This window comes from Caretta caretta, chromosome 1 (assembly GCF_965140235.1).
Source record: "Caretta caretta isolate rCarCar2 chromosome 1, rCarCar1.hap1, whole genome shotgun sequence".
NCBI classification, from domain to species: Eukaryota; Metazoa; Chordata; order Testudines; family Cheloniidae; genus Caretta; species Caretta caretta.
Window position 1 is genome coordinate 288,718,677 of NC_134206.1, and position 107,788 is coordinate 288,826,464.

The 107,788-nt window shown below is 43.5% G+C and overlaps 1 protein-coding gene and 1 long non-coding RNA gene across 3 annotated transcripts; one reads left to right on the top strand and one right to left on the bottom strand.

Annotated features, from left to right (window-relative positions):
• Positions 1-5,214: 5,214 nt before the first annotated feature.
• LOC142070600 (uncharacterized) lies at positions 5,215-21,810 on the bottom strand. The gene is made up of 3 exons (XR_012666471.1): positions 21,748-21,810; positions 12,488-12,942; positions 5,215-8,482 (listed from the first exon to the last, which is right to left on the bottom strand). It is a non-coding gene; the product is annotated as an uncharacterized LOC142070600 (long non-coding RNA).
• Positions 21,811-21,915: 105 nt separating this feature from the next.
• CPM (carboxypeptidase M) lies at positions 21,916-92,600 on the top strand. Of its 2 annotated transcripts, XM_048835855.2 has the most exons (9): positions 21,916-22,055; positions 22,263-22,422; positions 62,882-62,979; positions 75,210-75,382; positions 77,657-77,841; positions 78,103-78,273; positions 81,392-81,544; positions 89,018-89,166; positions 92,164-92,600. In XM_048835855.2, exons 1-9 carry the CDS (start codon positions 22,050-22,052, stop codon positions 92,413-92,415), a joined length of 1,347 nt encoding a protein of 448 aa, XP_048691812.1. In that variant the 5' UTR covers positions 21,916-22,049; the 3' UTR covers positions 92,416-92,600. The 2 variants fall into 2 exon arrangements, with proteins under 2 accessions (XP_048691812.1, XP_074980468.1); XM_075124367.1 differs by lacking the exon at positions 89,018-89,166 and having other exon boundaries at positions 92,164-92,342.
• The last annotated feature ends 15,188 nt before the right edge of the window (positions 92,601-107,788 follow it).

Consider the following 107,788-nt stretch of genomic DNA (forward strand, 5'->3'; position numbering starts at 1 on the left):
CCCTGGAAGCAGCCAGCAGCAGGTCTGGCTCCTAGGTGGAGGCGCACAAATGGCTCTGCATGGCTCTTGCCCGCAGGCACCCCCCCCAACTCCCATTGGCCGGTTCCTTAGCAATGGGAGTGCAGAGCCGGTGCTCGGGGTGGGAGTAGCGTGTGGAGCCCCGTGGCCCCCCCACCTAGGAGCCAGATCTGCTGCTGGCCGCTTCCGGGGCACAACACGGTGTCAGAACAGGTAAGGACTAGCCTGCCTTAGCTGGGCAGCAATGCTGACAAGATTTTTAATGGACTGGTCGGCGGTTCTGACCAGAGCCGCCACGACCCTGTGCCTTACATTCCGTGACCCAGTACTGGGTCATGACCTGCAGTGTGGAAACCACTGCTCTAAACTGTGCCAGTTGGTAAAGGATCTTGGGGCCATCCACTAGCTGGGGATTACTAGAGAATAACAGTGATCTGACCACATCCCCTTCTGCCCCGGCATGTTCCCTGTGCTGGGATGTGGGGAGACAGTGTCATAAAAGTCAGCTATACTGATCCTACACCAGTTGAGAACTCCCTCATGCCAGGGAAATCTCAGCTGGTGAATTATGGCTAGTTGCAGGCATCCTTATGCTCCCTGAATGCATCCGCGAATCTAGCCTGTTATCCCTTCTTTTATTCTTTTATGCTGCTTTATGAACACTTGGCCATACCAAGAAAACAGCTCTCGCTATGTCATTATTATTCTTAGATCCCAAGGCTACAAGAGACCATTAGGATCATCTAGTCTGACCTCCTGTATAACACCTGTCATAGAACTTCCCAGAGTATTATTTACCAGTCCCCCTATTAATGTGTCAGCTGCAAACTGTACCAGTGATGATTTTATGTTTTCTTCTAGGTCATTAATAAAAATGCTAAATAGCACAGGGCCAAGAACCAATCCCTGCGGGACGCAACTGGAAACAGACCCACTCAATGACGATTGCCCATTCACAATTACATTTTGAGACCTATCAGTTAGCCAGTTTTTAATTCATTTAATATGTGCCATGCTAATTTTATATTGTTCTAGTTCTTTAACTGAGATGTCATGTGGTACCAAGTCAAACACGTTACAGAAGTCTATTGTGTCAACACTATTACCAAACTTTTAATCTCACCAAAAAAAAAAAAAAGATATTAAGCTAGTTTGACAGGATCTATTGTCCATAAACCAATGTTGATTTGCATTAATTATATTACCCTTCTTTAATACTTTATTAATCAAGTCCTGTATCAGCCGCTCCATTATTGCCCAGAATTGATGTCAGGCTGACAGGGTTATAGTTACCTGGGTTATCCTGTTTACCCTTTCTAAAAAATGTCACTACATTAGCTTTCTTCCAGTCTTCTGAGACTACTTAAGTGATTCAAGACTTATTGAAAAATCAATATTAATGGTCCTGTGAGCTCCTCGGCCAGCTCTTTTAAAACTCTTGGCTGAAAGTTATCTGAACCTGCAGGTTTTAAAAGGTCTCATTTTAATAGCTTCTGCTTAACATCCTCCAGAGATATGAGTGGAATGGAAAGAGTGTTATCACCATTTGATTTGACTGTATCATCTGTTTTTTCCCAAGTACAGAACAGAAATTTATATTGAACAGTTCTGCCTTTTCTGCATCATTACTGATAACTCTGCCATTTCCATCTAATAATTGACCAATACCATTGTCAGCATTCTTTTTGTTCCTAATCTATTTTTAAAAATTCTTCTTTTTGTCCTTAACTCTGCTGGCCATAGATTCCTCCTTGTTTCCCTTTGATTCACTTATAAATTTTCTATAGTTCATAACTTCTAATTTCTTTCCCTTTCTTCCATTTGTTTATGCACACACATTATATATATTTAATTTTTATAGCTGCCTTCACTTCCCTCTAAACCAGGTCAGTTTTTTAACCAGCATGGCCTTCTTCTTCAGTTGGTTATGACTTCATCTGTGTTAACTCTGCATTGATCAACACCCAGGTCTGAGCACCTGGGTTAGCCCAGCCCCGTGTGAGCAGACAGACCACAAAGCCACACTAGAGTTACTATGTCCTCACTGGTGCTGTACGTACTCACATACATCACTAGGACTTCTAGGGGCATATCCCATGATACTTTGTGCTGCAGTAAGCTGAGCTTCTAAAATTCTTTCGCGGTGGATTGTTGGTGAACTTGTCAGTTCTTCTGGGCATCCAGGGGGAACTGTGGGAAGGCACTGGAGGACTATCAGCACTTGAGTGATTAAGCCTATGTCCTCACTGCAAAATGGCAGGTTACTTCCTTGAGTGAAAGCCTCACTCAAGTTGTAGCCTACCGCCCCAGACAAGCCAATTAGCCTGGGGTTGAAAACACCACTAAGCTCAGATGAGAGGAATTTATGCACTTACAAGAAAGGAGCTGGGGCAATGCCCGAATCAGAGCCTAAGTTAATTTGCAGTGAAGATATACCCACAGACATACAATACTTTGAAAGAGCTATAAATTTCGGAAAGTTGTGTCACAACTCTTCATCACACCAAAACTCCAATTGTAAGTCTTTGATGTTACATGCAGATGCACAGAAATCGGAAGTTGCAGCTTGTGAGCATACAGCTTTATTTCCAATTGTAATAGCATCAATGACATGAATCCATTTGAAAGTTTTAGTGCTAAAGGTGGTACAAAGACATCCTTCAAAAATTGGACCCCAGCTTCTTCTCCCCCAGCCTGTCCCTGCACTGCTGTAGCACTTCAGTCTAGACACTCACTACAGTGACGAGAGGGGTTCTCCCATGGCTGTAGTTAATCCACCTCCCTGAAAGGTAGAAAGGTTGACGGAAAAATGCTTCCATTGACTTAGCACTGTCAACACTGGTCAACTTAACTACCTGTTCAGCTGTTTTTCAAACCCCTGAACAATGTAGCTGGTCCATTCTAATTTTTTACTGTAGACTTGGCCTCATGTGCAGGGACCTATCTTTTCTATATGTCTGCAAAGTGCTAAGTGCACCTATGGCGAAATATAAGTAATTATTAGCGAAGGAAAATTTCCAATACTTATCAATCGCAGTAGGATTTTCATTATCTCTGTAAGCTACAATAAGTCACTAAAGGACACTCACACGCATGCTCTATTACAGGGGTGGGCAAACTACGGCCTGTGGGCTGTGTCCAGTCCATCAGAACTTTTACTCAGGCCCTCGAACTTCCCCCAGAAGTGGGGTCGGGGGTTTGCCCCACTCCAGGACTGCAACCAGGGAGCTGGGTCGGGGGCTTTCTGCACAGCTCCTGGAAACAGCGGCATGTCCCCACTCTGGCTCCTATGCGGAGGGGCAGCCAGGGGGCTCTGCACGCTGCCCCCACCCCAAGCGCTGCCCCTGCAGTTCCCATTGGCCAGGAACCATGGCTAATGGCAGCTGCAGGGGCAGTGTCTGCAGACAGAGCCGTGCGCAGAGCCACCTGGCCGGCACCATGCCTCCACGTAGAAGCTGGAGGGGAGCATGCTGCTGCTTCCGGTAGCTGCGGGGGCACTGCCTGTGGACAGGGCAGTGCGCAGAACCACCTGGCCATGCCTCTGCTTAGGAGCCAGAGGAGGGACATGCCACTGCTTCCAGGAGCTGTTTGAGGTAAGCGCCACCCGGAGCCTGCACCCCTGAGGCCGCCCCCACGACCTGCACTCCAAATCCCCTGCCCCCGCCCTGATCCCCGTCCCACCCTCCAAACCCCTTGGTCCCAGCCCAGAGCACCATCTTACACCCCAAACCCCTCATCCCCATCCCCATCCCAGAGCATTCACCCCAGCCAGAGCCCTCACCCCCCCACACCCCAACCCCCAATTTTGTGAGCATTCATGGCCCCCCATACAACTTCTATACCCAGATGTGATCCTCAGGCCAAAAAGTTTGCCCACCCCTGCTCTATTATATCACAACATGTTTTGCTCTCTCTTTGGGGTTCCACAGTCCATAAATATTTCCTTCCTGCAAGACCCACACTAAAATGCTGTCTTCACTGAGGCTTCAGATTTGTCCTTTTGTGGACCCTTAACACACCAAATGATTGTTAATGCTACATGGTATCCACCTGCATGTCTGTTTATGCCTTTTTCATAAAGGATGCATTGTCTGTTACAATGCTGGCGATAATGCTGAAATCAGTTCCCAATAAAATCTATTGCCTACAATGGAGATAATATCTGGCCCTTAATAATGACTTGTACCACAGGTGTGAATGAAAAAGGTTCTAGAAAGCTATTGTTTGCCCAAGGTGCACTAAGTTGACCAGCTGGAACCAAACTCAAGAACAGGTGCATTTGTGTTTTGTACTTTCATCTGTTAGAATGCAGATTGAGAATGAATTGTCTACAACAGAACTTAACAAACCAAATAATTCCAAGCAGGTTAACTTGTTTTAACTTGTAAGCACCAGTCCTGGCAAAAATCCATCACTCTGAACATTTTTAAAATACATATGTAAGTATGAACATGGTGTAAATTTCTCCATAGGTATGTTGGCTACAATAAGGGATTGCATAATCTCAAAAGGTGATAAAGCTATGATTGTGCAACCCACGTGCCTAATAGGGAGATATCTCTTTAAGAGACCCATTGGGAGGGAGGGAAGAGTGAGTTGTGTCTGTGTCATTGGTTTTTTGGGGTTTTTTCACTTTTATAACTTTATTGTGTTGAAAATCAGTTTAGTTTTCATCTACATTGACTGTCTGTAGACTTTTGAAAGTGGTGACTGGTACATAGGTAACCAGCATGTATAGTTTGTTCGGTGAATCTTCATCCTCATTACGTTTTCTGGATAAACGTACACGGATGCGGTAGGGAACTTTCCTCATCCCTTTGGCCCAGACTGCTTTGTTCAATCTGGTGTCAATGCGTACATCAGGAGTATCCATCTCTTTCATTGCAAATTTACGAATCTTCATGCGAAGCAGATTAAGCATTCCACATGCAGAAGCTTTTGGAATTGGGTGTGGTAGTTTGGGGTCTGCTCCAATAGGTTCCCTGTTGCTGGAGTCAGACTCCAGGAGGGCAAGCAGTCAGGGCAGCTGCTTTGCAGAAGGCCATGTTGGAGAAAAACACAGTTCTCACTCTCAGGTTGGGTGCAGCAAATCAGATACACTTGATTATCTCAAGCAATTGCACAGAGGGAGAGAGTGCAATAGGACACAGGGTTTCCCCCACCTAGGCAGGTCTCTCCCAGATAAACAAGTAGAGCAAGTATTTACACCTTTATTATAGACAATAATAAGCAACAACTGCAGATTGTTTAATACATATTCCTTCATGATCTCTTATCTTTCTTACCATTTCTCTTATAGTCAGCATTCTATTCTTATCTAATACAAGGTCACAACAGCCTCTTTCACAGTTCTTTTCCACTCACTTCGCACTATCCCCGCTTCTACAAATCTCGCGTTATTAAAGCTAGGGTTAGCCTGACTCCTGCTCATTTCAGAGGCCTGCATCCAAATTCCCTTTATCTACTTCCACACTCCCCCCTTTTGTGCTTCCAGCACAACTGTCAATTTTAAACTTCCATTTTCATTTCATTTTGTATTTCAAACTCTGCATCAAATACGTCAACCTGAGGGGTTTTAATTGGATACAATGACAATGCATGGTTAGTATGGACATGGAAAGTATTATTATTATTACGTCTTTTACAACAACAACAACATAACCCTAAACCAAATAACAGCAATACAAGCAATAACATGCCCACAATAATACTATAATGGGGTTGTTGCACAGTTTTAGTCACAAAACATCATACTTAGTACAGAAGGTAGACACTCCGTAAGCGGTACGAAAGGCATACTTTTCAACTTGATATATATTTTGAAGCATATGAAGTTACCCTTGTAACTCAGAAGTTCTGAATCTCTGGTAGGAGTGAAAGTAAATTTTGGAATCGATCAGGTATTAGGGTGGTCCAGTTAAAAGGTATCTGAAACCTAAGGGCTGATTGAAAAATTCTATCCGCAGGCCTGCAGCAGTGGTGAGATTAAAATGAATATCTTGTAATATGGTGGCCTCAACATGCACACAGCTATCATTAGCTTGGAAGAGTAGGTGTCCTATCAGGGTAGTTCCTTGTCCCATATCCTCCCAACAAACATTGTCATGAACAGTGACAACTTCCCCTGGCTTCAGTTTGCATACACACTGAAGTTGTGAGGGTTCAAACGGCCAGAATGTCCATTGACTCCCTCTCCAATGTCAGGTGTTATTCCAGAAGCACTAACTAAAAATCAATTAGGCATACCAGGTAGTCTAAGTTCCCAAATGTCTCGGTGAATTACCCAGTCCCACATGCATCCTCCTCACGGACCCTGCAGGATATGGTATGTGGGAGCTCACATCCCTCCAACCAGTCCATATGCTTGGAAGGAACACGGCGAACGTTTGCACCTCCACCCAGAAAATCTCGAAGTGTGTCTCCCTGGCCACAGATCAGATGATACTCCTGAAGTGTCTGTAAGGGCAGTAGGCCAGGCCTGATGCTCTAGATCACTCCGAATGGCCATCAGCTGCTCATTCAGGAAATCCTGGATTTCTGAGCAAGCCAGACCCCACTGCAATGCCTTCCCAGCCTCAGTGATATTCAGTACCATCTCTGTTAACAGCTTCTGGGTCATCGAACTAAGGGCGGAGATAACATGTAATTCACCCACTCCAGCCTGAACCTGGGTTAATTGTGCTCCAGTTATAAGGCCAGTGGTTTTTTCCAATTGTCCTAATTTCTCTTCATGTTCTAGGTTTCTATAAATATTCCAAATTGCTGTTGCACTATTGGCCCCATCCTATCGGGATCCAGCTAAGTCCCTCTTCTTTCTAAAGGAAACCCAGGCCCTTTGTTATGTTAACCTAATGGCAGCCCCTCTTGAGCAATTTGGATATGTAGAGGTAATCTGAAACTGGACACGGGCAGTGTGAATTTTATAGTCCCTAATGTAGCATTAATCACAGTCCATCAATATCCTACTACATCTCTTTCTGGTACAGTACTATACCACATCTGTTGGCTAAACACTTTCATATACTTCCGAGAGGCATTAGCATCAATGGCATAAGAGGGGGTATATTGCAATATGGCACAGGTTAAATTATTAGTTACTGGAATAATTTCAGTACAGGTAAAATTTCCAGCGACAGAACAAACTCTTTGGGTATATGTTTGGTTATTCACTAATTGGGTGACCAAATAACAATGAGGGCCTCTTTCATATAACATTTTACAGACTCCAGGAACGACCATCATATCTACTTCGCTATAGAACCCACTAATCTCAATTTCTGATTCTCGGGGTTCATCTGTAGTGATATCATATATTTCTATTTCAACTGATCCATTTGTTTTCCATTCAATTGTTCTCTCATATGAGCTATTCTGAACCTTTAAAAAATACATTTTCTGAACAACATTTCAATAAATTACGTAGATGTGAAGGTCTTGGCCAATAGGTTTCATTAGAATATACAGTATCATTTGTATTTGGGTAACTTACAGGAGTGGTTGCAAGGGTGGAAGGGATGGTGGGAGTAATGTTCGTGGCTGTAAGGCGTTTTTGGTGTTCATCATCCGGAAGACAATTAGGGAGGGCCGTGCATTCTGATGGTACTTGCCCATAAGCACAGATTCCAGCCCCTGAAATAAACCCACCCCACTACTTCACTCCACATTCCCAAGAATACATCCCGCAACTCCCACCCTGCCAAAGTACAATGCTCCGTCTTCACCAGCAAGGCCAATTCTCAATGTCTTTTGTAGCAGGAATCCTTGAATCTTGGTGGTTTCAGCAGAATGGGCGTTTCTTCTTCTCTCTTGAAACAGTTGTGGTTTTGCATTATACAGGGGAGAGGTTACTAGCACGTCATCCTGTAGTGCTTTGGTTTCTTTGGCTGAATGCAGGTTAGCTCTGTCAGTGGACAAAGGAGAGGTTACTAGCACTTCACCTTGTCCTTTCCCCTGCTGTCCAAAAGGAGGAAAGAAAAAACCCAGAAGGAGGGACAAGCTGATCAGTAGTCGAAGTGAAGTCATCTTGAGGTGGAGGGGTCTTTTTGCAGTAAGAAACATGGATCCAGGCAGTCAGTCCTTGGCACTTCACAGCGGTGTTGGTAGTTAGCAGGACTTAATAAGGGCCTTTCCAGCATGGGGCCAGAGTAGTCTTTAACTGATGGACCTTTATGGAGACCCAGTCACCTGGTTTTAACAAATAGCAGGTTTGCTCAGGATCCTTGGAGCAGGACTTCTTTCTCCTTTAAATACAGAGACCTAACACATTTCATTAATGTCTGGCAGTGTTTTGCAGATCTCACAGCTGCTTGGGCACATTCAAGCCCCCCTCTTTCTTGGCTGTCAGCCAAATCCTAGTGTCTTTGGGCAGGCCAGCGTCTTATCTTTGGACCGAGCCTGCCAGCTACAGTGTTGAATTAACTCGTCCTACGATCTTTTTCTTCTCCCCTTCTTGGCTTCTATTAACCTGCAAAGGAAACTTTCACTTTCTACTCACACACCTTTGTTCAAAAATGAACACTTATACATTGCCCATTATACAGCACTTTAGTCTTATTGTTCAATGTATGCCACATACACCCTTCTAGTAAAATGACTTTATCAGGGAGCTTTGGAGCAACAAGCCAGGACAAGCACACCCACTTTTGAGGAGTCCACTTGGTACAACCTCTGGTGTCCAATAGCTTTCCTCCCTCCCCAGCCCTCTGGCTAGAAATCTGAGGTAGCCAGAAGGATCCCATGTGTAATATGGGGAGTGGGTTAACCTTTCATGCCCTTGCTTCCAAAGACTGTTGGTGTGCAAATTTTAACAACAATGTTTTCAATTAAAAGATCTGGCCAATGAAATTTCTTTTTCTTACTTAAGCAAATGTATTAAACTTTAGTATATCACATTTTCCTGATATTATCCACTTTGTATTCCAAGTTGAATAAAACAAGTGTCTGCATTTTGATTTAACCCTTCTATTTAGTTTTAAACTAAACTGTCCTATGAAAAATTAAACACAGCAATTCTGGCCACAAGACAGAACATAGAACACAGAACATAGTTCCTATTGTGCCAGTAAATTCATGGTATGTTGAATTGCTTTTCAGCTGGCATCAGTTTTCTCTGATTTTCTGAAAGACAAAAAGAACATAGATCTGCCCCTTCTGGGCTGTCAGTCATTGCTTAAAATATTTCCTTTTTATACAAATACCCTTATTAATTGCAGACAAAATATAGGAATTACCCATATTTTCTTGTATTTGTTTCATAGGTAGCCCAGGTTTCAGTGGCTTCTACCTTATCAGTTAGGTAATTTACATTAAAACAGATGCTTTCCAGCTTGCTTTTGGATCCAAAGCTATCCACAGCTTAAAGATTATTACTTAAAAAGGACACAATTAACTTTACCAGACTTTTGATTGCCTTTTACTTTTAACTCCTGATGTCAAACACACAGCGATCTGAAGACACCACCTATTGTAGCCCTGTCATAAATATAAAGGGAAGGGTAAACCCCTTTAAAATCCCTCTTGGCCAGAGGAAAAAAAGTATTTGTTTGGTGGTGGTAGTGGCCAATCCAAGGACAAAGGGTGTAATATTTTGTACCTTGGGGAAGTCTTTGACCTAAGCTGGTAAAGATAAGCTTAGGAGGTTTTCATGCAGGTCCCCACATCTGTACCCTAGCGTTCAGAGTGGGGGAGGAACCTTGACAAGCCCCTTGGAGCCTAATAAGATATTAAGTAGCACTGTATAATTGCATTCCTTTGGAAAAGGGCCCATTTTTCTTCAAAATGGCTGCAAAGAAACCAAGAATTCTTTTTCTTTCTAGTATTTCACAAAGTTCAACTGCTTAATTCCCTCCAGCAACTACAGTGTTAACTTCTCACTTTCCTTTCTTAAATCACTTGCTTATCTCCCAAAACAACACCCAATCAACTCAGATTTTACCATTCCAAGTATTATTCCGGGATCTCTGGTCACTCGATTACGGACCTAAAAGTGGCAATTCTTCAACAAAAAAACTTCGAAAATAGACTCCAACGAGAGACTGCTGAATTGGAATTAATTTGCAAACTGGACACCATTAACTTAGGCTTGAATAAAGACTGGGAGTGGATGTGTCATTACACAAAGTAAAACTATTTCCCCATGTTTATTTTCCCCCGCTACTGTTCCTCACACGTTCTTGTCAGCTACTGGAAATGGTCCAACTTGATTGTCTCTTCAAAAGGTTTTTGTTTTGTTTTTTCTCTCCTGCTGGTAATAGCTCACCTTACCTGATCCTTTCGTTACAGTGTGTATGATAACACCCATTGTTTCATGTTCTCTGTGTATATAAAATCTCCCCACTGTATTTTCCACTGCATGCATCTGATGAAGTGAGCTGTAGCTCACGAAAGCTTATGCTTAAATAAATTTGTTAGTCTCTAAGGTGCCACAAGTACTCCTTTTCTTTTTCCGGGATTTAAGTTTCCCATTCCTGTAATTATTTACTCCTTTTCTTTCACTATGCCCTCCAAGTTTCCAAACCTGTTTTCCAATCTCTCTATCTGTTGCCTGCCCGCTTGGGCCCAATCCTGTTTTTCTCTGTGAACTGTCCCTTCCATGGGCACCAGCTTTGTCCCACTACCAATTTAACAAGTAGGGTGGGCTTCTTGACTAGCCCCCAGCCCTCCTGGTCTCTTCTCTTAAATATTCTCACTCACAAGGTGTCAAGGTTCCTCCCCCACTCTGAACTCTAGGGTACAGATGTGGGGACCTGCATGAAAAACCTCCTAAGCTTATCTTTACCAGCTTAGGTCAAAACTTCCCCAAGGTACAAAATATTCCACCCGTTGTCCTTGGACTGGCCGCTACCACCACCAAACTAATACTGGTTACTGGGGAAGAGCTGTTTGGACGCATCCTTCCCCCCAAAATACTTCCCAAAACCTTGCACCCCACTTCCTGGACAAGGTTTGGTAAAAAGCCTCACCAATTTGCCTAGGTGACTACAGACCCAGACCCTTGGATCTTAAGAACAATGAACAATCCTCCCAACACTTGCACCCCCCTTTCCTGGGAAATGTTGGATAAAAAGCCTCACCAATTTGCATAGGTGACCACAGACCCAATCCTTGGATCTGAGAACAATGAAAAAGCATTCAGTTTTCTTACAAGAAGACTTTTAATAAAAATAGAAGTAAATAGAAATAAAGAAATCCCCCCTGTAAAATCAGGATGGTAGATATCTTGCAGGGTAATTAGATTCAAAAACATAGAGAACCCCTCTAGGCAAAACCTTAAGTTACAAAAAAGATACACAGACAGAAATAGTTATTCTATTCAGCACAATTCTTTTCTCAGCCATTTAAAGAAATCATAACCTAACACATACCTAGCTAGATTACTTACTAAAAGTTCTAAGACTCCATTCTTGGTCTATCCCCGGTAAAGACCAGCATATAGACAGACACAGACCCTTTGTTTCTCTCCCTCCTCCCAGCTTTTGAAAGTATCTTGTCTCCTCATTGGTCATTTTGGTCAGGTGCCAGCGAGGTTACCTTTAGCTTCTTAACCCTTTACAGGTGAGAGGAGCTTTCCCCTGGCCAGGAAGGATTTCAAAGGGGTTTACCCTTCCCTTTATATTTCTGACACAAGGGCTACCCGAGTCCTCTGCCTTAAGGCTTGTCACCTGGACAGAATGCACGGCCAATTGGCGTTTTAACTATTTAATTTCCTCTTACGGCAGACACACTGCTGTTATGGCATATGCTGACCACAAATGGTTAAATTTTGACAAGTCTCTGAAGGACTGGTACTTGCTTAATCAGTGCTTTCTTTTCTGCCTGGAAGTCCTTCTTAAGGCTTACAACTTGTTCTGGGCATAGGTTTGAGTTTCTGCCCGGTTCATAATCTCTACTTTTAATTGCTCAATTCTAGCTGTCAGGTACACATCTCTTTCCTTATCCCCAACTCCTCTTTGTACCCCAGGCATGCTACGGTTAAGGTCATATGTGCCAAGGATTATATGCGTGGAGCGAGACTCCCCGAGTCCACCCCTCCACCAACCTGGCCTTCTACAACCAGGATTACATCCACTTGCACTCTATCACTGACTGGAGTGGAGAGAGGAATGCTAAACCCCTCTCTACTTCTCAGACCTACTGCGGCTGAGAGTGGGACTCACCTTTAATCATGCAATTCTTAACCTATAAAACCAACTGTGCCAAACAAAGCAAAAGTAAAATATCAAGGGCAAAAGAGAGATGGTGTGTACTCTGCAGGGTTCTCCCCCTCCTCAATTTTCCATTAAAACTGTGACAGATTTTTCATTACCAGTTTGCCTGTGCCTTAGTTGATCAGGCTAAGACCACAGAATCATAGGGCAGAGATGAAGAGAACACACCATGTGACTGAATTTAAAGCATTAATTAATAAAATAACAGTACTCAAGGGAAGAAAAACGTTAATGCTCAAACCCTGATCCTCTTTTATACTCACAAACACGCTTCCTGGGCTGGCCAGGCCCAGCGGGTAGGAGAGAGAGAGAGAGAGAGATGGATGGGAGGTTATCCTGTGCACAGATTGTCCAGAGATATACTGTAAAAATTTCCAACTTGCTTCCACTTTTGGGAGGTATTCCAGTCCAGGCCGGCTGCCTGTGGCTTCTTTAGCGTCCCCAAACCACATCGGCTCCAGGGTTGCAAAGGCAGACTGTTGGGTCTCACCAGGTGGCTAACCTTCGCAAATGTAATCTCAGTCCTGCAACTTATTTGCCTTTGTTTTACCTTTGTTTATATTTTCTTCACAGCCAGCTGGGGCTGAAAGCAGATTTTTTTTGTGCTTGGCATGGTCTGTGTCGATTCTTGACCTTGAACGCAAAGCAGCTCTCTTCTTATCTCTAGGCCAAGCTAACTTTTCAGATTAACCTGTTCCTTTCCCTCCTTGACTTCAGCCTTAATTAATTGGGAATATAAAGAAGCCAAGGGGTTAACAAAAAATAATTTGGGAGGCATCCGGATGCTTTACATTTCGTTTCAAAGCCTGTACTTCAGTTTTTAATTTTTCCTGGGAGTCCTTTACACTCCACACCCAAGACTCGTGGAGTCTCTTTGTGGCTTCCTCTGAGGTGTATGATTTTATTTAAATCGAAGGTACCTTCTAGTGGGAATTGTTTAGATGGATTATCACGCGTGTAAAGATTCCAATTTTCCAAATACCTGCAGGTCCTAGGACCATAATGTACGTACATGTGATATGCCGGGGTACCCTTAGGGGATATGGGGGAATATTTAGACTGTCCCTCACCCATTTTCTAGACACACAGCAGGGAGCTGATAAGCTAAGAATATCTCTTCTGCTCAAATCACTCACACAGGAAAATTTATCAAGGATGTCCACGACCTTCCTACACCTCCCTTCAGCAAAGAGTGTCGGCTAGTCTCAGAGAGACAGCGCCGCTTACTCTGATTGCTTCCAGTGAGATGGTCAGATCAGTCAGTGGCTCATAAGCGTGGGAGAAAGGGACAAAATGGATAGAGGCACACAACCCTAGACCCAGGCAGGCTGCTCGCTGGGCAAGGCCAGGCAGAGACAGCCCCCCCTAGTCAGGATCTTTTACTGATCCACTGAGGTGCAGTCCACCGGGCTTGCGTTAGAGACAGCCCCAGTCACGAGCCTTTGGCTTCGCAGGGTGCTCTGGGCGTCTTCCGGCGGCCCTCATTCACACACACACACACACACACACACGCACACACACACGCCTCTATTCCTGCGTACCACGATGCATCTTTACCTTATGTCCGGACTTAATACAACCTTTCCCTTATGTGAGGGGGTAACAACCCCTCAGTACCAGTACATTAATCTTATTGGGGATGGCAAAACTAAGTCCCCAGCACCACATCAAACTAACCTTATTGGGGGGGGCAAAATAGTTCCCCAGCACTGCTCTGTATCTGATCTTGCTGCACAATCAATAAGTTCGGATGGCGTAAGCCCAAAAGGGACAGGCGGCCTCACGGGCAGTCCTCCTCCGATACCCCAATAGAGATTTCAAAAGGTCTCTTACTCCTAATGTGACACCATGGGGTTCGAAGGAGAAGGTTTGCAGCAGCTGCCGTTGTCTCTGCAGGCATTGCCATCCCGGACCAGCCCCCAGATTGTCGGAGAAAAACACAGTTCTCACTCTCAGGTTGGGTGCAGCAAATCAGATACACTTGATTATCTCAAGCAATTGCACAGAGGGAGAGAGTGCAATAGGACACAGGGTTTCCCCCACCTAGGCAGGTCTCTCCCAGATAAACAATTAGAGCAAGTATTTATACCTTTATTATAGACAATAATAAGCAACAACTGCAGATTGTTTAATACATATTCCCTCATGATCTCTTATTTTTCTCACAGTTTCTCTTATAGTCAGCATTCTATTCTTATCTAATACAAGGTCACAACAGCCTCTTTCATAGTTCTTTTCCACTCGCTTCGCACTATCCCCGCTTCTACAAATCTCGCATTATTAAAGCTAGAGTTAGCCTGACTCCTGCTCATTTCAGAGGCCTGCATCCAAATTCCCTTTATCTACTTCCACAGCCATGTGCCCTGTATGAGTTGGGAGAAGCTGAACCCAGGAACGCAGGCTGTTATCCCTAACTTTGAAGCATTTTGCAGCAGGCTAGTGATATTGTTAACCCTGTAACAGGGAAGCATGGGCAATGCTAATTATAGCAAGGGGAAATTGGGAGGGGAAAAATAACTTATGTTTTAATTGTATGCGTTGAATGTTTTGATTTTAGCCAAACTGTTCTAGTTAAATTGTCTCAACTAGTCGGATTCACCAACTTTTCTTTAAATGTAGTAATGGGGAAAGAGTCGTTTCTATTTTGCTATTCTCAGTTTTGTATTTTCTTGTAACAGGGTTTTCTTTAAATCTATACACTTTAACTGAGTGATTGGTTAATCAGTTAGCTGACCGGCTAGCAGTGATTTCAGCAGAGGAAGAGTCTGCATAGATTCCAGCTGAAGATTCCTACAAGCAAGTGGAAGGAAGATGTTGTTTGAGACTCAGCAGACTGTATAGATTTGGTGATCAAAGACTCTAACTGAGACTTAGGTGAACTAAACCTAAGCTTTTGGGAACTTTCAGTTTCTTCTCATTGTATTTCTGTGGGGACTGGACTGTTCAGATTTTAATTTGTTCTCTTTATGTATAACTGTGAAGGTAATGTCTGTGGATTATAAAATAGCCAGGTCCTGCTGTAAAAATTATTCTTATTTCTTTATCATAAGATTTTATAAAATTATCTAATTAAATTCATTTCTTTAGTTCCTTTTGAGACTTGAATGTGGAGAGGTTGACCCTGTGCAATCCTTGCTGAAAATCCTTAGAGACTGAACTCTGGGTCTCCAGCTACTTTCTATGGGAGTTGGGGTTTGTTTTTTTAAGGCACTAGAGACAGGAAATGAAGTGAACTCTAGCCCACCCAAAGGTTACAATTGCATGACATCAGATGTGATTTTAATTGTTCCAGTCAAGTTAAGTAATTACATCCATGTTTTTTCACCATGCTATTTGCATCCTCCTTCTCTACCTCAGAGTCATGTACATTGATTTTTTTTTATGTCTGTCAATAGAACTATGACCCATCCTAGACTCAATACAGGCTGAAGAAATTTGCCTTCCTCCCCCACTCACTTGAATGGTGCCATTAGGATAATCTTTCAAGCAGCCCTGCAACTAGAAACTTAGCTGTCTTATATCTTCATTTTTAAAATGTAAATGTTTGATAAACTAAATTGCACAATACAAATACTTATTTAAAATAGTTTAACACAATTTTTATAAGATTTGACAACTTTTTATGTAATCAAAGCAGAGAGTTTTCTTCTAATAGAAATGTAGGAATTGCCATTCTAGATCAGAACAATGGTCCATTTAATCTAGTATCCTGTCTCTTACAGTGACCAGTACAAGATACTTCAGAAGAAGGTGCAAAAGACCTTGCACTGGACAATTACAAAAGATAGGTTTACGCTACTGCCATTTTACTTTCATTGCAAGGTGTCACAAGATAGAGGACTTTAAAAAAATTGTCATATACCAATTTCTGAAGCATGCCTCTGAAGCATGTTTTAAAATAAATCTTGATGCTATCCTAATTTTTTCTTTGCAGGTTCTTTGACTTTCCTATGTCAGGCTCTTTCAACCTCAGACTTTAACAATCATTATAAAAGGTGTTGAAAATATTTGGGAAATAGATCTTAAGGCTGACATCTCTCTAAATCAAGGGAATGACACTTGGTCCAAAACAAGAAAAGTATTTAATTTTTGTAGAAATAATCCAATCCTTTCCAATTTTATAGCCAAAGTTGGTAGCACTGCATATAGTTGAAGTTGCCTGATACTTTCAACTATAAGATCCCGTTTTCACTTGCTCATAGCTTTGCCAAACTTTAAGTGCTTGGGCTGAAAGTTTCCATGCTGGGTGTCTGCCATAGGCTGTTTTTTCATAGAATCATAGAATATCAAGGTTGGAAGGGACCCCAGAAGGTCATCTAGTCCAACCCCCTGATCGAAGCAGGACCAATTCCCAGTTAAATCATCCCAGCCAGGGCTTTGTCAAGCCTGACCTTAAAAACCTCTAAGGAAGGAGATTCTACCACCTCCCTAGGTAACGCATTCCAGTGTTTCACCACCCTCTTAGTGAAAAAGTTTTTCCTAATATCCAATCTAAACCTCCCCCACTGCAACTTGAGACCATTACTCCTCGTTCTGTCATCTGCTACCATTGAGAACAGTCTAGAGCCATCCTCTTTGGAACCCCCTTTCAGGTAGTTGAAAGCAGCTATCAAATCCCCCCTCATTCTTCTCTTCTGCAGGCTAAACAATCCCAGCTCCCTCAGCCTCTCCTCATAACTCATGTGTTCCAGACCCCTAATCATTTTTGTTGCCCTCCACTGGCTCTTTCCAATTTTTCCACATCCTTCTTGTAGTGTGGGGCCCAAAACTGGACACAGTACTCCAGATGAGGCCTCACCAATGTCGAATAGAGGGGAACAATCACGTCTCTCGATCTGCTGGCAATGACCCTACTTATACATCCCAAAATGCCATTGGCCTTCTTGGCAACAAGGGCACACTGTTGACTCATATCCAGCTTCTCGTCCACTGTAACCCCCAGGTCCTTTTCTGCAGAACTGCTGCCGAGCCATTCGGTCTCTAGTCTATAGCGGTGCATTGGATTCTTCCGTCCTAAGTGCAGGACCCTGCACTTATCCTTATTGAACCTCATCAGATTTCTTTTGGCCCAATCCTCCAATTTCTCTAGGTCCTTCTGTATCCTATCCCTCCCCTCCAGAGTATCTACCACTCCTCCCAGTTTAGTATCATCCGCAAATTTGCTGAGAGTGCAATCCACACCATCCTCCAGATCATTTATGAAGATATTGAACAAAACCGGCCCCAGGACCGACCCTTGGGGCACTCCACTTGATACCAGCTGCCAACTAGACATGGAGCCATTGATCACTACCCGTTGAGCCCGACAATCTAGCCAGCTTTCTACCCACCTTATAGTGCATTTTGTTTCGTTTAGCTTTGTTTTGTTTGTTTGGCATTTTCAGCTAACATGGGTCAGCTGTTTCCAAGAATGAAAATGGGGGGAAATACATTGTTTTGCCCATGTTAACAAAAATTATTACAACTGCCATGTTGAGAAGCTCTAGCACCTCAATGCTTTTGGAGCAGGGATTTGAAATGTGGCTGGATATAGGGGTGGTGGAGAGGGAAAAGAAATCACACTGGTGCCTTGGGAAAATTCACTCAAATTTGGGTAAATTATGAGTTTTTGAAAAGTCTCAGTTCACAAATGTTCAGTAGAGATCTGTGGAGTTGGGCAGCAAAATTCTTTGAGGATTTTTCTGTCTGCACTGAACATGCTCCATCCGAGGAATGCAGAGACTGAGCAGAACTTTCCCTGTAATTGCTTTTCTTCCAGTTCCTGAGGGCTACAGTGGCCTCAGGCACAGGAAGTGAGAGCAGGGAGACTGTCTTTCCTGTGCTGTCCATACTCCCTCTGCTGACACCAGCGTGGAGAGATGGAGGGTTGGATTTTCATTGTTGCCAATTCTTGCAATTTTATTGTAAATCTTTCAATATTTGCTATTTTTCTTAAAGCCCCAGCTCCTGGAGAGATGGGATTGGGTGAGAATCTCAGTTTTCATTTTTTTTATTTAAAAAAATAGTACATTTTTAGTCCTCATAGTTGTGGCAAAAAGCCTGAAATGAAAATATGATTCAAGTGTGCCCTAAACGCTCAAACGATAGGAGAAATAAAAACATTAAATGAATCTTATGATTTTAAAGCTAATATTTTGATTTTGGGGGGGTCTGACTTATGATTTTTGAACACTTGGTTGGAAATGCTGTTACTCCTACAGAAAAATATGTATATTTTACACAGCTATATTGATCACTTTTAAAATACAATGGGACATACTTTAAAATGTGACTTACGTTTGTCTAATAAAGCAGTTAGAGCCTGCATTTGTTGTGCATCTAAAAGTGGCATACTGAAACTCACACTGACTTCAGTGGAAGGAATGAAGGATTGGGCCCTTAATTGTACAATATTTGTAAAGCATTTTAAAGATGAAGTCATAAACATCAGGTATTCTTCTTGTAATAATAACCCAATTATTTGCATGACCATGTTTGGTTCATTCTACCAATTAAAAATTGTCAGTAAAAAGTCGCTGCAATTAAAACTTAGGAGATTTCAGAATATAATACTTATTCTTATATAGCACTTTTCACTGGTAGTGCTCAGAGGCCCAGATCCTCTAAGGTATTTAGGCATCTAATTCCCACTGAAATCAAGTGGGAATTAGGCAAATGTTATCCCCATTTTATAGATGAAGAAACAGGAGAACTGAGAGATAAAAAGACATGCCCAAGGTCAGTGGCAGAGTCAGGGACAGAACCAGGGCCAGTGCAACCACTAGGTGAGCTAGCTGGTTGCCTAGGGCACCAAGTGGTTGGGGGCGCCAAAAAGCGGTACCCTGGCTCGGCAGGGAGGAGCTGCCTTCTGGAGGCACCGGAGAGCCAGAGCATTGGCTTGCGGGGGCGGCGAGCCCCAGCCATGGGTGAGCTGGCGTGACTCAGGGGGCAGCAGCCCTGCAAAGGCGGTAGCGCAGCTAGCGGGGCACATCCGCACCCCCAGCCCCTCCTGCCTAGGCTGTGGCCCAGCACCCCTCCCGGGGGGGGGGCTCCTGCAGGCAGGAGCGGGGTCGGGGCAGGCAGGGAGCGGGGGGGGTGGATGGGTTGGGAGTTCTCGGGGGGACTGTCAGAGGGCGGGGGTGTGGAGAGGGGTTGGGGTAGGCAGGCAACAGGGAGCACAGGGGCCACCAGGGTGGGATGGGGAGGGGAGGGCTTGAGGGGGGGCTGTGCACCCTCCAGGAGACTTCAGGGGGTGGGGAGGGGGGAACCTGGCCTGGGGAGCAGCCCCTGGGCACAGCTGGCCCCTGGGCAGGCTGGCCCTGGAGGTCTATAAAGGCTCGTTGGGATTTGCCCCTCAATGAACCAATGTGCAGGGGAGGGGGGGCGCAAGGTGGAAGTTTCACCTAGGGCGCAAAATATCCTTGCACGGGCCCTGGACAGAACCCAGGATTCCTGACTTAGTCCAGTGCCCTATCCCTGGACCATGCTGACATGATGTATGAATTAATTTTTAAAAAGGCTAAATTTTTAGCCAAAAATTACAAACATAGGGATATACATAAGGAATATGTATTCCAGTCCCTGGGCTTTGTTCACTATTAACAATAATAAATAGATAATAAACTGAACCCCAAGGATACCCCTGACTACCTTTGCCATTCCAGTAGTCTCAGATAAACCAGATCCTCTGGGAAGCAACGGTGGTAAATCCCAACTTGAGCTGGACAGCCGTAACAAAGACAGCTTGACTTTTACAGGGCGAGGCAGCCCTGCTTCTATACTCAATTCTGTTTGGATGGCCCCTGTGCCTTCATATATCTGATTGCAACATTGAAGGGGGGAGGGAGGAGGGAAGGCAAGAGAGGGGGAAGCTAATTCATTAGAATTTTTAGTTTAATTCTGAAGCAGCTTTTTTAAGGTGTTTCAGAAACACAGTATGGATGTTAGGTACACTATAAACTTTTTATTGCTACTTGTTAGGGAGATTTTTCCAAACACCAGCTTGCAGCACACTGACTTTGACTTTTATAGCACAGCATCACGCCCTCGTGCAAGCATGTACAGTAGCTGATAATTGAATTTTGTGTGCATACAGACTGGTCAATCCTTTGTCTGCACCCAGATATTGTGTATGTGCTCCTTTTATGATTGGGATTAGTGATGATGAGCACAATTCGCTGTTTTGGGGGGGGAAGGTTCTGACAGGCTATAGGGAACATGAGTGCTTCTCCCAGTGAACAAGAGTATTTTAAAGTCTTCCTATGGGAATGGCTGTTCCATGTCATTGCAGAGTTGGGGTTGGTATACAGCAAATACTCTATTCTCTCCTCGCTCTTTTACTTGTCTTTACATTATAAATACTTCAGGACCCTGACCTAAAGCTGTACAAAGCCCTGACATTTACAGAACTGTATAAATGCTTACTACCAACATTAGTTTTCAGTGAAGGATTTGTCCATACCAAGTTGGAGGCTTTAAACATCAATTATTTTTACTGTAGCTCTGTTTTTGGATGTATGGGTTTTTGTTTTTTTTAATGAGAATGGTGTTTACTTTTCATACTTACATAACTCAAATTGCTGAAAAGAATTTGCTCAAATTTAAACCAACAAAGCACATTTAGGCAGACCTCAAGGATGGACATGGACAAGTTCAACCCCAAAAGGTGAATGTTATGAGCATGTAAGAACAGGGGTTTAAATGAAAACTATTCTGCCATTTTATCTTTAGCAGGCAAATACACATATGTTTAATGGGACTACTCACAGTGTATAAAGTTAAAGGTGTGCTTAAGTCTTTGCAGGCCTGGAGCCATATATTGTATTTCAGATACCTGTACAGTGATCATCTGTAAACTGTTAAAACTTAAACAAGTAACTTTTAAAAAGGGCTTCTTATGGGAGAGGGAAGCAAAAGTGGAAGAGGAGAACCTGACATCACACAAATGTGACTCAAGGACATTTTAAAATGCATGCAGTGATATGTAAGAGGTGTCTGTCTACACCAGCTAGCAGGTGTTCTCTTTTATGTTCTCCTCATAGATGTAGCTTGTAATAAAACTTTGTGTACACACACATACTTTCTGTTTTAAAGTTTCATGGTTTATATTCACCCCCTCAACATTTACATTTTTCCATGAAAAATCCTCTTTAATCTTCTTTGCTTAACTAAATCCTTGCCTATTTTTAAGTATATTAAAACACCTGTGTCACAGAGGCAGGTGTATTATCCACCTTCTGCAGCTGGAGAAACTGAGGCGGCAGCAGCAGCAGCCACCCCTGATTCCCCCTCTACCTAGTCTGCCCCTCACCACCCTTCTTCCCGCCCCACCCCATGTGACTGGGGACTGGTTTTTCCTTTTGAGAAGAGGGATTTAGTGGGGATCCCTGGCGTGAAAAGGCTCAGCCATGGGCTTGTCGCAACGTTGCAATCAGCGGGACGTTTCCAGCCCCTGAGCCTCGCATTACCCCGCTCAGCATTTCAGGCCGGTGGCCACGGCAGGGACCCTTTCTGCTGAGGGCTCAGCTGCCCCCCCCCCGCCAACCTTTCCTGGAGTAGGTGAGACCGTCCACGCTCCACGCCGCCCGGCTGCCTCCCGCAGAGCCTCGAGCTCCGCCGGGGCTGGTGAGGGCGGGAGAGGGGGAAACAGACCCGACCCCTTCTCACCGCCCCCCTCCATGGGCGGGCCCCGGGGACCAGACTGGATGGCTCCTGCGTCAGTCAGCGGGCAGGGCACGTCCCCTGAGGGGGGCGGGAGGGGGGTGTCACACCGCCTCCTGCCCGGGCTGCCGAGCTTGTGCCGGGAGGTTGCGGGCGCCGCCGCCGCTGCTGCTCCGAGCCAGAGCCATGCGGGTAGGAGCGCGCCCCGGGCTGCTGCTGCCGGCAACAAGGCGTGTGGGGCGGGCGCCTGTCTCAGCCCGGGCGGGACAACAGGCCGGCTTCAGCCCGGCGTCTCGAGGGAAGGGGCGGTGGGACGAGGAGGCGCTGAGCCCCGGGAGCCGGCGGGCCCGTGGCGAGCGGGGCTGCCCGGTGTCACACGGCGTCTCTGTTTGCTTCCAGGAGGCGGGCGGCAGCCTGTGCCTGGCGCTCCTGCTCCCGGCGCTGCTCGGCTTGGAGTTCAGCTATCACCGCAGCGAGCAGCTGGGGACGTTCCTGGAGGAGGTGCACCGGCGGCACCCCTCCATCACCGCCCTGCACAGCGTCGGGCGGTCCGTGGCAGGTAGGCTGCTGCGGGGCAAGCTCCGGAGCCGCTGGAGACCGGGGGTGGGGGGGGGGGGGGAAGGTGTCTGTTTGTTATAAAGTATTTGAAGAGCAGCTAAAATAAAAAGTCAGACGGTGTAAAGATGTTTATCCGCATGTTAATTCATTAACCTATGACGAATGGCTAGTGGGGAAACCCACGTCTGATCTAACTGCGCCTTGATTTATGACTTCTAGCCAAAAACGATATAATTCTCAACTCAGTATTTTGTGCCTGGGAGCAGATGCTTTGATATTTGACATACTCAGGTAGTTGATTGCGATACAAGTAGAGGGCTTGGCGACTGCTCTATTTCTGTAGTTCCTAGCATCGGTCTACTTACATTTGCCCCTTCAGGGATTTGTGTGTGTTTTAAATTTAGATTGCTGTCTCTCAAACTGTAGTAACAAACCTACTGAATGCAACATTTAGTTATATTAAACCACAATGTAACTTATCCTTTGAAATAGGGCTCTGAAGTTAGACAGTTCCAGGGCTACAACTTCAAAAATGTAGCTGATTTCAATATTTTTTAAATGGGTGTAAGATGTCCAACTTACTAAAAGTCCAAGCCAGTCACAATGATATTGTAATGTGTATTTTCTAATTTATGGATAACTTTAAAAGATATATAGTCTTCCTGGATTCACCCACTATTCCAACAAGTACAAGTAAAAAGTACTTTGGTGCTGAAATCAAGACTATTGTGTCCCTCATTTAACACCAACTCTCAAGCTCTTTGGGAAAATATAGGGTATGTCTACACTATGAAATTAGGTCAAATTTATAGAAGTCAGTTTTTTAGAAATCGGTTTTATATATTCGAGTGTGTGTGTCCCCACAGAAAATGCTCTAAGTGCATTAAGTGCATTAACTTGGCGGAGTGCTTGGACAGTACCGAGGCAGGCATCGACTTCCAGAGTGTTGCATTGTGGGTAGCTATCCCACAGTTCCTGCAGTCTCCGCTGCCCATTGGAATTCTGGTGTAAGATCCCAATGCCTGATGGGGCTAAAATATTGTCGCGGGTGGTTCTGGGTACATATCGTCAGGTCCCCGTTCCCTCCCTCCCTCCGTGAAAGCAAGGGCAGACAATTGTTTTGCACCTTTTTCCTTGAGTTACCTGTGCAGACGCCATACCAAGGCAAGCATGGAGGCCACTCAGCTCACTTTGGCAATTAGGAGCACATTAAACACCACACGCGTTATCCAGCAGTATATGCAGCACCAGAACCTGGCAAAGCGATACCGGGTGAGGAGGTGACATCAGCGCAGTCACGTGAGTGATCAGGACATGGATGCAGGTTTCTCTCAAAGCATGGGCCCTGCCAATGCATGCATCATGGTGCTAATGGGGCAGGTTCATGCTGTGGAACGCCGATTCTGGGCTCAGGAAACAAGCACAGACTGGTGGGACCGCATAGTGTTGCAGGTCTGGGACGATTCCCAGTGGCTGCGAAACTTTCGCATGCGTAAGGGCACTTTCATGGAACTTTGTGACTTGCTTTCCCCTGCCCTGAGGTGCCAGAATACCAAGAAGAGAGCAGCCCTCACAGTTGAGAAGCAAGCGGCAATAGCCCTGTGGAAGCTTGCAATGCCAGACAGCTACCGGTCAGTCCGGAATCAATTTGGAGTGGGCAAATCTACTGTTGGGGCTGCTGTGATGCAAGTAGCCCACGCAATCAAAGATCTGCTGATATCAAGGGTAGTGACCCTGGGAAATGTGCAGGTCATAGTGGATGGCTTTGCTGCAATGGGATTCCCTAACTGTGGTGGGGCCATAGACGGAACCCATATCCCTATCTTGGCACTGGAGCACCAAGACGACGAGTACATAAACCACAAGGGGTACTTTTCAATAGTGCTGCAAGCTCTGGTGGATCACAAGGGACGTTCCACCAACATCAACGTGGGATGGCAGGGAAAGGTACATGACGTTCGCATCTTCAGGAACTCTGGTCTGTTTCAAAAGCTGCAGGGAGGGACTTTATTCCCAGACCAGAAAATAACTGTTGGGGATGTTGAAATGCCTATAGTTATCCTTGGGGACCCAGCCTACCCCTTCATGCCGTGGCTCATGAAGCCGTACACAGGCAGCCTGGACAGTAGTCAGGAGCTGTTCAACTACAGGTTGAGCAAGTGCAGAATGGAGGTAGAATGTGCATTTGGATGTTTAAAGGCGCGCTGGCGCAGTTTACTGACTCGCTTAGACCTCAGCGAAACCAATATTCCCACTGTTATTACTGCTTGCTGTGCGCTCCACAATATCTGTGAGAGAAAGGGGGAGACGTTTATGGCGGGGTGGGAGGTTGAGGCAAATCGCCTGGCTGCTGGTTATGCGCAGCCAGACACCAGGGCGGTTAGAAGAGCACAGGAGGGCGCAGTACGCATCAGAGAAGCTTTGAAAATCAGTTTCATGACTGGCCAGGCTACGGTGTGAAAGTTGTCTTTGTTTCTCCTTGATGAAACCTCTCGCCCCTTGGTTCACTCTACTTCCCTGTAAGCTAACTACCCTCCCCTCCTCCCTTCGATCACCGCTTGCAGAGGCAATAAAGTCATTGTTGCTTCACATTCACGCATTCTTTATTAATTCATCACACAAATAGGGGGATGACTACCAAGGTAGCCCAGGAGGGGGGTGGAGGAGGGAAGGAAAATGCCACACAGCACTTTAAAAGTTTACAACTTTAAAATTTATTGAATGCAAGCCTTCTTTTTTTGGGGCAATCCTCTGTGGCAGAGTGGCTGGTTGGCCGGAGGCCCCCCCCACCGCATTCTTGGGCGTCTGGGTGTGGAGGCTATGGAACCTGGGGAGGTGGGTGGTTGGTTACAAGGGGCTCTAGTGGCAGTCTGTGCTCCAGCTGCCTTTGCTGCAGCTCAGCCATACACTGGAGCATACTGGTTTGATCCTCCAGCAGCCTCAGCATTGAATCCTGCCTCCTCTCATCACGCTGCCGCCACATTTGAGCTTCAGCCCTGTCTTCAGCCCGCCACTTACTCTCTTCAGCCCGCCACCTCTCCTCCCAGTCATTTTGTGCTTTCCTGCACTCTGACATTATTTGCCTCAACGCATTCGTCTGTGCTCTGTCAGTGTGGGAGGACAGCATGAGCTCAGAGAACATTTCATCATGAGTGCGTTTTTTTTTCTTTCTAATCTTCACTAGCCTCTGGGAAGGAGAAGATCCTGTGATCATTGAAACACATGCAGCTGGTGGAGAAAAAAAAAGGGACAGCGGTATTTAAAAAGACACATTTTATAAAACAGTGGCTACACTCTTTCAGGGTAAACCTTGCTGTTAACATTACATACATAGCACATGTGCTTTCGTTACAAGGTCGCATTTTGCCTCCCCCCACTGTGTGGCTACCCCCTCAACCCTCCTGCCTCCCCGTGGCTAACAGCGGGGAACATTTCTGTTCAGCCACAGGCAAACAGCCCAGGAGGAACGGGCACCTCTGAGTGTCCCCTGAAGAAAAGCACTCTATTTCAACCAGGTGACCATGAATTATATCTCACTCTCCTGAGGATAACACAGAGAGATAAAGAACAGATGTAGTTTGAACACCAGCAAACATACACTGCAATGCTTTGTTGTACAATGATTCCCGAGTACGTGCTACTGGCCTGGAGTGGTAAAGTGTCCTACCATGGAGGATGCAATAAGACTGCCCTCCCCAGAAACCTTTTGCAAAGGCTTTGGGAGTACATCCAGGAGAGCCGCGAATGCCAGGGCAAATTAATCCTTTCACACGCTTGCTTTTAAACCATGTATAGTATTTTAAAAGGTACACTCACCGGAGGTCCCTTCTCTGCCTGCTGGGTCCAGGAGGCAGCCTTGGGTGGGTTCGGGGGGGTACTGGCTCAGTCCAGGGTGAGAAACAGTTCCTGGCTGTTGGGAAAACCGATTTCTCCGCTTGCTTGCTGTGAGCTATCTACAACCTCCTCCTCATCATCATCTTCTTCGTCCCCAAAACCTGCTTCCGTGTTGCCTCCATCTCCATTGAAGGAGTCAAACAACACGGCTGGGGTAGTGGTGGCTGAACCCCCTAAAATGGCATGCAGCTCATCATAGAAGCGGCATGTTTGGGGCTCTGACCCGGAGCGGCTGTTCGCCTCTCTGGTTTTCTGGTAGGCTTGCCTCAGCTCCTTAAATTTCACACGGCACTGCTTCGGGTCCCTGTTATGGCCTCTGTCCTTCATGCCCTGGGAGATTTTGACAAAGGTTTTGGCATTTCGAAAACTGGAACGTAGTTCTGATAGCACGGATTCCTCTCCCCATACAGTGATCAGATCCCGTACCTCCCGTTCGGTCCATGCTGGAGCTCTTTTGCGATTCTGGGACTCCATCATGGTCACCTCTGCTGATGAGCTCTGCATGGTCACCTGTAGCTTGCCACGCTGGCCAAACAGGAAATGAGATTCAAAAGTTCGCGGTTCTTTTCCTGTCTACCTGGCCAGTGCATCTGAGTTGAGAGCGCTGTCCAGAGCGGTCACAATGGAGCACTCTGGGATAGCTCCTGGAGGCCAATACCGTCAAACTGTGTCCACAGTACCCCAAATTTGACCCAGTAAGGCTGATTTAAGCACTATTCCCCTTGTCGGGGGTGGAGTAAGGAAATCGATGTTAAGAGCCCTTTAAGTAGGAAAAAAAAGGCTTCTTCGTGTGGACGGGTGCAGGTTTACATCGATTTAACGCTGCTAAATTCGACCTAAAGTCCTAGTGTAGACCAAGGCTTTGCCAGTTATAGCTTGAGGCTTCTGCCTTTATGTAGAAATATTAGTTTGATTTATCTTTTAGATTTCAGCGCTTTATAAGATACACACAGATGTGCCTGGATTTTTTTATTTAAAGAAATTTAAAAATCCAATTTAATAAGGACATTAGTGTACACCTACATTTATGCATGTCTTGTCAAGTGTTCTGAAAAGAAATTTATGTACGTACAGTACTTTTCATTTGATCATGGAACAAGAAATTATTCTAAGAAATACGGTATAAAGTTAGAGATGAGGAACTACATTCTTGAGAAACATGTTCACATAATCCTGATTAATCTGTTTTTGCTTAAGCAAGAGCAATTGTAGCAATGATCAAATCTATGATTGTGTTCTAGATAAAGCTGCATCATTATAGGCGAATTAGCATTAAGAACTATAGTAGGTAGAGTTGCTCTTTCATGTAGGGTTAAAAATAAAGGTAAATGTGTGACTTCACATTTTCTGAATACAACAGTACTTGTCTGAAAGAGAATTTGATTTTTAAAGTCCAGTCTCTTCTGTTTTGGCTAGATATCAATCATCACTGGTATTAAGTGTGAAAGCAGCTGCCAGACCACTCACTCACTCTTGATTTAAGGAAATAACTGATCAGCAAATAATGAGTAAGGACCAAACTAAAAAGAGAATCAAAGAATTCAGAGATGGACTAATTCTAGTAGGTCATCTAGACTATCCACCCCAATGGAGGCTTGTTCTCAAATGTTAATGCTAATTAATATTGACACTTTTAATATTTTTATCTTGAGGGACCTTAACTGTTAAATATCGGGCCAAATTCTGCCTTCCTTGCCATCCTGGGACCGCACAGGCTTCTGTGTGGCGAAACTAAAGCTGAATTTGGACCCTCTCACAAGATTAAACTTTTCTAACTTATGTGCTTAAAATATGGCCCCTAAATAAATATTTAGGCACCTGAAAAATCAGACCCCTTCATTTAGAAGAACTGAGCACCCACAACTCCCATTGACTTAAAACCCAAAACTGGAAATGCACTTATCCTTTGTCAGTGAGCACAGATTACCAAGGATTTTGGTATCCCCTTTCACTGCTCTGCTTAAGCACATGGGAGAGGTGGGAGCTGAAAGTTTTGTCTCAGGAGCGCCCCCCTGCTCTGCCTGCTAAACTTGCATCATGCAAAGTGAAAAGAGAAGTGCTTTTCTCCCTGCCCTTCCTAAGCACTTTAAGCAGAGCAGTGAACGGAGTAGATAGGCACTGAACAATGTATCAATAGCACATAAAGCAGGGTTGGGCAGACAAATGAAGGTGATAGGGAATCCCGCAGGAGAAGACAGCAGTATTGCATTTTTCATCCACCACAAGTATTTGGAGGAGTGGGGGAAGTGGTATCTGGGATTTGGGTGGAGAGAGAGTAAGAAGGTTCTTTCATTCTCAGCAGCCAGCAGAGGATTTCATCCCACGCCCAGTAATAATAGTTAGAGACCTTCCCACATGACCACTAGCAGAGATAACCGGCTTCCAGAATGATTAAGCTAGTGTTCACTTTACCCCTTCCCTACGTCACTGGGATCAACATTAGGTAACACACAGTGTGTATGGTAACACCCATTGTTTCATGTTCTCTATGTATATAAATCTCCCCACTGTATTTTCCACTGAATGCATCCAGTGAAGTGAGCTGTAGCTCATGAAAGCTTATGCTCAAATAAATTTGTTAGTCTCTAAGGTGCCACAAGTACTCCTTTTCTTTTTATTAGATTCTGGTATACAGTTTTCTCAAGTTTTTCTCAAGGGAGATAGAATCTACATATATAATTTTAAAGTTTAAATTATATCACCATTTATATTCCTGCCAGGATCCTGAGGGAAACTAAAAACTAAACATCAGTCCTCTTCCCCAAGTAAGGAAAACTGTCAAGAGATAATTATGGCACCATTAAGGTCCATGGAAGACTAATAGAAGAATTGGTATTATGAAGACACTACCCCGATCAGTAGCTACACTAAACTTAAAGGAACAATGTTACATACATGCCATCTCTTATCAATTATCTTATCTGTATCTTTACTTCTACTCATCACTTGAGCTAGTGAGATTTCACGCAGATGCTCAATACAGTCCCTGTTTGCTAGAAACTGGGAGTGGACGACAAGGGATGGATCACTTGATTGCCTGTTCTGTTTGTTCCCTCTGAAGCACCTGTCGGAAGACAGAATACTGGGCTAGATGGACCATTGGTCTAACCCAGTATGGCTGTTCTTATGACTAGTAGAGCCCTGCACGCATTCAAAAATGTGGATCCGCATCTGCCAAAATTAACATGCATCCGACCCATGATCCACTAGGTGTCTTTTATATGTATCCCGCAGCAGCAAGCCATCTCACAAGGGCTAGCAAAGTGGTGTGGGAGCAGAGATGAGTGAGCAGGGGGTGGGTCTTGCAGGGAAGAGGCAGCATAAGGGCAAGGACTGGGGATAATGGGTGGCACAGGGGTGGGGCCTCAAGGAGAAAGGGGCTGGGGGGAAAAGGGGTGTATCATTGGTTGCTGCTCCTGGGGGCTCACAAGTGACAGCAGCAGCAGTGTGTGTTGCATCACAGCAGGACAGAGGGGTGGGGTGCTGGGGCTCTGCCCACTTCAATCCCTGTGGCTGGGGGTAGGCCCCGCTGCCCAGGAGTCAGTGGGCTGGGAGTGAAGCCAGTGGTGCCCGACCAGGCCATGGTGGGGATGCTGGCATAGCCCGAGGGGCCCGAGCTGCTGGACAGGAAGTGGTGCAGTGAGTGGGTGCTGGACAGCCCCGATTCCGGCTTGCCGCCCGGCCACTTGCTGCCAGCCTTGAGCGCGCTGCGCCCCTCAGGCTGCCCAAACCGGACACTGTGGGCCAGGTGCTGCTGGTGAGCAGAGCCCTGTGCAGTTGTATCCGCATCCGATACACTATCTGCAAAAATGGTCTGTGGATATGAAGCGGATATCCACGGATTTGCAGGTCTCTGCTAATAGTTCCATCTAAACTTGTAGCTCTGTACAATGGTGTATAATAAGACCTTAAAGCTAGTAAAAATCTAGGAAAACAAGTTGAGGTAATGGGAGGAGGAGGAAAAGGAAATAATTTTCATGCTGTCTTTCAGATCCTAGGCTAGATAAATTTAACATCTTTTGAAGGTGCACAGAGAGCATCAGTCACTGTTAATTCTACACTCTTCCGTGCAAAATCTACCCTGGTTTACACTTTCTTCAGTGCAGTTTAAGTCAGTAGGTTTGCATGAGATTTAAGTTAGGGGACAATTTGGTCTTTATGCTATGATTTTTAGATCCACATGTGACATTTTGCATTATTTTAGACATGATGTTTGAACATGTAACATTATTATTATTACCCTATTTTAGTGCATAGGGACAGAGTGAGGACCTGATTTTCAGAATGCTGAGCTTCTGAAATTCAGGCCTTAAGATTTACACAGACATCTTTCTGACTGTAAAGTGACAGCTTCCTAATTTTAATTGCTCTGTAGGCCAAATTCTTTCTGCACTTACACCAGTTCCCATTATTAATGGCATTGTAACTGAAGGGAGAATTCAACCCATTATCTTTGGTGTCTGTTTACTTTGAATAAAACAAATTCTTCTGCCACACTTGGCTCACTTTCCCAAAGCTATGTCTTGCTTGGTTCTATTCTGCCTCCTGGATCAACAAAATTATCAGCTAAATTCTATTTGCAGAATTTTTTACTGGTGATGAGAAAGAACAGAGCTTATTCTAAATCCCAGGCTGATTTTGCAGTGCTTGCAGTTGGAAAAATTCCATCTGACAAATTATATGGCAGTCATCAATAATAAATACATAATCTCACCATTTCATTTTTAGGATAATATTTTCCGCTAACTGCAATTTATTTATTGAGTAGTTGCACAATTTATTTCTAGAAACCCAGTACTTATGCCATCCTACTATTGCACTGAATTAGTGTTCTTATATGATCCTTCAATAAGAACGTAGAACATAAGAATGGTTATATTGGGTCAGACCAAAGGTCCATCTAGCCCAGTTTCCTGTCTTCTGACAGTGGCCAATGCCAGGTGCCCCAGAGGGAATGAACAGAACAGGTAATCCATGAAGTGATCCATCCCCTGTCGCCCATTCCCAGCTTCTGGAAAACAGAAGGTAGGGACACCATCCCTGCCCATCCCGGCTAATAGCCATTGATGGACCCATCCTCCATTAATTTATCTCATTCTTTTTTGAACCCTATTATAGTCTTGGCCTTCACAACATCCTCTGATTGACTGTGCATTGTTTGAAAAAATACTTCCTTTTGTTCGTTTTAAACTTGCTTCCTATTAATTTCATTTGGTGGCCCCTAGTTCTTGTGTTATGAGAAGGAGTAAATAACACTTCCTTATTTACTTTCTCCACAACAGTCATGATTTTATAGACCTCAATCATATCCCCCCTTAGTTGACTCTTTTCCAATCTGAAAAGTTCCAGTGTTATTAATCTCTCCTCATATGGAAGCTGTTCCATACCCCTAATCGTTTTGGTTGTCCTTTTCTGAACCTTTTCTAAGTCCAATATATTTTTTTTGAGATGGGGTGACCACATCTGCTGTATTGAAGATGTAGGCAAACCATGGATTTATATTTTAATATGGATATATACCTATCTCAGAGAGCTGGAAGGGACCTTGAAAGGTCATCAAGTTGAGTCCAGTCCCCTGCCTTCACCACAGGACCAAGTACCATTCCTTATTTTTGCCCCAGATCCTTAAATGGCCTTATCAAGAATTGAATTCACAATCCTGGGTTTAGCAGGCCAATGCTCAAACCACTGAGCTGAAGGTAAAAGCTTTTGAGCTACACAGAACACTTCTTGACCTTGTACCTCCCACCAACAGAAGTTGGTCCAATAAAAGTTACTTCCTTGTTTACCTTGTCTCTAACAGCAGCTCTGACAGACCAGTGAGAAGAATGAATTCTGGGCTGAGAATGCCCTGTTCCCGATTTCTAGACATTTAAATCTGAGGGTTGGGCATCTCAGCTGATATGCTGTCAGCATGAAATAAGGAGAGGTGGGATCTAAAGAAGATGTACATATTGGAAACAACAACATTAATTGCATCTGGACATGAACTGGAAGCCAACAGAGACTATAGTACCCAAGTGTCATGCCAAGAAACACTTATAAAGGAAAGGACAGTCATATTTTGTACAGGCTGCGACTTCAGTGTGGTCCTCAGGTGTAGCTCTCCAAGCAGAGTGCATTGCATTAATCCAGTGTGAAAGTGACAAAGGCATGGATAGCTGTGGCAAGACCCACATCAGAGAAGAAAGGTCACAATCTCTTAATCAAGAGCATGTATGTTTATGGCTGGCCACAGTTTCTTCTTATGAGCCAACAAAGTTACCAAAGATCTATAGGAGCCCTAGATAGCTCACCTTCCTAACAATGCAGACAAACTCCCTCTGTTGAATAAGCAGATACCCAGAGCAGGTGACAAAATGCATGTTTTCCCAGAGTTGGCCATATAGCCCCAATCCCCAGTTAAGCACTTGGAAACCTAAAAGACTTCACCATCTGGATCTAATGTAAAGGAAACAAAGCTGAGTGCTTTTGCATATTGATGGTCTGAGAGCCCAAGGAGTCCCATTTTGTCCCCCAATGGCTTTACATACATCCAGTAGAGATTTGACAGGACAGAGCTTATCATCCCACATGCAGGCTGTGCAGCCAGAAGAGTGGTGGCCCAACACTAGTCTCTGTGTTGTCAAATAGAAAGGTACCACTCCATCTAACCTTGTCAGTATCAGCAAACATGTCAACAAAACATGTCAACCTCTTGATCAATGGTATCAAAGGCAGCCAATAGATTCAAAGGAATTGGCATGGGTGCTTGATGCCTATCTGTCACCAAAAGGAGAAAATCAACCAATGAGACTTAGGTTTGTATTTATGTCATAGCCAGGACTAATTCTAGATTTAAAGGGTTGTAGAAGATCTCAGGAATGCAGGTGTTAGTGGAAATGATTTACCTCAGCCTTATCAATGACCTTTCAGAAAAAGCCAGGTTAGAATAGGGTGGTGACTAGAGAGATGACCCATGTCAAGATTTCACTTATTATGCAATTGCTTGTTTAAAAGATACTGGTACCATTCCTTCCCTGAGAGAGTGTTTACTCTTCACCAATAATAGACCTACTGTTTCTCTGCTCAATTTTTAAGCCAGCCATGAAGGGGGCACAAGTTAACAGACATTGCATGATGGGAAGCTTATTTCCTCCTGAATTTCATATAAGACAGGAATATTGAGAAACACCTGATAACCAGTAAACATTTGGTAGTGATTGTTTGGCATGTGTAGTTTGGCAGGGAGTGTGTTTTCCTATTTGTTTGAACAACACTTAAGCACATTGTAGGTTGCAATATAAACTGGTCAGAAACAAAACCCTGTTTCATTGTGCTCCTAATGTATATTGTATCCACCTGTGTTTCTTGATTTACACTTAGGATTTGTCTACAGTGGCAAGTGAAAGATAAAACTTTTGTTTTTCAGAGGTGTTAAAAAGTACACACGCTCCCGAAAGACACAAGTTTTGCTGACGACAAGCGCCAATGTGAACTAATGCCGCTCGTTTGGGGCTGGAAGTTATTTGTTGGCTTCAGAGCTCTCTCCTGCCAACAAACAACGGCTTCACTGTGTGCCTTTTGGTGGCACGGCTGTAGCGGCACGGCTGTGTCGCTAAAAGCTGCGTAGTGTAGACATAACCTAAGTCCCTCACCCAAAGAGTTTACAGTCTTTTTGTTATGCATTTTTCCACTGTCTGGCACAATGGGCTCCTATTCCATGACTGGTTTCAGAGTAACAGCCGTGTTAGTCTGTATTCGCAAAAAGAAAAGGAGTACTTGTAGCACCTTAGAGACTAACCAATTTATTTGAGCATGAACTTTCGTGAGCTACAGCTCACTTCATCAGATGTATACCGTGGAAACTGCAGCAGACTTTATATACACACAGAGATCATGAAACAATACCTCCTCCCACCCCACTGTCCTGCTGGTAATAGCTTATCTAAAGTGATCATCAGGTGGGCCATTTCCAGCACAAATCTGGGTTTTCTCACCCTCCACCCCCCCACACAAATTCACTCTCCTGCTGGTGCTAGCCCATCCAAAGTGACAACTCTTTACATAATCAAGTCGGGCTATTTCCTGCATAAATCCAGGTTTTCTCACATCCCCCCCACCCCCATACACACACAAACTCACTCTCCTGCTGGTAATAGCTCATCTAAACTGACCACTCTCCAAGTTTAAATCCAAGTAAACCAGAACATCTGGGGGGGTGGGGGGGGTAGGAAAAAACAAGAGGAAACAGGCTACCTTGCATAATGACTTAGCCACTCCCAGTCTCTATTTAAGCCTAAATTAATAGTATCCAATTTGCAAATGAATTCCAATTCAGCAGTTTCTCGCTGGAGTCTGGATTTGAAGTTTTTTTGTTTTAAGATAGCGACCTTCATGTCTGTGATTGCGTGACCAGAGAGATTGAAGTGTTCTCCGACTGGTTTATGAATGTTATAATTCTTGACATCTGATTTGTGTCCATTTATTCTTTTACGTAGAGACTGTCCAGTTTGACCAATGTACATGGCAGAGGGGCATTGCTGGCACATGATGGCATATATCACATTGGTGGATGTGCAGGTGAACGAGCCTCTGATAGTGTGGCTGATGTTATTAGGCCCTGTGATGGTGTCCCCTGAATAGATATGTGGGCACAATTGGCAACGGGCTTTGTTGCAAGGATAAGTTCCTGGGTTAGTGGTTCTGTTGTGTGGTATGTGGTTGTTGGTGAGTATTTGCTTCAGGTTGCGGGGCTGTCTGTAGGCAAGGACTGGCCTGTCTCCCAAGACTTGTGAGAGTGTTGGGTCATCCTTTAGGATAGGTTGTAGATCCTTAATAATGCGTTGGAGGGGTTTTAGTTGGGGGCTGAAGGTGACCGCTAGTGGCGTTCTGTTATTTTCTTTGTTAGGCCTGTCCTGTAGTAGGTAACTTCTGGGAACTCTTCTGGCTCTATCAATCTGTTTCTTTACTTCTGCAGGTGGGTATTGTAGTTGTAAGAAAACTTGACAGAGATCTTGTAGGTGTTTGTCTCTGTCTGAGGGGTTGGAGCAAATGCGGTTGTATCGCAGAGCTTGGCTGTAGACGATGGATCGTGTGGTGTGGTCAGGGTGAAAGCTGGAGGCATGCAGGTAGGAATAGCGGTCAGTAGGTTTCCGGTATAGGGTGGTGTTTATGTGGCCATTGTTTATGAGCACTGTAGTGTCCAGGAAGTGGATCTCTTGTGTGGACTGGACCAGGCTGAGGTTGGTGGTGGGATGGAAATTGTTGAAATCATGGTGGAATTCCTCAAGGGCTTCTTTTCCATGGGTCCAGATGATGAAGATGTCATCAATATAGCGCAAGTAGAGTTGGGGCTTTAGGGGACGAGAGCTGAGGAAGCGTTGTTCTAAATCAGCCATAAAAATGTTGGCATACTGTGGGGCCATGCGGGTACCCATAGCAGTGCCGCTGATCTGAAGGTATACATTGTCCCCAAATGTGAAATAGTTATGGGTAAGGACAAAGTCACAAAGTTCAGCCACCAGGTTAGCCGTGACATTATCGGGGATAGTGTTCTTGACGGCTTGTAGTCCATCTTTGTGTGGAATGTTGGTGTAGAGGGCTTCTACATCCATAGTAGCCAGGATGGTGTTATCAGGAAGATCACCGATGGATTGAAGTTTCCTCAGGAAGTCAGTGGTGTCTCGAAGGTAGCTGGGAGTGCTGGTAGCGTAGGGCCTGAGGAGGGAGTCTACATAGCCAGACAAGCCTGCTGTCAGGGTGCCAATGCCTGAGATGATGGGGCGCCCAGGATTTCCAGGTTTATGGATCTTGGGTAGTAGATAGAATATCCCAGGTCGGGGTTCCAGGGGTGTGTCTGTGCGGATTTGATCTTGTGCTTTTTCAGGAAGTTTCTTGAGCAAATGCTGTAGTTGCTTTTGGTAACTCTCAGTGGGATCATAGGGTAATGGCTTGTAGAAACTCGTGTTGGAGAGCTGCCGAGCAGCCTCTTGTTCATATTCCGACCTATTCATGATGACAACAGCACCTCCTTTGTCAGCCTTTTTGATTATGATGTCAGAGTTGTTTCTGAGGCTGTGGATGGCATTGCGTTCCGCATGGCTGAGGTTATGGGGCAAGTGATGCTGCTTTTCCACAATTTCAGCCCGTGCACGTCGGCGGAAGCACTCTATGTAGAAGTCCAGTCTGCTGTTTCGACCTTCAGGAGGAGTCCATCTAGAATCCCTCTTTCTGTAGTGTTGGTAGGGAGACCTCTGTGGATTAGTATGTTGTTCAGAGGTATTTTGGAAATATTCCTTGAGTCGGAGACGTCAAAAATAGGATTCTAGGTCACCACAGAACTGTATCATGTTCGTGGGGGTGGAGGGGCAGAAGGAGAGGCCCCGAGATAGAACAGCTGCTTCTGCTGGGCTGAGAGTATAGTTGGATAGGTTAACAATATTGCTAGGTGGGTTGAGGGAAACATTGCTGTGGCCCCTTGTAGCATGTAGTAGTTTAGAAAGTTTAGTGTCCTTTTTCTTTTGTAGAGAAGCAAAGTGTGCGTTGTAAATGGCTTGTCTAGTTTTAGTAAAATCCAGCCACGAGGAAGTTTGTGTGGAAGGTTGGTTTTTTATGAGAGTATCCATTTTTGAGAGCTCATTCTTAATCTTTCCCTGTTTGCTGTAGAGGATCTTGATCAGGTGATTCCGCAGTTTCTTTGAGAGCGTGTGGCACAAGCTGTCAGCATAGTCTGTGTGGTATGTAGATTGTAATGGATTTTTAACCTTCAGTCCTTTTGGTACGATGTCCATCTGTTTGCATTTGGAAAGGAAGATGATGTCTGTCTGTATCTGTACAAGTTTTTTCATGCAGTTGATAGATTTCCACTCCATACGGCTAAATGCAGTGCCTTGCATAATGACAGGTTTCAGAGTAACAGCCGTGTTAGTCTGTATTCGCAAAAAGAAAAGGAGTACTTGTAGCACCTTAGAGACTAACCAATTTATTTGAGCATGAGCTTTCGTGAGCTACAGCTCACTTCATCAGATGTATACCGTGGAAACTGCAGCAGACTTTATATACACACAGAGATCATGAAACAATACCTCCTCCCACCCCACTGTCCTGCTGGTAATAGCTTATCTAAAGTGATCATCAGGTGGGCCATTTCCAGCACAAATCTAGGTTTTCTCACCCTCCACCCCCCCACACAAATTCACTCTCCTGCTGGTGCTAGCCCATCCAAAGTGACAACTCTTTACATAATCAAGTCGGGCTATTTCCTGCATAAATCCAGGTTTTCTCACATCCCCCCCACCCCCATACACACACAAACTCACTCTCCTGCTGGTAATAGCTCATCTAAACTGACCACTCTCCAAGTTTAAATCCAAGTTAAACCAGAACATCTGGGGGGGGGGGTAGGAAAAAACAAGAGGAAACAGGCTACCTTGCATAATGACTTAGCCACTCCCCTGGGCGCCCCATCATCTCAGGCATTGGCACCCTGACAGCAGGCTTGTCTGGCTATGTAGACTCCCTCCTCAGGCCCTACGCTACCAGCACTCCCAGCTACCTTCGAGACACCACTGACTTCCTGAGGAAACTTCAATCCATCGGTGATCTTCCTGATAACACCATCCTGGCTACTATGGATGTAGAAGCCCTCTACACCAACATTCCACACAAAGATGGACTACAAGCCGTCAAGAACACTATCCCCGATAATGTCACGGCTAACCTGGTGGCTGAACTTTGTGACTTTGTCCTTACCCATAACTATTTCACATTTGGGGACAATGTATACCTTCAGATCAGCGGCACTGCTATGGGTACCCGCATGGCCCCACAGTATGCCAACATTTTTATGGCTGATTTAGAACAACGCTTCCTCAGCTCTCGTCCCCTAAAGCCCCTACTCTACTTGCGCTTTATTGATGACATCTTCATCATCTGGACCCATGGAAAAGAAGCCCTTGAGGAATTCCACCATGATTTCAACAATTTCCATCCCACCACCAACCTCAGCCTGGTCCAGTCCACACAAGAGATCCACTTCCTGGACACTACAGTGCTCATAAACAATGGCCACATAAACACCACCCTATACCGGAAACCTACTGACCGCTATTCCTACCTGCATGCCTCCAGCTTTCACCCTGACCACACCACACGATCCATCGTCTACAGCCAAGCTCTGCGATACAACCGCATTTGCTCCAACCCCTCAGACAGAGACAAACACCTACAAGATCTCTGTCAAGCTTTCTTACAACTACAATACCCACCTGCAGAAGTAAAGAAACAGATTGATAGAGCCAGAAGAGTTCCCAGAAGTTACCTACTACAGGACAGGCCTAACAAAGAAAATAACAGAACGCCACTAGCGGTCACCTTCAGCCCCCAACTAAAACCCCTCCAACGCATTATTAAGGATCTACAACCTATCCTAAAGGATGACCCAACACTCTCACAAGTCTTGGGAGACAGGCCAGTCCTTGCCTACAGACAGCCCCGCAACCTGAAGCAAATACTCACCAACAACCACATACCACACAACAGAACCACTAACCCAGGAACTTATCCTTGCAACAAAGCCCGTTGCCAATTGTGCCCACATATCTATTCAGGGGACACCATCACAGGGCCTAATAACATCAGCCACACTATCAGAGGCTCGTTCACCTGCACATCCACCAATGTGATATATGCCATCATGTGCCAGCAATGCCCCTCTGCCATGTACATTGGTCAAACTGGACAGTCTCTACGTAAAAGAATAAATGGACACAAATCAGATGTCAAGAATTATAACATTCATAAACCAGTCGGAGAACACTTCAATCTCTCTGGTCACGCAATCACAGACATGAAGGTCGCTATCTTAAAACAAAAAAACTTCAAATCCAGACTCCAGCGAGAAACTGCTGAATTGGAATTCATTTGCAAATTGGATACTATAAATTTAGGCTTAAATAGAGACTGGGAGTGGCTAAGTCATTATGCAAGGTAGCCTGTTTCCTCTTGTTTTTTCCTACCCCCCCCCCAGATGTTCTGGTTTAACTTGGATTTAAACTTGGAGAGTGGTCAGTTTAGATGAGCTATTACCAGCAGGAGAGTGAGTTTGTGTGTGTATGGGGGTGGGGGGGATGTGAGAAAACCTGGATTTATGCAGGAAATAGCCCGACTTGATTATGTAAAGAGTTGTCACTTTGGATGGGCTAGCACCAGCAGGAGAGTGAATTTGTGTGGGGGGGTGGAGGGTGAGAAAACCTAGATTTGTGCTGGAAATGGCCCACCTGATGATCACTTTAGATAAGCTATTACCAGCAGGACAGTGGGGTGGGAGGAGGTATTGTTTCATGATCTCTGTGTGTATATAAAGTCTGCTGCAGTTTCCACGGTATACATCTGATGAAGTGAGCTGTAGCTCACGAAAGCTCATGCTCAAATAAATTGGTTAGTCTCTAAGGTGCTACAAGTACTCCTTTTCTTATTCCATGACTGGGGTTCCTAGGCACTACTGCAGTATACATAGCAGTATTATCGGATAGTGGCGAATAAGACAGGTTTCAGAGGAACAGCCGTGTTAGTCTGTATTCGCAAAAAGAAAAGGAGTACTTGTGGCACCTTAGAGACTAACCAATTTATTTGAGCATGAGCTTTCGTGCTCACAAAAGCTCATGCTCAAATAAATTGGTTAGTCTCTAAGGTGCCACAAGTACTCCTTTTCTTTTGGCGAATAAGAGTAATTGTCGCTTTATTCACTTCCATAAATAAATATAACAAAGAAAGATAATTTCTTAATTAAAACCAAATCTGTAGTTGGATCCCATGTTACTTTCTACCTTCTGCAAAGCGGAGTGTGCCTATAGCTCTCTAGTGCCAGGCAGTTTGAATTGCCTCATTGAGTGGAGAGTTTGTAAAGAGAGATCACCCACACTTCAAAAATAGAGTGGCCCAGATACGGCCCTTAGTTTATAGACTTGTATAACCACCACTTAGTAGAGCAAAGGCCATGTCAATCTGTTTCAGCTGTGTAACATTTTGACTTTAATAAAAGGTACTCTGAATTTATGCCAGAGGAACAAGATTTGGAAGACTTTCAGAGTGTAACTGAGGGCCAGTGTTGGGGGAAAAATATTCCAGTTTGTTCAGTAGTTTCTAATAAGTAACATAAACTTATTTCTTTCCTGGTAACATACCATAATGGCATAACCCTATATCTTTCCTTAGTATTGTTACTTTTCCATCACTCTAAAAATGTTGCAGACTTGTGGATCTTACAAGGTCTTGATAATAGGTAAATAATCTTTATATGAATATAGTTAAGATGAGCAAAATTGCAGTACCCCTGAGAGAAGTAGTTAAGTCAACCAAAGCCCCAGTATAGTCACTAATAGGTCGGTGGAAGAATTCTTCCATCAACTTAGCTACTGCTTTTCGGGGTGAGGGGTGGCGGGTATCTATCACAACAGGAAAAATTCCTTTGGTCTCTGTAGCAAGTGTCTACACTACAGTGCAGTGGCATAGCTACAGCGTTACATCTGTACTGCTGCAGCGGTTGTAGTGTAGCCATACCCCCCTTAGTTTTAATAGCTTTTATCTTTTCTTTTACTTTGGTGATCAAACCATACCCATTAATCGTACTTTACATCCCCGGATGTTCTCCAAACCTTCATGCAGCTGAATATTTTGAGACAATTTATTCAATTAACAAGATGTTCAGAATTTACTTCTGAACATCTTGTTAACTGAATCCAGTGCAGAAACCTATTGTGAGTCTCTGAACGTTTTCTTCAGTAGAGAAAAAGGTGGTGTTATCAGAATACGCCACTATTCCCCCTCAGTTGCACTAAGAAAGTGCAATTATCTTTTAATAGTGCTTTGCCTTTCTGTAGCACCATCCATCCATGAATTTCAAATGCTTTACAAACATTAATTAAGCCTTATAACACCACTGAGAGACCGGTTTTATTATCCCTGTGATACAGATGAGGAAGCCAACAAATAGTGCAGTAATTAATTGCCTTGTTCCAGTTCACACAGAAAAATCTATGGCAGCACTTGTAATAGAACCCAGGGACCAAGTTCCGCTGTGGTGTAAGCAAGTGCAAACCCTGCCGAAGTCAATGGGAGTTGTGCCAGAATATGCCAAGAATGAATTTAGCTCTAGATCTCCTGACTCCTTCCAATTCCTCTGCTTTAGCCACCAGTGCTAAATGGCTTTGTTTTAGGCATTTTGGAATCCACATCTAGGTGGAACAAGCTAGTTAGCAAATGAGTTCAAACTTAGAATTCATTTGAATCTAATGAATAAGTGATCAAACAGGGAAAAAAGCAGGACACAGAGTCTAGATATTTGTATTACAGTACCACCGAGGAGTCCTAATCTGAAAGTACATCTGCACAGCAGCTGGGAGATGTAATTCTCATCTTGAATGGATGAACAGGCGCTACTTCTGCTCAAGCTAGCACATAAAAATAGCTGCATGGCCGCGGTGGCTCAGGCTAGTGGTTTGAGCACCATCCCGCCCAACCTCCTGATTATATATTTGGGTGGCCAGCCCAACCCACTGCCCATGCCACAGTGGCAACACTGCTGTTTTTAGCCACAGGCTAGCATGTGTATGTCTACCCAAGATGGGAATTATACCTCGCAGCTGCTGTACCCATAGAATGAGACCTTACTGTGCCAGGCACTGTGCAAACACAGAACCAAACAAAAATGTTTCTCTATAGCACCCATTTTTAAAAGTAGCTAAGTGCTGTGTCTGGTGAAAGCTCCTCATCACACAGCCATCTCAGCTATTACCTGTATGTGTGTGCCTCATAAAAGCAGTTCTTTAACTTTAAGACTGATCAGTTTGTTAGTGAATTTATGGCTGACTGTTAAAGGTTTGTTGTTGTTTTTTAAAGAAAAAATCCACAGGGAACAATGCTTACTGAGAAAATGATGCAAATCTTTTTCCATGGATATGTGGTGTGAGTCACATTCCTGTATATTAGAATCTTACCTTCTGTTGTTTAATTTGACTGCTTAACACGCATATGGCTTTTCTCTCCTGTCACTGGTCCTTGATAGCACATTTTCCCCAAAATGTATCTTGAGCTGGTATTTCACAGAACTAGTTAGACATGACACAAGATGCATGGATTACATAGTTATTCAGGTTTTCAGCGTTCGTTCAAAATGGAACATTTTACTCATCAATGGGCTCTGAATCAGGCCCTCATAAAAGTGGAGGATTCTAAAAATTGTTATGATGTTTTAGTTGAACTTTTGCCCACTGTCCCCAAGGATAGTGGCTCTCCTGGTACTTCCCCTTTTTCCTGCCTCTTTCCCTCTAGCTTTATCTCCCCTCCTAGCTAGCATTGTTCTGGTCTTTGTCAGTGCCCATGGCATACAAGTGCATGTTAACAAGATTCCAGATAATGCATAAATGTTAATTTTAAAACCAAATGGGTAGGTGAGTTTGACATATTAACAGCCTTATGAAATCTAGTCATGATATATTCAGTGTGTGGCGGGAGGGGAAAGGAGTTAAAAACAGAGGGGAAAGACCTTTAAGGCTTGTCTAGACTAGACTAAAAGTTGGTGTGCTTTTTAAAATATATTTATTAGCTCTTTAAAAGCATTGGCCGCAGGCTGGAATTCACCTCTACAAGCCATGTTAAAATACAATGTATCCTGTCTACACCAGACTTTTAAGACACGTTAGTTAAAACATTTTAGCAAATACATTTTAAAATACACCTTTTAGACCAATATTGAAATGTACTGACGGATTTAATTAGACAGATTCTTACAAGTGAAACCTGTAGTTGTCTAGGGCCTATACATATCTATTTGTAGGAAGAAAAAATATAGCAATTTACCTCTGGTATTCATTTAAGTGGCTGTGATAACTTGACTCAGACACTTGAGGACTGCTAAGGATAACAGATTGTGAGAAGTTTCAGAGTAGCAGCTGTGTTAGTCTGTATTCACAAAAAGAAAAGGAGTACTTGTGGCACCTTAGAGACTAACCAATTTATTTGAGCATAAGCTTTCGTGAGCTACAGCTCACTTCAACGGATGCATAAAGTGGAAAGTACAGTGAGAAGATTTTATACATACACACAGACCATGAAAAAATATACATTGTAAGGAGAGTGATCACTTAAGATGAGCTATTACCAGCAGGAGAGTGGGGGCCCCACTGATTTTTCCATACCCCCTGCAGTCACATGCCCATCATAAAAGGAATGCCATTCCCCTTGATTCCACCTGTAAGTCAAAGGTGACCTTATTCTCGGAGACTGAGGCAGCAGCTCTGGCCTCTTCCTTAGTTGGTATCCCTGGGCTTACGGTGCATAATTATCACGCAATAAAGCACCTTGCCTGCAGTGTGGCAAAGGCCATTAATTTAATCTCAACCGTCCTGGCCCAACTTTCCCATAAGTTAAGGAAAGTATGTCAGGGTATGCTACAAAACAGGCTGGCTATAAATTAGTTGCTTCTACGCCATGGTCACCTATGCCAAGAGTTTGCAGGCATGTGTTGCTTTAACGTAACAGATGCAGGGCCATCCGTAAAAGCTGATTTACAACGCCTACAGCAGCTGGCAAAGGGCATTCATCAGCAAATTGGGGAGGATTGGCTAGGCTCTCTATTTTCTGGTTGGGGCCTTTCCCCGTGGCTTAGTAAGTTGTTTAGCCTATTATTTAAGCTTTTCTTTCCTGTATTAATCATGTTATGTTTGCTGTGCTGTATGTGGTCCTGTGTAAAAATGCTTGTTTTGCCGATGAAGTGAGCTGTAGCTCACAAAAGCTTATGCTCAAATAAATTGGTTAGTCTCTAAGGTGCCACAAGTACTCCTTTTCTTTTTGCGAATCCCCCCACCCCACTCTCCTGCTGGTAATAGCTCATCTTAAGTGATCACTCTCCTTACAATGTATATTTTTTCATGGTCTGTGTGTATGTATAAAATCTTCTCATTTACTTTCCACTTTATGCATCCGATGAAGTGAGCTGTAGCTCACGAAAGCTTATGCTCAAATAAATTGGTTAGTCTCTAAGGTGCCACAAGTACTCCTTTTCAGATTGTGAGAAATACAGGGTGTTACCCGGCTGTAATTGTTTCATGATGTTTTATAGGCCTTTTTATAGGCCTTTGTAGCCTATCAGTATGACTGTAATTTATATGTGCATGATTTATAAAGGTTATGTTTTGTTGTTTGTGTTCCCTGTGATCATTGTGAGTAAAGCTGGTTAGGAAATTCCTCCATCCTCTCCCCCCCACGTAAAACAGTTTTGTTTTACATTTTGTAGTTGGGGCGGGGGTAGAAAGCTTTAAAAAAATTTGATTTGGGGGGTTTTGACAAAATTTGTTTTTTTTCCCAAAAAAATCCATTTTCAATTTAAAATTTTGATGGAAGATTTTCATGCAGTTCCAGTTGTGAATCTAAACTGGATAATGACTTTATCTAGAATGTTACAATGGGAAGCATATCCACTTAAAATGGTATGTACAAGAGGAGACTGTAATTGTTCCGTTCTAAATATGGAGGTGCAGCTTGCGTATCTTTATCCAAACAAAATCAGCCTCTATGGGCCACTCTTTTGTATTGAAGATGAGGGTGACTACAGGCCATATAGTACTCCCTAATCTGCATTTGTCCCACAGACTGCACTTTGTCCATCTGTTATAGTGACATAGAAAAGCAATACTGTTCACTCAAGCGTAATGGAGAGAAAAAACCTAACCCAGCAAAAACAAACCATGCCCTTCTATTTGTGTAGGACCAACATCTATTATAGAAATATTTAGGTTATCAGTTTTTAAATGACCAAGACTGAACCAGTTCAAGCTCTTTTAAAAAAAAAAAAATCCAGATCATGAAAACGGAGTCATTCAAAACTAGCATATGGAAAAATCCCATTTTCCCTTTTTGAGATAGGAGATCCACTCCAGGCTTGTTTCTAACTCCATCCATGTACAGTCATGTCAGGCTGCCCCTCCTGTTTGCTGTGCTTGGGAGCAGCCAGGGATTTTAAATTTACAAAAGCTTTTTTTCCCCCATAAGCAAGATCCTTACAGCTTTTTATGTCTTGTTGATGATAAGAACAGAATGAGCAGGCAAAGCAAATGGATAGTACAATTCTCACCTGTGAACCAAAACACAGCTGGTGAGATTAACAACCCCAAAAGTCTTGTGAAACTCAGAAACAGTAAATTTTATTTTAGCATCCATTTTTATTTGTGCCGATATCCTTAACTGGTGCTAGAGAGTGAATATGTAATGACTGTAAAAGAACTGGGGTTTAGCAACATGGAACAAACGAGTCACGGCAATTTTTTTTCTCTCATAAAGTGCCAGTTCCTAGAGTGCTGTAGTGGAGTTCCTACTGACTCAAATAAAAAGTCTGTCATGGAACAATATTTCTATTCTTATAGCTAGCAACTCCACTGATGATTCAGTGGGGGTAGAATGAGATAGTCCATTTGTGGGTCACTCCTCACTGGGGGCACATTAGGTCTGTGCTCCATGATCTGCTCTGCCTTTAAACTCATTTCCATGGGAAATTTATGGTGTTGATTTTTCTTATAAAGCCCTGCAAAAGTTATGTTCTGGTTATCTCAGACTGGCTCTCTCCCTGTGCAACACCACGGCATGTGAGATCAGCTGAGACACCAAAGATAAAACAAACACATACATACACTCTGGTTTAATCATGAAGGAGTTTTCAGTGAAGGGTCCTCCACTGTGAAATTAGCTTCAGCCATCACACTGCCAGAGCCTAGATTTGTTGACCGTCAGGTCACACTACAAGGTCCATCTGTTTTTTGTGGTGGTTTTTTTCATACATGGGAGGAGATGGGATGAAAGTAATATGTGGTGACTTTTTAAAAAGCTTTTTGTATGACAGTGATCTTATTTAGGTATTATATTTTTATAAAGCATGTACATGCACCCATTTAGACACAGAGTATGTGGGCAGAAACTAAATTAGAACCTGCATGTACACATTGTTTTGTCTGAGATCTTCCTGTTTGTCTTCATTTTTCTTGCCTTTAAGAGGAGAGCAGTGTTTTTATAGTCACTGATCAGGGCGATGAGGTGCCTGCTCCAAATGACTAGAACAGCTGCTTTCCCTCATCCGGTCAAGCAATGGGGGGAGGAAAACAGCTGCATTTTCTAGACCACTGCCAGAAGCCTCTGTCCATCTCTGGACCGCTCACAAAGCCACAAGGGTTGTCCCTCTGTGGAATGCTAAAAGTGAAGCTGCTGCTCCAGGTGGATTCCCTTGTTAATCCCCAGATCTGTGTTTAGGCCACTGAGGTCTATATTCATATGTGTCTCTGTTTCAGTGAGAATGAATTGAACCTATTTTATTATATTACATTACATATAGTTACAATTTGTACTGTTCTTCTGGGAGCTCACATCTTGCCTGTCTCAATACAAATGGTCCTGAGATGGCTATTCTTGGTAACACGACAAGTCAGAAGTTGACAAGTCACTGGAGAGTAGAGGCCTAGATTTTTTCAAAAGGCTAGTTCCTTTTTGTGGGTGGAAATAGAGCTGTACAAATGCTGATTGTGATGGATTAGTATGTCTGCATGTACCTATATCTATCTTCAAACTCCATGTTGTTTTGTGAAGGATAATTTGATTGTGAACCTGTTCTGTGCCTTCACTGGGTTTTGTAGTCACCTGAAACACACAGGTGGTGTCAGGAGAAATATTGGACCTAGCAGAGGGCTAACAGTGGAGGGTGGTTAATCCTTGATGACCCTTGGACAAAAGCCATGATCCACAAAAGTACTTAGGGGCCTAAATGCCAATTTTAGGCTTCACTGCGATGCTCAAAACTCCCGCCAACCCCTGGAGGGGCCTAACTCACTTGTTGCCTAAGTTTTCAGGGTAAAATTTCTCTCAGCGCCTAAGTTTCTGATTCTGGGCTTGCACACTGTTGCTATCTCTAGGCCTGTCTCCTACCTAAGCCCCAGAGTGAGCTACCAATTAAGGGGAGATAGACAGATGAACACCGTCTATCTCACCTGTGACGCCTAATCATTAGGTGTGCTTGGAGGCTGCCTTGTGGATTATAGACCATTCAAAATCTGGCCGAGGAAGAGGAGGTGGCTATGCTGCCAACCTTGTAACATTTTAGCCCAGTGGCTGGAGCACTCACCTGGGATGTGGGAACATGGATCTCTCACCTCTTTTCTTCTCTTCAGGCAGGGGGGAAATTGAACCCGGGTCTTTCACCTCCTAGTTGAGTGCTCTAGGATTATAATTAAATTAAATTATAATTATTAATAATAATAAATTAAATAATAATAATTAATAATAATTAAATTATAAGGTGGGTACCACTTCCTTTTCCCCCAGCAGTTTTGTGTTGAATGAGGCAGGGGCCTAACTCATTCCGGCAAGACACTGCTTAGGTGAGTCAACTGACTCAGGCTTTCACTCTGGGGTTAAAAATAGGAGAGTAGACAAGTGGGACTGGGCTCTGAAATCCGGGGAGTCTGAGCCCAAATATCTGCACTGCTATTTTTAGCCCCGTAGCGCAAGCCTGAGTCAGTTGACCTGGGCTCTGAGACTCTCTGCGGCAGGTCTTCGTTTGCAGAGGAGACATACCCTTAGGCACCTCTCTTTGTGAGAGTGCCTATTTCTCCCCATTCATTGTGTAAGGAGCCTAGGCACCTAACCTCAGGTATTGTGGATCATAGTGATGTTCCTGTTACTCTCTACTACTCTCTGTCTACACTCTGAAATTAGGTCAAATTTATAGAAGTCGGTTTTGTAGAAAGCGTTTTTATATAGTCGATTGTGTGTGTCCCCACACAAAAGCTCTAAGTGCATGTAGTCGGCAGAGTGTGTCCACAGTACCGAGGGAACCATCAACTTCCGGAGCGTTGCACTATGGGTAGCTATCCCATAGTTCCAACAGTCTCCGCCGCCCATTTGAATTCTGGGTAGAAATCTCAGAGCCTGATGGGGCTAAAACATTGTCGTGGGTGGTTCTGGGTACATATCGTCAGGCCCCCCTTCCCTCCCTTCCTCCGTGAAAGCAAGGGCAGACAATCATTTTGCGCCTTTTTCTTGAGTTACCTGTGCAGACGCCATACCACGGCAAGCATGAAGCCCGCTCAGCTAACCGTCACCGTATGTCTCCTGGGTGCTAGCAGACGTGGTTCTGCATTGCTGCTTATGCGCAGTTTATTGCCTTTTGGCAGCAGACAGTGCAGTATGACTGGTAGCCATCGTCGACGTAGTCCAGGGTGCTCTTTTAACCGACCTCGATGAGGTCAGGGGCGCCTGGGCAAACATGGGAGTGATTCAGCCAATTCATTTCCCCTTTTAAGTTTCCTGTCATGGCAATTCAGTCCTACCAGCAGTGCACTGTCTTTTAATGTGCAGCCAGCAGAAGATGATGGCCAGCCGTCATACTGCACCGTCTTCTGCCGAGCACCCAGGAGATGATGATGGCTAGCGGTCGTACTGCACAGTCTGCTGCCAGCAAGATGTATAAAGATAGATGAAGTAGATCAAAACAAGAAATAGACCAGATTTGTTTTGTATTCATTTTCTCCTCCCTCCCTCTGTGAAATCAACGGCCTGCTAAACCCGGTTTTGAGTTCTATCATTGAGGGGGCCATTTTGTTTCTCACAAAGCCACCCCCTTTTTTATTTTAATTCCCTGTAAGCCAACCCTGTAAGCCATGTCGTCAGTCGCCCCTCCCTCCGTCAGAGCAACGGCAGACAATCGTTTCATGCCTTTTTTCTGTGTAGACATCATACTACGGCAAGCATGGAGCCCGCTCAGATCACTTTGGCAATTAGGAGCACATTAAACACCACACACATTATCCAGCAGTATACGCAGCATCAGAACCTGGCAAAGCGAAACCGGGCGAGTAGGCGACATCAGCACGGTGATGAGAGTGATGAGGACATGGACACGGACTTCTCCCAAAGCACGGTCCCTGGCAATGTGGGCATCATGGTGCTAATAGGGCAGGCTCATGTGGTGCAATGCCGATTCTGGGCTCAGGAAACAAGCACAGACTGGTGGGACCGCATAGTGTTGCAGGTCTGGGACGATTCCCAGTGGCTGCGAAACTTTCGCATGCGTAAGGGCACTTTCATGGAACTTTGTGACTTGCTTTCCCCTGCCCTGAGGCGCATGAATACCAAGAAGAGAGCAGCCCTCACAGTTGAGAAGCGAGTGGCAATAGCCCTGTGGAAGCTTGCAACACCAGACAGTTACCGGTCAATCGGGAATCAATTTGGAGTGGGCAATTCTACTGTGGGGGCTGCTGTGATGCAGGTAGCCAACGCAATCAAAGATCTGCTGATATCAAGGGTAGTGACCCTGGGAAATGTGCAGGTCATAGTGGATGGCTTTGCTGCAATGGAATTCCCTAACTGTGGTGGGGCCATAGACGGAACCCATATCCCTATCTTGGCACCGGAGTACCAAGACGACGAGTACATAAACTGCAAGGGGTATTTTTCAATAGTGCTGCAAGCACTGGTGGATCACAAGGGACGTTTCACCAACATCAACGTGGGATGGCTGGGAAAGATACATGATGCTCGCATCTTCAGGAACTCTGGTCTGTTTCAAAAGCTGCAGGAAGGGACTTTATTCCCAGACTAGAAAATAACCATTGGGGATGTTGAAATGCCTATAGTTGTCCATGGGGACCCAGCCTACCCATTAATGCCATGGTTCATGAAGCCGTACACAGGCAGCCTGGACAGTAGTCAGGAGCTGTTCAACTTCAGGCTGAGCAAGTGCAGAATGGTGGTAGAATGTGCCTTTGGATGTTTAGAAGCACGCTGGTGCAGTTTATTGAGTCGGTTAGACCTCAGTGAAACCAATATTCCCACTGTTATTACTGCTTGCTGTGTGCTCCACAATATCTGTGAGAGTAAGGGGGAGACGTTTATGGCGGGGTGGGATGTTGAGGCAAATCGCCTGGCTGCTGGTTACGCGCAGCCAGACACCAGGGCGGTTAGAAGAGCACAGGAGTGCGCGGTATGCATCAGAGAAGCTTTGAAAACCAGTTTCATGACTGGCCAGGCTACGGTGTGAAAGTTCTCTTTGTTTCTCCTTGATGAAACCCCCCGCCCCTTGGTTCACTCTACTTCTCTGTAAGCTAACCACCCTCCCCTCTTCCCTTCGATCACCGCTTGCAGAGGCAATAAAGTCATTGTTGCTTCACATTCATGTATTCTTTATTAATTCATCACACAAATAGGGGGATGACTACCAAGGTAGCCCAGGAGGTGTGGTGGAAGAGAGAAGCACCAGGAGGGGTGGTGGAGAACGGAAGGACAAGGCCACACAGTACTTTAAAAGTTTAAAACTTTAAAACTTATTGAATGCCAGCCTTCTGTTGCTTGGGCAATCCTCTGGGGTGGAGTGGCTGGGTGGCCGGAGGCCCCCCCACCGCATTCTTGGGCCTGGATGAGGAGGCTATGGAACTTGGGAAGGAGGGTAGTTGGTTACACAGAGACTGTAGTGGCCGTCTGTGCTCCTGCTGCCTCTCCTGCAGCTCAACCATATGCTGGAGCATATTAGTTTGATCCTCCAGCAGCCTCAGCATTGAATCCTGCCTCCTCTCATCACGCTGCCGCCACCTTTCAGCTTCAGCCCTCTCTTCAGCCCACCACTTACTCTTTTCAGCCCGCCACCTCTCCTCCCGGTCATTTTGTGCTTTCCTGCACTCTGACATTGTCTGCCTCCACGCATTCGTCTGTGCTCTGTCAGTGTGGGAGGACAGCATGAGCTCAGAGAACATTTCATCGCGAGTGCATTATTTTCACCTTCTAATCTTCACTAGCCTCTGGGAAGGAGAAGATCCTGTGATCCTTGAAACACATGCAGCTGGCGGAGAAAAAAAAAGGGACAGTGGTATTTAAAAAGACACATTTTATAGAACAATGGGTACACTCTTTCACGGTAAACCTTGCCGTTAACATTACATACATAGCACATGTGTTTTTGTTCCAAGATTGCATTTTGCCTCCCCCCACCACGTGGCTAGCCCCTCATCCCTCCCTCCTCCCCATGGCTAACAGCGGGGAACATTTCTGTTCAGCCACAGGCAAACAGCCCAGCAGGAACGGACACCTCTGAATGTCCCCTGAAGAAAAGCACCCTATTTCAACCAGGTGACCATGAATGATATCACTCTCCTGAGGATAATACAGAGAAATAAAGAACTGATGTTGTTTGAACGCCAGCAAACATACACTGCAATGCTTTCTTCTACAATGTATCCTGAGTATGTGCTACTGGCCTGGAGTGGTAAAGTGTCCTATCATGGTGGACGGAATAAGGCTGCCCTCCCCAGAAACCTTTTGCAAAGGCTTTGGGAGTACATCCAGGAGAGCTGCAAATGCCAGGGCAAATTAATCGTTAAACATGCTTGCTTTTAAACCATTTATAGTATTTTAAAAGGTACACTCACCAGAGGTCCCTTCTCCTCCAAGTGGGTCCAGGAGGCAGCCTTGGGTGGGTTCGGGGGGTACTGGCTCCAGGTCCAGGGTGAGAAACAGTTCCTAGCTGTTTGGAAAACCGGTTTCTCCGCTTGCTTGCTGTGAGCTATCTACAACCTAATCATCATCATCATCTTCCTCATCCCTAAAACTTGCTTCCGTGTTGCCTCCATCTCCATTGAAGGAGTCAAACAACACGGCTGGGGTAGTGGTGGCTGAACCCCCTAAAATGGCATGCAGCTCATCATAGAAGCAGCATGTTTTGGGCTCTGACCTGGAGCGGCTATTCGCCTCTCTGGTTTTCTGGTAGGCTTGCCTCAGCTCCTTAAGTTTCATGTGGCACTGCTTTGAGTCCCTGTTATGGCCTCTGTCCTTCATGCCCTGGGACATTTTGACAAAGTTTTTGGCATTTCGAAAACTGGAACGGAGTTCTGATAGCACGGATTCCTCTCCCCATACAGCGATCAGATCCCGTACCTCCTGTTCGGTCCATGCTGGAGCTCTTTTGCGATTCTGGGACTCCATCATGGTCACCTCTGCTGATGAGCTCTGCATGGTCACCTGCAGCTTGCCACGCTGGCCAAACAGGAAATTGAAATTCAAAAGTTCGCGGGCCTTTTCCTGTCTACCTGGCCAGTGCATCTGAGTTGAGATTGCTGTCCAGAGCGGTCACAATGGAGCACTCTGGGATAGCTCCCGGAGGCCAATACCATCAAATTGTGTCCACAGTACCCCAAATTTGAGCCGGCAACGTCGATTTAAGCGCTAATCCACTTGTCAGGGGTGGAGTAAGGAAATCGATTTTAAGAGCCCTTTAAGTCGAAATAAAGGGCTTCATTGTGTGGACGGGTGCAGGTTTACATCGATTTAACGCTGCTAAATTCGACCTAAAGTCCTAGTGTAGACCAGGGCTTAAAGTTAGGTGTTGTGATGCTCAGTGTTGCAACACCTAAGTTCCTCTGTGGATATGGGCAGGGGTGCCATTTCAAATTTGGGGGAGGCATCTTTAACCGTGATTCCAGGGGCTACTTAGGCACCTGAAAACTAGTTTTTTTGCAGATGTGGGGGTGGGGCACAAACAAAAATTATATTGCAAAGGGGGTGTTCAGCTCAAAAAGTTTGAAACCACTCAGGGTGCAGGCAGGGGGCGTAGCTCAGGCTGCAGGGAGGGGCTGTGTGCGGGGAGGGTTGTAGCTCAGTGTCCAGACAGGGGGTAGCTAGGTGCTGTGGGCCGGGACTTGGGAGGGGCGTAGCTCAGGATGCAGGGAGGGGCTGTGTCCGAGGGGGTGCTCCTACTGAGGGACCAGCCATGCACTCAGTCTCTCTGTGACGCAGTGGGGGCAGCTCTGAGGTAGGGATGCCAACTTTCTGATTGCAGAAAACCAAACACCCTTGCCTCACCCCCGGTCCCTCCATCCCCCCTCCCTCTGTCGCTCACTCTCCCCAACCCTCACTCACTTGCTCATCTTCACCGGGCTAGAGCAGGGAGTTGGGGTGTGGGAGGGGGTGAGGGCTCTGGCTGGGGGTGCAGGCTCTGGGGTGGGGCTGAGGATGAGGGGTTTGGGATGTAGGAGGGGGTTCAGGGCTGGGGCTGGGAGTGTGTGGGGGAGTGAGGGCTCCGGCTCAGGGTGCGGGCTCTGTGGGTGGGGTCAGAAATGAGGGGTTCAGGGTGCGTGAGGGGGCTCAGTGCTGGGACAGTGGGTTGGGGGGCAGGAGGGGGTGCAGGCTCTGGCCGGTCGGAGCTTATGGACTCCGGGAAGTGGCTGTCATGTACAGCTCCTAGGCTGACGGGCCAGGGGGATCTGTGCATTGCTCATGCCTGCAGGCGTCGCCCTCAGAGCTCCCATTGGCCCAGCCAATGGGATCTGCAGAGCCGGCATTCAGGCCGCCCCTGAACCTAAGAGCTAGACATGCCGGCTGCTTCCAGGGAGCTGCGCAGAGCCAGGGCAGGCAGGGAGCCTGCTTAGCCCTGCTGCACCGCTGACCTGACCGGGTCACTAAAAGTCTGCACTGCTGACTGGAGCCGCCAAGGTCCATTTTTGACAAGGTGTTCCAGCTGAAAACCAGATGCGTAGCAACCCTACTCCAGGGGCTGGGGCAAGAGGCATGCTCTGCCCACCCAGGGACACAAAGGGCGGTGGGAGGGGGACACCCTGACATCAGTCCCTGCCCAGCAGATCAGGCTCTCAGTCCCAAGCAGCGCTCCATGGCAGGGGTGGGGCAGCGCAGCGGATGCAGATGGCAGTAGAGCATGGCTGCATCTTCCCTCCTGCTGCAAACTTCACCCATATACGGAAAATTTGGGGGGGAGGCAGTTCCCCTCCTTCCACGCCACCCCCCAGACCTCCCTAAATGGCACCCCTGGATCTGGGCAGAAGAGCAGGCCATTGCCAAAGGAAACTGTTACCCGAATTTGGGCACTGGCCCAATTTCGGGTAACAGAAACCAGGTCTTCCAAGTGGGCTGGTAACAAAGCAACAGATCACCTGATGGGGGAACTGAGGCTGACCAGGCATATCACTTGCCAGAGGGGATTAGAAACTATAAAAGGACAAGGTCTCTCAATGACCAGAACAAGAAGACAGGATTAAACAGGAGGAATGGGTGTGGCAGGGCAGAATCTTGCAGTCTCTGAACAGACACTGACCAAATCCCAAAGGACTGTTGGAATGGTGAGGAAACTGAGGCAGGGATTTGCGTGCAGGTTTTGTTGTCTTTCCATGTATAGTTCCGTGGCTTTTCTATGAGTAAAGTGTGATTGGTTTAGAATTCTTTTTGCAGAATCTCTGTGTTCTTGCTTTAACTACGCATCCCTGAAGAAGTGTTAAAACTAAACCAGAATACCCAGGTCAAGCTCTGGAGAGGGTGTTCTTGAGTGAGTGGGGTGTCTTCGGAGGCTTAGGGCAGTTGGACTGTGGGGTGCCATTCCTTGGAAGTGGTATCAGATAGGCATGTGCCTGAGAGGCCACAGGCTGTGGCTGAAGCCTTCTGAGCTCTAGGGGGATCGTGGAAGCACATAGATTCAGTGTTTGGATACAGCCAGAGCAGCCTCGTAAATATCCATCAGGGAGAGCTCAACCAGGTCTGTGATGGACACTAACCTTTGCACCAGAAGTTATTTTTAAGAGAAAATTGCTTTCCTGAAAAGGGAGATCAGGTTGCAGTCCCTAGAACAGTGGCCCTCAACCTTTCCAGCCTATTGTACCCCTTTCAGGAGTCTGATTTGTCTTGCATACCCCAAGTTTCACCTCACTTAAGAACAACTTGCTTACAAAATCAGACAAAAAAACAAAAGTATCACAGCACACTACTACCAAAAAAATTGCTCACTTTCTCATTTTTACCATATCATTATAAATCAATTGGAATATAAATATTGTACTTACATTTCAGTGTATAGTATATAGAGCCATATAAACAAGTCGTTGTCTGTATGAAATTTTAGTTTGTACGGATTTTGCTAGTGCTTTTTATGTAGCCTGTTGTAAAACTAGGCAAATATCTAGATGAGTTGATGCACCCCATGCAAGACCATTGTGTATCCCCAGGGGTACGCATGCCCCAGTTGAGAACGACTGCTCTGGAAATCTGGGCTACAGTGTCATTCGCTAATCCTCTCATCAACCCTCCACACCAGCTCACTGGGCCTTGAAGGACTTGTGTACTCATTATGACTGTTAGTTTGTTTATAGGTGTCTAGAGAGATGGATCTACTTAAATAAAGGTAATCCGAGGGTAACATACCTAGGAACTTTAAACATGGCTAATGGATTCTTTCACATGTGCTCTCATCTAGTCACAGGGATACTCCTGGTACAACCTCAGACCACAATGGATTGTATATTTATAAAGAATCGACTGGATGTGGTAGTAATTTGCCAGTTGTGCTTTCCAATCTTGGCAGCCCAAAACTAGGTTAAAGTACAAAGCTCACTTTGATACACACTAACTTCAGACTGATATCTCAAAACCAAAGGGAAACAAAGGACACTAGAATGTGTCTCTGAGCGTGACAAAGAGCTGTGTTATATCATTTGTTATAGGCAGCCATAGTGCTTAGATTTTAGTTACTGTAGAAGTTGTTAAAGACAAGTTGTCTTTGCTAAAAGATTGTCATGAATACTCCATGAAGGATGTGAGATCTTGTTTCCCATTTCAATGACCGAATCTGAGAGCAGCTGTTCAAATTAAAATGTTGTTATTTCTGATTCATTTAGTTATTTAGGACAATGTTCGTATGGATCAGACTTTTTAAATTCCAATTTAAAAACATTTCTCATGTCATTTTCACAAAATTCTGCTAAATAAGCTAAACAGTGACTGAATTCATAACTCCAACATACTTGCGATGATATCTTGAATGTAGTGTTTCCTGTTTTAACAAAACAGGTTGTTCTCTATATTGTTGAGTGCCAACAGCGTGGTTGTGTACAGGGAATAAAGAGTGTCTTTCCCAGAGAGCTTTGTTAACTATTCATTAGGGCACTGAAATTGTCTGGCATGGATCTGTGATGTTTGAGGCATCTGTAGTTTTAGTTCATTTAACTCCAAGGAATCCAGGACATGCAGTGCAGTGCAGATGCATGCCTATGTTACCCATGAAGTAACATTAAACTTTATGTTAATCTATTTGTTAATTCTCATTATGAAGTGCTCTGCTCAAGCTCACTCTAATCCTGTTCCCTGGCCAGTGTAGATCGCACCAAAAACTCATTTGTTCTTAATGTAAGCAGTCTTCGCTTGGCAGCATTTGATCACTAAATTTCAAACCTGAGTAAATAAAAAAAATTAATATGGTGGTAACTCTTGCCCTTAGCAATTTCTCTGTACTAATCACACAGCAATTTCACATTTCTCACAAAAAAGGACAATAGATTACAACTCCTACTATGTATTGTTAGACACATCACATGTACATTTAAAAGCTGTTCACTTGTAAAAGTATGTTGTCGTTTTTTCTTAGCAACTTGCAATCCCAGAAACAGAACTAAGTAAACAGACTGATTAAAGTAGAGATACAAGGCTTTTTGTTGTACATAACAAGGAGATCCTGTTCAGCCTTAACTCGCCTTTTCTATGCCCTGGTCTACACTACAGTGTTAAGTTGAATTTAGCCGCGTTAGGTCAATTTTATAATGAATGCGTCTACACAAGCAACCCCATTCCGTCAACCTAAAGGGCTCTTAAATTGACTTCTGTACTCCTCCCCGGCGAGGGGAGTAGCACTAAAATCAACCTTGCTGGGTTGAATTTGGGGTAGTGCAGACGCAAATCGACATTATTGGCTTCCGGGAACTATCCCAGAGTGCTCCAATGTGACCGCTCTGGACAGCACTTTCAACTCCGATGCACTAGCCAGGTACACAGGAAAAGCCCCGGGAACTTTTGAATTTCATTTTCTGTTTGGTCAGCTTGGTGAGCTCAGCAGCACAGGTGACCATGCAGTCCCCCCACAATCGCAAACGAGCTCCAGCATGGAGCAAGCGGGAGACACTGGATCTGATTGCTGTATGGGGAGAAGAATCTGTGTAGGCCGAACTCCGATCAAAAAGAAGAAATGCTTATATATAAAAAAATATATGCCAAAATTGCACAGGGCATGATGGACAGAGGCTACAACAGGGACACACAGCAGTGCCACGTGAAGGTCAAGGAGCTCAGGCAAGCCTACCAAAAGACAAAGGAGGCAAACGGTCGCTCTGGGTCAGAGCCCTATACATGCCGCTTCTATGATCAGCTGCATGGCATTCTAAGGGGGGACCCTACCACTACCCCACCACTGTCAGGAGGACACCTGCAATGGGGGAGTCTCACGCAACACGGAGGAGAATTTTGTGGATCAGGAAGAGGAGGAGGAGGAGAATGCGCAGCCGTCAAGCGGTGAATCCATTCTCCCCAGCAGCCAGGACCTTTTCATCACCCTGGAGCCAATACCCTCCCAAGGCAAGATCCCCGACCCTGAAGGTGGAGAAGGCCTCTGGTGAGTGCTCATTTGTAACTACAATAGAGGATTTAAAAGCAATAGTGTTTAATGTTTGATTTGCCCTGAAGACTGGGGATGCATTCACGGCCAGTACAGCTACTGGAAAAGTCTGTTAACATGTTTGGGGATGGAGCAGAAATCCTCCAGGGACATCTCCATGAAGCTCTCCTGGAGGTACTCTGAAAGCCTTTGCAGAAGGTTTCTGGGGAGGGCTGCCTTATTTCGTCCTCCACGGTAGGACACTTTACCACGCCAAGCCAGTAGCAAGTAGTCTGGAATCATTGCCGCACAAAGCATGGCAGCGACTGGTCCTGGGTTTTGGTCGCATTCAAGCAACATTTGGTCTTTATCTTTCTGTGTTAGCCTCAGGAGAGTGATATCATTCATGGTCACCTGGTTGAAATAGGGAAATTTTTGTAAGGGAACAATAAAAGGACCCCGTTCATGCTGGACTGTTTGCGCTTGGCTAAAAGGGATCATTCCATAGCCACGCGGCAGGGGGAGGGGTGAAGGGATCATCCCAAATAGCCATGCAGAGGGGTGGGGGGAGATGTGTGCTGCACATCCACCCGAAAACCGCAGCCCCTCCTTTTAAATGGCAAACCCAACCGGCATTGCTTGCCGGGAAAGGAGGACATTGCAGTTTGAAAACATTCCCACATGTTATGAAGGCGTTAGAAGCCAAACCCATGTACCCTTTGGCTTACCATGGCTGCCTGGAAACTGAATTCTGTTGCCCAGCTGTGTGTGATGTGTCACCATACTGGCAGGCGCTCAATATAAAAGGCAAAATGCCGTTTGTACCTAAAGCACATGTGCTGTCTTCTGTGAATTGCTTAATTCACTGTGAAAGAGTCTCCCTTTTGTTCTCAGAAATGTATCATCTTAAATTTTACTCTCCCTTTTTATCCCCCTGCAGGTGCAAATGTTTCTATTCTCCCCCTATCATCTCCATCCCTGAGGTTATCCCAGATTAGAAGGCGAAAAAAACGCACTCGCGATGACATGTTTTCCGAGCTCGTGCAGTCCTCCCGCACTGATAGGGCACAGCTGAATGCATGGAGGCATTCAGTAGCAGAGTCCAGGAAATCATTAAGTGAGTGTGAAGAGCAGAGGCAGGAGGTGATGCTGAGCTAATGGGGGAGCAAACGGACATGCTCAGGCGTCTGGTGGAGCTGCAGGAAAACCAACAAGAGCACAGACCACCTCTGCATCCACTGTACAACAGCCTGCCCTCCTCCCCAAGTTCCATATCCTCCTCAGCCAGACGTCCAAGAATGCTGGGGGGGGGGGCAACGCTCTGGGCACCCAGCCACTCCACTCCAGAGGATGTCCCAAGCAACAGAAGGCTGTCATTCAAACAGTTTTGATTTGTAGTGTGGCTACAAGAAGCCATGTGCCCTTGTCCTTCCCCCCACCTGACCCTACCCCACCTGGGCTACCTTATCAGTTATTTGCCCTTTTTTTTAATTAATAAAGAAAGAATGCATGGTTTCAAAACAATAGTGACTTTATTTCCTTTGCCAGCTGTGCTCAAAGGTGGGAGGGTTGTTGACTTACAGGGAATTAAAATCAACAAAGGGGGCGGGTTTGCATCAAGGAGAAACACATGCAACTTTCACACCGTAGCCTGGACAGTCATGAAACTGGTTTTCAAAGCCTCTCTAATGCGCAGCACGCCTACCTGTGCTCTTCTAATCGCCCTGGTGTCTGGCTGTTCAAAATTGGCAGCCAGGCGATTTGCCTCCCACCCTGCCATAAACGTCTCCCCCCTTACTCTCACAGATATTATGGAGCACACAGCAAGCAGTAGTAACAATGGGAATATTGGTTGCACTGAGGTCTAACGTAGTCAGCAAACAGCACTAGCGAGCTTTTAAACGTCCAAAGGCACATTTTACCACCATTCTGCACTTGCTCAGCCTATAGTTGAACTGCTCCTTACTACTGTCCAGGCTGCCGGTGTATGGCTTCATAAGCCATGAGAGCAAGGGGTAGGCCGGGTCTCCAAGGATAACTATTGGCATTTCAACATCCCAACAGTAATTTTCTGGTCTGGGAAGTAAGTCCCTTCTTGAAGCTGCTCAAACAGCCCAGAGTTTCTAAAGATGTCATGCACCTTTCCCAGCCATCACACGTTGATGTTGGTGAAATGTCCCTTGTGATCCACCAGTACTTGCAACACCATTGAGAAGTACCCCTTACAGTTTATGTACTGGTTTGCAAGGTGATCCGGTGCCAAAATAGGAATATACGTTCCGTCTATCGCCCCACCACAGCTAGGGAAACCCATTGCAGCAAAGCCATCCACTATGATCTGCACATTTCCCAGAGTCACTACCCTTGATAGCAACATGTCAGTGATTGCATTGGCTACTTGAATCACAGCAGTCCCCACAGTAGATTTGCCCACTCCAAATTGATTCCTGACTGACCGGTAGCAGTCAGGCGTAACAAGCTTCCACAGCGCTATCGCCACTTCCTTCTCAGATATCAGGGCAGCTCTCATCTTGCTATTCCTGCCCTTCAGGGTAGGGGAAAGCAACTCAGAGTTCCAGGAAAGTGACCTTACGCATGCAAAAGTTTCGCAGCCACTGGTAATCATTCCATACCCGCAAGACTATGCAGTCCCACCAGTCTGTGCTTGTTTTCTGGGCCCACAATTGGCGTTCCATTATATCAACCAGCCCCACTGCCGCCATGATGTCCCAATTGCCACATCCCGTGCTTTCAGGAATGTCTGTGTCCATGTCCTCCTCACAATCGTCCTCGTGCTTCCGTCTATTAGCCAGGTTCTGCACATACTGCAGTATAATGTGCAAGGTGTTTACAATGCTCGCAATAGCAGCAGTGAGCTGAGCAGGCGCCATGCTTGCAGTGCTATGGCATCTGCACGGGTAACCCAGGAAATAAGGCGCAAAATGATTGTCTGCAGTTGCTTTCACGGAGGGAGGGTGGGAGGGCTGGAGGGGAGACTGACAAGATGTACCCAAAACCACCTGCAACAATGTTTTGTCTCATCAGGCATTGGGAGCTTAACCCAGAATTCCAATGGGCACCGGAGACTGCGGGAACTGTGGGCTAGCTTCCCTCAGTGCACCACTCCATGAGTCGAAGTTAGCCACGGTAGTGCGGACGCACTCCGCCGACTTAATGCGCTTAGTGGGGACATACACAATCGACTGTATAAAATCGATTTCTAAAAATCACCTTCTATAAAGTCAGCCTAATTTCGTAGTATAGACATACCCTATGTAACTATGGTGTTCTGTTCCCATCAACAACCAGTGCTTAGTGATAGCATTGAATATTACATGATAGTTGTGTTTTAAAACAAACCTGAATCAAAAAAATCATATTGCAGAGATTGTACTACATGCAAGCAATTTTTATGCCTGTTATGCATTGAAGGACTTACTTGGTACAGGTATAGTAACTGGCATTTGTGCCAACATTCAAGTGACCGATGTGGATATTCGAGGGACTATAGTCCTATTCCTTACTCTAAAGAATCAGGATTACTCTGGGCCTGGGCACCTCATAATTAAACAGAGGGTACAATCTATAAAACTATTTAGAACTTTGAGACATGCATTGTAGAAAATTTTGACAAATTCTAGTTTTTTATTGGGTTGGGGAGGGTTTTTTGGGGGATAGAGGGGGAGGAGAGGAGAGTGGGGGAGATTGTGTACTGAAATATTCCCAAAGAAGCCTTGCTGTTTGCAAAGCAGTTTGGTATTGAGTGAATATCACCCATTGTTGGCTCAGAGTATTTGGTATTAGAATTCACGGACTGATCAGCAAAGTATTTAAAGTATGGAATAAACTTATTTGATTTCTTCAAATGAATCATGCAGACCAGTTTTGAAGATTCACAAATGTAAAATGGCTCTAATATGGTAAAACAGAAGCTCTACTAGTCACAAAAATATTTGCTATTTGAATGCAATCAGCTTTGAAGAAGTCAGATTTAGGGCTAAATGTGTATGTACAGCAAAGTGGTCCATTACATGTGGTCTGCTTTTGGTTTAAAAAAATTAAGTTTAAACAAAGATATATACAAGATTGGAAAAAGCAAGCCCACAGATCCACTAGGCAAGGCAGTGTTTTCTGTTAGTATGTACCTTTATTTTTGCTATAGTGCAATCCTTTTGTATAGAATAGCTAAAGATTAGTAATGTTTCAATATACTATCCTTTTAAAAAGTAGGTAGTCTTCTTGTTTTTCTTTAATGTTGATAATTTTGACATGCTGCTAATTAGAACAGACACCTCCTAGGTCCATTTATTTACATGTACAAGACAAGTCTTGTCTCCATCCATTAGCTTATTTTACAGAGAGTAATGGGTGCTTTGGTTGTGGGTAGTTCCAGGGTCTGCTAGGAAGATTAATTTCAGCAAATCTATTTTTCCCTTTAACTCTCCCCTTTCAATGAAAGATAAGATGGTAGCTTTGAATAGTGGCAGAGTATCCTACTTCACTTCCTAAATCTGATCACATTTTGGCAGCCAATTTAAATTTGATAATCTAGGGCCTAATCCTGCAATGAGACTACTCCCCTGAGGAAAGGTGGCAAGGCAGGTCCCCAACAACAACAAAAGCTATTGCTATAGATAATACATAATAGTTAACTTTATTTTTATGACTCATTTCTTATCCCTGTTTACCTCAGAGAAATTTTGTTATAATTATTCCAGTGTCTCCAGATGTCTCACCAACAATTCATTACTGTATTTTATTTTGCAAGTTGATGCTCCTATTTTATTTGGTGTTGAAATATTTTGCCTGTTCATGAGGAAACTGTTTTCTTTTGTTTTCCTGTTGCTTAGTAGCAGATGTGTGTGTGTGTTTTCCCCCCAGATGCTCTCTTCTCACATTCAATAAACGTAAAGTTAAAAGAGTATCTTAGATTATTATTAGAAAACTGTCTAGCTTGAAGACTGGAGTATTATACAAAAATACCTCAGTACATTTTTAACTTGGGCTTCAAAGACAAAATACAGTTCTGAAGTTTATTTAAAAAAATCTACTATATTATGCTATACAGAGGATAGGCTGGTCTAAAAGTTTGTATCATTTGACACTTAACATTTTTTTTCCTGTTCCCCTCTTAAAGGTAGAGACCTGTGGGTTCTTGTTCTGGGAAGGTTTCCAACCCAACATACCATTGGCATACCAGAATTCAAGTATATTGCTAATATGCATGGGGATGAGGTATGTCTACAATTTCAATTTTTGCAGTGTCGTTTACAGCAAAACATTTACCAGGGATCTTAAAAGGAATTTTGCTTATGCTCATATTACTAATTATTGGGGTTTACTATACCCCTCCAGTTTCTCCGAAATTCGAAAAGGTGACCTACAAAGGACTTGAAATGGGCTTATGCCCTTTGTGCCTGTTTGAAAAGGCCTGAAATGCTTAAATTTCTGTTTGTTTTTCTTCAATCTAAGTATTCTCAAGTCTGATCTTTCCTGGGTTTGGTGGAGGATCTCTGGAAGGTCTCAGGTGTTTGTGTGAGCTCTTAAGTTAATTGAAGGAATGTGTATTAATTTTTAACAAGACTACTTCCTTTCTCCAAAATTTGTCAACAAAACATCCAAAAAAAGCTTTTAAACAGTCAGACTAAAAATCTTTCCCTTTTAATAGCACAGCTTTCCCTCCCTTGAGTCTGGGATACTGCCATTTTCATTAGTTCACCAGTCTTTTTCCACCCCAGAAAAGACCTAAATTTCTAATGTAAATAAGCATTTATTTTTTGAGGAAAAACAAATTTTTAGGCTTCCTTCATATATCAGAAAAGAGAACAAGCATTCTCTTTTCTCCATTACAGATCATCTGTCAGGTCCACTAGAGAGAAAAAGCACATTAAACATTCAATGTATGGTATATGGACCTCCTACATAATGTCCACGGAAGCTAAATGTAAGGTCGCAGAGTTCAGCACTTTACACAGAGCACATTAGACTTCCTCTTGTATCAGTTGATACCTGTTTGAGATGGCAGACATGGAGTAAACTTTACATGTCCCCTTTCTGGATAATGCCCTGAGACCCTAGCATAACTTGGAATGAGTCATAAATGTAACCGCTTTTTTGGGAAAGTACTACGGTCTTATCAGTAATGTTAGATACAACCCAGTGAGTCCAAAAATGAGTGGTAATTGCTCTATCTAGGGCCAGCTGGCTTACTTTTTGAAAACAGACTCTGCATTGGTACCCATCACTAAAATGCAATACCTATTGTGGCTGAGATAAGTTTATGAACACAAAACAGAAACTTGCAGACATCAGCACATTGTGGAAAGAATGTCTTTACTTTATGGAAGATACATTGGCTACCACTGTAATTCCATTGTGCAATATCCACTGTACCTGTGAGCACAGATTTCATTTTTTCACTTTTCTGATTTCTCCTTTCTTCAGATATTTCACCTATTTCTTACTCGAGGCCCTTTTAAAAACAAAAGCTATAACTACTTTTAATAGGCATGTTCAAGATGCCTTACATTTTACTTCATCTGACTGATGTAGACTCCCAATATGAGAGGGCGTTCTTGGTGATAATTCAGCAGAATAGCAGCAAAATTCCACACTATACATTCTTGAAATCTAGAAAGAAATATAGATTATACAGCACAAGCTTCCTACTCCTGAAGAATAGCACAAACTATGCTATAACAATACTGTGAACGTATTTATTGTAGCACCAGGTGACCTCATCATGGACCTGGCCCCCATTGTGCTAGGTGCCATACAAACATAGAACAAAAACAGTTCATGCCCCCAAAAGCTTACAAAGGTAATTATGACACTGACCTATATGACAAATTTCCCCTAATTAAACTAGTTTCTTGCATTGTTTGTTAGAATGCACAGACTTTGTTCTTTGGGCACTGGGGTAGCTAAGCTCTATGCATTGCTCAGAATCTCACTATGTGCATTTGATTGTGTGGACAGAGCTAAAGGGGGACAGGCTTGGTTGTGGGAGAGTGGTCCTTGACCTGCACAGTGCATTAGCTCAGTTGCCCATCAGCTCCTTCTAACAACCAGTTTCAATCAAATCCTCAAGACGCTGGAACAGCACTCCGGTGCATGTGCAAAAAACAATTGGGAAGCTGGGAGAGAGCCTGGAAACAGGGCTGTTCCTGCTTTCCAGGGACACATGGTCACCTTTAGGTCCATGTTCTGTGTATGGAATTAACATGTGTAAAGTTGAGATTTGGTTTTACTTTCTGGCCATAAAAAGATTTTAAAGTATAGGAAACTAAGTCCTATACAGGAGAACATCAGGGAGTTTGAATGTTCAGTCACATAATCTAAAATTTTGCTGAGCTAGTCTCCTGGTGCGGTATTCAACCTCCCTCTTAATATATTCAACTTCCCCTTTAACATATTAAGCCAATAAGTGTTGTGTTAAGTGTACAGCATGCATTGACTTGATTGATATAGGCTAGCAACTATGACAATGAAGCTGTATATTCAGCATTTGCCTGCTGTATTGCATACCTGGATATTATATATCCCCCTGAGGAGCCAGTTGTCAACAACAAAGTTTTAGAAGGACAGTGTTCAGACAGGTAAAGCTAAAATTGGACCTACTTATTTTGTTTGGAATGTTGTTTACTACAGTGCAGACCCTGCTCATAAGAATGGAGATGATCTGTGACGTGTTTGAGTTGCATGCAGTCCATGCATATCTGCAACTGGAAGAAAACCACAACATGCTGTGGTTTTGGAGGGTTGCCCAGCAGAGGAGTTGACATCTTAATATTGTAGCCCTCGTTTTGGAGAGCAGATAGATTTGTTTGTTTTTCAGAATCAGGACATTAAAGTTATTTTTAGAATAGGTTAAATTCTTTTAATAAAGACATAACCGAGTCATGTTAATAGTTTGTTTTATACTCTCCACTGTGGTGTGTTTAGAGACCAGAACAAATTTTCAATCTATTTGGCATAGCCACATGTCCCTGGGCCTGAATGGAGCTCAAATCAACAATGTTAAAGTTATCGTTTTTTATTACTATCAGCTCAGGTCAGATTAGAACTGATCAGAACATTTTTGATTAAATGAAGTTTTGACAAAATATGCTGTTTCAAAGCCAAAAGGTTGTGTGGGGACTGATCTGTTTCTATGAAGTTTTCAACAGGAAGGTTAAGTAAGAGACTCATTCTCTGGTTGGTGATAGGGTATTGGCCTGGGCTGTGGGAGACCCAGGTTCAAGGCCCTGCTTTGCCTGATCCAGAGTGATCTGGAATGAAAAACTGCATTGAAAAGCAGGGACTGGAACACAAGTCTCTCCCAACCTGGGCCACTGTTCTAACCGTCATGTGTCACCCCCCCCCCCCCAAATACACGCCCTTCTGAATTAAAAAGCTCAGGTTTTGATCCAAAGCTAGCCATTTCAATAATTCAGTTTTCACAAAAACATTTGAAAATATTTGTTTTTGTTGCAATGCAGAATGAAAACAAATTTTGAAATCTCAACCACTGCTGTGCAGTGGAATTGCTGTTCTCCAGCCAGCTCTAATGACTTAAGCCCCATTTGCACAACTAAACTAGAGATCCCAGTTACACCACTGAATGCAACTTCCCCCATAGTTTCATTAAAACTTCTAAGCATTACCTACTTGGATATTGCTATCCCACTCACCAGTTAATCTGAACAGCTGGCTCTCCTAACTTTGTTATAGCTATCACGTTGCCTGGGCCTCAGGTGAAAGCTTCCCCTGCCCCATTATCTTATTACAACTCACAATAGTTTTCCTTTAATTACAACTATCTTAACTTTTTTCTGTTGCAAGAAACTGGGCCCATGATCAGTGTTGAACTAGCCTAAGTGAAAGAACGTATCTATCATGTTGGCTTCTTGTGACATCACAAAACTTTAACCTCCATGTAATGAAAAGAATTATTACTAAAGAAAGGCTTCTAGATAGGAGGTAGATAATCTGGTGGATAAGTGGGTTGCATTTTGATTGTTTGTGATAAAATATCAAATATTATTCAGGTAAAAGACCTGCCGAAGCAAACCTTTCCATCTAGCTACCTCTGCAGTTCCTGTGTTTTGTGTCCCAAGGTTTTCTTTTCAACAAGTGTCTTCTTTATATATTTGGATGTTTCCCAGGGCTTTTCAGAAGCATAGGCCTCCTAACTCTTGACAATAGAAATGAGTGAAAGCCACATCTAGATCATCAAAATTCCTAGGAAGAGTCTGGCTAAAGCTGACCTGCTGAGCACCATGAAAAAACAAAACACCAAGAAAGTGCTTCAAGGAACCATATGAAAACTGACTAGCAGATTGTCTCTACTGTGCACTATGGCATAAAAAAAGAAAAAAAAATTGAAGATGCTGAGAAAAGAGCTTTGAAATAATGTGTTTGATTATAGAGTGGACTGTTTTCTTTCCTGCTAGATTCCCACCTTTCAACTCTAGCCTAAGTTAAATAACTTGGATGTGATATATTTTGCCAATAAGCAGCATAACACACAAGTGTTTATACTGTAACTAAAAAACAAGGCCAGTAGCACTATGATTGTTTTTGGCTTTGGAAATCTCTGAAGTCCATTCACCAGAACATAACATTTTTAAAAAGGCAGAAGATTAACATTCTTCCACAATATACACTGTGCTTTAAACCAGTCTCAAGTTACTTCCCCCCTCCTTTCCTCATCTCACGCCCGCTGCCTCTATTCTTCTTCTTCTAAACCAGTGGTTCTCAACTCTGGTCCACCGCTCGTTCAGGGAAAGCCCCTGGTGCGCTGGGCCTGTTTGTTTACCTGCCGCGTCCGCAGGTTCGGCCGATTGCGGCTCCCACTGGGTGCGGTTCGCCAATCCAGGCCAATGGGGACTGCAGAAAGTGGCGCGGGCCGAGGGAAGTGCTGGCCGCCCTTCCTGCTGCCCCCATTGGCCTGGAGCGGCGAACCGCGGCCAGTGGGAGACGCGATTGGCCAAACCTGCTAATGTGGCAGATAAACAAACCAGCCCAGCGCGCCAGGGGCTTTCCCTGAACAAGTGGTGGACCAGAGTTAAGAACCACTGTTCTAAACCATCACCTCCTAAGTTAACTAGAGACTGTGTGGGATAGAACAGGTCAACTTGGTAACACCTAGTGCAATTACTAGCTCTGCAACAGGCTTTGACATTTCATTCAGTGGCAAAAAGGAGGAAGACACAGCATGCTCATGATATTCAGCACTCCTGTTTTGTTACAAGTGCCAAATATCAACAGGTTGGCACAGATACAGCTGGATACCATCCAATAACGAAATGTATTTGTACAAATACAAGTTTTAAACAGGCTATGGCTCATTCAAGAATAAACCCAGCAAACAAAGTGAGGTATACCTGGGCCATTTAGTGCTTGGTATTGTAATTCAGGGCAACTGCACATGTATTCCCCCGGTGGTACACCAAGCACACCCACTCTAGGTTCCTGGTTCTTCAGACATCACCTCTATTGGGTGAAGACAAAAGTCTCTCTCCTTCCGGACTGGGGTTTTTTCCCCCGCAGACAGTGCAGGTCCCTGTGTACCCTGATATTCCCAGCAAGCCAGACTGCCTAAACAGGCTAGAGTCTGCACTTTACTTTCTCCTCAAAGGCTATGGACAGCGTGATTGCCAGCAGTTATGAGTACCACACAGCTCTTTGTAAGCAAGCACATTGATTCTTAAGGTGAAAGCACTACAGAGAAAACAAAATAATAAACATTTCTAGATGCAGGCTAGAAGCTTACCAGAAATCACCCATCAGTCTTGTTGAGTGTTTCTTTGTCTGTTGGTCTCTGGAGAAACCAGTTTGAATTAGTTACCCTTTAGCCATGTTCTTCAGCCAAGGGGGAACTTCTTGTTTGGCTAACATTAGGAAGTCCACCAGGTCCTGGGCAATACCCTTATCTTCCTCAGAGAAATATGAAGTTACCACAGCCTGGAGTCCTTCTTTCTGTAGGGAGCCCATACGTTGCATATAACCCTCCATATTCAGGAGTGGCAGGTTTGTATAATGGTGGTGCCCAGAATGGGTCCAAGTCCTGCCCCCCGCCCCCACACCTGCCTAAGCCTCTGGGAGGGAGTTTGGGTGTGGGAGAGGGAGGGTTCGGGCTCTGGGAGGGAGTTTGGGTGCAGGCTCTGGGCTGGGGTAGCGGGTTGGGGTGCAAGAGGAGGTGTGCGGGGCGGGCTCTAGGAGAAAGTTTGGGTGCAATGCTTATCTCGGGCAGCTCCCGAAAGCGACCTGCACCCCACTCTGGCAGCAGCTCCTAGGCGGTGGGCCCAGAGGGGTCTCCGCGCAACGCTGCCCAGGCCACTGCAGCTCCCATTGGCCGCAGTTGGCAGAATCGGCTCTTGGGGCAAAGGCAATGTGCGGAGACACACCCCCGTGAGGGGCTGCAGGGACATGCCGGCTGCTCCCGGAAGCAGAGCAGGCGGGCAGGAAGCTACCTTAGCCCTGCTGTGCTGCCGGTAGTGATGGCAGGGGCCCTGGGCCCTTTTAAATTGCCCAGGGGCGGCAGACTGCACCAGGAGGGAAGCTCTGGGGGAGGTGTATGGGGGGGGGGGAATGCAGGGCCGGGGGAGAGATGCAGCCCTGAACTTTGGTGTAACCAGGCTGCCATGCTCTCAGATTGGAGGACACCACGGGCTCATACGACTCACTGCCCCTGTCAGAATTTACCACATGCAGGGCGTTCAGATTGTGAAAGTCTTTTACCACCTCTAGGCTGGATAACAAAGCTGGGATTTCCCAAGAAATAAACTCTTTTACTGTGGCCTCCGGATCTGGAGAGGAGTCCTTCTGGATGCATCTGCATGTACACCCTTCAGAGTTAAGGATATCTCTCTCCAGGTTCAGATCCCTTCCAGGTTTTCCAAAGACCAGGGACTGTACTGTTTTGCTCACTGCTTTCAATACCTGGCTTAGCAACACCCACTTTTGTTCTTTCCATACCCACACTATTGTGTGGACAACATTCAGCATGTTAAGACTGTTTTTAGCTTCCTTTTTCCTCTGAGGAGAGCTCTTCTTTTTAGTATAGGTCTGGTTGTGACCTTGCTCTGCTGCCACATCAAGATCCTAGGGTTTTAGAGCCACAGTCAGGCAGCTCTCTGCTTCATCAGGCAGATATATATCCTTGTCCAAGTCATCTTCCTTCTGTAGTGGCCTTGGTCCACACAACTCCAGCTCTTTCTCCTTTGCCGAGTTGGACTTTGATCCTGGCTGGACCTCGAGCAGGTTCTGAAGCTTAGTAAGCTCCTTTTGCAGCAGAAAGCACTGCTGTTCCCCTGTCTCCTACAATGTGAGGCAGGTCAGCTCTTACTCCTGTTTTACTGCTTGCCCTACGATCCTGTCTCATGAAGAGCAGATATCTTCCCGCTCCTGCTGGTATTGCGTGACCTGTGTCCGTAGTTCCAGGATTTCAGCCTGGTTCTGATCAGCAGTAGCAGCCTTCTCTTCTAGCTCATCACAGTACCTTATTGTAGAGGTTTGCTCTGTAGATGAGGGAGCTACTGCCATTATTGCGGCCTCTATTGTGCATGGGATCTTAGTGTTCGTGCCACAGGACCTCCGCTTCTTTATTAGACTGCTACCTGCTCCTTTTGGGAGGTCTTTCTGGATGTCTAGCTCATCAGCCAATGCACTGTTATCCACACAAGCCTCCTGGTACTCTCTTTCTGTGCTCACCATCTTATCCTGGGTTTCCAGACATGCCTCTGTGCGTCAGACCTGCACATCTACAGAGGTGGGGATCATTCCTCTGGTCTTAGTCTCTAGCTCAGGGGTGGGCAATAATTTTCACAGGGGGCCCACTCCACGAATTTTGGTAAGTCCTCACAGGCCACACATTTCTTATTAATGAAATTACCTCACCATCTATTGTAAAAAGACCCCCATTATGTTCTTTACACAAAGTAATCACACTTAATAACAATTAACTGAATACATGATTATCCAAAGCTTATCTTAGAAGGCAATTTATATTGCAAACCATTTTGTGAACACTTGTAAAAATTGTAATAACAACACTAACGCTAGCTTTTACTTACAACTTATGTTCATTATTAAAATTAAGTGTAAAAGAAGAAATGAAACTCACTCAGTGTGAAGAAGAAAGTCTCTGATGGGCATTAACAAGGGAGGTGAAGTCAGGTGTCATTTCTGTTGTTGCAATGCGGAGCACTGCTGCAAAGTGGTCATCATTGATCCAAGAGCTGTTCTTTGATTTATGGAATTTCATCACAGAAAATGTCTGCTTGCAGATGCAAGTTGATCCGAACGGTACAAGCATCTTTTGGGCACAGAGCCTTGATCTTCGGAAAGTTCTGTTAATTGAGAGATACGTAAAACCTCGGAAGTGACGCTGATTTGAATTGCTCCTCAAGCAATGCATCACACTCCAAGTCAATAAGCTCAAGTTGGAGGTCACTTGGAGTGTTGTCCACAGGCCACATCACATGTGAAAGGGGAGGAGATCAAACCCATGTCATTTTCTATCATTCTAAAATCCTCGAAGCGGCAAGAAAATTCAGCATGCATAGTGAGCAGTAATGACATGTATCTTTCCAGGTTCTGGTCAGATATTGTAATCTGTTGCAAAGTGAGGAAGTGCGTGAACTGCTTGTTTCCAATCTAATGGGGAAAGGAGCAACTTTGTCATGAAAGATTTGACAAGGAAATCCATGTCATGAACAAAAAGCCCCTTACCTTTCAGTTTCGAATTCAGTTCGTTCATGTAACCCATAACATCAATGGCAAAATGCGAAATCAGAGAGCCAGTTCACATCGTTCAATTGAAGGAAAACCACATCTTTTCCTTTCATTTTCAAAAACATATCAATCTCTGCTCTCAGATCCCACATTCTTTTCAGAACTTTCCCCAACCTAAGCCATCTAACATTTGTATGGTACTGAACATCCCTGAGCTCTGACTCAGACTCCTCCAGCAGAAAGACAAATTGCCTGAGGTTTTAATGCTCGTTCTCCAATAAAGTTGACCAGTTTTGTAATTGTATCCACAACATTGCTTAATTTCAGAACACTTTTGCAGAGGACCTCTTGGTGAATAATACAATGTAGAAAAATGATTTTCTGCTCTGGGTTTGTTTCTGTCACTTGGTCTTGTATTCTTTTCAATAATCCAATGTTTTTGCCTGTCAGATTAGGACTTCCATCAGTGGTACACTCACCAATTTCTTCCACTCCAATCCCAATTTTGAGACACTTATTTACTGCCTCCAGTAGATCTTTTCCAGTAGTCATATTTTTCATTGATACCAGTTCTTCTGAGAGTTCAAAATTTGTGGTAATACCTCAAATGAAAATCAACAACTGGGCTGTATCTTTAATGTCACAACTTTTGTTGAATGCCATTGCGAAGTATGAAAAATCATTTACCTTGCTTTTCAACTGTTGGTCCAGGTTCTCCGAGACAATGAAACATTTTTGAACTGCTTTTTCTTGTCTGGGCACAATATCGCAGCAGAGTCAACCAAACATTCCTTGATAAATTCTCCCTCGGAGAATGGTTTGCTGTTTTTGGCGATTTTGTGTACAATCATGTAGCTCGTTCTTATAATTCTGTCTTGTGTTACAGATAGTTTTGTGAAAAAAATTTTGCTCTTTTGCATTCGAGCAACCATCTAATGCGCTTTTCTAACTTTCTCTTCAGCAGACATGTTCTTATATGTGGATGCATGTTTGCTCTCGAAATGCTGGTTTAAGTTGTAGTCTTTGAAAAGTGCCACACTTTGCAATGTAAGCATACAGCTTTCCCTGTCACATCAGTAAAAAACTATTTTGAAGTCCACTCTTTGTTAAATACTTGGAATTCAGCATCTACTTTCCTCTTCTTTGATAAACTGATTTTTAAATTCTACCTCTCCACTGCAGTGCAAATAAAATAATTTGCGCAAAAACTGAAGGCTATTAAGTATTGTTGATTTTGTAGAATGGGGGTTAGGGGAATGTGACAAAGTGCATTTACCTTCTTCTCTTTTTTGGCTTTGATCCTGCAATGAGCTCTGTGAGCAGAGGTGAAAGTAAGCCGGTCCGGTCCAGCGTACCAGTAAGAAAGTGGGCACCGGTACACAGCCGATTGTACCGACAGGGCCACTGATGGCGGCGGGGGGTGGGGGTGGGGGGAACGGGCAGTTGTCCCGGGACCTGGCGATTTAAAAAGGCCTGGGGCTCCTGGCAGCAGCTGGAGCCCCTGGCCCTTTAAATTGCTGCCGGAGCCCTGGGGCTGCTGCTGCTACCCCAGGGCTCTGGCGATGATTCAAAGGGCCCAGGGCTCCCGGGCGCCACTACCACGCCAGCGGTTGGAGCCCTGGGCCCTTTAAATCGTCACCTGAGCTCCAAGCCAGATAGCGCTGAAGGGCTGGCTGGGGGAGTCTGGCCCCAGCCCTGCCCCTTTCACCTGAAGCCCCGCCCCTTCCGGAGTCCCACAGCCACCCTGCCACCTTGCCCAGGACCCCAGTTGCCCTGCGTACCGGGAAGTCCATTAAGTTACTTTCACCCTTGTCTATGAGAATGGAGGTCTGCACCAAAACAAAGCGCTATTGACTTTTATTTTGGGCATTCCCCCTAAGGAGTTTGTTGCAGGGTCAGGGCCTTAGTTATTACTAATTTCTGGCTTCATAAAACAACAGAAAAGGAGTACTTGTGGCACCTTAGAGACTAACCAATTTATTTGAGCATGAGCTTTCGTGAGCTACAGCTCACTTCATCAGATGTTTACCGTGGAAACTGCAGCAGACTTTATATACACACAGAGAATATGAAACAATACCTCCTCCCACCCACTGTCCTACTGGTAATAGCTTATCTAAAGTGATCAACAGGTGGGCCATTTCCAGCACAAATCCAGGTTTTCTCACCCTCCACCCCCCCACACAAATTCACTCTAGCACCAGCAGGAGAGTGAATTTGTGTGGGGGGGTGGAGGGTGAGAAAACCTGGATTTGTGCTGGAAATGGCCCACCTGTTGATCACTTTAGATAAGCTATTACCAGCAGGACAGTGGGGTGGGAGGAGGTATTGTTTCATATTCTCTGTGTGTATATAAAGTCTGCTGCAGTTTCCACGGTAAACATCTGATGAAGTGAGCTGTAGCTCACGAAAGCTCATGCTCAAATAAATTGGTTAGTCTCTAAGGTGCCACAAGTACTCCTTTTCTTTTTGCGAATACAGACTAACACGGCTGTTCCTATAAAACAACAGAGTTTTTTGTTCATATACCAGACAAGGAAGATACTTACCAACAACTTAAGACAAATCAGCAAACTCATCAGTGACTAGTATTGTGGGCCTCTGTATTTTTAAAGAGATTAAGTTTAAAATAAATGAATTAAAAAAAACACATTTAAAATTCACGTTATCTTTTAGAAGAAATCCTCTCTTGTGGGACTAGTTAAGTTATGTGTTTTGATGCCTAGCAATACTTGAACTGCTGCAAAGATCACATCATATTTCAAGAATCCTGTAATGAATAGCTCTAAATCCCATGTAAAATGCTGGTTAGGAAGCAGCCCAAACCAGAATCCTTTATTCCATAGAAGTTTGTGACTAAGTAACTGCTACAGTTCTTACTTAAACACTTGATTGTAAATTGTTATGTTGACAGTTTTACAAATGCTGATGTGTGATATAAGTCTGTACACCACTACTGGAAGCCACAGTTGTGGTATTGATTTTATTGTGCCCATAATGATGCGAGTGGCAGTTCTGAAAGCCGACAAGTGATCCGTAGAAGCTGTATATCCAAATGGGTGAGCAATGGTCTGTGGTAGAATAAACAGGGCCCAGTGAAAAGATCCGTAGGCAGTGCTGCCGACAGAATTGCCGGGCCCCTGGGCAAGGGCATTATGCACCTGCCCCAGGAAGGTCCAAGGCATTGTGGGATCAGTGCAGAAATCCACAGGCCCACCAGTGGTTGAACAGAGTGTTGTGTGTAGATATGGTGCACTGTGTGCACCCAAACAAGATGGCTAGTAAGAAGATATTGCCCCATGCAACAGTGCAATTCCCTAGCACAGACAACCCTACACCACTGATAGGATGGTTTTAATATGCTAACGTGCTAACAACGCATAGTTCTAAGATGGGTCTCAAACAAACAATCCCTATCTGCATATGACTTAAACATCATTGTAGCTGGCACAGTTCAGTTCCCACCTCAGAAGAAACCCTAGTCAATCTGAATTTAAAATCACTTGTTAGAAGTGGCCCCTCCACATTCATTTCTTTCTCTTCTATTAAATTACATTTAATTTTCTAGAGGCCAAGAACTGTAACAAAATAATGTTGACCACAGCAGATGTGTATTATGATTATAGTTTTGTGTCATGTCTATATCGCACAGTATTATCTTTGTCCAATCAAATACACACTGTGCTGAGCGTCTTCCTGTCTTCATAGTGGACTTGAAAAATAAAAACCTGTGCTTCTTAATACAGACCGTTGGGAGGGAGCTGCTGCTCCATTTGATAGACTTCCTGGTGACCAATGATCAGAGCGATCCAGTTGTTACAAAGCTAATCGATAGCACGCGGATTCATATCATGCCATCAATGAACCCGGATGGATTTGAAGCTACAACAGTGCATGATTGTTATTACTCAGAAGGAAGGTAAGGATGTGTGTTTTTTCAGGGTGGGGAAGGGGGCAGAGGAGACAGTAAGTAGGGAGGTTGTTGTTTCTTTCATTAACATTTAGAGATAGCCAAGTGGCTGGGTCATACTTGGTGGATAGACTAGCCTAGGAGCTACACTCGGGATATGTTTTGCGCCACAGTCTTTAGAAGGCATACTAAATGGGACACAGGCTTTGCTTTGAAGAAAACTGTCAGACACTGCGTGTGCGAGAGAGCGAGCATGCACATGCATGTGCCCTTGGAGATCAAGGGGCGGGCTGGGGGAGGAGAGAGAACGCCAGCTCTGAACTAGAGAGGAATGATCTTAGTTTTTAAGTGGTTTAACCTTACGTTATTCTGGATTCTGACTCAAAGTACATCTTCTCGGGATCCCCAAAATGCCAAAAAATAAAGACAGTCACAAGGACGTAACTTCAACTGAGAATCTCAAATTTTGAATGCCCTCTGCTCCCAACCCTTCTTTGAGATGAGGTGGAAGATTGAAAACTTAAAATGAATCTGTTTGCTGTGGGGAGGGAAGCATAAATGAATACAATGTTTAACAAGACAAATGCCAAACTGGGCAAAGCCTCCACTCCGCACCTGCCCCACCAAGAAAGAACATTTAAGAATTCACATTAAAACCAGACATTTTATGCACTACAAAAGCAGTTAGTTATTCCACCCCACCCCTAGAGCAGAACACTTACCTTGTTTCAGTTGATTTCTACTCTGGGCCAGTTTTCGGCAAAGATGGAACAGACAGCTATACACGTGTCGGGAGGTGCTATGTAGTGTTTCCTCTAAAGCAGGGCTGACTGTATTCTTACAGCACATCTCCACTGAGAATTTTAGGCAATTCTCTGATGGTTGGTCTAGCACCAGTGTTGCTAGCATAGACTGCCCGCAGCATTTTTACACTTCTGTGTCCGTATTGCTTTTATCCAGTTAAGACAGGATAAAAATATTAGCAGCCACGTTCACACTAGCTGCAGTGGTACTAGATCATTGGCAGGAGAACTGCCACGTTCTCGATGAAGACAAAGCCCTAGGCCCCGTCTATGCTAATGAAAGGCAGAATTACAAAGTAGTATTAAAAAGCAGTCTCAATCATGTGGATGAGGTTGTGCAAACGGAGCTGGCTTCAAGGGAGATTGCACTAATGGTAGCTGGCTCTGTGTGTGTGTAAAGTATTTGATGCCAAAGAAAATGTAAATGTTGTGCCACGTCTGCAAACCTTTGTATGCTCTAGTGTGATTGCTGGTGACCCTGCAGAGACCAAAAATGGCAGAAAATTTTAAAAAGCCAGAGAAAAAAAAAAGACAGGATGGAAAAGTATAAGGGAGAGAAATGCCAAGTGGCAGAGAACAAATTAACAAAGTTGGGAAGGTAGAGAAGAACAAAGTGCCCCATCCTGCAATTCATATTCATGCAAGTAGTCGTGCTGATTGTACCAGGACTACTTGTGTAACTAAGACTAGGGTTCTCTTGGGTCTTTTGCCTTGGCTGTCACAGCTACTTTGGCAACTTAGGGGATTTGGTGCCTTATTGAACTAGAGTAAGCCCTGCTTTTGGATAAGGTAGATTTTTATTCCTGAAACAAGTGGCTAAGATCTTTAAATGGAGGGTGGGATTTTTTTTTCCCATGGGGTGAAGCATCCACAGGATTGATGCTAAGCTGATGAGACTTTTAAAAATTAACACCCAAAGCTAAATATTAATCAGATGGGTAGATTGTCCTCCTAGGGGAGGAAAGAAAGAAAGGAAGAAATGAGCATTTGAACACAGGTTGGAATTTCATACACCGTCAGAAGAAAAAAATGCTTTGGATATCTATAAAGTTTTTATAGCCACATGCTTGGGATGACTGCATTACGACTGGCAGTCATGTGTGAGTCATGTTTTCTTTCTAAAAAAGTGGAAAACAAACCCTTTTATTCCATACACTCTCTTATTTGGCTTATGCAACAATGTTACATTTTACTATGTTTTGGGTGAGGTTTCAAGCATCACTCCTAATGTCTCCACTTGGAAATATTTTAATTACTCTACAGTAATCAGTCCATTGTGGTCAGAGGCTAGTAGCATCCACAATGCGGAATAAAGTCACTATTTCATGATTTGTGAAAACCCAGTTTGTGATGCTCATTGTTTCTATGTACTGTTCCAGTAACTCTGTGCCCAACAGTCACTAACACAGACCCAAAGCATTGTGAATCTACTCAGATGCAACAGATTAACAAATATAGAACTGTTTTTTTTTCTCAAAAGGTTCAATAAGAATGGGAAAGATCTGAATAGGAATTTCCCTGATGTCTTCAACAGTAACAATGTTACAATCCAGCCAGAGACTCAAGCAGTGATAAATTGGATAAAAAATGAGACATTTGTTCTTTCAGCTAACTTGCACGGTGGAGCACTGGTTGCCAGTTACACATTTGATAACGGTAACCCAGGTAAGATAATATCCTTGTTTCCTATTTGGGTCCAGTTTTTTCTGCCAGCTTCAGCATGAGCAAAACAAAATGCCTGATGTGGTGAAGAGACGCACCAGACTTACATGAGCTCAGATGTGTTGGGATACACTGGTAGTACAGTTTCACTGGATCACATAAACTGATGTGTAGGTTTGGGGGCTTAATATTTTTTATCTAAGACAATATTGTGTGTGTGTTAACATTAACTTGGCTTGTACCATGGCCATCTTTATTATACAGCTACTGGCTCTTTACAAGGCTATAGCAGATCCCAAGATGATGATGTTTTCATACACCTTGCAAAAACCTACTCTTCCAACCATGCCAGCATGTACAAAGGGAATGAATGTGGGAATAAACCAGTCTTTCCATATGGCATTACAAATGGGTATGCCTGGTACCAACTGCAAGGTAAAATTTCAGTGTTTTCCAATTTTCTCTGATCTCCACTGCTTTTATTTGATTCTCCAACATGTACTTGCTAACACACCTCTGCATTCCTTGACAGCGAAAGCTCTGTGACTTGTCCACACTAGTGTTTAACTCAAGTGAGCTGATTACGAATTAATTTGAGCTATCCAATGTGTTTGCAGTCTGGGCACTTCAGGACACAAGCTTTTGTGGAGCATCCAGATGAGCATGTACAAACATGTTAGCCAACACAAGTTAATGGGCCAGTTTCCACTGCCTGGGTCTTCAGCTCCTCCCTGCCCTCAACCCCAGCTCTTTTACTGCTCCATCAGCCAGCATGCCACCTGTCACAGTTCAGGGCAATTGCACCTGTACTCCCCCTCTGTGGTCCAGCAAGGGCACCCGCTTTCAGGCTTCTGGCTCCCCTGGCTGTCACTTCTCTTGGGTGCATCTCTCTCCCTTCTGACCAGGGTATCTCCAGGCTGAACAGTTCTCTGCCTTCACTGTGTTATTATCAGTAAAAGACAGGCTCTCGGAGCAAGCTTCTCTTGTCCTCTCTTCAGAGGTGAAGACACCGTGGTGAGTAGATCTAAGTACGTTATTCACGTAGCTGAAGTTGCGTAACTTAGATCAATCTCTCCCCCATTTCTTCCCCCCCCACTGTAGACCAGGCCCAGGGGGTTTCAAGTTCATCACAGCTTCAGCTCAGAACAAGTACACTAATGACAAGCTTAGTCCACTCCTTATACACCCCTTATACCTTTGATCTGGAGTTTCCAGGAGAAGGTAATTAGCAGACACTTGGTTTCTCTTCCCAAGGCATAAGTTCAAAGGGATGGATTCCAATGGGTCATTTGCATTCCCCTTACTCGCAGGTATTTCCTAGGAAATCCACTTTACATGCATTGTTCCAAAAGGTCCTTTGAAGTTCCTCATATTGCATTAATTGCAATTAAATGCAGATTACATTCATACTGTCTTCTGGCTAACAAAGTTCCATACAATTTCACAATAGTACATAAATGTGCATTTTTAATACAATGGCCCCAAAGGTATTATACTTAATGCAGTAAAGTTTCTTAATTTCATAAAGTTTGTCCAGAACATTGCAGGACATTGTTAATCTGTCACATCTCCTCAGAGCTCCTCCTTAGCCAGCTGGCAAGGCTATCTGTTGGCAAGCTGCCACTAAGGCTTCCCCTCCCCTTCTGGCAGACCAGCTTTTCCCCACTCAGATAACACCACAATCCCATCTCCTTCATTTGCACTTGCTCCGTCAGCCCTGCCCCTACAATACACAAATTGAGAGGGAAGGGGTTAATGTTTATGCATTAATATAGATGCACATACATATACGATAAACTCTGTGCCAAATTCTTATCTCTGCTATGGTTGTGTAAATCAAGTGTCCAGTTATCAGTAGAGTTATCTGTGCAGCTGAGATCAAAAAATCTCTCCTTTTGTTTAAAAAGGAGAGAATCAATTTCACTTAACATCTATCTTCATGTCTAATCACTGAAACAAATACACCCTATTTATATCCATGTGTAAATAACCAGATATACACACCTGAATAACCACATTCTATGTACAATAATCACTATGAAAAGTGACACTACACGTATTTTGTAAACTATTTTCAACTACTCAACCAGTCTTCTCCCAAGCTTGGCAAAGCCTACATTCCTCCCAGAGTTCTCCATACTGCAAATGCCAAATCCAGGTTTTTACAACCAAAGTACTACAGCAGGGTGGATAAAAATCATTATATTAAAATATATATAATGGAATTTTATGTAAATTAAATACCTTTTATTTTTAAAAATAAACAGAAAATTTGAAATTATGACAACCTATGTTTAGTCCAAACTTACCATAACCTATTTAAAGCATTTAAATAAAAAATATATTCAAAGAGTACATGTTTGCTGCAAAGTTTTAAATAAAGTCAAACCACTGAACTGGTGGAAGTCATTGGCTTAGCCTCTGGAACCAGGGATTGTTGTAGAGCTAGCCCAGATTTTGACAGCAGTAACCTCTTCTGAAGTTGTAGAGAATATTTTCTTCATTTCATTCACGTAGTTCAGTTCATTAGCTAGTTAATTCAAAGTTAAGAAACCAATTAGGAGTTGAAAAAACATGGAAGCTTGTTTTCCTCTTCCAATCTATGAATAAAAATTCAGTGTGAGAGTGAGATCTACTAGTTCTAAAATCTTGAAGGACATAGTGACTAGAAACAATCAGTTCAATTCACTAACTGCAGATACTTCCTTTATTTAATAAATCAGTTTTAAATGCAGAACATGCTTTGACAAAAATAATTTTTTTCCTTTTGTGTCCAGCACATTTAAAGTAAGTTTGATTTAACTAATAAAAACCTTTAAATGCTGTTTTTGTGAATTTCTAATTTAATTCCAATTTCCATCCAAATAATTTGACACACAAAAATAAAAAAATCTAGTAAATAAGAAATATAATTTGCCATTTTCTAACATATTAAAATGTGTAAAAACTAAAATACTGAATAAATGTATTTTAAGCTAAATAATTGCTTAGATAAATATGCGTAAGATATAGTGTATCCTCCCTGTTTAAATCAATTCACTTTGGTCCTCAGCATGCCAAAAAACCCACACCCGAACAATTTTTTTATTGTAAAAAAACAAAAAAAAGCCCACCTTTTCCCCACATTCATAATTCAAATGACTAAAAGGATTTTGCGGCACAACTAAGCATGACAAATTTAGTGCCAAAGTGTAATTTTTTGTCCCTCTTATAGATACGAGTACTTGGAGAGGTTTTGAATCAAAGGGTCCCCTTTCTCAACCATTATTATAGCCTTATTCTAGTAATTCCACCGCACTTTGGAGTTGTTGTTTTTTTAAGTAATTAAGGAGGTTTTCCACAGGGGATCATAAATCTAACTGACTGTGGGATTAAAAAACAATTGCACTTCCCAACTTGTCATAATTTATCTAAAATTGCCCTTGCATCATGATCTAAGGAAATGCTTCAAGAAGGCTAGAGTTTAGGAAAAGTTGCAAGTCTCCTAGTCCATTTTTAGCTCTTACTCAGTGGCTCTCACTGTAATAATCAAATATTTTTTTTATTTTTTTAGGTGGGATGCAGGATTACAACTACATCTGGGGACAATGTTTTGAAATTACGTTGGAGTTGTCATGCTGTAAATATCCACCAGCAAGTCAACTTCAGGCATTCTGGAATGACAACAAAGCTGCTTTAATTGAATACATTAAACAAGTTCATCTCGGTGGGTAAACTTTTGTATTTTGAATTTCATCTGCTCAACTTCCAATACAGCTTGTAGGGAAGTTCCTGTAACAACATGGTCATGTAACAGGCTCTCCAGCAACAGGCTAGAACCAAGAGAACTACTTCTGTAAGGGACTTTGCCTTTCAGTATGAAATCTGGTTTTTCTTGATTCTTGCTGAATTAAGAGATGGATGTAGCAGAGAGCTGTGTGTGCCATCCTCATTTTAGAAACAATATTGTGAGCATGATGGTGGCTAAGAGAGGATAGTGAGACAGAGAATGCTGCCCAGAAGTGACTGGGACATCTGGAATATTAGCATTGTGAATGCATTTGTTCATAGGCCATTCTGAAGAAAAATGCAGACTTTTTTTTTTAAACTGAACAATGTAGGTGAACCCCATTTAACCTGAGATTGGGGTTTGAGAAAAGAAAGGAAATCTCCAAATTAAGTGTATGTGAACATATCCATTTACTGTAAAAGCTGTGTTATCTGGCACCTTACCAACCAGAAAGCTCTAGAAACTGGCATTTCTGATATCTCCAAGTTCAAATCTTCAGAAGGGTTGCCAGGCTCCCTACCTGGCTCCATGTGGCTCCCATGTCCCTGCTGCTTCTAGGCGGAAGAACAGCCATGGGGGCTCTGTGCGGTACTCCTGCCTCACCCCGAGCACTGGCTCCACAGCTCCCATTGGCTGGGAACTGTGGCCAATGGGAGTTGCAGAGGCGGCACCTGCGGGTGGAGGCAGCATGTAGAGCCGCCTGGTCGTGCCTCCACCTAGGAGCAGCAGGGACATGAAGCCACTTGCAAGGAGCTGCCGAGGTGAGCGCTGCCAGGATCCGACACCCCGAAGCCCCTCCCACGCCCCAATCCCCTACCCCAAGCCCCCTCCCACACCCAAACTCCCTCCCTCCATTGGTAAGTATAACTCAGTTAACTGGAATTTTTGACTAACCAGCACCCTGTATCCCCCCAACATGTCGGACAACAAAGCTTTTACTGTATCTAGCTTTATTAAAATTGGATAGATACGGCCATAGTAGTGACACATACCAGTCAGAGCCATAATCCAGCTTTCACACCTATTAGGGGCAGTGAGCAGCGACCAGCACTGATTAAAATAGAAAGCTGTAGAAAGATGCAGCCATTCTAAGAGACATTTATGAAAAAGCTTTTTTAAATGAAGACTGACAAAACATATCATTTGTGTCAAATGGGAAAAGGGTAGGGCTTACTTTTTGTGGGTTTGCTCATTTAGGATCCAGGAGCTATTAAGAGCAGAATTCATCTGCCTTCCTTATTTCTGACAGCCATCCAGGTTTCAAAGTATTGATTAAAACCTCGTAAGCCACTGACCACACAAAGGGCCCATTTTTGCAGCTGTTCTCTGCACAGATCTTCCCACTGACCTCTCTGGTGCTTCTATATTGCAGAGCAGCTACAGAACTGAAGTCACCTAAAATAGAGACTTGTGTCCACCCAGTCTTTGGGAAGTGGACTCCAGTGGGCAGTGTTCAATACAGGGTCCTCTGAGGAGTCAGACAAATATCACAGCCTCTGCCTCCATCCTATGGGTTCAGGAGGGAAAAGGAGTGAGAAAGATGCTGGGATCTAAAATCTACAGGGGGTCCATCCCTGGTGCAGACACGTGCTGAGGGGGAGAGGGGCATACAGCCAATATTGGGCACAGGAGATTAGAATCTATAGTAGTTAGGTGCAAGGGGAGAACACAGATGAAGGAGCATGGCTCAACTACTTAGGAAATTAAAGGCTTCTCCCGCTCCTCTGTGGCTTTACTGAGGTGTCAGAGCTAGGAGCCAGTTGGAAGCAGCTGGCAACTGGTATTGCCAGCCTCAGGTGTTCAAAACTCATTAGTAAGGTTAAGATCTTGTCACGGTTTTTAGTAAAAGCTGTGGACAGGTCACAAGCAATAAACAAAAATTCATAGAAGCCCATGACCAGTCTGTGAGTTTAACTAAAAATAATTGGCAGGGGAGAGGCTGATGGGGGATGATGAAGCCCGAGCCCTGCTGTGAGGGGCAAAGGGGGTTTAGCAGCCACTGCCACCATGGCAGCTCCGGGTTCCCTGCCACTCACAGAGGCTGGGAGCTCTGGGTCCCCCCGACTGGCCAAGCCAGCTCAGGGCTCTGGGTCCCCACTGGCTGACAGCTTCAGCCCCTGCACCCCACGGCTGAAGCGGAAAATGTCAGAGATCTCTGAAAGTCATGGAATCCATGACTTCTGTGACCTCCATACCATAATCTTATCCTTTTTCATTAGTCATGCCCCATCTCCGCCCCCCAAAATCCCAGGATATTAGCTTAAACACAATAAGATTTAAAAAATAATAATTTGGCTCCTCTTTATTTGCCTTCTGGTTTCTAAGCAACTAGGATGTACTGAGGTCACGTTTTAAACTTTTCTTCACAACCATGTGGGCTGCAATCTTACTTTTCATTTTAAAACAAAACAAAACATGAATTTGGAGGCTGTGTCTCTAAGACAGTCATCAAGTATTGCAAGATTTGACAGAATTGCAACAGACTTCAGTCTTACGATATTAGCCCTTGAGGAAACCGTCCACCTATGCTCCTCATATGCTCCCTAGTACGAAGGAGGAGAGAGAGGAAATTTTGCCCTGCTTGCCCAGCAAGGACTGAGCTGAAGCCTTCGTCACTCAAGGAGTACTGCCTTATGTCACGCCGATGGAACCCTCCCAGCCCCTCCCTCTGCCAGGAACGGGACAGAAGTCACAGAACTCACCCTCATTACACTTTTTTTTCTGAGCCTGCAAACTGTGGTTTAGAATGAGTTTTCTGCACAGTGTGGTGCACCTAAAAGTGACGCCCTCACTTCAAAGGGTGCGGGGATCCTGAGCAATTTACAGTGGGCTGGGCGGGATTAGAGATGGCAGTTTGTATTGGGATGTTCACTAATTAAAGACAGTTGTAGGGTTTCACTTCAGAGAAAACCAACATGGGGAGAAGGAATTAGATTTTTTTAAGTGACGTGTCGCAACCCTGCCCCCATGTGGGCAAAGGCTGGCAGTGCTAGAGGGCAGCAGCTTTTAAATGGAAGCAAGCAGTGATTTAACAGAGACCAACCCACAGTGCACTCCCATTAACAAGAGACATTTCCCTGTGCAACAGCTTTCATATGGGTATTAACGCCCCTATAGGTCTTATGGGCATACAGTGCTTGAATAGGAGCCTGCTCATATGGGCCCTGATTCCATATCCTGGAAGGAAAACGTACGTGCACATTTCTAGTTAGCATACTTATGTATTTTATAGCGTACTATAGAATTAGTGTGTTTGTAAAATTTGTTATAAAAAAAACCTGAGGGCAGGGAATTGTCAGGATTCACAGGCAGAAATACACCCTGCTCTTTAAACTTGTCATAGATCCTTGAAGCCCCAGTCATAGACTAAGACCACATTGCGCTAGGCATTGTATAAACACAAAACACTGTTCCCGCCCCAAAGAGCTTGCAATCTAAGACTATATCTACACTATGAGCTAGGGGTGCCATTCCCTGCTCACGTACACCTACACTGATGAAAGTTAGCATGAGTATGTGTACACAGGCCCACTGGGAATCACACCCCTAGCTGGTAATATAGACATAGTCTAAGTCATTGTTTCTCAATGACTGGTCTGTTGACCGGCATCGGTCCCTAAGATCACCCTAACAAAGTTTAGGAAGGCAGTAAGTTGCTCCCTAGTATCAAAAAGGTTGAGAAGTACAGGCCTAAGTAATCTTCGCTTTCTGAATAGTTTAAAAAAAAAAAAAAGTTAGGTGCCTACAGATATTTTGCTTTCAAGGAAAAACATAAGCAGTGTGGTAGATGGCCAAAATGGGTTTTCTTCCCTTACATAATTTATCAGTGGAACATGAGGGGAAGCCCACAGGGTTCTACAGTGTAGTAATATTTCATATGCAAGAATACCTTGCAGCAACTAGCAGTCTCAGCATAGGTCCTTATTTTGGGTTTGTTATTCTGCCAAAGTTTATATACAAAAACATATTCCCAAAAAACCTCTGTGTAGAGATGTGCTTTAGATGTTAATAAAGAATTGCAGGCCAGGACTTGTGGTATCAATTGGAACCGGAAAAGGTTCAGGAAAGGGCAACCAAAATGATTAGGGATATGGAACAGTTTCCATATGAGGAGAGATTAATAGGACAGGGACTTTTCAGCATGGAAAAGAGACGACTAAGGGGGAATATGATAGAGGTCTATAAAATCATGACTGATGTGGAGAAAGTAAATAAGGAAGTGTTATTTACTCCTTCTCATAACACAAGAACTAGGGGGCACCAAATGAAATTAATAGACAGCAGGTTTAAAACAAACAAAAGGAAGTATTTCTTCACACAATGCACAGTTAACCTGTGGAACTCTTTGCCAGAGGATACCAGACTATAACAGGGTTAGAAAAAAAAGAACTACCGGTAGTTAAATTCATGGAGGAGAGGTCCATCAATGGCTATTATTCAGGATGGGCAGGGATGGTATCCCTAGCCTCTGTTTGCCAGAAGCTGGGAATGAGCGACAGGATGGATCACTTGACGATTACCTGTTCTGTTCACTCCCTCTGGGGCACCTGGCATTGGCCCCTATCAGAAGACAGGATACTGGGCTAGATGGACCTTTGGTCTGACCCAGTATGGTCGTTCTTATCTTCTATCCACTGGCCATGCTTCTCATATTAAAGATGAAAGGGCCTGAAATTTGCCTAACTGAAAGCTGCAGCCATTCTTATTTTGGTCCCTCAGCTGAGTAAGTTTGGATGGCCCTACTTTATACTGCACCTCTGTCTGAAATGGGACTGTACATACATAATTTGAACTGGTATAACTGTTCTGGGGACCGGAAGGAGGTAAGAGTCAGATCAGTTGAAAGTCTTTGGGTAAAAAAAAAAAGGGAAAAAATCAGCATGATATCATGGTAGGGGTTGACTCTAGAGCACCAAATCAGGAAGAAGTGGAGGAGGTATTTCTTGGGCAAACAACAGAAATACCCAAAACACAAGATGGGGTAGTAATGGGAGACTAACTTCCCAGATATCTATTGGAAAATTAATATAGCAAAACACAAAATTTCCAATAAGTTCTTGGAATATATTGGGGACAATTTTTTGTTTCAGAAAGCGGAGGAAGTAACCGGGGGATAGCCATTTTAGACTGACCAAGAGGGAAGAATTGGTTGTAAATCTGAAGAGGGAAGGCCATTTGGGTGAAAGTGATCATGAAAAGACAGATTTTACAATTTTAAGGAAAGGAAGGAGTGAGAGCAGCAGAATAAGGAGAATGGACTTCCAAAAAAAGCAGACTTCAAAAACTGGTAGGTAAAGTCCCATAGGAAGAAAATCTAAGGGATAAAGGAGAGTTCAGGACAGCTGGCAGTTTCCCAAGAACACAATATTAAATGCCCCACTGCAAACTGTCCCTATGTGAAGGACAGATAAGAATAGTAAGAGGTCAATATGGATTCATCAGAAGCTCTTTAATGACCTGAATATCAAAAAGGAATCTTGCAAAAGTGGAGACGTAGACAAATTGCTAAAGGGGAATACAAAAGAATAGCATAGGTATATAGGGAGAAAAATCAGAAAGGCTACGGCACAAAACGAATTACACCTAGCAAGCGACATAAAAGGCAATAATAAGAAGGGGTTCTTTAAATACAGTAGGAGCAAGAGAAAAACAAAGGAAAGTGTAGCTCCTCTACTTAGCGAGGAAGGACCGCTAATAACGGATGACATCAAGAAGACTGTTTAATGACTATTACGTTTCATTCAGTCTTCACTAGGAAGGTTAATGGTGACTAGATATTGAACACAATTACTATTAACAACATTGGTGGGGGAGAAGGAAACGCAAGCCAAAATAGGGAAACAACAGGTTAAAGAATATTTAGATAAATTAGATGTATTCAAATTGGCAGAGCCAGATGAAATTCATCCTAGGGTAATTAAGGAACGAGCTGAAGCAAGCTCAGACCACTAGCAATTATCATTAAGAACTCCTGAAGGACTGGAGAGGGGAGACTAAACATAGTACCTATCTTTAGAAAGGGCAACAATGAGGACCTGGGAAATTATAGGCCAGTCTGCCTAATCTTCATACCTGGGAAGATATTGGAACAAACTATTAAACCAGTTTATAAGCACCGAGAGGATAACAAGGTTACAAGGTGTGACGAAGTGGGGTTTTATTCATCTTATGTTGCATGTGAGTCTTACTGTCCTATACTAATATTGTGGGTACCTCTGTTTCCCTGTGTACTGCACCAATATTTCGATGGTGGGAATTGGGGGTGTGATTTTTGCTGAGGCCCTTGGGGCAGGTGAGGCTGCCCAGCTGTCTGCACATATGTAACCCGAGACACAGGAGACATCTTTTGCCCGGGAAGCAGGAGTACAGAAATCAGTTTTAAGACCCCTTAATGTCGGAAAAATGGCTTCGTTGTGTGGAAGGGTGCAGGGTTAATCCAATTTAACGCTGCTAAATCCGACATAAATTCGTAGTGTAGACCAGGCCTATAACAGGTGGTGGTAGGGTTATTTATTGTTGCAGTAATTTGGAGCAAGAGATACACATTAGCCTTTTGCCCATGATCCTTGATTATTCAAATGTGGTTGACTTTACTAATTAATTTTAACAGATAGATATTCTTTTAGAGGACACACATATACAATGAAATCTGGATTTAATACAGCACTTTTTAAACATTAGAGTAAGGTTTATCAACCTGTGGGTTTCATCGAACAAGTAAAAAAAAAAACCAACAATAATATGGGCCGGGGTAAGTGGATCTGAACCCACAACCTTTACACAGTGGCAAGGTTGCTACTGAGCCAAAATTATACATTTAATTAAATATACTGAATAAAATAGCAGAAACTGAGCTAACACACTTCATCAATATTGTCTCAAATAGCTGTTGCAGACAAGTCAGTTAACAAAACTGCTCATTCTTGGAAATCTGGTGTGTTAGAAGATTTGGGAAGGCTAAAATATAAGTAAATATACAACTACTCTGTCTTTTTGAAACACTAGGCGAGAAGCAACGTTTGACCACACCAACAGGGTAAATGAGTTTTTGTTTTAAGCTAGGTAAATAAATTCAACCGCATAAAAGAGATTTAAGTAAGTTCTTTTGTAGAGAACACGTGCAGCAACATCAATGTAAACTACGAAATTGTACCTTTAGAGAATGAGATGGAAAAGCCGACATGGCTGCATTTTAACTTGATGGGAAGGTAAATGATTAAGAACTAAGAATTTTGTGCTGCTGCTACTTATTTTCGTTAGCAATATGTAGGAGACTGGCTCTATTGTCTAGTTTGGGGAGGAAATGACTGAAACAAGCCTCTGCTGCAATGAATGATGAAAAAACTGGCTTTTCCAGACCAGAAAATGAAACCAACAGTCACATTTACATACTCTCTCCCTGCCTCATAGGTATCAAAGGTCAAGTTCTTGACAGGCATGGACAGCCTATACCAAATGTAATAGTGGAAGCCAAAGGAAGGGAACATATCTGTCCCTATAGAACCAATCAACATGGAGAATATTACCTTCTCCTCCTGCCTGGAAGCTATGTGCTTAATGTAAGATGACTACTCTGCTAAACCTTCGTTTCTAAATTATGTTCAGAGAGTTCTTGAAATTGCCAGAGACAGGAGCCTATAAAATTAAGGTGTTGGGGTTTGGATTTTTGTTTTGTTTTAATAAAATAAATGTACAGTGTCGACACAGGGCAGTGGGTTCCCCTAACTGCTGAGAACAGCCCTTCACCTCTTGGTAACATCATCAATCAATATTCATCTATTTAGCAATACCCATTACTTATTGAAAAGTGAGCAGGTGAGAAGTACAAAAGGCCTCATGTGGACACAGTACATGGGGAGGGGGAATGGCAAGGACTGGCATGACAGAACAAAATCTCTTTCATTCAGAGGCCTTTTAAATAGTAGTTGCATATTTTTAGGGTGAGCAGGATTAGATTTTTATTGGATAAGTGTCCATAAATGTTGATTTCATCATACACATACCACCCCAACCAAAACTATTTCCATTCAGGATAATCAAAATTGAGAGGCAAAGTAAGAAAAATGTTGCTTAAGAAATTATTAGAGCTTGATTTAAGGATATTTACTTTCTGTGTTTTGACATGTTGACAATTTGTCAAATCTAAAAAAATGCTTAAAAAACAAACATCCATAGTATCCATCGAAAATATCAAAACATAAAAAATGCAGTCAAGCCTGCCTATTTCGAATGTTTCCAGTTGAGGCATAGTGCTGCTCTGAAAAGTGACTATATAAAAAAATGGCCGCTCATTGTGTATGCAGAGCCATATTTGCCCACTTGAATGAGAAAAATGAGTACAGAAAATCCTGTTTTCTAAAAAGAGTGCAAAGTTGGACAAACTATCAGCATTTTCTAAAGCCTAATATCTAGGTGGTAACGTGACAGGCCTTCAACTAGTGGCAGGTTTGTCTTAATCAGTCAAATCCCAGTAGTGCTGATAACTTAAGATACTGCATTCTAAATGGTAACAATTTTTTGCAGGGATCTCAGGATTTCTGTGGCCATAACCAAAGAAGTCATTGTGGTTGATAAGGGAACAGAACTTGGAAATTGCTGCTCTGGGACTAGCCTAAATAACTAGAGACTGGATGGCAACTTTACATGTACTGGCAGAGGGCAGCAATATTCAGTAGAACGAGACAGAGGGCTGTGGAAGGGGAAAAGTGGTGGCTCCCTTCTATACTACCTCTCTCACAACCTGTGGAAGTCCCTTTGCAGGACTTCTGCTTCCACCTCCAGGGATGTTGCACACTGTATAGAAAGTAACTTGCTTGATTTAAGATGAAGAGTTGCATCTTAGAGTTCTCTTTCTAATACTTGGTCTTTGCATCAGTTTCATAAATTTGAAATTCTTAAAGGCCAGCATTACTCTGAAAAGTGACTGTAAAAATGCTATTTTGGGGTTCTATGCTTATTGCTAAGGCTAAGATTGTGTCATGGATATTTTTAGTAAAAGTCACAGACAGGTCACAGGCAAAAGAGAAAAATTCATAGAAGCCCGTGACCTATCTGTGACTTACTAAAAAATATACCTGACAAAATGGGGATCTGCAGGTCCCCACACGGCCTCAAGCGGAGCAGCTGCGCAGGGGCTAGGAGCTGCCCGCAGCAGCTGGGGGCTGCGGGGTATCCCTGCTACCCACAGCTCTGGGGGTCCTCCACTGCCCATGGGGGCCAGGACTGCGAGGTACCCCGGCAGTGGCAGCCACGAGCTGTGGGGGTTCCCCCGCCACCTGTGATGACTGAAGCTCTGGGGGCCGCCGGAGGTACCCCTGCAGCTCCCTGCCCCCGGAGGAGGCGGGGGACCCTGCAGCTCCCAACCACCGCAGGCTGAAGTCACGGCGGTCACTAGTAGCCACAGATTCCATGACTTCTGTGACAAAATCGTAGCCTTACTTATTGCTTCAGTGGATTTTCGCATCAGATGTCTGTTTACAAGTGATGAGATTTTTTTCCTACCTATGCCCTATAAACTTATATTGGGGATAAAAGTGAAGCTAGGTTTTTCCTTCTAATGCATCACCACAACTGACAGATTTTGCAGGCCAACTTAGGCCTTTGACAGCATCACTCAGCTCTTCAAAAGAGTTTCATAGATTTAACTAATTGTAACTTAATACACATTTCTGTTAATTTACAAGATAGAATAAAATCCACTGCTCACTCAATCTTAGCTGTGTTGACTCCGCAGAGCTACAAGAGTAAACACATCACTTAAGTTAACAGATATGACTCTGCACCTTGCGAGGAGATTGACTGAGTAAGAAGCTGCCATTTTATACAGTCACTTTTCAGAAGAATAGAATCTCATTTAAAAAAAATAAATACACTTCCCAACCTACAGCCAGCAAAGTGAATGACAGTTGTTGACTCTAGTTGTTTGGCCTATGCAAGGCAGAGACTCCCATCTAAATGTTAATACATGCAACAAGCAGCAAGGAGAAATCCTAACTGATGTCAGAGGTCATGGTAATATACTTATTATTCCCTGTGGATATTTCCATCCAGTATGGACAAACACATTCTGAGTTCTACCCAGCACTTTACTCTTGTTCCTAGCCTCTTAAACAAAGTATTCTTATTTCGGCTCACTCAATGCAGACATCATTTCTTTTGCTCTGATAATTTGAGTCATCCAATAGTTCATTGTTCATTCATCATTAGCCAATAAACCAGCTAAAGCAAAAGTAACTAAATCCCTTTTGTTCTCTGTGAAAAAGTTGCCAAGAATACCTAGTATGTTTTCTCCTCTGTTATCTATGTTATTGCAATTAGACTTAAACATATGTAAAATATTTCTCTCCCTTCTCATTTAATGTTCACTCTATACTTTACTTTTATCTTTACTTTCACAATCTACCTAACTAATTTATGCAGGAGGAGCGCTACATCTAATCTCTGCATTAGATGCAAAGAAGCACTCTACAATATTTGTAAAGTAAATTATGTAACTAAAATGACTAGAGCTAGCATGTTAAACAAGCTAGTAAGAACATTTTCTTGTTTGTCCTTAGGCTACAGCACCCGGATCTGGATCAATACTAAAAACACTGCTAGTACCAAACGGTCCTGAAAACTTCAGTGCTTTGAAATATGACTTTGTTTTCTCAGAGGTCTCCACCATAGCAAGAGATGCTTCGTGCCCTACCAAACCTCTTTATCCAGATTTTGAAACCATTTCAGCAGCAGTAAAACCTACTTTGCATTTCTTGGCTTTAATGACTGTTTTGTATACAGTTTTCAAGGAAGAATTAGGTGAAACTTGAAAACATTATCTCTAGCACATCAATGCACAAATGTGTTTTTTAAGAGCTAAAAGTTGTATTTGCAAAAGAGTGTATATTATTGTATAATTGAATACCGAGGGTTTTTTTAATCAAGTTTACTATATTTTTAAAATGTTGGCCGGACAATCAATAAATGTTTTGCCTGTTTAAATGTACCAGAATAATGCTGATATCCATTCCCCTTTTGTAAGATCAAGCTTGCAGCAGGTTTGTCTTCACAAGCTGAAGGTAGCTCAGGTGTCTGTCTGCACCACAGATATACCAGACCCAGACCTATCAATCTTCACCTGAAAACAGTGTCATCTCCCACACTGTGTAACTCCTCCTGTTAATTTCCTTCTGAAGTCCCTGTAAGCTCTTCATTGACACTTGACTCAGTATGCTTATAGACTTCTGTTGTAAGACACAGAATGGTCCACCAGGGATATAAGTGTCTCCCACCTCCCTGTCTGGAGAAGTATGTCTCAAGGCATGCTACCTTTGAGTGACCTGCCTTTGACTACAAGGCCACGTGAGCATAATTTTCAGCATAGATACATAACCCCTCAGATGTTCTCTGTACGTACATCTCACAATCACAATGACCAGTGTGAAACAGGCTTTCAGTAGAGACCTTTCATGATCCCTTTTTGGTAAACCCCAGGGATCCCTGAACCCATATGTGCTCCTCTGCCCTTGGGTCACTGTAATCCTATCAAACAGAGAAGAAAAAAAAGTCTCACTTAAGGAAGTTGAAAGCTGATCTAACAGTCCTCCAGAAACTCCACCTCATTGAACCTGAGGCTTTTTTTTAGTAATTACCCAGCCATGTCTAGGGAGGCATCAATCCAGTTCAATAAAAAATTGAACCCATAAATCCTATCAACTGATAAAGACATGGAAGGAAAGCTCTTAATTGTTAATGCTAGCATCTCCCACGTTACGCACACTTTTGTTAACTCTATGCCCCCAACAAAGATGATTCCTCCTTTTTCAATCAATTATTTTGAGATTGACTCGTCCCTAGGAAACCAGATTATATCAAGGGACTTCAGTGAAATGTTAGATCTGCTTTTGGACAGATCGAGCAGACTCCACCATTCCTGGTCCTCGGTGAGGCAGACCATTACTGCCCAGACGGAAGAACGGGGCTGAAAGGACACGTGGAGGCGGCAGCACCCTCGAGGTAGAAACAATTCCCCTTTTTCTCACCCCTGCATTCCCTATAATCACAGTGGGAATGTTTTTTTGGTATCAGGTGGCTTGATATTTCTTTATTATTGAAATACCACCTATTATGATCTTTGATCACGCTACTCATCTCCTGAAATGTAGGGGCTACCAGAAGATGGAGATTAAACTCCTCTTTACTAGTAGAGACACAATTTTAAAAAACTTTGTGGAGGAAGAAACACAATTTTTCTTTGAGACCAGTGACAACGCTATGAACTCCCAAGCAATCTCACTGGACACTTTCAAGGCATACTTAAGGGGAAGAATATCATCCTACTTCTTTCATAAAAAGAGAGCTAGGCAGGGTGAGCTGGTGAATTTAATGTAAAGGCTCAAGGAGGCAGCTCTCAGCTATGCTGATTCTCCCTCTTCTGATAAACTCCAAGATATGAAATTAATACATTAACCTCGGCTCAGGCTGAATTTACTTTGTTTAGAGTAAAACAGACATACTAGGAATTCAGCAACAAAACTGGGAAATTAATTCACTGAAAGCTAACATCCCCTCAATTCACTCGTCAGAGGCAGATACTCACCACTCAAAAACATATTAATGAACAATTCTCTACATTCTACCAATGCCCATATTTAAAGGAAGACTCCCCTGATGATTAATTACTTGAGGAATACACCAGAAAAACCTGCAATTCCCCCAGCTAACAGAAGAACAAAAAATTTGGCTTGGCTTTACAAACTTGTGAGAGTATGGAACAAGAAATTGGGTAAGGCCCTGGCCTCAAAGGCTTTCCTGCTGAATTTTATGCCCAATTCAAAGACAGACAGTCTGGCTCCCAGACTGGCCACAGTATAAACTGCCCTCTTCAATGAATGAAGCCCTAATCTCGGTAGGTTTTAAGCCTGACAAAGATGCCTAGGAACATGCTAGCTATTTACTAATATCCATAATCAACTCTGATATTAAAATATTGTCTAGAATCCTAGCTGGATGATGAGAAAAAGCAATGAGGAGCATAATACACCTGGACCAGGTGGGTTTTATACGAGAGAGACAAGGGTCAGAAAACACTCATCTTAATGTGCTGTCCTACTATCAAAACCACTTGAAACTGATGGCTATTCTGTTGGTGTTTGTGGGAAAAGCCTTCAATAGAGCAAATTGGATGTATTTTTTCCTCATCCTATAAAAATATGGACTTTGTCCCTCTTTCATTTCCTAGGTTAGACTTGTGTGCTCCAATTCCAAGTTACAACCAATAACTACATCTCCCCTCTTTTCAGTCTCTAGTCCCACAGTAACAGACAGAGCTGTCCCTGCCTTCCTTCCTATTTGATTTGGCCTTGGAATACAACTTAGAGCACGCTAGGGGATCCAAGGTATTACACATAGGGTCCTAACAGACAAAAATATGCTTCTGTGCTGATACACTTTTATTTATCACCAACCCCCCCTCAGGCTACCCCCAACATATTACAAAACCTTTGAATTGTTTGGGAAAATCCCAGGGCACAAAATTAATTAGCACAAGTTGGAGGCTGTCAGTATCTCTCAGAAAGTGCATAATGTCACCCTCTTAGACAAAACTTTTCGCTGGCAACAGGAGGAAATCAGTCACAGGCTTGGCAGTCTGCTTTTCTAGGAATATAAAGAAAGTCAAAATTAATGTTAATCCTCTTATCGCACTGATATCTTTGGATTTACATAGATGGCAGGCCCTCCCTCTATTGCTTTGGGGTAGAGTTTAATATATGAAAGATGAATGTCCTTCTAATGCTTCTATTTATGCTTAGCTCCTTGCCAGTTTATAATTACCCTTCTGGTATTTTTTTTTTCAGAATTAACATTTGTAAGATCTTCTTGTGAGGTATGGGCAACAAGCCCAGAATATCCTTTGAGAAAAACCATGACTGCCTATCAAATTAGGAGGCTTTGGGTCTACCAAACTATAGGCTTTACTATGTTATCCTCAGTCTTGAGACAAGTGGCATAATGGTTGGCCCTTCAACGCTCAGGATCTCCAGCCTGGCTGTACATGGAAGGAAGGAACTGTAGCCCCACCACCACTAGAATCAATTCTAAAAATGAGTCTTCTACCATTTTCCTAAGAAGAAATCTGTCACAATTCTGACATCTTGGAAAGCTTGGTATCTGGTTGTGTCTGTTTAAATATCATCCCTTATTACATTCAAAGACTTCAGTTTGGGGTCATTCCAAAATTTTATAGACCCACTCTATGGCCTGACTAAATTTAAAAACAAAAACAAAAAAAAAACACAAAAACACATTTTGAGCATTAATCACATAATTGAAAATGAGTCCTTCATGCTCTTTCCTTGTCTTAGGAAGCAGGAATGGCAATAATTTCATGCTCTGCGACACCAGTTTGGTTCAGATGCCTTTGCAGCCCCAGAATCCCTCACTTTGGAGCTTCCTGAAAAAGTTACACTGTCTACTTAAGTCGTTGTCTAGTCTGTATTCCAAACTATCGGGCAAATTGGCAATCAGTAGGGACAATGTTAGAAAGAAATGGGAAAATGAGTGATCAGTTTCCCTTACCAACATTCAGTGGAATCAGATTTGTTCCACTATACAACCCCAAATCTAGCAAGCTGTGTTAAGATAGGGCCAGTAGGAAATTCTTTGGAGAATCCACTGGATTCCATATTTTCAAGTCCAGAATACCCAGGTTTAACAAATGCTGATGCTGCAATGCAGCAGGTGCTAAACTTACACCATATGCTTTGGGATTGTCCTGCAAGCTGTCTTTTCTGGACAGAGATAAATATATGGACCAATTTCTTTCTGTCCACTAATGTGGAACTGCAGGCTGGCCACACCATCCTAACCAATCCATCTTGGAAACTGAAGGCCTTTGAAACAGTATGGCTAGGTAGAACTTGATCACAGCCAAACATCTAGTTCTACAATGGTGGCAGTCCTAAGTGCACCCAACTATCGAAGAATGGTGTTTTCACATGGGGAACCTGGTGGCAATGGAACAAATAATGTTTTACAGCAGAAACAACCAAGTTTATAAATATACGGGTCCCATTTTTAGAAGCATTGGAATAATCAGTTATAAAGTCCCCATCGGGTAAACTTTTTTGCACCCACTACTCAGACCTTAGACCCCCTCCTGTCTCCTCAATCCATCGCCTTCCTCTTCCCCCTCTCCTCTCTGTCCTATCGTTCTTCTCCTCTCCTCTTTTATTTCCCTCTCAGGCTTTACCTTGGCCCTCCTTTTCCTCTCAACACTCCCTTTTCTCTTCTGCTTCTCTCTTTTTCTGAAAGGAAATAGCTCTGGAGATTAGTTTTCATCTTACTTTACAAAGAACCCCAAACTGGGACTGAATAATAAAATGACCATTAGTACATTACTGTGCAGGCAAATCTCTTTAGCCAGACAAAAGCTGTCTTTGTTATATTATTCTTTGCCCTTAATAATGAAATTTGATCTTACTTACTTTGCTGTAAAATCAGATGTTGGTTCTATTCCAGATTAGTTACCCTTCTTCTCTTTGTTTTTTATTGTTTATTTTAACACAGTTAACATAGAAAACAAAGACTACATTTAAAAAATAGTTGGGTTGGGCTGACGTATAATACAAAAAAGAAAGGAAACCTTCCCTCTGTAACTGGAGTTCTTCGACATGTGTGGTCCCTACCTATATTCCATTGTGGATACAAATGTGCTCCATGCACTTAAGACCAGAAGATTCTTGCTAGTAGCATCTGTTGGTCTGTGCCTGTGCTGTTCCCTTCCTAGTGTTCTGAAGCAAAGGTAGAATGGTCTCCAGTTCCTTCTCTACCGTGAATTGAACCTATGATCTGAAGAAGAGAGGAAGGAGGGCAGGTAGTGGAATACAGATAAGGACCACACATCTTGAAGAACTCCAGTTATGGAAAGTAGGTAACCTTTATTTCTTCAAGGGTCGGACCCTCTGTGTATTCTACTGTAGATGACTGACAAGCAGTCCTCATGATGGAAGTGGGTGTGAGGATCCCTGTGGCATTGAGGATTAAAAGACCACCAACCCAAAGGATTAAAAAAGGATAACAAAATTAATGGGTTTATGGAAGAAGAACCTGTCAAACTAAACTTTATTTTTTTTAATATTACAAGATTGATTAAGATAACAGTCTTGATGTAATATACTTAGACCTCTGTAAAGCATTTGACTTGGTATTGCACAAAATGTTGATTAAAAGACTAGAATGATATAAAATCATCATGGCACAAAAACTAGCCAACTGATAGATCTCAAAATGTAATTGTAAACGGGGAATCAGACTCATAGAATCATGGAGTGGGAGTGTTTCCAGTGGAGTCCCACAGGGATCAGTTCTAAACCCTATGCGATCTAACATTTTTATCAATAACCTGGAAGAAAACACAAAATCATCACTGATAAAGTTTAGAGATGACACAAAAATAGGTGGAGTGGTAAACCATGAAGAGGACAGGTCACTGATTCAGAGCAATCTGGATCACATGGTAAAATGGGTACAAGCAAACAATACAGTTTTTAATATGGCTAAATGTAAGCGTATACATCTAGGAACAAAGAATGTAGGCCATGCTTACAGGATGGTGGACTACATTCTCGGAAGCAGTGACTCTGAAAAAGGTTCATCTGAACTTGAGCTTGCAGTATGATGCTGCGGCCAAAATTGCTAATGCAATCCTGGGATGCATAAACAGGGGGCATCTCAAATAGGAGTAGAGGGGTTATTTTACCTCAATACTTGGCATTATGTGACTGCTGCTGTAATAGTATGTCCAGTTCTGGTGCCCACAATTCAAGAAGGATGCTAATAAATTGGAGAGGGTTCAGAGAAGAACCATGAGAGTGATTAAAGAATTAAAAACACACACCTTCTAATGATGGACTCAAGGAGCTCAATCTATTTAGCATAACAAACAGAAGGTTAAGGGGAAACTTGATTATAGCCTATAGGTATCTATATGGGGAACAAATATTTAGTAACAGGCTCTTCAATCTAGTAGACAAAGGTATAATGATCCAATGGCTGGAAGTTGAAGCTAGACAAATTCTGACTGGACATAAGGCATAAAGTTTCAAAAGTGACAGTAATAAACCATTGGAACAATTCACCAAGGGTTGTGGTGGATGGTCCATCACCAACAGTTTTAAAATCAAGATTGGATATTTTTCTAAAATATCTGCTCTAGGAATTACTTTGGGGAAGTTCTGTGGCCTGAGTTATGCAGGAGATCAGACTAGTTGATCACAATGGTCCCTCTGTCCTTGGAAACTATGAATTTGTGAGGTCCCCGAAGACTGCAGAAGGGCAAACATAGTACCTATCTTTAAAAAGGGGAACGAAAAGGACCCAGGAAATATAGACCAGTCAGCCTAACTTTGATACCTGGAAAGTTACTGGAATAAATTATTAAACAATAAATTTGTGAACAACTGGAGAATAAAAGGGTTATAAGGACAGCCAGCACAGATTTGTCAAGAACAATTCATGCCAAAACAACCTAATTTCCTTCTTTGACAAGGTTACTGGCCTAGTGGATAGGGCAGATTTTAGTAAGGTGTTTGATACAGTCGCACATGACACTGTCATAAGCAAACTAGGGAAATATAGTCTCGATGAACTTACTGTAAGGTGGGAGCAAAACTGGCTGGAAGACCCTACTCAAAAAGTAGTTATCAGTAGTTTGCTGTCAAACCGAGAGGACATATCTAGTGGGTCCCTTACTAGTCAATATTTTCATTAATGACTTTGATAATGAAATGGAGAATATGCTTTCAAAATACACCGAGAACACCAAACTGGGGGGGTTGCAAGCACTTTGGAGGACAGATTAGAATTCAAAATGACCTTGACAAACTGGAGAACTGGAATGAAATCAACAAGATGAAATATAATAAAGTACAAAGTACTATACTTAGGAAGGAAAAATCAAATGCACAACTACAAAATGGGGAATAACTGGCTAGATGGTAGTACAGCTGAAAAGGATCTGAGGTTTATAGTGGACCAGAAATTGAATGAGTCAGCAATGTGATGCAGCAACAAAAAAGGTTAACAACATTCCAGGATGCATTAAGAGGAGTGTTGTATGTGAGATAACTGTCCCGCTCTACTTGGCACTAGCGATGCCTTACCTGGACTACTGTGTCCGATCCTGGGCGCTATACTTTCGGAAAGATATGGACAAATTGGAGAGAGTCCAGAGGAGAGCAACAAAAATGACAAAATGTTTAGAAGACCTGACCTCTGAGGAAAGGTTAAAAACCTGGGTATATCAGTCTTGAGAAAAGATGATTGAGGGGGAAATCTGATAACACTTTTCAAATAAGTTAAGGGATGTTGTAAAGAGGATGGTGATCAATTGTTCTTCATGTCCACTGAGAGTAGGACAAGATGTAATGGGCTTAATCCACAGCCATGTATATTTAGGTCAGACATTAGGAAAAACTTTCTAACTATAATGGTAGTTAACTCTGAAATAGGTTACCAAGGGAGGTCCTAGAATCCCCATTATTGGACGCTTTTAAGAACAGGTTAGTCAAACATCTGTCAGGGATGGTCTGTTAACTTGGTCCTGCCACAGTGAAGGGGACTGGACTTGACAACTTCTCGAGGTCCCTTCCAGCCCTACATTTCTATGAATCTATACATCAGCTGAGGAAGTATGCACCAGGATGTAGTGTCTTGTGAAGGTCTGAATACAACTCCACGTGGCTGTTTTACATATGTCAACAAGAGGTACTCCCCAAAGAGAAGCTTCCAAAGTAGCCTTTTATAGAATATCAGGGTTGGAAGGGACCTTAGGAGGTCAGCTAGTCCAACCCCCTGCTCAAAGCAGGACCAATCTCCAACTAAATCATCCCAGCCTGACCTTGAAAACCTCTAAGGAAGGAGAATCCACCACCTCCCTAGGTGACCCATTCCAGTGCTTCACCACCCTCCTAGTGAAAAAGTTTTTCCTAACATCCAACCTAAACCTCCCCCAGTGCAACTTGAGACCATTACTCCTTGTTTTGTCATCTGGTACCACTGAGAACAGTCTAGATCCATCCTCTTTGGAACCCCCCCTTCAGGAGTTGAAAGTAGCTATCAAATCCTGCCTCATTCTTCTCTTCTGCAGACTAAACAAACCCAGTTCCCTCAGCCTCTCCTCATAAGTCATGTGCGCCATCCACTAATCATTTTTGTTGCCCTCCCCTGGACTCTTTCCAATTTTTCCACATCCTTCTTGTAGTGCGGGGCCCAAAACTGGACACAGTACTCTAGATGAGGCCTCACCAATGTTGAATAGAGGGGAATGATCACATCTCTCGATCTGCTGGCAATGCCCCTATTCATATAGCCCAAAATGCTGTTAGCCTTCTTGGCAACAAGGACGAACTGTTGACTCATATCCAGCTTTTGGTTCACTGTAATCCCTCGGGTCCTTTGCTCTGGTGGAGAAGGTTCTCACTAGTTGCAGTGGAGGAGTCTGACAACTGGTAGCAGAGCAAGATACAACCAGAAATCCACTTAGTTTTTGCAACAAGATTGCATGCCTTCTCATGCATTCCATAAGGGTAACAAAGACACTGGGTGACCTCCTAAATAGCTCTGTTCACTGAAGACAGAAACCCAATACTTGAGGTACATCCAAGATGAAGTTTCTGTTCCTCATAAGAGATGAGGTGGAGAGAAAACACAAAAACAAAACTGGTAAGTGTGTGAATTGATTCTTATGGAAATCAGGGACTACATTGGTGACAAATTTAGGGTGTAGTTCCACATGCAGAAAAACTGCAGGATTGAGTGGATACTTTTAGGATCTATTTAATCCATCATGCTATCCATTATATAATTTAATTTGAAAACAAACAAGCTTGTCTTTTAAAAAATCACTTTAATTTAAAGGCAACATTTACAAAAAACAAAGGGAACATACGCTAGATTTCTAAATAATTCACTTGGAATTTTCATAGTGACAGTGATATTCGAGCAAAATAGCATACATCACTTAGAGGTAAGGCTGCGAGTTTGCCACAGAGCTCATGGAAATCACAGATTCTGTGACTTTCTGAGACCTCCGTGACTTTTGCAGTGGAAGGTACAGCTGGCCCAGAGGCTGCCTGCCTGAGCAGGTCGAGTGGCCCCCAGGCCAGCCACACCAGCCACTGCTGGGACAGTCTTAGGTCACCACGCCCCTCCCCACTGGCAGCAGCAGCAGTTTGGGTACACAAGGGGGCTCAGGGCAGCATTTACCTTGGGGGGCTCCCCAGAAGTGGCCGGCTTGTCCAGCTCCTAGGCAGAGGCACAGCCAGGTGGCTCCACATGCTATCTCCTGTTGTCACCACCCCTGCACCGCTGCCGCCGCCCCCTCCTCCCCAAGCACCAATGGGAGTCCCAGGCCACCCCACCCACGCAGAGCACCTGCGGCACCCCTGGGCCACCTCCCACCCCAGAGCACCCAAGTTTTAGTCAGGGTATATAGTACAGGACATGGGCCATGAATTTTAGTTTACTGCCCGTGACCTGTCCATGACTTTTACTAAAAATACCCATGACTAAACCATAGCTTTACTTAGAAACAACAACTATATTTAAAGAAAATAAAGCCTTTTTTCTACATATAAACATATCTGTTAGTCAATTGTGATGAGGTCAGCAACACTTCAGAGATATTCCCTGAGTACAGAAGGTTGACCTTGAGTCTTGACATATACAATAATTTGGTCTTTTGGCTGAACAAGTTGCCCCTTCAAAGGGTAAATCTTCAACAGTGACCTGTCCCTCCCCGGGAACCCCTGAAAAGTGAAACCAGGATTCATGTTGCTATCAATCTAGAGGCTGCATTGTCCATGTCTACTGCAGCGTGGAGATGATCTGGCCACCAGCCTACCTTCTTCGGTAAGGGCCTGGAAGGGACGCTTCCATGGGAAGACAGTCTCAAAACTCTGAAAACTTGGAATAGTTGACAAAATTCTACTTTGCCAGTAATGCTTGATAATTGACTATTTGGAATTGCAAGCTTGTTGATGTGAATACCTTTCTTCCCAGAAGATCTAGATGGTTAGCTTCTTTATCCAAAGGGGTAAATCGGCTCTGCAGTTGTCTCCACTTTTCACCACCAGTTTGCACCACGAAGGAGTTCAGGACAGGATGAGTGAACAGAAAACTCTACTCCCTTAGCTAAGAAAATATATATTTCTCTGCTTTTAGAAGTAGGTGCACATGGTGCTGGAGTGTGCCACACCATCTTAGCCGGTACTAGCAGAGCCTCATTCACTACACTAGGAGCACCACCCTACTAGCCCTGCACTCTCTAGACTGTCCAGGAGCTGTGCGGTGATTACCGGACCTTGTCCACAGGGATCTGAAGCACCTTAGCAATGCGCCTTAATAGCTACTGGAATGGTTTGTGGTCATCAGGCACAAGATAGTAACGCTGGGGCAACCACCTTCTCAGGAGAAGATGATGATAGATCCAATCCTCATTTCTCCTCTTCCTTGGGCTCTGGGAGAGCTCAGCTTGCTCTCTTGAAGAAGAGGGATATTAGTGTAATTATCTACAGGAATGTACCAATTCTGGCTAATGTGTATAAAGGTCCCATGGTTCTCAATATGGCCAGTGAGAAGGGTGCATTGTAAGGCTTGTTTGGGGGTTTTGCCATTTTGTTTAAGTGGTTGTTTGCCCTACATGTTTGACCCCCTTCTTGTTCATCAGTTGCTGCCCTTTTTCAGTAAGAGTGGGGAAACTGTGTCATGTGACTTGGGAATAGCCTGCCTAGTAACAGAAGAGCACAAAAGCCCGGCACACCCTGTGAAGCATGCTGTCTGTCCCAGAGGCAGCCCAATGTCTGCAGAATAACATCAAGGAAGATCAACTCACCTGTTCCCAAGTGTGCTCCTGATCCTTGTTGTCCAGTCCATGGTGTTCCTGGTCAGTGTCTTTGTCCGTTCTTGTTCCAGCCATAGTCCCGATCCTGTTGTGGCAGCTCTCTTCCCCTCCTAGTATGCCTGTGAAATGGTGATGTACAGTTTATCTTGTTGACCCACTTATAGTTTTTGGTGTCCTGGCTTTATGTCAATTTGCGTGTTAACTATCGAGTTATTTTAATAAATTTTATTGTTGTTAGTACCCATTAATTGCTTAGTGCTTTTTCCTTCCTTTGGTGGGAAGGTCTGGGAGGTGAGGGAAGGGGATTGCTATTGGTGATCAGAAACTGATCAACGGTACCTGTAGGAAGGAGGGAGGGGAAAATTACTTCCTGGCTTGTCTTCCAATCTATTGGGGGTTTAACACCATCGTGGTTTGAGGTGGTCCCCAGAGCATAGGGTACCAATGGTATGCCACCTTATAGGGTTGTGGAGGGGCCAGGAGTTTCAGGATCCTGCAGCCAGGCTAACTTCCCTGGGTGAGGACCAATGACGGTCCTTTCTCAGACGCTTCAGACGAAAACAGAGCCCAGTTCTAATGGCGACACCCTTGGTGCCACTGATGTCGTAGCACCCCTACTGCTGGATGGCAGTGGAGAACAGTCTCTCTCTTAGTAGTATTCCTGTACCAAATGGTATCAAAAACTCCCAACAGAAGATAGGTTCCAAAAGAATGAGAAGTGCACGGATCAGGGAGGAGAAGGATATCCTCACTGGTAGTATACCTCTCCCTGAACAGGGGATGAAGATTTTTGTCTCCTGTACTGATGTAGCTGGCATAGGAAGTGTCATGGAAGTCGTAGCTTCCATATGTGAGCATGTCAGTACCACCGGTGCAAATGGCTCTTTGTAACATCGTCTTCTTTGGTATGGAGGGTAGTGGAAGCCACAGTGTTTCTCCTTGCTCTGTACCAATGGTGAAGCCGTAGCAGCTGGTACTGGAACCAAAGTAACCTTAGCCTTTCATGCCTGAAACTTGGCACCAGGGCTCTTTTGGAATCTGTGACCAGAGTACAACAATTCAGCCAACTCAGAGGGAGTTGGGGAGACAGTCTTCCTCTTAGAAGAGGATTCGAAGGGAGACCTCTCTAGATTTTAGTGTGCTTCCCCTGTGTTCAGGAGTCTTCAACGCTACTTCTACTCACCCCGGTTAAGAAAGCCACGGTGCTATGAGGCATGCTTTTCAACACCTCTGACTGATGTACAAGTGAGTCGCCCAGCCCAGATCAGACAGAGGTCTCACCTGCTCCATAAGATGTTTTATGATCCTCAACTCCCATGCCTGTTGGGTCTGGCTGGGCAAGGAGCAGTGGATTGTTCATCTCAGACCATGTGGTGATAAGAAGGAACAGGAGAGGCAATTGGTACACACCACCCCTTACACTTTTGGTTCAGAGCACGAGGAGGGGAAGAGCACAGGCACAGACCAACAGACAATCCCAGCAAGACTCTCCTGGTCTCAGGAGCATGGAGCCCATGCATATCCACAATGGAACACACACAGGGGACAGCATGTGAAGAACCAGTAGTAGAATGGCAAGCGGTAACAAGAATGTATGCAGAGAAACTGGGAGGCAGTGACAAATTCTTAACTCCCATTTTCAGAAAGCTGCTGAAATAATCTACGCTCACTGAAGACAGAAGGCAAAAATCTGATTTTCTGAAAATGTGATTCCTTTAAGAATTGATTTCTTATTCTTCTGTTCTGTAGAAATGGAATAATTTTGCAGCATTGTAAAGCTGATTTAGTCCACTGAACATTTAATGTTTTGCAAATTTTGTATATAGTATTACTATTGTGTATCAAACTTTTGCAAGGTGAGTAACGATTTTAGTTACCTTTTCAATAGATCCTTTGATTTTGAGCATATTTTATGTCCTTACTATTCATAATCAATCTTATAATGCAGCTGTTTATTTCACAACATATCTTACTGCACAGAAACTCTATTGGTTATATACTTGGGTGTGGCATAATAGAGTACAAGTCCTTCTACAAGATTCAGAAACACTATCAACTACACTATTCCTTAGCAATGTTATTGTATTTGGGATGGCATACATAATGGATATCTGTGCTCAGCACACAAAATGTCAATCAATCATCAGGTTATTTACAGGTCCACTTTTAGGACATTCTGTTTCACATAACCGTATTTTGGGCTGAAGGGGGTTAATTAGCACACAATATTACACTTTTTTTTTTTTAAACACAAGTTGTGGGAAGCACTTGTTAGCTATAAAAATTTTCAAACGTTTTTAGCTGGGGAAAATGTGAAGCTGGACAACTATGTTATTTACACTGGAGGTGAACTGAAGGCAAAGAAATCAGAATGCAGAAATTTCAATACCGTATGGTTAAAGTTTTAATTGTACAGTTGTCATGTGGATGGAAGAAATAGTCCCATGTCAGTAAAACTCTCTAAAAATACTTGTTTTCTTAAATAGCTATGACTTCTCTCCTTTCTTCCAGTTCTGTTAGAACCCCCTTTCGACAGCAAAATCAGATCGTTTTTGAGTAATAACGATTTCTCTCTTATGGATTTTAAGTCACATCTCCCTCAAATCCTATAGTGGTGTCTTCCCACCCCACCCCACCCGCAGTACCAGGCCTTTTGAATGATCAAATCACAACCACATTTTTTTCTTATATGGATAGATTATATATATATATAAAAAAATGCACATATTATAGTTCAGTTTATTCCTTTTGTTTAATGTGATATGTTTTGTATTGGGTTTATTGTAGGTACAGGTATGCATTGTTATAACAAATTATATAATTCCATTAATGGAAAAAATCAATGGCAATATTAATAAAAGTACAGCCATAGTGTAAACTATCATTGCATTATCAAACACTTTATCCATTATGCTACCCAACTTCTTTCAATCCATAGGAAACTACAGATATTAAATGAGCTACAAGAAACCTCCCTCATTCTCCAGTGACTTAGAAACACACCGAGTTTACAAGGTAAATTTAAATAAATAAATAAATAAAATTGAAGGTCAAGGACAATGTAGATTAACAATATCTCTGCACATGCAAATTACAATTCACTGAGTTTTGCTTCTCTGTAAATTAACCATAAGAATTTTCCTATATTTGTTAAGTACCTCCTATAGAGAAGCTATTAATTTTTTTCTACATTATAGTAGGGACTGAGGTTGTGCAAGAACACAAAGATGAGTTACATACCAGTAAACACAGAACAAGATCATTGACCGTATGAATCCACAAACCTGCAATACAGCAGGAGCTCAGAACCTTCTAGTTAGCAGTATTCATTGACATTAAGTTCTGATTGTTTTCACCTTAGTTGGCATAAGTAGTACATGTCCAAAGCCCACTGAAATCAACGAGAAGCCTTAAGAGCTTCCCACTGACTTCAGATGACTTTGGATTAAGGCTACACATACATGGATTGACAAAAAGTTAATTTAAAAAACAGTGAAAATATATGCTGCCAATGAGGAAAAACAGATCTCATTCTCTAACAGAGAAAATACTGACCTTGAATCCTTCAAATCATTTTGATAATTATATAACACATTCAAGATGAAAAAATTAAAAGACAACAAATGCCAGGAGGGATTTCAAAAGATTATTTATTACATGTGCTCTATTTTATAAACAGAAAAAAAAACCTTGAGTTCCTTAAGAGTTGTGATTTCATACAACAAAAGACACTAAAACCATTTTAATATATCCTGCATATTTTTTCCAGCAATGAAAAATTTGTTTCTTTTAAAGAAAACTGTAGTACGTGCGCTTTTTGAATGCTATTTAATTTTAATGGACACTGACAGACAGTACTGATATTTGCTATTACAAATCCTCTCAAAATATTTTGATTAAAATTTTAAGCCATTAAAATATTGATGCACCTATGAGCGGTGTCTATATTGCACAGCTGTTTGAAATCACTACAAAGCAGGGTGGTCTTATTTTAAATGAGCAAGGGCACAATCCTGTAATCCATATACATTCTCAAAGACCAAAGGAATTCTGCATGCAGAAAAACTGCAGGATGGAGCAAATACTTTCAGGATTTATTTAATCCACCATGCTGTCCATTATATAATTCAGTTTGCAAACAGTTTGTCCTTTTAAAAAAACAACCATCACTTTTTAACTTAAGGGCAATATTTACAAAGACCAAGGGGAAATATACCAGATTTCTAAAGTATTGCTAATAAATATTAACATTTACAATATACTACAAAGATTCAATCACTTGGAATTTTTATAGTGTTAGT

What these genes read in the sequence shown, in the direction of transcription:
- CPM (XM_048835855.2), top strand. An exon ending in CGTCGGGCGGTCCGTGGCAG is followed by an intron (nt 22,423 to 62,881) that starts GTAGGCTGCTGC and finishes CCCCTCTTAAAG; the next exon opens with GTAGAGACCTGTGGGTTCTT. An exon ending in CTGGAAGCTATGTGCTTAAT is followed by an intron (nt 89,167 to 92,163) that starts GTAAGATGACTA and finishes GTTTGTCCTTAG; the next exon opens with GCTACAGCACCCGGATCTGG.